This window comes from Vipera berus, assembly GCF_964194415.1.
Source record: "Vipera berus genome assembly, chromosome: 3".
NCBI lineage: Eukaryota > Metazoa > Chordata > Lepidosauria > Squamata > Viperidae > Vipera > Vipera berus.
Window position 1 is genome coordinate 65,881,001 of NC_138204.1, and position 119,605 is coordinate 66,000,605.

General features: G+C 38.2%; 1 protein-coding gene across 1 annotated transcript; it reads right to left on the reverse strand.

The window, feature by feature from the left end:
* Positions 1-12,820: 12,820 nt before the first annotated feature.
* Positions 12,821-94,175, reverse strand: PLPP3 (phospholipid phosphatase 3). Its single transcript, XM_081324631.1, has 6 exons — positions 93,783-94,175; positions 55,555-55,712; positions 38,667-38,950; positions 37,433-37,490; positions 24,806-24,982; positions 12,821-14,713 (listed from the first exon to the last, which is right to left on the reverse strand). Exons 1-6 carry the CDS (start codon positions 93,919-93,921, stop codon positions 14,591-14,593), a joined length of 939 nt encoding a protein of 312 aa, XP_081180757.1. The 5' UTR covers positions 93,922-94,175; the 3' UTR covers positions 12,821-14,590.
* Between the last annotated feature and the right edge of the window lie 25,430 nt (positions 94,176-119,605).

The following is a 119,605-nucleotide window of genomic DNA, read 5'->3' on the forward strand; positions in this document are numbered from 1 at the left end:
CAAAACATGTTGACCAATATTAAGCTCCCTTTGTAGAAAAAGATAGAAGGGAAAAGTGGTGGGAAAAAGGATATAAGTGTTGCCCGGATTATCTGGATCCATCCTAAGGGAAATGGAAGAGTGATCTCACAATAAACAACTTGTTTGAAAGCATTTTATTTTATTGAGAAACTAGTTATTAAAATGGAGATTAAAGCAGAAGTGTACACTCTGCACCCTAAGGACTACAAGCAGATCTCAAATCCTTATTCATACCTCCCAACCCTACTTCAAATGTCTTGTTAAATGTAAGTAGTGTGATTGTTGAGAATTGGCAAGCAGATGAGAAAAATTGTAGTGTAATCCATAAATTATAGGGCTTTATGAACCAGTAAGTAGTTTGCTTAGGAATATGACTGAGTCCCTTGCTTGAAGATCTGAGATGGTGTATCATCTTGAGATCTTCTGCAGCCATTTCAATGGCCTTCTTGCATTGTCTAATCTAAACCATGTATAGTCCACTCATAGAAGATACTTCTTCTGGAATGGTCACTGATGTACTGTTCCTTGAGATTTTGACCAGCTTTGTCAAGCATCTTTCAAATGATTCCTTCACCCAAAGAAAATTCATTTCAATGTTTAAAAGTCCCATCTATTTTACCCTATATGGCATAGCCCACCCTGCTTTCCGTTCCTGTCCTCCGTATTTTGTGCTCCTTACAAAATACCAAGCACTGTCCCTAGGTCCAGCAAAGTTGCCAATCTTTAGGCTACAATTAGTACATGTTTATAGATATGAAAGGATGAAAGAAATCCAAAAGAGTGGCTCTGTTCATGTAGACACTTTATAAATAACAGATTGGGATTTACATTTCGGAGTAGTTCTAACTTCTTTAGTCCTGGAATCAAAATGCCAATATGTGAACAAACTGACTAAAGATATTCTTAAGGCAATAAAAATTCTTAGAAATATTCCTCTCTTACATTTACCTGTGCTGTAATTTATTGCAGTCAAGGGTCTCTGCATACAGAAACATAGCAACTAATGTGACTTCTCTGGAATCTCTAGACAAATTTCAAACTTCCTGGAGTGCCCTGTATTTTACGAGGCATGCACAATTCTTCAAGGAACTAGGTAACAGTGCATTTTGTAAAGCTAAATTTTATAGAGATAGGAGGCCAGAACAGGACAGTATCTGCCTAGTCCTGTTAATAATGCAAGAGAGATAGAAAGAAATGCCATCAGGAGTTATTGGAAATTTTGTCTTAACTAGTGAAGAACCTGGGCCTGACAAATGTTTCCAGAATAAATATTGAATCTTGGTCTTTAATCTAAAATGATTTATCTTCTAAACATACTTTTAGGCCAGTATGTTTAGAAGGTAAATACAAAATGCAATGCTCGGAGCATAATCAAAATTTAAGTATCCCTTACATCATTTTAGATTGCTCCAAGAAAAATCTATCCCTGCTACATTGCAAATATTGCTGGATTTCTGAACTGCTGTTTCTTTGGGATATTTGTAGGTGGGTTGGTGGTTTTGAGTTTGTTTGTTTTTTTGCATTTTATTATATGTACAGCTGTGCTTATACTGAATCACTCTTACTTATCCTTTTCTCTTTTTTCCACTGCTGAATTTCCGTACAGCAAAAATCTCAAAGTACATTAATAATAAATCTAATATATTATACTATGCTAAGTATCTTAAAGGTCTACTCATTACCAGTGAATATTTCCCACAGCAGAGCACAAATGTCTTCAATGTTTGTTAATGGAAATTGGATTTGGATATAATTTTATTGCTCTAATTAATCTGCTATATTCTTTGGCACAATGAGGAATTAGAATCACTCTGTCCTTGCAGGCATTAGATAGCAGCATTAGATAGGGATCAGTGGAAAAAATATTATGGGTGCAAGGCAGATACGGTAACATTTGTAAGCGCAGAGGGCCTGACAGGATCAGTTTTGGTGTTGACTCCATGTCCCATGCCTTCCCCAAGTCTGATTGCATGGAGCAGTTGGCAGCCAATAGTTAGAGTTTTCACCATCAAAGCTGACACCAGCCAGACAATAGAACGACGCAAAAAAGTAGTGCAAGATTGGAAGACATGGAGAGACCTGGCCCATAGAATCACAAAGAGTCGCACATGAGTGAATGGATAACATCATCATCATCAGTTAGAGTTTTATGTAATAATAATAATAATAATAATAATAATAATAATAATAATAATAATAATAATAATAATAATAATAATAATAATAATAATTCTGGAGGCAGGTTGTTCCACTGGTTAATTGTTCTAACTGTCAGGAAGTTTCTCCTTAGTTCTAGGTTGCTTCTCTCTCTGATTAGTTTCCATCCGTTGCTTCTTGTCCTGCTTTCAGGTGCTTTGGAGAATAGCTTGACTCCCTCTTCTTTGTGGCAGCCCCTGAGATATTGGAACACTGCTATCATGTCACCCCTCGCCCTTCTCTTCATTAAACTACACATACCCAATTCCAGCAACCGTTTCTTATATGTTTTAGCCTCCAGTCTCCTAATCATCTTTGTTGCTCTTCTCTGTACTTTTCCCAGAGTCTCAACATCTTTTTTACATCGTGGTGACCAAAACTGGATGCAATATTCCAAGTGTGGCCATTGTAAAGTGGTATTAATACTTCATGTGATCTTGATTCTATCCCTCTGTTAATGCAGCCTAGCACTGTGTTGGCTTTTTTGGCAGCTGCAGCACACTGCTGGCTCATATTTAAGTGTTTGTCCACTAGGACTCCGAGATCCCTCTCACAGTTACTACTATTGAGCAAGGTACCACCTATACTACACCTGTGCATTTGGTTTTTACTGTACTGTATCTCTTTATTGCCATATCTACCAGTGGTCTGAATTTTTGTAGTTCAGACATATTCACCCCTTTGGAGGAAGATAGTAAGCAGAAGAGCTGCCACTCCTACTCCTGCTGATGCACCTCACTTCAGGGGCATAGAACTGAAGCCCATGAAGGTTTTCTTTCAGTGTATCTGTGGCATTTACATGGTAAGGAAGTGCTACATCTTGGAGCAGGCATGAGTGTCCTGGCGTCAACACTTCCTTAACTCATGCATACTTTTTCTCCTGGTTTGCACATTGTTGAGTGAGTCCAAGAAAAGATCTAGCTTTTTAAACAAGGTGATGATAGGTACAGTTTGCCCACATCTCTGCTCCTAAAGATCTTCTTGGCTTTGGAACTGAAGTGCTGCACATCCATATTAGAAACAACATAGTTTTTTTAAAAGATGAACATAGCATTAAAGATAATTCTGCTCATCTTTGGGCTCTACCTTTTTAATTGCCCCACGGAAATAATTCCTAAAATAATTTTAGATGATATAGATAGGACCCAGATTGTAGGGGGCAATTAAGCTGACTTTGTAATAATGCCGCTTGGGTGTGTGTGTGTGTGTGAAAGCCCTAATAAGCAGGCATATACATAGAATGAAGGCTACTGCTAAGCTTGTAAGCCGCCCTGAGTCTTCGGAGAAGGGCGGGATATAAATGGAATTAAAATAAAAAATAAATAAATAAAATATGGATATGGATATAGATATAGATATAGATAGATAGATAGATAGATAGATAGATAGATAGATAGATAGATAGATAGATAGATAGATAGATAGATAGATAGATAGATAGATAGATATTTGTTTGGATTGAAATATTAAACTATAAATATGAAATTAAAAACAATGTTATAAGAACAAACTTTTTAAAAGGTAGAAACTGTAGAAAAATACTTGACAAATAACTTGGAAGTTTGTATAAATGCAGAAGTGAAATATTTAAAACATTTAGCTAACATTTAATTTTTTTAAATATTTATTCAACAATATTGAATAGGAATATTTAAACATTAAACATATTCCTCTTCTGTATTTATACAAACTTCCAAATTATATGTCAAATATTTTCCTACAGTTTTTAGCTACTTTAAAAGTTTGTTCTTATGGTATTTTTCTCTAAATATTGTATTTAAATGAAATACAATACAGGGAACAGAAAGCCAATTTCCTTAATTTCTAATATAGCTGTGGCAATATTTTAGCCAATTTACAAAGTCGAAAGCACTTTCTCAATAAAATACATATAGCTGATATTATTTTAAAGATAATGAATACATTTTATTATTTTGTAGTATGATCAGTTGGAGTCTTGGAACAATACAAATTGATGAAAAAGAAATGCCTCAAAACACAACATTCAGTTTCATAGACTTCATTAACATTATTTTTGTTTCTCCTTTGTTCACATATGTTTTTGCTTAAGTAATTAAAATGATACACTGTGAATAATAACACAAATATTTATACAGCCCCTTGTGCTACTGACGGTTCTGTGCCGTTTCATAGTAATATGAGCCCAAACATACTGACATTTTCTGCTTTATTCTTTAAATCAAAGTAATGGTTTCTAATTTTTTCTATTGAATGAAGCAGAAAGAGCTTGCTGTTGAAAATAATTCAAAATGAGGCAAATGAGGATTTGGCCATAAAATCAGCCAAACAGCAGTTGAGGTGGGGGTTAAAAGAAATTGCCTAGGGATCTTGTTGCAACTTTTTTTTGAATAGCATCTTGATAAAGATGCTTTTTCAGATTCAGGCAGTTTTCAGCTTAAGACCACAACTGAGCCCAAAATTTCTGTTGCTAAGTGAGACAGTTATTAAGTGAATAATATGACCTTTACGACCTTTCTTGCCACAGTTGTTAAGTGAATCTTGTTAAATCTTGTTGTTAAGTGAAGTTGTTAAATTAGTAACGTGGTTGTTAAATGAGTCTGCCTTCCCCATTGACTTTGCTTGCCAGAAGGTCACAAAAGGTTACCACATGACCTCAGGACATGGCAACCGTCATAAATATGAGTCAGTTGCCAAGTGTCTGAATTTTGATCATGTGACCCTGGGGATGCTGCAATGGCTTTAAGAGTGAAAAACAGTAATAAGTCATTTTTTCAGTGCCATTGTAACTTTGAACAGTTACTAAATGAACGGTTGTAATTCAAGGACTACATGTAACATCAAGAACCACTTTACTGGGTTGCAATACAGTTAACAACGTGGTACAATTTACAGTGTGACCTTACACAGGACTACTTTTCTTGTGTTGGTCTGTTGCTGGGTTATTCTCAACTGGGCAGCACATGGGGTCCTGGTTCTGAGTGCTGGGAGTTGTAGTCCAACTTATCTGTAGGGTGCCAGACTGAAGGTCTTGAACTATCACTGGGAATTGTTCTGCAATTTGCAACTATCAAAACTATATCGCTGCATAATTTCAATAAGTAAATGATTTGTTCAATAATTTGTAAGCTGCCCAGAGTCACCTTGTAGGGGAGATGGCAGCATAGAAATTTAATAAATAAATAAAGTCAGTCACCCTATGGACATTTCCCTCTTCCCCCCCCCCCCGCCTCTTTTTGTGGGTGGTGGTGAGGTTTCATTGCACTGATCCTTCCCAGAAATGTCTATCTATCCACCCACCCATCCATTGCACATCCAGACCACTTGCGTGGAAAACAGGCTGTTGACAACATATGGTTAATGGCCATCCATATGTATTCTATGCAAGATAGCCAGTTCAGTCTGCATCTCTTAAGTATGTCTGGGAAAGTTAACAGTCTGAGAGTTTAGAAAGCTGCTGCCAATTAAGGTAGACAGTTCAAAATTAGATGAAGCAATGATATGTCTGCATAAGATTGCTAAATTCCCTGTGATCTGGGAAGGAACAGAGCCCGCTTATATTGTTATTTGCACAACAATAATTTTCAGTGAAAGCCACTTGAAGACAGCTGTGTCATTTGCTATTTAGGCCCAAACAACAGCATCAAGAGGCAAGATGCTCACTGGGTTAATATTGCACATAGTAATATGTTATCCTAAGTTTGCAGTGACAGGAGAATCTTCTTTTGCATTTGTAGATTCCTTGGTGAAAGTGCAGTTCAAACTTTGCTAGTGGTATAATTTTAGACAAGGGAGACTTTGTAGCCTAAGTATAATTGTACAATAGAGGAAATCTACAACCTTCCCATAGGCATCTGCAGGGTAGCAAGACACAGAAAACAACAAGATATACATGTGACTTCCTTATACAAATGCTGTAACTTAAGAACTTCCACCAGGTGATGGGACACAAATTCATAATGCATGATTTTCATGATAGCAATAGCACTTTGATTTATGTATCACTTTGTAATGCTTTACAGCCCCCTCTAAGTGGTTTACAGAGTCAGCCTATTACCCTCAACAATCTGGGTCCTCATTTTACCAACCTCGGAAGAATGGAAGGCTAAGTCTACCTTGAGCCGGTCAGGATCGAACTGCTGGCAGTCGGCAGAGTTAACCTGCAATATGGCATTCTAACCACTGCGCCACCACAGATGCTATAACTGCCCAGGTGTTATTTTTGGCATCATTAGGATTTGATGCAAATAGAGTTATTCCTTCCTAGTATCAGACTTCACTGTTGATCGGGAATTACAATCAAAACCACTGAAGAGCTCCAGATTGCTTATCACTATGTTATATTAGTTCCATTCTTCATAATCATGTGCCTGCATGGCATGCATATTTATTTATTTATTTATTTATTTATTTATTTATTTATTTATTTATTTATTTATTTATGGGACTTATATCCTGCCCTATCACCCGAAGGACTCAGGGCGGCTAACAACAACAAAATTAAAGGTCTCTGTACAATAAATTAAAATTAAAAATTAAAATAAATTAAAGATTAGAGATAAAATTGTAAACATAATTAAAATCCCTGTCAGTCCAGGTCAGCCAGGTGGAAAAGGAGTGTTTTGAGGCCGCGGCGAAAGGACTGGAGATCTTGGGCCATCCGAAGCTCAGGGGGGAGCTGGTTCCACAGGGCTGGCGCTTCCACAGAGAAGGCTCTTCCCCTGGGGGTCGCAAGCCGACATTGTCTAGCCGACGGTACCCTGAGGAGGCCTTCTCTGTGTGAGCGTACTGGGCAATGGGAATTCGTTCCTGGCAGCAGATGGTCCTGCAAGTATCCCGGGCCTAAGCCATGTAGGGCTTTAAAGGTAAGTACCAGCACCTTAAATCTCACCCGGAGGGCAACCGGTAACCAATGCAGCTCACGCAGGAGGGGTGTAATATGGGAGTATCGGGGTGCTCCCATCACTACCTGTGCAGCTGCACTCTGCACCAGCTGAAGCTGGGTCTTCAAGGGCAGCCCCATGTAGAGAGCATTGCACTAGTCTATACGGGAGGTAACAAGTGCGTGGGTGACTGTACGTATGGCCTGGTTACTTGAGGGGTCACCTGCCTCCCTTAGTATCTACCCAGTTGGTTCAATCTGGCAGGGGTAGCATGCTCTGCATTCCATAAATTAAACAGTGCCCTCTGTCTGGATCTCAGAAGCACATCTTTTCTGGAGGGGTGCCTGCCCTTTGGAATGAGGGTCCCCCCCAAGATTCACATGGCTCCTCACCTATTGTATTTTAAAACAAGGATCCCCAACCCACAGGCCATGGCCCATTTGGAACTGGGCTGTGCAAGCAGCTGTCGAACCCGTCCGTGCACGCAGCTTTCTTGTGCTAGCGGTGGGCATGCACTCTTGCGCACTCACCCGAGGCTCACAGAACCACAGAACCTCCCCTGCCTACCACTGCCACAGGTCTGCAACGCTGAAAAGGTTGGAGATCCTGCTGTTTTAAAAGGCCTTATCTTAAAATCCTGTCTCTTTACCTACAGTAGGTCTTCGGGAAGATGACTGTTGCCTTTTTCCTTATTCTCCTCTAGTTGGCTTTTTTTCTTCCATTGTTCGTTTTGTTCTCTGTTTTTACACGCTTACATACATGATCATAAATTGCCCAGAGTCATTGGGAGTTGAGCAGCATGTAAGTTTAATAAATTGCTATTATTGTTATTTGGGGGGGGGGCTGTCATTTTTCCTCTTCTATTTTTTTAATATTACAACTAACTCGCCTTTTGAATTACTTACAACTAATCTTTTGTGCTTTTATTATTATTATTATTTTTAAACTATCTTAAAATATTTTTTCTCTTCTTAGACGTGTGCCAGATGTTAGCCTTTGCTCTGCTAAACAGGGCCAAAAGGGCATTAAAAGTCTTTAGCTTTTTTTTTAACTCTTAAGCAACTGCAACTGATGTATAGGATGTGACAATCCTGTTTGCAAAAGTAAACAATTGATGAAACTCTTTAGTGATAATGGCATAATCTATCACTAGCCAGCAGCTCTGTCTCCAAATGGATCTGCTGATTCTTGGGGAGCTTCCTGGAGAGGTATTTACAGAGTGCTTTAAAGTTCCTTTTAATTTCCACCAGCTTTGGTCATCATGCTTACTTTTATTTAAGAACATGGCACATTTTCAAGGTTATTGATAGAAAAGGAAATCAACAAGGAATCATGTGATGGGAAAAGTAGGTGTAGTCATTTCACAAATAGCTAAGTAAAAAAAATACCAGTTCAATAAAAAGATCAGCTCCATGTGTGCAACTGAATTCCATGTTGGGGTCATTTAAAAAAAAAGAAAAGAAAGGATAAAACTACAGCCAAGTCAATATTGCAATTCTTTCCAGACAACTATTTCGTGGGTCACACTAAAATAAGGTGCATGGTTTTTAGACAGCAGGAAGAAAATTAGAATAAGTACAGAAAAGGGCCATCAAAATGATCAACGAAATGAAAGAACACCTCTTCAAGGTTCAGCTACAATGTTTAGAGCACAGGTGTCAAACTTGCCGTGTCACATGATATGTCCTGACGTATCGTGACTTTTTTTTTGCATTGCCAGAGCTGGGCTGGGCGTGGCCTCTGTATGATGCAACTGGTCCGCAGGCTGGCAGTTTGATATCCCAGGTTTAGAGCATTTTAACTTTGGGCATATAAATGGGAACATATAAATGTTTCCACATAAGGAAACTGAGTAAATGCTTTGATTGTGAAAATCTGGAAGTCCATTGTAAGCAGTGGAGAAATGATGAACAATGCATGTCTATGGAGATTCTCAGTCATCCAGGTCATCCAAAGGTGCTTTTTCATGAGAAAAAAGAAAGTCCAGTTGCCTCGTCAAAAAGCACCTTTGGGATGAGCAATGCATGTATTAAAAGCCAGGAGGAGGGTAATTTGGCACAAGTAGATAAATTTTCTGTGTACCCATTGGGGAATATTCAGATAGGAAACATTTTCTCCACTATAAAGAACATGGCTGTTCTCTAATGTTACTAACAATGCTGTCATTATTACTATTAGTACTACTACTAGTAGTATTAGTTTCTCCCAAAACACCTTGTTTTACTAGCAATAATGCAATATAAAATTCAAGTACTGTAATGCAAAAGGTTGCACTACCGTGTTTTCCTGAACATAAGACCCAACTGGAAAATAAGTCCCAGCATGATTTTTCAGGATGCTCGTAATATAAGCCTTACCCCCAAAATAAGCCCCAGTTAAAATCGTCAGCCAGACAAATGCATTTAGTACCGTATTTCCCCCAGAATAAGTCCTAACCGGAAAATAAGCCCTAATGCATTCTTACGAGCAAAAATTAATGTAAGACTCAGTGTTGGGGAAACACGGTATATGTCCCTGATGAAAGAAATGGAAGGACAACAGTGGAAAAATCAAATCCACTCCTAATTTGATGGTGCTTGGTGCTCTCTGAGCCTGTTGTTTTCTTGCAGACATTTCATTACCTAAACTATGTAACATCCGCAGTGCTAATTTGAGTAATGAAATGTCTGCAAGAAAACAACCAATCTGGGAGAGCACCAAGGACCTCTCATTTCAAGCTACAAATATTCTCCTTTATTGGCACTCCAAATTCTGCCGAATTATATCAATTTCTACCCATTCCCACAGCAAGCACAGTCCTTCCCCATAAACCCAGCTGCCATTCTGTAAAGCCCTAGCCCAGGCCCCTGATATTTCCACATAGCTCAGTATGAAAGACTCTGCTTTTTATTTCATTCCATAAGTGTAACTCCATTGCGGTGATAGAGGTTGTAAGGCTGAAAATTTATATAGAAGTTAGCATCCATGGGATTATTCAACCCTCTAAATCCATTGGCAGATCATACTTCATAACTTGTGTTTCAGCTTTTTCTCAGTTTACTGTTTTTATTAAGAGAATGTAATGGATGAATGGCAATAAAGGCACCTAAGAATTTAAAAAGAGTCCCGCTGTGTCAGGTTTCAGATAGGTGACCACCGAGAAGCTTTTAGGAAGCTGAGCATCAGAGCATGAAGCCAACTGCATCTGGTATTCTCAAACTGTGGATCAGGGTTATGGACAATTGAGAGGGAATTCATACTTTTTAAAAACTGATCCCACGGGGGTACTGTCAAAACATGCTCTGAGTTTTGCTCCCCTTTTTTGGCTGTGGAAACAAGTCCTGACAAAAGTGGGGTGATTTTAGCCAGCTCTTCTCCTTTGCTTGCATAGTTAAAATGTGCATATTGACAAAACTCCCTCCAGGATTTGCTCCTCACGTTATGTAAAACAAATGGCTGTGATTCTGTGAAATATGGGAACCCCTGAGATATACAGGTGGTCTTGACTTACAACCATTTGTTTAGCAACCATTCAATGTTACAACACCAATGACAAAAAAAATGACTTCCGATCATTTTTCACATGTATGACTGTTGCAGCCTCTCCATGGTCACATGATTAAAATTCAGACACTTGGCAACTGGCATGTATTTATGTCAGTTGCAGTGTCCCAGGGTCATATGATCACCTTTTGCTACTTTCTGACAAGCAAAGCCAATGGGGATGCCATATTCACCTAACAACCATGTTACTAATTTAACAACTGCAATGATTCACTTAACAACTATGGCAAGAAAGGTCATAGAATGGGACAACACTCATAATACCTAAATGAAATTCACTTTGATTTGCTTTCAGCTTAGACAGAGTACACTGTACTGTTTCTGCCCAATGATTGTATAGTTTCTACTTCAAATGTAATACAGGCAGTCCTTGATTTACCACCACGCTGTTGGGGTTGAAAATCAAGCTGGGCCTGATTTTACAACAATTTTTTTAGTGGTTGTTAAGGACTCTTAAGCAAATCATGTTTGTTAAGTGAATCATGTAGTCATTAAGTGAATCCAGTTTCCCCAATGGGTGTTTTCTGCAGGAAGTCAACAAAAAGGATTGAAAATCGTGACCACATGACCGCAGGATACTTCAACTAGTCATAAATGTGAGTTGTTAGCAAATGTCCAAATATTGTGATCACACTGTAAGCCACTATTTCTAAGGCCATTGCAACTTTGAATTGAGTACCTGTCATACAGAACACCATTGATTTCATTTGTTAATTCAAAATTGTATTGTCACAGATTGGAGCCAAACAGTATAGACCTGCAGCCAATTTAATGTTTGGTTAGCACATATATGTGATCTTAGGATTTCATTTATTTCATGAATTTATTTATTTAATTTATTCATTGCCCCTCTTGCTGTCATGAGACTTTAGGATGGAAATTACTGGAGTTGACTTAATTTAATCCTCAGGCAACATTTGAGCCACTCTGCTTCCTGAACTACGTTTAAAAATAATAACATAATCCTGCAGTTCAGAAATTTTAGTCATACTATTCTATTCCCATCAATTTACTTAGTTTGTCCTTGGCTTAGTTTTCATTTTTCTCTAACAGGCACCCCATCTATCTCTCTTTCAAATACACCCATGCCTCTGTTTTTCTAATTTTTGTTCAGTGCTTTCCCTAAGGCTACTTATAACTCTTGTTTATGATGCCACTTTTGCTACATAAATGTTGTTACTCAAGCAAGAACACTAAAAATGCAGAGAAAGAGGATGGGCAAAGTGGTGTCTGTACATAAGAACAACTGGATTTGGGTGGTTTGTCCATGAAGTAAAAAAAAAACATGCAAGTTTGATTTGGACACAGAGTAATCTGAAGCTTTTGTCTTCCAAAAAATGGACTGGTATGCAGGTATTCCAGGAAGAAGTAAGTTGAAAGCTAAGGGTGTTTCCTTGATAATACCAGGAATAACATGTTAATAGTTTTAGAAAAGGCAATAATTACATTACACCTTTTCATTAGCATTGAGACATAGGTATCTTGATTTAAACAAACAAGCAAAAAATCTTTTAACCAGAAATTGTATTTTTCTGATCCACGATTAATGTGAAGCAAGGGTGGAGAATCTGCAGCCCTAAGGCTTTAAGGGACCCTCAGAATGATTTCCCAGCTGCTCAGTTCAAATCTCAGTAAGAATGAATGATCCCATCCCTATTCCTTTTCTGTCTTGGTTGCAGAATTGGGAGGAAGGAAGAGATAAAGGGATGGATTACAGTAACTGAGAAAGAAAAGCAGATTTTTTTCTGCCAGAAGGAGACAGAATAGATCCTGCCCCATTGGACCTAATATGTCCCACTGCTCTAATCCTGTAGATGACCAGGCTGAGCCTGGAGGGGTCATAAGTCATGAGTCCGTGTGCGCCCACAAGAAAACTAAGTCCAGCCCACCTTGAACGCCTCTCTTTTCTCTTGCTCATTTCTCTTGCCCGCCAATTGATCAGATTATTGCAGAGCTTAAGCTTGCAATAAATCTTTATACTCATCTGAACTGCCAATTTCCCAATTTTCCCAGCTCTTGACAATTCCACCATCAACATCTGTCTCCTGTGCAAGGCAAGCAGGTAAGAATGTAGCCCTTGATAGGAGGGGGAAAAGTTATTTTCCCAAGAAATTGTTATTCGTTCTATAAAGCACATTTACACAGCAATATTTTTGCAAATACAAACTTTAATTCTGTACTCTACAAAAAGTCTTGCATATTCTTTTTACAAAAAAGGAGAAACATTACAAAAATACAGACAATTTAATACAATTTTATATAATTGTCTTTAGTTGTTATTTTCATTAAAATATTGCTACCAAAGAACTACAATATTTTAATCGACTATATAAAAAAATCAAAACCAATGCTTTCCTTTTAAGCAGCAACATGTAAATAAACACAGGTCAAAACACAGTTATGATCATAGTGGATATATCTAACATTGTTTGGAAATAATATTTTACATAGTTAATTTGTAATGTTTTATACATTATTTATATAATATTTATATATTTATATATATTTATATGTATAAAAAAACATAGCTTGCTAGAATTGAAATGATAGGACGGATTTTGCATGGCAAAGATGTGCAAAGGCCAGTCTGCTTAGTTAGCCTGCTCAGTCTATTTCTTAAAACAAATTTTAAACACCTGTCTTTCAGAATTTCCTCCCAAAGGCTAGAAATTAGTCCTGCTCTCTCTCATTGCCTGCCCTTGATTTTCTTGAGAGCTTCACCCCAACCTGGTGCCCTCAATGCATATCTTACAACTCCCTCCATTTCATCCAGCTCTGCCAATCATAATGGGAATTGCGATCCAGCTCACCCTAAGAGCAATACAATGGAGGAAATGCATATAATGAATAGCTACAAATCTCCAGTATTCTTCAGGGCATGGGAAATTCAAGAAGAGCTTTAACTGAATATCAGGATAAGACGGTTCTGCCCAGCAGTCCGTCACCCGCTTGGAGTATTAGTGTTCTGAGTGTCAACCCCAGACCTCATAGTGCTAGTGTACATCAACAAGACTGTCCACACAAAGTAATTTTTTGTGAGCAGGGACCGTTCAAAGTACAGTTCCACCATTAGTGGTAGTGGATGGAAGATTTATTGGGCCACTGGGTAAATGCGGGCCAGAGATACTAAACAGGATTATGGAAAATACCTATTAAAAATTTCAGAATTCTGGATATCTTAAATGTCCTGTGGTTTAATTAATCCTATCTATTGTCCAATATTTAGAGATGTTATCACTTGCAAGAGCAAATACTGAATGAATCTTACAGTCAGGGGAATCAGCTGAGTTCTGTTTACCAAGTCAATTTGTTTTATGTCTTAGCAGATAGAAAGTGGTACTATTGTTCAGGGGAATGTACAATAGGAAAAAAAATTTCTAATATTTTACAGGGCATGCTTCATCTAAACCAAAGTAAGTCACAGTATGGAATGGAAAGAACCCAAAATATATAGATATATATAAGAGATTATCCTTAAAAAGTGACCACAATCGATGTCAGTGCTTATTTCTTCTACATAGTGCTATAATTTAGTTAATGAGGGTTTGTCTCTCTACATCCCTGTCCCATTTTCCTAACAGAAAATTACAAATCTTCATAGGAAGGAAGGATGGATGGAAAAGCAAAGAAAACAGAGATGGCCAGTTTCCTAACAATTATTTAGCGTTCATTACAGTATGAACAATTTAGCATTCACTACAACATGAACACTCAGCCAATTGCACATTTAGAAATTCCTGCATGGGTTGACTTGTTTTGTGATTGTTGCCTCTGACTTGGCTGAACAACATCCATTTTATGCAAATGTTGTAAAGAGTAAAAAGGCCACAGAGTAAGACCTTGCGGTCAGGCAAAAGTCTCTCCCTACATTCTACTGTCAGATGAGATTGAGAGCAGCAGGTAGTTGCTGTCAGCAGTCATTTTGCAAAAAACAAAATAAAAAATAACAATTAAAAGACATCAAATGTCTACACCATGTTGTGATGGTTGTTCCTGTCAATGATGTCCACAGGTGATAATATCTCCCTCCGGATGGGAGGAGGCTGCAACACCTTGGCTTTCTGCTTGAAGAGATCTGAGACATAAAATACCTGTCAATAAAAATAAATATATTTTAAATGAGGTTTTACAAGTTTTACTCCTACTGCATTTGGCTTTAGTCAAATCTCATATTCCTAAAGTGATGATACTACAAAAAATAAAATAAAATAAAATTCCACAGCCTGGTACATTTCAGTTGTGCGAAGTGAACCTTGTTAGAAGAGGTTAAAATAGCTGTTCAGAAGATACAGACCCGTTATGTTGGAGAACTGAGTTAGTGTAACAGAGAACAAGCAAGATACGTACACGCAAACACACAGAAAATACATTTTGGCAACTAAATTCAACACTGCTCCCTTATTTACGAGAATAACCTTTTTCATTCTTGATTATTTTTATTTTATTGGATTAGCCTTTTTTCACACTATAATTTTCTATTCTACTTTGCTGCATGGAAATACTTAGGCAGAGACTGTACTAAAGTAAGGAATTTGGGGGGGGGAGGGGTTTGGTAATGTCAAAGTAGTCCAATTTCAGCTTTATTTTTCTAAATCATCACACAAAATCACACCGTCGCACTCCTGGTAATCCAAACTGCTATTAATAAATTTTCCTTAAGAGTCAGTTCTCTGCAATTATTAGTCAGGGACTAGTCTGATGTTTCACCACTTTCCTCTCCCCTCTCCTTCCTCTTCTTCATCGTCTTTTCCTCTCCATTAATATATTAACACTTACTCAGGATGACTGTTCAGTATTTATGGGACAGCATTAAGAGAGATTCCCAGCTACTTTTCCCTGAAATAGCCAATGAGGTAAGCACTGTTACGGATGTGAAAAAGTCTTCGTTTAGCTATTCACAGAGGCAGCCATACAATGAAAAATCCCTGAGAGGAAACTTTAACATCCTCCTCAAATATAGCAGTTGAACATCTTATCAGGCGAACATAATGGGCGTGCTTTTTCTCTTGCAAAATATTATTCTGAGGCCAGAAAGGAAGAGATCCAGACAGCGCCTGGTTCTGCGAATGGCAGAATAAAGTTAATCTCTCTCTTATAAAGTAATATTCCAGTTATCAAAATCTTCGTCATATGGATGCACGTATGCACTTATTTATAACTTCTGCTGAAAGTAAACGTTTTTCTACTTTCTAAATTGTGGGAGAATTAGACTGATACTGCTCATCAAATCCTATGAGGTTAATGAAGGATCAGAAGCTACAATCAGAGAAATGACGATGACTTATACGATACATATTAAAAAATAGCATACAAGATTGACTGAAGTTTAATAAGACAGGAAGAGTCAGTTTTGTTCAGATTATGTAACTTCTTTCAGGGCTAGGTCCAAGCTCTGCCATCCTCAGTATGCCAGCAAAATATCATTTAATGCCTTCCCAGAGTGGGAAGTCACCAAGCACATTACAGATTTAAGAAATGATTCATTTTATGGGATACAAATGTTAAATTGAGACTTCTAGTGGTCTTATAATATTTCTGCAACTAAACATTGCACTGAAGCACAGTTATTTCACTGAGCAATTAAACTTTGTTGTGAAAAAGAGGTAATACAAGCAAAGATCATAGTTAGATTGTAAGATCTTTTGGGGTTCTTTCTTCCTCATTGTCACCCTAAAACTCATTAGTTTGAAATTAAGTTAAATTGTTTGAAATTAGGCCAAATTGGCCTTCCAGAACTTTTTCCCTTTTGCTTTTAAGAAATACATTTTTTCACAATATCCTAAATGCATAGGAGTTTGCTCACTGGCAGAGAAACCCTGTAAGAAAAAGGTCTGTGAACAACTCATAGTTACTCACAAAAGTTAGCTCTGACTAAATTCTATTGAAATCAAAGCACTTACATAATCATGACCACACCTGCCTACTTACTTTCATTAGCCTGTATGCTGTATGTATACAGTGTATATATAACATATCCTGCCATTCATTCACATTGCTTGTGCTAGAGAAATCTGCTAGATCTGCATTCTGTTTCTTCCTAAAGCGGTTAGAGCAGGGGTGTCAAGCTGCCGGCCCACAGGCTGGATGCATCATGGCGAAACCGCGCCCACCCCATTGCCGGCAATGGGGAAAAATCACGATATGTCGGAACACATCACGTGACATAGTGAGTTTGACACCACTGGGTTAGAGCATGAATTGAAGTTGGTGTAGGCAAATATTCAAAGAGTAAGCAACTCTCACTTATTGGTAACTTCTAAAGAGAACCTTGGTACTAGGTAATAATGAGGCCAAATGCTCTTTATTTTCCTATTTATTTCTTTGTGCTGTTGGCATATTTTATTTTCTCTAGATTTTTAATTGGAAAGGGTAAATTTCATTCAAATTATAACACAACTGTACTGAAAAAGCCTTGGTGGGGCAGTGGTTAGAATGCAGTATTGCAGGCAAACTTTGCCCACATCCTGACAGGGCTCAAGGTTGATTCAATCTTCCATCTTTCCAAAGTCAGTAAAATGAAAACTCAGGTTGTTGGGGGCAATATACTAACATTGTAAACTGCCCAGAGAGTCTGTAAGGCAATATGGAGTAGCATATAAGTCTAAGTACTATTTATTTATTTATTTATTTTTATTTATTTAATCCCATTTATATCCCGCCCTTCTCCGAAGACTCAGGGCGGCTTACAATCTAAGCACAAATCAATGTGCTTAGCAATAGCCTTCATTCTATGTATATGCCTGCTTATTAGGGCTTTCGCCCCCCCCCAAGCAGCATTTTTACAAAGTCAGCTTAATTGCCCCCAACAATCTGGGTCCTCATTTTACCTACCTCGGAAGGATGGAAGGCTGAGTCAACCTTGAGCCTGGTGGGATGCGAACCTGCACTAGTTGCAGGCAGCTGGTGTTACTTAAGGAGGCATTAGCCCACTGCTCCACCAAGGCTCTTGCTATTGTTATTTATATTCCAGATCAAATGTTCTTTTAGCTTTTTTGCAGTAAACTGCTGAAGGCCTGCCAGAACTTCATTCTATCTCAGGTATATCCACATTATATATTGAAAACTCCATGACAGATCAATCTGTGCCAGGAGGAATGGTGATCATGCAGTGTAAATGACCAAAGGAGATATCAGATTCTATTTGTTCCAAATTTTATAAATAAGTAAATGATGGATGGGGTATCATCTTGGCTTCCATAGCCTTTGTTCTGCAGTTCATGGTTTGTGTGGCTTTATATAAGATTCTGGGTAGCAATAGCATTAATTCTCTTTTAAACTGCATCTTGCGCTTTAGTGAAGACTTGAGGTTATACAGACCCATACAGAAAGCATAAAACATGACCTTCCAAGGTTGGAAAAGTTCATGCTTTGTATGTGGAATGCAAAAAACGTAAGATAAATCCACAAGGTACTTTCGATTGGACTTTCATTTCTTATGGAAGGTGCTCTTCACCATAAATATTTGCTGTACAAAGTCATTTGAAATAAATAGATATTTGAAAAACTTTTATTGGGTCAGGAATACTTAAGGCAATACCTGAAAATAGTCTAAGATGGTCAGATTCCTGACCTCCCTCATTTTGTAACTACATAAGTAATACCGTCTGCTAAAACTGAATGTAAAATGTATTTTGATTTTAGCAATTCTCAGTATATTTATGTTACAGAGAATTCAAGTAAGTTTCAGCTGCTGAAATACAAATATAATATTGTTTTTGTTTTTCAGTTGGGGAAATTAATCAATCAATTCCACCCAATACTAGAGCGTTTGAATACCAATGAGAAAAAAAATCAAATGCTAGGACATCACAACTTTCTTGTGGAAAAACATTATACAACAAATAATAAATCACTAGACCCATATCCTATTTATTGGCTTAGCAATAGGTGGATAGAGACTGATTTGCATGTGATTGACTGATGGATGGATGGATGAACTGATTACATGCCATCATTGTTTTTAATTCTTACCTACCACATAGATAGATTTTCTCCATAACGGTCTGTCCCTAACCTGTTCTTTCAGGTTTCCCAACAGTGTACTCATTGATACTGTAATTGTATCTATCCTCCTTGCTGCTGGCTATCATTTTATTTTTCCTTTCATTTTTCCTACTATTAAAGCCTTATAAATGATCAAATCAGTTCTTTGACTTTTCAGAGAAAAGAGACTGCAGTGCATATTGTCTCATAGCTCCTGCTGTTAAAATGGCTTCACAAGCCAAGACTTTACCACCAAGCTGTTTATATCAGGATTCTTGACTTGTTCCTCCAAAACATGCCAGAAATCCAAAGTGGAAAGAATCTGTTTATTTTTTACTTTAGAAGATAACTCAAATAATTCAGTCTGGATGTAAATTTAGTTTTTGCTGTTTGGGGAGGGGGTTAGTTTAGCAAAAGCAGCTAAATAAAAGTCAGTTGGATGGGCACAGTGCAGCAGGGCACTGTAACATAAAAAACAAAATTCTTAAGGTGACGGATCATCAATGAAAAATCCAGTTCAAGGCATGGGTCTGATTCCCTATGTAGCTGAACAACAACAACCAGAACAAATCTATTATAAACAACACAAAAGCTCTTTTCCATCAAACCCACCCTACCCTATCACAAAAGGTTATGGAACAATAACCCCATATTGACACCAGACTGCCAATGTCCAACATTGGCAACGAGACAATTAAGAGTGTCAGATTTTACTTTACTGACTTAGGAAAACAGAAAGTTCTTGAGTTCATAAATCTTCTTCTGTGAAACATTTTATGTATCAGTTTCAGACTGGGAATGGGGAGAGAGAAAGAGAATAAAAACAGGACAAGCAAGAAGTAGTTTGGCTGTACAGACTTTTAGCAATAGGAGGGGGGAAAACACGATAGCCAGTTCTGTACGTGGGTCTCACTCTCCAGTTAGAATTAAAAAGATGGTAATTGTAATTCTGTATAATTCTATTATATAGAAGATAAAGCAGACCAAGGGCAGAGATACAATCTGAAACCGGAGAAATCCATTTAAGGCATGAAGAAATAAACATAAACACTGATGAGATAGGTGGCACCATAAATCAAATAAATACATGAATAAAATATTATTCCTGCAACAACTGAATGACTGGCATATTCTGTAGCCATGAAATCATGGGAGGCCCTAGAAAATTGCTGACCATCCCACTTCTAAGTTTCCTTTCCTTTGGTCATCCCTGTCGTTGCAAGGCTGGGCAAATAGTGACAAATGCTTTCTCCGTATCCTGGCTCAGGCCTTATGCATATAGAAGAGGATCTGGGCAGGGTAAAAATGATTGGGGTGAAAAAGGAAAGAGCCATCCATGTGCTTGATATTTGAGCAGACAGCTGTTTCCTCTGGCCTCTACCTCGTCACAGGAAAGTCAAGGCAAAGTAGCCAAACCCTCTTCTGCCTCAGTAAACTAGGCCATCTGTTAACTGCTCAGGAAAAGTATGTTGGATTTGTAACTTGTCACTGCACAGGAAACAGTGAAACTGTCCATCTCTTCTATTGTCTGCCTAAAGTTGTTCACTCTGTGCCATGAGATCATCAATAATTCGATATACCTTTAATTCTATGCTTCATCTAGGGCAGAGAACAAAACTATGAGAAAATTTTAAAAATTTGATACTCCAAATTTGATACTCCAAATTTGCTGTCTACAGTGATACTGATAAGGATCCTAAGCCTCTGTTCCCCATCTATAAGACAATTGGGTGTTTATTAAGTATAGGATTATAACAACCCCTAGTTACAAATTCCAGGTTCGTAAAGGCAAAATGGTGGTTCCTCAGCTCTTAGTTAACACAATAAACCCCAGAGGTGAAAGAATTAACACAGAGAGAGGATGATGATGCACACACTTGTTAATCGGAGTTCTTGATTAAGTCTCTTCTCATATGAACACATCCTGGTTCACTCTTTTAAAAAAAAACCAATGAAAAAGCCTGAAATTACTTCAATGACATATACAATGCTATCAAATATAAACATGATGTGAATGCTTACACAGCTGCATTCCCTCATAAATAGCTATGGAAAATGGGAATCAAATCATTTCTGGATTGTTGTGTCTGGGAAGAAATTGAATATTTAAAGAGATAATTTCAGGGAACTAGAAGCTGAGTTAATGGAAGAATGTTTGGAAAAGCAAGACATATTAGTTTGATAAGAAAAAAACCTGAGAGATATAATGTATTTTTCAAATATTTGAAAGGATACTTCATGAAACGCAATCTCTCTCTTTCCTCAATTCTTAGGACAAAGGTGAGGAACTGTGGCCCCTTTATGACTTGGGGACTTCAACTCCCAGAATTGAGAAGAATCCCCACTCCTGCCTTAGGATATAGAACAGTGCAGGTGAACCGGTCCTGCCTGGCCCCCACTCCAGCCCCATCACCCCCTCCCTGTCCTCCCTGCCCCGCCCCATCCCACCCCCACTCCGCCCATATGCAGGGCTACCCACCACCTCCATGACCTGCCACAGATTGCCCAGGCGTCCCAGCAGTGCCATGGGGGCCATGCCCTCTGCCCGCACCCCATAGCATCAACTGTGCGTGATGGCAGAGTCCTGTCCCCACTGCCATGTCCTTGGCTGCGCTGATTCGCGCAGGCCGTGCTCGGGGGTGACTCTCCTCCGGGTGGGGCTGCTGGTGAGGAGGGGGCTGTGGGGGGAGGTGAGGCTGGGGCAATGGCGCGTGTGCCCACACAGAGGGCTCTGAGTGCCACCTCTGGCACGCGTGCCATAGGTTCACCACCACTGATATAGAATAATTGATTTTGTAACAGGAAGTTAAATTTCAATTGTTGGGGGGAAGCTTTTTTTAACAATAAATGCAGTTCAACAGTGAAACTAATTAATCAAGTAAGTGGTAAACTCCTATCAAGCAGACCTAGGAAACATCATGGCATAAAATGCTACTTCATTAGCCCCCTTATTTCCTGCTCAAAGCAGCTACGGGGAAAAAAACCCAAACAAGTTGCATTCAGCAAAGTTGCTCTATATGGCACATGAGAAGGGTGAAGGAAAGAGAGAAAATATTCAGTAGCTTTCGAAAGTGTTTAATCTTTTAGGAAAGAAGAAAAAAAAGCCATTGTAATCATTTATGGATTCACCTATGTGAATTATGCATGGGGCCAGGTTGTTTGCAGGACCCCTTTCCCCAATTACATCTGCCTGCCTGTCCCATCAGATTCAGCAGAAGAGGTATGCTATGGGTCCCCTCTGATGGGAGCTACAGAGTGGGAACCAGGATACGGGCCTTTTATGAAACATCCTGCTCCCAAAATGAGGCTGGCTCCCTGTTGATTTTCCGAAAGGAAGGCCCTCAAAATCTGGTTATGCCAGCAGGCCTGGGGCCCCAGCTACATATTGAGCGGCTCCATTGTTGTTGACATCTGCTGTCCTTAGTGTATAATCACATTTTTTTTGATAATAATTGTTTGTTATATAATACTGTTTTATGGCTTTTATTCAACTCTGCTCAGAGTCACCCTCTTCACGAGATATTAATTTGACGAATGAATGAATAAATAAATAAAATAAACTATGCTGGTAATATGCCCAGTTTGGCCCAAATTCAAAGAAAGCTTTTTCCCCCTTTTTTTCAAACACTAAACATGCCTTTGGAGGGAAATGCAGAAAACAGCTGTTTCACATGAGTTTCAGCATTGTACATTACACCTGAAAGGCTAGAGGTCACTTGGCATTTATATATTTTCATTTCCCCAGCATTATATACAGAAATCCCACATTTGTTTTCTTGGTTTAAGAGTGCCCTTCCCTTTCTTGCTTGGCTTTACCAAGGCCAACGTAATCCAATCTACTGACAAGTAAACCTCCTCCCTTTTTCCTTTTTCCCTTTTCCCAAGGCCCATTCTTGGCTGCTAATGTGTTCAGCTAATATAATGGCTCAACAGTAAGCAGTAAGTGCAAGAGAGATCTTGGAGTCTTAGTGGACAATCACTTAAATATGAGCCAGCAGTGTGCAGCAACTGCCCAAAAAAGCCAATGCAGTCCTAGGCTGCATCAACAAAGGGATAATATCAATGTGAAGTGCTAATATTACTTTATAATACTCGGTCAGACCACACTTGGAGAATTGCATCCAGTTTTGGTCACAATGACATAAACAAGATATTGAGACTCTGGAAAAGGTGCAGAGAAAAGCAACAAAGATGATTAAGGGACTAGAGACTAAAACATACGAAGAATGGTTACAGGAACTAGGTATGTCTAGTCTAATGAAAAGGACCGGGGGATATGATAGCACTGCTCCAATATTTGAAGGGCTTCTATAAAGACAAAGGGGGTCAAACTATTTTACAAGGCACCAAAATGTAAGACAAGAAACAACGGTTGGAAACTAACCAAGGAGAGAAGCAACCTAGTGGTGAGAGCCACTAACCAATGCTTGCCTTCAGACGTTGTGGGTTCTCCATCACTGAAGACTTTGAAAAAAAGACTGGACATTTGTCTGAAATGATATAGGGCCTCCTGCTTGAGCAGGGTTTGGACTAGTAGACCTCCAAGGTCTCTTCCAACTCTTGTTATTCTGTTATATTGTTATAATGATATTTATACCAATCTTCAAAAAACAGTATATTGTTTTTCATTCTCTGCTAAACTTCTGAGTCTCTTCCACCTCCACGTACATAACTGCTGCTTGATAGTATTCAGATGTCTCTCCCCATGCAATCCATCATGAGCTTCTAAGACTGGGATGCTGTCTATTATTCCCAATTTAGTTGGCAGAAGTATTAATCAGGGTATCTAGTATGAAACCTGCCTGTGGGCCACAACAATTTCTTAGCATATTGATTGCAGTGGCAGTGTCCCAGATATCAATGCCCTGTAACCACAGATGTCTGGTAGAAGCGATAACAACAAACTGACATTGGATGTGTCATGATATACAGTAAGTACATAATCTGCATCATGTCATCCTGATGCACACAATATCACCTTTGCTTTTCGGCTGACACTCAAGACTATAACCAGTGTATTAAAATCTATAGCTCTTTTTCTCATCTTACAGTAACAAGTCCTATAGTTTTTGATGACTGATTTCATAACACAAGTAGGCTTATCCCACATTAACATTTAGACTGGACAAAACAAAAATCCAATTTCAATATTTCATCACTTTAAATGATGCACTCTGCTATAAGTTTAGCATTTCAACAAATTTGGGTAAACCAACTGCCAAAAACTAATCAACACTTTGCGAGAATGTGAACCTAAGGCTTTCAAGTTTCTTTATAGAAGGGCTGTAGTACCTGGAATTCATGTCAAGCTCCCAAAAGCCACAAGAGTGGCTCTGAGCCCTTCCAACAGTTGCAACTGAATTACAATTTTAATTCAATGTCAAATTCATAGGAAGTAATTATGTTAATTGTATTTAATTAATGAAGTTAAATTTAATTTAAATTAAATAGATTTCATGTTTAAAAAATGCATCCTTGATTTACACAGAGGAAAGCAGTATTACAAAAGCCAATTTTGAAAGGTCTCTTCAAGTATATGGTGGCAGATACTTTTAAAAACGTAAAACAACTTGCAATGTAGGTGTCATAGGGAACACTTTTCCTTACACAAGCATGCTCAAATGATAAGCTCATATGCTGTAGCTTGCTTCCAGGTCCCATCATGATCAGGGATAAGAAAGACAATATCTAGCAGACGGAAAAATCCTGTCTAGGAACATTTGCCAAGAGCTAACTTTATTATTATGTAAAACCTGTTATAATGTCCCGGTTCTTCCAGCTTTGTGTATTTATCTTAGAAATATTTTAAGAAATCTTGTCGGTCACTTCCTTGCTTGCAGATTTTAATCAATTCCGTTTCTAAGTGTTATTACTGTTTAGTTTATTTTACTGCTTAGATTGTTAGTGTTTTACTAGATTCTCAGATGTAGTGTAGTATAAAAATCTTCTACATACACAAACAAACCAAGTGTCTCGCTAGCAGTGTCTCCCTGTTGGATATATATTCCACACACTGCGATGGAGATAAAATCCTTATATATGGTGCTTAAATAGTAATGTTTGTTTTATGTGCCATATTACAATTCCTGGTTAAATGGAGTCCTGTTGCAGTCTCTACTATGGAACAGAGTACAGTTTTGTTACAAGTAACATTTACAGATATTTATTGAAATAATAATCTGGCAATATAGAAGACTTACTATACAATATGCCACCAGGGCTCCTTGTGTAAAGCCTGCCAGTACATCTGTGGGGTGATGTTTGTGGTCCGACACACGAGAAAGTCCTGTGTAAAATGCCATCATGATCAGCGTGAACTGCAGCAAGGGGCGAAGCAGGCGGGCTCCTTTCCAAGTAAATCTGGCTTGTAGGTACAACTGTAATAACAAAGAAAGCAGCAGAAAGTACAATGATACTGTCCTGAAAACAAATGACACTGTCACAGCCTTCCCCAGTATGAAGCTACCAAAAGCCAGTGCTCTCTGTACAGAAGCTAATACTAAATACTGGGGCACTGATTTCATCTTGCTACTGATTTCATTTACCCGACCTGCAGTATTGCATTTTGGGCATACTAGGCTACAACTCCCATTGAACCTAGCAAGTGTGTCATTGGAGAAAGCTGATACAGACAAACAAAAATACAAGACTGATAGTATTTTTTTTCTGTGTGAGAGTATCTATGCCAGTAAGCATCACATCACCTGGCAGACAACTCTTTAACTCATGGCTGCTGGGAACTGTAGTCAGCAATATCTGGAAGATGACAGGCTCGCCCAATCTTTATGCAAGTTAATTTCTCTTTAGGGGGAAATTGCTTTACAGAGCCACATTTCATCTGGTTCTAATTTAGATTAAAAATCTGAAAGTTCAAACTGTGCATAGCAAATTACATTGTCTTCCCTGGAACGATTCTAATAAACTTTACTGGGTAACCCTGAGTCTCATTCTACTAATTACAAGGATACTATTTCACTTTTTCCAGATTATAATATTTCCTTTTTGTCATTTTTCCTCTTGGATTAAATATCCCACACTTAAGAACTTCTTCATAAGAAAGGTGCCCTAATCCTTTTGCCTTCCCTTTTTCTGTGCTCTGTAAAAATCAACAAAGCTCTTTCAAAACTGGCTGCTGGGTATCTTAAAAATACTTCCACTGTGTAGTTTCTAACATTGTGAAGTCATATGTTTGATTTTCACCCCTTTTCTAGTTTTGCCTGAAATTCAAGTTCGATAAGAGTTGCTTTGTGAATTCGACTTTAAGGCTTCTTAAACATAAAATTTAGAGTGAAAAATGACATCTTTGCTGCCGAGGTGGAGCAGAAACTTATAAATATGCACAGACATATACTCAGATGAAAACTGAGGGTGTGACCCGAGATGAAGTAGCTGAATGAGGTCAAATGGGCACTTGTCCCCTGCCTCGCCCCTCCCCACTTATCCTGATCCAGTTTCCTCTCAAAAGCTGAGGGCACAGCCTATTTCTCAGGTTCCTGTGGGAACCAGGGAGGCAAAAAAAGGAAAGAGGCTGCAGGAAACACATAGACGTCTACTCACAAATCAAAGAAGCTGGTAGCTGACCCAACCCAAAAGCCAGGGTGTGGAGAATGTAGGCCTGACTGAATACCCCATCAGCTACTGCCTTCCTGTGCATAGGAAGCAAGGAATGGGATGTGACAAGGTCACAGAAATGTCCTGTGTAGGATCTGAGCTGTAATATTGATTGAAGGAATTGAACTGTTACGTTAACACCTACAAGAGTGCATAAAAAATCCTGCATATTTGCTGAAGCTTAAGATTAATAAGAAAATATCCAACAAGAGTTTCTGATTCCCTAAACATGACATGGAATCAGATTCTTTGCCAGGACATAATTACTGAACGGCATTGGTTAAATTTTGAGGTTGCACTTGCTTTTTGTGACTAGGGAACCCTTGCCTGAATCCTAAGCACACATGTTGAAACCCCAGCCTCTCAAACCTTCCTTAGAAGAATGCTCATTTGATACAATTTTCTGTATTCTGTGGGTAAAATCTAGCTCACATCCAGTCCTGACCAAAGAATCTATGGTTGAGTACAGTGGGTATAATTCTCGGGTGTGTGTGTGGAATTTAAAGCCTTCCCATCTAAGTTTATCTCCTAGATCAGAGGTCCCCAACCTTTTGAGCACCAGGGACTGGTTCCGTAGAGAGAAGTTTTTCTGTGGACCGGAGGAGGCGTGGTTTTGTGTGCTGCCTGCATCCCATGGATGAGGCTTCACTTATTTGTGTGGACCAGTTGTTGGTATGCCGCGGCCCGATACTGGTCCACAGACCGGGGATTGGGGACCCCTGTCCTAGATTAATGGAAGTGCTCCCATATCTCTAGAGCGGAGTTGCCCACAATTGCCCCCAAATACCCTCCCCCTGAATTACTTCTATTAACACAATGGGTCCAATTGTGTGGCATCCTACGAGTAACATGCATTCTCACAATGAAATGTTATTTAAGGTAAGCCCGGCCCTACATTAGATCTTGTTCTTCTTTGATAATGTTAGTATGATTATGAGTGCATTACCACGGTAAGAAAGTGGGTATGAAGAAAATGCTTAAAACTTTTTCTAGCAATAACCCAGATCAGATGTACATGTCTGACTGATAAAAGTCAGACAGGTTGACCAGGTTGAGAAGAAGCCCAGTGTCTGAAGCCCATTTTTACCCATTCTTACCTGGTATATTACAACTGTTTTGGGGGCTTTGGAACAGAGAAGAGCAACCTACTGTTGCTAGAAAATGGGAATAGTTCATTAAAAGCCCTTCCCTGAAACGTTACATCTAGTGGGACCTAGGAAGCGTGATTTTTTTTGTAGCAGCTATACCCTTGGAAACTCCTTTCCTTGTGGACCCCTCAGATGTTCACCCTTTTCTCCTTTGAGAAGGCTGTAAAAAGCTGGATATGCCCCCTGGCACTAGGATAGGGTAAGATAGAAAACTGAAGGTGGAGGCATCAGAGAATGGCCGAAATGAGTTTTTTTAATGGTTTTTACTCATTCTTGGTTTTACTGTTATTTGAGCCACCCAGAATTGTGTTCTAAGGTACCTTTTAGATTAATAGAACAACAGTATTCCACCAATAAGGGCAATTTTGCTACTGAAGTGCTCTGAAATAGAAAACTAAAGCCAGTGAAATTTTACCCTCAACATGTCTTTTAAAATTAAGCTTTAAGATGAATGTTAACATTTTAATATGTATATGCATACCCTTTTCTGATGAAAATATAATGTCTGGCTTGTAACCAGTATTTTTGTTATATTATATAGGAGTGGTTACCCATAGAATCAAATTCCCAACAATTTTTCAGATATGTCTCAAAATATGACATGGTAACAAATTTGCAAAAAGCCCTCCTAGGAAAACAGAAACAGAAGCTGGCTTTATCACAGATGAACTCAGGCAAAAATCTGTATCTAATTTTCTTATGATCAAATGCTGTAAAAACAGCAGGTTTCTCCAAGACGTTTACTAAACATGAAGGGTTAATTAATTGGGTTCTTGCTAACCAAATCTTCCCCCATCTCATTCATGATCCATTTTGACATTGCCATCCTATCCTTACTTCTTAAAAGCTTTCATTATAAAGTGAAACCAAGCTAAAGAAAACAAATCTTTGTTTTTTTAAAAAAATACTAAAGTTGTTTTTATAGAGAATTATATATATGGTTTTTTTTTAGTAAAGTCTCCAACTCAGTCAGAGGAGGTTTATAGAGGCGCCAAGGTGGTGTTTGGATAGTAACAAAACATTGAACAACTACAGCGACAGACCAATGGACAGCCATGGGAAAAACAGCCTCCAATAGCGTGGACTAGAAAAGTGTGACAAAACCAAGAGGGAGGGAAGAAAGCATTGACCCGGTGACCATCGGGTGCAAGAGCTGCTGAAAAACCATACAAGTATTAAATTCTGGCAACAGCGGCAACACCACATAACCAACAGCTCTGGGGGAATATGCAGTACCGCCATTGCCAGGGGACTTCCAGTGATGTCAGAGGGAATAGACTGTGGTCAGCCAAAGATCCTAAGCAAATAAAAATGAGGTATCCGTGTTTCTTCAGCAAGTTACAGAACAGCAGGAGAAAACTATTAATAGTTTATTATATTTGTACTTTTCGGAATATAATTGTATAAAAAAATGCTGCTCATTCCAGGCTGTAACCCAAACTCTGTTTCTAAATTCACTACCTAAATGTCATTTTTTTTGCTATTTACGGTAGTATTAGTGAAGACATATGTTCTGAAGCTTGTGCACATCAGATTAACTTTTTGCTTATTTGTCTTGGCTGAGCAAAAGCATTTTTAGATACTCCATATCACTAAACGGAGATGACTTTGTGCTATTGGAATCGCTAAGAAGGATGGAGGAATGGAGGGACTCAACCCAAACTGCACATCCTCCTCTGATTTGATAACTGGAGATATATCTTATAACAACATTTCAATTAGTCAAACAGTACTTTATATGTCTTCTTATTTATCTCCAAAAACAACATTACCTTGTATTCTAAACCATCCCATCATACACACACAAACACACACAAAATGAGTGATGAGGCTGATGGGGTGGCTTAGCATACAATGTTGTTTCTGTAAATGAATAAGAAGACATATCAAGTACTACTTGATTAATTGGAATGTGGTTATAAAATTGATTCATAGTTTTTTATGAATCATAGCAAAGATTAACATCTTACAAATGAGTATCAGAATTTGGCCATGCTCAGATCGGTTAGAAAAATGCAAGAGGGGAAGACTAAAAAGTTTCCTTTTTTGAACTTGTGCTTTGAAATCAGTCACCAATGTTTATCTAATTAATAATACATTGGCCATCATCCTACTGAAATATAGTTTTAGGTCTGCTCTGGTAGCTAAAAATAAATATCAAACAATCCTAGAAATTCAACTATTAAATATTAAAGGTATATGAGAGTTGATTTTCTAATTCATCATGCACAATTAAATATATGTCAGCAGTGCTACATAAGAAAGCAATCCAATGACTATTTTCAAACTGTTGGAGCATACATGGTCTCTGTGGGTAACATTATATACTTGATTTATAATAAATAGCAAAAGTCTGGCAAACATTAAGGCAATAATTGATGTTAAGGAAGACAAAGGGAATATGTAGCGTTTGAAGACTGGCATAGTTGTATCAGAACAAGCTGGACATTAAGGCTAAAATAAACTTTGGTCCAACAAATTCTAACACAGGGGTAGGCAACCTATTGATATTTTGTCACATTTCTAATTGTTGTGCATGCTAAATACCACAATGATAGGATCTCATTATATCTATGGACATAACTGGAAGTATTTTCCTAAAATGTTGAGGGGATTTTCTTTTTTTCTTTATTTTATCAACTATGCTATATACAACTGGGGATTGTATTAATTTCTTCTTTTTGCTCCACTAAAAAGGGACATTTAACGGTGGGGCAATTTATCAGCAAGGGGGACCTTGGTGCTGAAAAAGAGGAGAGGGGATCAAGGGTTATGCGGTCCTGGGACTTCTGGTTATCCAACCCCATTCTAACTTTTTTCCTCCTTTCTGAGGTAAATCTACAGAAGTTGAGATTTTGAACTCGCTTTCAGAACTACTGATTTATATAAAGGCACAATGTAACATTCTTTCATGTGTATAAACAATGGTCACATAATAAAGTTATCATATTTATTCAATGATACATCTGGAAATGAAATTTAGATATTATTCTCTGTAAGAAAAGTATAAGGCTTACAACTTGGAGCTAATTCCCAACAGAGTTAACGGGCATCAGGTTAGCAAAGTTGGCCTATATTGAACCCATCATAGGGAACCACTACACCTGATTCTTCAATCATTGTGCTGTTCTTGAGTTTAGAAATATAGTTTCAATTTCAAAGCACCAGACATAGAAGTCTATTAGCCAAATATTTCTGGTGCACCTATTTACAAGTTTAATATAGACATTCTGGCATGAAATTTCTGCAAAAATAGCTAACTTTATCAGATAAGGTCTTCTTTTAGTTTTGGACTACTGTTTTATTACCATGAGATGATAATACAAAATCCATGCACCCAACTAAAATGAATTTTAAAGGTCCAAGTGCAAAAAGTACCTGATGCCAGTGTCTCCTTAGCAACAACACTGTATCTTAAAAAAAATCTCCGCAGATCAAAGAAAGGAATGAATTATCTGCTAGTCTGCATTATTTCTCAACTCTTTTTATATGGATGTTATGAGATGTGCAGCCCAAAGGAGAACAAATTAATCAGGGCTTGGTTTTATATTCACAGATAATAAAGGCTAATTTATTTCCACATAACAATAGACCAACATGTTAAAAATATGTGCCTGAGATAGTGTCTTATAGCAACAAACCGTATTCAGATATACAAGCATTTGCTTATATCTATTTAAAAAACAGCATCACTATTTGGAAAATCTTTTTAAAAATCAGTGTTTTTGAGACCACTTCATATATTCTATATTATTAAGTATGGATTAGAGACCACTGTCATATATATATATATATATATATATATATATATATATATATATATATATATATATATATATATATATATATATATATATATATATATATATATATATATATATATATATATATATATATATATATATATATATATGTGTGTGTGTGTGTGTGTGTGTGTGTGTGTGTGTGTGTGTTAAATGCTTGTAAACTATTTAGATTACCTTGGTAGGCCCCAAACATGGGACAAATCTTTATTTCCTGTTTTGGCCTAACCGAAGGCCATAGACAGGCAGTAGTCACAACAGTGACAGCTCATATTTGTGTAAATTTTTAGATTGCTAACAAAGAATTAAATAAAGGGAGACTGATATGCATTTCAAACTTTTTTTTCATCAGTCAGCCATACCCTTCTGAGATTCGAACCTGGGCTGATTGCACATTAGGTTAAAACAACTGCCTAATGTGCAATCAGCCCAGGTTTGAATCTCAGAAGGGTATGGCTGACTGATGAAAACAAATAAGTTTGAAATGCATATCAGTCTCCCTTTATTTAATTGTTAGCAATCTAAAAAATTTACACACACACACACACATATGTAATATGCCAGCTGTTATACAAACTCTTGTATATTACATGTATGACATAACATGTCATCTGCTCTAAACAAGGATTGAATAGCAGAGGCAAAATCTGAATCCTCAAACTATATGCAAACATTTCTTTGAATTTTAAAAATTCAACAGGAACCAAATTTGAGTTTATAAATGTAGAAGCTTTAAAAACTTGGAAGACTCATTCCCTGGAGGTCTAGAAGGTAGACAAAACAATTATTTAAAGAAAATGCCCTCAATAGTGGCTCACTTTGAGAATGAAGGGAAATTAGCACCTTTTGGGAAAGTTTGCCTTTAGTCAGCACTTGCAAGTTTTATTTTTTTCAAAATTCTAACAAATGAAAGTAGCAGAACAGGTTGCATTTAATTATACAGTATGATCAGCTGGGCCAGAAAGTTCTCAGCAGATTCAAAGCCAGCAAGGGCCTTGATTATATGTACTATAATAGGGAGGAGGGAAGAAAGCGTTTAGCAACACTTTTATATGAGACAAAACATGCAAAGACAGACCCCAGTACAGCAGCAATAGAATACTTGTTTGAGCACGCCAATATTTTTTTTAAAAAAAATCCAAACCGAGAGCAACCAATTTAAACCAAAGGTGAATCTTAAAACGTCCTTGCATCTATTTTCTTACCGACCTATTTCCACTGGCAGCAATGCCAGGATTTGCTCTGGAGATTTCCAGTGCTGAATTAAATTAAGGGGGTACATTTCACAAACAGCTACGCTTCCATGAAATGTGCTTCTGTCCTGGCTGATCAGTACAGTGTGAAAGAATTTATAGATCTTCAACCTTGTCAGGTACACTCAGCCTGATACCAGTTCAAATCAAAGCTTCAATCTCCTAGGACCCTTTAGACAATAGGCAAGGGCAATCCCATGTTCATAAATCCAATGCGATTCTTCAAATAGCTATTTGCTCTTATTAAACTTTTATCAGAAATTCCCCCCAGTGAGATTGTCACATAGCCACTGTACAGTCACTTGGTTCCTACAATGTGTTAATCCATAGTATAGATCAGGCCTCACAACATGTGGCTTCTAGGATGCGCACAGGTTGCCAAGCAGCCTTGTGAGACCCACCAATTTTTTTTAAAGTAATAAATTTAGAGCCACCACTGCTAGCTTCAATGTTCCTGCTCCTCCATTAGCCACAGAACAGCTGATTGACATTTCCAGTATTTCTTTCTGCCTCTTGAGGGTTTTTAGTTTATCAATGTGGCTCTTTCATCTTAATGAGTTGTGCAGACCAGGTATAAACCTATTTTCACTTTGTACAGTGTCTAGACCACAGGTCTGCAACCCGTGGCTCTGGAGCCGCATGCGGCTCTTTCAGCCGGCTCCTGCGGCTCCCGGTCCTCTGCCATGTGCAGTCCCCCCCCCAAAAAAAAGTGGGACTAAAAAAAGTTCAACCAATCAATTCAAATATGCAGGGTAGGTGCATATCTCACCTTGGCTCCACTCTTCAAACCCTGTTCTGTGCATGTGCGCATGTACGTGCATGTGCACATATTTTTTGCGGCTCCCAGTTTTTCCTTTTGTGAGGGAACCGGTTCCGAGTGGCTCTTTCACTGTTTCAGGTTGCTGACCCCTGGTCTAGACCTAGGGAATGTGACTTGCAAACATGGTTTATGACTTAGCGTTGTGTTTGCACCCAGATATTTTTGATTTTTTTTAAAAAAGCAAAGCATTGTTTTAAAAATCGTAATTTAATTTCATGTGCAAAGCCAAGTTTTAAGAACTCTTCTCCAAACTCCAGTACTAGGAAGGACCATTAGATTCTTCTGATTAAACAAGTGAAAAAAAATGAACAAACAGAACAATTCTGAGTATATTCTAAGGATAAGATAGAGCGTTGCACTAAAAAGGGACTGAAGACTGCAAACAATCAATTTTATATTTTCATAAAATCTGCGTCTAGCACATCTATATCTAGAGATGACTATTATGATTTGAGTAGAAAAACACCATGCCCTCCTGACTAGAGGATTGTGACCTGTGTGCCTCTGCTATGTCACACTAAGGTGGCCTTTTATACATACCACATTGTTGGACTGTCTAACCCTTTAAACAAAAAGTATTCAATACAATGTGGCTTTCCAGAAGCTGCTGGGACTCTTCTCCATTGCTCTAGTTAAGGAAGTTAGAAATAAGGGCCAGTATACTCCTCACTTCTCGTAGAAATAATGTCTTTAAATAAAGTTTTGTCTTCCGACCATTCTTTACATGCAAGGCTGCCTTGTAAAATCTTAAGTTTTTTTAAAAAAAAACAATGTGCCACCTTGTCCCAGCAATGGTAGTGGTGATGAGTTACATAAATCATTTATCCAAACGTCCAAGAGATCAGCCTCATTGCTAGTAACTAAAAGCCAAACACAAACACTCCATCTATGCATTGCTGGCAACAAAATCAACTTTGAACTGCTTTGGCGGTGCATGCACGTCCCTTCAATTCACTGGCCATGTTATTTTAACATTGCCGAGAGGAAATGGGATAAATGTTTAGGGAGTAACTTTGAAATCCTTACAAGGGGGGAAAAAAGTGAGAGGAAAATGTGAGCAAATAAATTCACACAGACTATCAAACAGCCTAGATGTATGGAAATTAAATTTCAAAGATTACTACCAACTTAAAGAGGAAACGCGAAAGGAGGAGGAAGAACAGCAGGCAGTTGTCTTAATTTATCTTTTCAGGCAGCAACAAGAAGGAAATGTAATAAGAAAGGCCTATAGGTAGAAATATTTAATGTTTTTATATGTTCAAGTCTGCATCTCTCCTTGGTACCCCCATTCCTATTTCATATCTAAGAATATGACAGATATGGAGCCTACAGATCTTTGGAAAGTCTCAAAAGGGGGAAAAAAGGGGCCTTTCCCATGTTATATTTTAATCACAAATCATTCATTAACTCTCTCCCTCTTCCTTCCCAAGAGCTTAGGGCTGCTCCACCCATAATTGACCTATGCAAGGTTTCTTTCAGGAGATTTACCCAGCTAACTTCCAGCCAGGAAGCACTTTCGCATAACAAGCAGAGGGAAGGAAGGGCAGAGCCATTTTTCACTGACAAAGAAAAACAAGGCCAGACCCAGAAATTTTGAGTGAAACTATGTGGGCAAGTCAATCCACCTGCCCTGCTTCCTGGAGTGCTTCTGAGTAAAGGAAGTCCCCCCCCCCTTTTTGCCTAATGAACGAGATAATTATAATTTTCACCCCATGTATGCAAATGCCAGATAAGCAGCCTAACATTATCTCAATGTGTTTTTTGATGAAGTGAAGTATGTGTAAGGGTGTACATTTTGCGCCCTTGCTGTGTCCTGTGCTCTTGATGCTGTTGTAACCATAGCCAGGCACAGATAAGGATTTCCAAGCATTCCAAGTCTTCTTTAAATCTGAGGAATGCATGACATTCAAACCAATGGACCCATTTCAAGGATTGCATTTCTATACCCATTTCACACTCTGGCCCATGTTGGACACAAAATGTGGGTGCAGCCACTCTTGGAAGCAAAGGATTTTCAGTGATCTGTCAGAGGATTCAAGTTTTGTCTGATACAGACAAGAGGCTGAATTGCTCCTCTAGACTACAACTATATTTTTAAAGTTAAAATAAATAGCTGTTATTTTTATTCCCCAAAATGTCCCTACTTTTCCTGTAAGCTTGAAATCATCCCTTCTTCTTTAACAATTGTTAAATAAATGCTAATAAATGACAGTTGATAATCAAGATTGACCAACCACAGTTCATGGGTAGTATTAATTAACCTGAATTTGTTTTAATGCTGGCTAGATAGTCAACTAGGCTGTTTAACTAGGAGCAGAATCTAGTTAATGTATTACAATCTTGCATCCAGTTAATATATTAAAATTATTAAAAAGTAGAGTCTCTCTTCTAGAATTGAAAGAGAACGCTAATTGAAAATGAATTCATTCATTTATTTTATCCAAATATTCTCTACAGTGTAGAAAAAAACATACAGCCTTTCTTGTGTTCCTAACATTACTAAGCAATTGTTTATAATTAAGGCAAGTTTTTATAGTGTTCCACTGTGAAATTTTGGGTGTGCATGAGACTTAACCAAGTTCTAGATCTCAAAGTAGAACATGACAATTTTGAGTGGATTTTTATTTAATTTCCTCATGGGAAGTAGATTCTGGGCCTAACTACAGTTCTAATGCCAATCTGTTTCTTTGTGGTTAGTGGTCCTGCAGCAGCTATAGGGAAGGAGAACATGTTATTATTATATAGAACACCATGGTGGGAGAAAGAGGGGGTAAAGTTTTAATAATATATTTACCATTAATCAGAGTTATTGTTTTAATCGGGTCACCACTGATCATTTAATCAAGGTGTTATGGTATAGAGTAGAGGTGTCCAGCCCTGACAACTTTAAGACTTCTGGATTTCAAGTCCCAGAATTCCCCAGACAACCAAGACTTGAAATCCATAAAACTTAAAAGTTTGTCAAGGTTGGACACCCTGCTGTAGAGACTAAGGAAGATGGCCACTGCTAAAGCAACAAAGGGTAAAACATTTTTAAGTCCAGAATGAGATAACATTCAAAAGTATCTCAGGCAGATGCCTTCCGAATTCACTGGACTATAAGGAAGAGGAGGTGTAGCACAATCTCACAAGATCCTGTTACTATAGCTAATCTCAATCTCTGCCATCTTTCCAGTGGAGTTGATTTTCTGGTCTGATCTACCTAGTGAGGCTGACACACAGGGGAGGGAGTACACACCTTTGCCACATGGCTTTGTTTTATTATTCATCCTAAACAGAGATGTGGTGTTCTTTTTTAAGTGCATCAACCAGCTAATCTGGACTATCAATTGATATATTCTATGTAGGGTTATTGAATTCTTCTTTGGTAACTCTTGTTCCATTCTGTCCAATACATTCTTAACATAGCTTTTGCTATTCTTTAATTTCAAAACATAGTGATTTATCTACTTCACTTCTACCCCCTTTGATAGCAAGCACCTGTACTACATTCATGAATAAACATTATTTTTGGACCATTAAACTAGAGGTAGTCTACCACTGAAATTCAGAGATCTTCCAGTATTTCAGTCCTTCCTAACACTATCCTAAAACTTGAATTTTGGATCTTCTAGATAAATACCTCTATGGCCCTTATTTGAATCTAAGATCAGCTGGATGCAAAACAACTATCAGAAACTCTTAAATGTAAAAAGAAAAACCAGTATTTCAGGATCCGTGCCACATTGTTTTACATGGAAATGATGGCTGGAAGCCAAAATAACATTGTTCACATGACTGCATTTTTTCATGTTTACACTGCTGTATTTTCAAAGCAATTTTGTATGCAAATGCATGAACTTGTAAAACTCAAGTAAGTTTCAACCATATATTCTATGAACTAGTAGAATCTGAAATATTGTGGCTATGTTTCTTCATAAATAACAGGGTTTTTTAAAAACATGGATTTATTCTTGAATAAACAACCCCATGTAGGAATTTGACTGTGTAAACTAGGATTAAGAGACAAGCCCTTGAAGTTATATTCTAGGTTGTAATAAATAAAGCTTTAATCTATGATTCTACTACATGAAATATATATACTAGTGATTTTTTTAAACTTTTTCTGGTTCATAACATTCATTCATTTCCCATTATAAACCTGAGAGAGAGATTACACATGATTTGCTAGGTAAAATAACTTTAGACTTACCACCAAATAAAGCATGGTATAGAGTGAGAAGGAAGCATGTCCAGAGAAAAATGATTTCCTGAAAAGGAAAAGAGAGGAAGCATTACATTCACTCTGTTATTTGAATAAACCGTCGGTTACTCTGCTTTATCATCTCTTAGGGTAAAAAATCCACAGAACTAAAACTTTCCTTTATTCTGTCCAAATTCATTTGTAACTATTAATTCAAGACTGAATAATTGTTACAGAGACAGCAGAAATATTTTGTTAACTGATTTATGTGTAGTATAAAACAAATGGATAACTAGTCATCAAATACTTGTCATTGCAACTATTTATACACCCACACACACAAACAAGGTGACTCTGGGTAATGTTTAATAATTGATTGAATATTCCTATTTGGTTTTACTAAAGAACTATTGTGAGCTGTGGTGGCGCAGTGATTAGAATTCAATATTGCAGGCTAACTGCCCACTGCCAGGAGTTCGATCCTGACAGAGCAAAAGATTGCCTCAGACTTTCATCCTTCCAAGGTCAGTAAAATGAGGACCCAGATTGTTGGGGGAAATACGCTGGCTCTGTGAACCACCCAGAATGTGCAGCAAAACACAATGGGACAGCATATAAGTCTAAGTGCAATGGCTATCCAATCCTCCTATGAAGTCCATTCATGTACTCTTGAGAAGTAGAAAATGGAAACAATGCAATCATTGCTGTACCCAATGCGAGGAAGCACACTTCCTCTTATAGAGAGTATAATATGTATTTAGTATGCTGTGTAGATTCACAGATGGTGACTTCTTGAGAGAGTCTGTCCAATTCATTTTTACAACTGAATTAAACTGGTATCTGTAATCCTATCTAATGATAAAAAAAATCCTGATTATGCATGGTATGACTACTCCCTTTCTCCAGTTTCCAGTACAGCATTAATAGAGATAAACCAACCCCCCCCCAAAAAAAACCCCAAAACGATAGTCATGTGTTCTCATAGTGGGCAGATGATCTTTAAGCTCACCTTTGACAATTATATTCTATGCTTTTATGAAAATAACTTCTTTCGATACATCAGTCACACCTCTTCTTAATTGCTTTTTTTTTACTTTTACTTTGATTTCCTAACAATGTTAATATTCTTTTGCATTCTTCTTCCATATATTATTTTTTAGCAAGATTTATGAAATCTACATAGACCAAAGGACATCATTTTCGTTGAGTTACAGATGTCTGTTGGGAAAAAAAAGACTCTTACCTTGCTTCCTGGATTTTGCTTTCATCAGGATTAAGGCACTGATATTCTTGTATATAACCCTGGGAGCAGTTGACTTTTGTAAAGTCTGGCATACACACTGCAATGAAATTAGGTCTCAGGCGTCCCACTGACACTTTGGCAATATCAGTAAAGGACTGACTGATAGCACAGCCAAATGCAAAGCAGCCCACTTGCTTGTATAATGCTGCAATGTATGGGTTCTGGATAAAAGACCGAGATTTCTCCTTCAGGCAGTGGATCCGATAGAACTCTCCTATAATAATCTGCAAAAAAGAAAGGTGTATCTTTTTAAAAAAATGCTATCATTTGAAAAGGATATTCAGTCTTATAGCTTTAACACAATAGCTGATTACTGCTGAAATCTGTTCACCAAATGATTTATTAGTAACAAATTATTGGCAGCAACTAGTTGAACTTGGCTGACAGCAAAAAGGTAATCTGGACTGGATCCAATATATTTTTGGGGAGGTCACATGGAAATAGCAGGCTGTGGAGTTGAGAAAGCATCCAGAAAAAGGAAATGGCATATTGTTGCCAAGAAAACTACAGACTGTCTTTCCTCACTGGTACTGAAGTTGACTTGAAGGAAATTTTAACTTCATTTTAAAAAAGGTGATTTCCCTCTTCTATTAAGTCACAATTTTCCATTTTACAGTGGAAAAATATAGCTAATAAAGTCAGGATCATCACAGGCAGGAAAATAGATTGTAAAAGTAGATTAGCTCAAATTAAGGGTATTGAACTGTTCATCTAGCAACTAGTAGTATATTTCAGAATGCTAAATGTGCTCATGCACTCTTTTCCATATACGTTTGCTTTTGAAATATACCATCAAAGCCATGTAGAATTCAATCAAGCCAGCCAGTGTGGTTTTGAGTCCTTATTCTTGCAGATTTTGAAATCACACGCTCACACTCGTTGCCCATAAATCTACTTGTGTACCAAACAATTTCATTATTTTTGCCAGTGTCTGGGACAGTGATCTCTTTGCCTGAACATCTGATGGTTTTTCTAATATGGTCTTTTTTATTTTTCGAAATGATTTGCAAATCTTCATTTACGTACCAAATACTCAAATCTAACCCAAGAGTACTCAATGCCTCAGGCATGACGAGCACTTACTACTTACTAATTTTCCAGTTGGCCTACCAGCCAACATAAGAGGGTGTTCAGAGCAACAAATTAACCACAGTATTTTACAACTTCATAAAGAAGCAGCTGTTTTCAGCAATAGTTTGGAACAGCAGCAGATATAAGACCATCATCTATCCTGATCCACCTACCAACCAACTCAATTGCAACTAATAGTAGCACCAGTCCATCTGAAATTAAATCCAGACCTTCACCCTGCGTATTATAGATAAGTGTTTTCTACCAATATTGAGGGAAAGATGATGTGAAGTGAAGTAACACTTATGGATGTATTGACCTAGAAGAAGATGAAGGCTAAGAGATACTTATGTTTACTTCTCAGATATTAATTTGTAGATGGGAGTGTCTACTGGCACATGGGTTTGCTCCTCTGATTTTGTGGGTTAACTTTGACTATATCAGTTCCTCTTAAATGCCCTGAGTATCTAACTAGTTGCAGTAGGTAACTTATGTTTATTAACGTACTGCCAAGCTATCATGTCATCCTTTCTATTAATAAACACAGTGTTTTGTTTTTCTCTTCTATGAATCAGATTTTCTCTCAGCTCCTCCCACTAAGAACTTTTATATGGCTGTTTAGTGTATTGACAAACAGATGTGATTTATTAAAAAACTGTTTCTAATTCCATTACAGTAAATACTGCTCATATATAGACAATGCTATTTATCAGAAAAAGAGCTACTCATTCAGTGGAACTTTGGGCTGCCTGTTTCAGCTTCAATATATCTGAACAAATTAACAGGGGGCTACTGTTAAACAGAAGGTCGGCAGTTTGGGGGGGGTCGAATCCCGACTGCCGCATCCCAGCTTCTGCCAACCTAGCAGTTTGAAAGCACGTAAAAATGGAAGTAGAAAAATAGGGACCACTACGGTGGGAAGGTAACAGCGTTCCGTGCGCCTTTGGCGTCTAGTCATGCCGGCCACATGACCATGGAGATGTCCTCCGACAAGCGCTGGCTCTTCGGCTTTGAAACGGAGATGAGCACCGGCCCCTAGAGTCGGAAACGACTAGCACGCATGTGCGGGGGAACCTTTACCTTTACCTTACTGTAGCTCACAAAACATATTTATTTTATTGCTTTCCAGAGGAATCTGTATGGCACAAGCAATAAAGATCTGCTTAAGTGAGTCACTGTCATGCTAGTTTTAGATCATCTTGAAGAACAAATCTATGCTCTATTGACCAGTGAAATGACAGATCTCCATATTCTTCATGTTCGTACTTACTAAACCCATTTTTCTGTATGACAATGTGATTATTCTGAAGAATAAAATGGAATCCTCCACTCTACTTTTGTAACTCTACTCTGCTCAGTGTGGTTAAAGATGCTACAGGTGTGGTTTCTGGTCCACAACACCCAATAGCTGGAATTCTTACATCTACTTCATTTTGCTGAACCAGACATTTCTGTGCAACCTACAAATGTGTGTTGGGGGAGAGTTGTTTTGTTTTTATACACATATTTCAGGTGTTTATACATTTGAATTAAAGAGTTCACATGACACAAATGTGGCTGGGTTATTTCCCAATCACTGAATCTGATCTTGAAAAGAAAACATATATATCAGGATAGAAACAGACAATACTTCAGAGCAATTTAATGATTCCCAAACTATAAGTATCATGTGGGTTTGATATTAAATCAGAAGGTTCTGTAAGACCTTGTTACTGTTTTAAGAGTTGCAAACTTTAGGATTATCCTGATATCTTTGTTCCAGGTTAACCTACAGGCAATGACAACCCTGGAGAGACATAATTAGAAAAACTAGTCCATCTGGTTTCATTTGAACATGCCATGTACTGCCTATTACCCGAAAGCAACCAAATAACATAAAATCAAAAAGGTATGGGCGTTTCTGGCATCATTACACCACTTATTGGACAGTTGCTTTTCAGAAATTGCAAAATATAAGCTTCAGTTGTAGTCAAGAATTGCAAGTAATTCCACAGGCACAACAGTTCCTAAACTAATCCTCTGAGTTCAATCTTGCCTTCTGGATTGAGAGCTTTTAAAATGCTACTATTATAACTGCACCCAAATGTCTAAGCCAGTGTTTCTCAACTTTGACAGTTTGAAGATGTCAACTCCCAGAATTCCTCAACAATGCCAAGGTTGAAAAACAACAGTCTAAGTCAGAGGTGGGCAACTATGGCAATTTTATGACCTGTGGACTTCCCAGAATTCTTGAGCCAGCCATGGTGACACAGGAATTTTGGGAATTGAAGTCCACAGATCATAAAGTTGCTCCAGTTACCCAACCTGGTCTAAGCCACAGGGAGATTTATCTTCCATGTATGCCCACAAATCTTAATTATCTTATCCTCTTGTTTAAGAATGTTACAAGTGGTGGTTGTCCCTCTCTCCAGTTTTATTTTACACTGTTTAAAGAAGCACTTTCTTTATAGCTCCTAAATATATTTAGGTTTAGTTTTAATTGATTATTTTAACATATAACTTATTCTAAGGCAAAATCGCAAACTATCCTGAAAAAGACGTCATGGTTGAGTCTCATTTCTATTATATCACGGGCCACGTAGTAATAGGGAAAAATAATAATCCTGAATCGTTAAAAACGTTCTTAACTAATAGTGTGGTTTATACTGATTCTGATTATAATCCTAATGTATTGTACTAAACTTCCATCATTTTCTGCCAGCTGAGATAATGGGATTATAATAATTTAATAATAAACACTAACTTGAATGCATTCAAGCCTGAATGAACATAGGGCGATCCCACCAATCAAAGACATTACAACAAAGCATAAAAATACAGAAAAACATGGAAAGTATGATAAAACGAAGGATCTCACTGTCCCTTGTCGAAGGGCTGGGTGGAGAACTAGGTAGCCACAGCTTATCTAAACAACAGCAGAGTGAAGGCCATCTGCATCTGGGAGAGAACCTTGTTCCAGAGGATAGGCACCAAACTGTCTTGGGAGTACCAGGTTAAGGACATTTAAAACAAGATATAGTCACACCCAATATCTGTGATCTTTTGCTTACACTGTAATGTACAAGGCTATATGAGTATTTACTCAAACTATAAACAATGATTTTCTACTAAAAGCATCATTATATGGAGCCATGACATTTAGAAAGGCCATTTCGAAAAGAAATTTGTTTCATGGCATTATTTAGAAAGCTCAGTGAAATTAATCAGGCAAGGGCTTCATTTTTTTGGAGCGCTATAAACCAGCATTTATAGCTTGTGTCCAAATTATATGCTTATGTCATCCAATTGCTATATGGTTCTGGATAGAGCAGGGCTTTTCAACCAGTGGTACAGGTACCACCTGTGGTACATTGGCACCTGGCAGGTGGTACGCGACCAGCCTAGAAAAGTGGTAGCGGGGGAGGGGAATGAGCTGAACCGGTGGCAGCACCGCACAAGCCTGAGCGAGAGATGGCTGGAGCTGCAGGGCTGTCAGGGCTCAGCGGAAGCACCAGGATCAGCGCCAGGCTCCAGCTGGAGCTCGGTGCTGATCCTGGTGCTTCTGCTGAGCCCAGAAGAAGCATCAATCAGCTGGAATGTTGCAGCATCTCCAGGGTCTTGTGATTTGCATTCAGATGCTTGGCAACTGATTCATATTTATGATGGTCACAGTGTCCCAGGATCATGTGAAGTGACCAAAACCTGCTGCAAACCACCCAGCAGATGGGGGGAATAAAAACCAAGCCCCCCCAACCCCACCCCCGCTGCCAATCCTCAACTGAAATGCTCACAACAATGAAAACCTCGGACAGGAGGAAGAGCGCCCCCGGGCGGGCAGGCAGGTGTCTTGCTCGGCTGTGGCTTGGGGGGCACTTTTTTCAGTGCCATTGTAATTTTGAACAGTCACTAAGTGAACTGTTGTAAGTCGAGGACTACCTGTACTTCATCACTTTTCTTCTTCTTTTTTTTTTGGTCATCAAGTTTTTGACACCTTGCTAGGTGACTGGTGGTACTCTGATGTTGCCATATCCTAAAATTGGTACAATGGGTGAAAAGGTTGAAAAGCCCTGGGATAGAGGACTGGAAATGAAAAGAGGGTCACAAATCTGCAATTTCCTGGAAGTATATGAGACAGAAAAGGGAATATTTAAGTCAGGGTACGTGCTTCAAGATAGATGACATGATCAATGCAAATGATTGTGCATAAGGATCAAGCAAGCACAGAAGCAATGCTAAAATATCTTATTTTATAATACAATAAACTTGCATTATAACTTGAAATGCAATCAGCCTAGGCATATGTGAATAAGAGTTTTCACCTCTTGATGATGTTTACATTCAATTATTAGTACAGTGGTCCTTATGATCATGGATGAGTTCATACTTGCTCATATTTTTCTGTTGCTTCCGATAGGTAGCATGCTTTTACTAGCACAATTCACAAGCTTGAACTAGGTTATTTCTACATCTACAGGAAGTGCCTTGGACTTAATAGTAATACTGTACATTGCCTATATAAACCTGCTTGCCTAGCATCTTTTAATTTCAAAAACTGAAGAGAATTTAATAAAAATACATAATTTAATCAAGTCCAAATGTTTATTCTCAATGAAAGGGAAGCATAAGTTTAATTACTTTTTGCCATATTTTCAAAATAGGTGAACTGAACTCCAATTTTACTTATTACTTCTAGTGAAACTAAAACATGGAACTAAAAAAACCTAAAACTTTTAAAATGTCTCAAGTGAAAGAGAAAGATATTTTTCAAGAATTAAGTCTACTTTATAGATACAAAGTGAGAATCAATGGATTACACTACTTCTGGGAAACTGTATTTATGTTTAAATAACCCAGGTGGCCAGAAAGGTCCAACAGAGACTCCACATCCTCAGGGTCTTGTGGAAGAACAGGGCAGAACAACGGCTAATGACCTTCTTTAACCGGGCTACTATAGAGAGCGTCCTCTTGCATGGTATTGTGGTTTGGTATGGTGGCCTGACAGTCGCGGATAGGAAAGTATTACAGAGGGTGGTGAGCACAGCACAAAATACCGTGGGCTGTCCCCTGACACCACTGGATGACATCGCCAGGGCTTGCTGCCTTGGAAGAGTGAGGAAAATTCTCAGGGACGACTCACACCCTGGTCGGTACCTCTTTACTCTCCTACCATCTGGTAGGAGATACAGGAGTATAGCCAGCCGTACCAAAAGGCTGAAGAACAGCTTCTATCCATGGGCTGTCAGGCTCTTGAACGGGACTTGCGACACCGGTGCGCTGTGTGCAATTAGCTCACATGGTGTAACAAGATGGTGGATTTGTTGCCACTGTGAGTTGTGGGGGGGGCACGAAGGGAGGCTCAGCCAATCTCAATGTATACATGGTTATACTTTGCCAATAAAAGGTTCAATTCAATTCAATTCAATTCAATCCAATTCTGAAGGAAACCTATGATTTGGTCTTCAATGTCTTAATTTCTAAAGTTGTCTTTAATCCTAGCAGAATTTCAAACATTCCATTATAAAAGAAGAATCTGAAAAAACAATGTAGCAATGAATGATAAAATGCAAAGTCAATGGGTCAAAGCCATAAAACAACTAAAAGAAACAAGAGGAAATAAACCAAATGTAAAATGTTAGGCAAATGGAAACAACTTGATTGGAGACTTAGTCCAGAGCTGAAGAGTCAACACAATAAAGGCCTTTTTTTAAAAAACATACAAAACACACATCACTGCAGGTGGGGACATCAGATTGCTCAATAGAATCTCCAAATTTTCTTTTTAATGCTTAGCACATTTCATCTGCATTCACATAAGAAAGAAAAAAAATGTAAAATGTGAATATGGTTTACAGATGCTTCAAAAATTCATTTCTGGTTTTCAGCAGGCACTAAGCTTACTGATTGTTGGTTAAGAGTGTCTAATAAGAAACAATCATGGGTCAAAGCCCATGAAGATTCTCTCTAAGATAGCAGTTAGTATACACAGATATAATTCATAGAAGATTATTCTAGCCTGCAAGCCCAGTTCGCAGGGGAGAAGATGAAAATATATATAAAAAATGCAAGTAAGATCTAGATTTCTTGGTTTGAGAAACTGGATTGTAGAAAACAGAGGCTGAATGAAGAGATGGATTATGTAAACTACAGAATAAGGATGTGAAAGAGAAGACAGGTAAATGAATTAATTTAAAAATGGAGCATTTGTGGTTAAAGGTAAAGGTAAAGGTTCCCCCGCACATGCATGCTAGTCGTTTCCGACTCTAGGGGGCGGTGCTCATCTCCGTTTCAAAGCCGAAGAGCCAGCGCTTGTCCGAGGACGTCTCCGTGGTCATGTGGCCGGCATGACTAGACGCCAAAGGCGCACGGAACGCTGTTACCTTCCCACCGGAGTGGTCCCTATTTTTCTACTTGCATTTTTACGTGCTTTCGAACTGCTAGGTTGGCAGAAGCTGGGACGAGTAACAGGCGCTCACTCTGCTACACGGCACTCGGGATTTGACCCGCCAAACTGCCGACCTTCTGATCGACAAGCTCAGCGTCCTAACCCACTGAGCCACCGCGTCCCTCTTGTGGTTACTTCATGGTATAAAATTTAAGAAAAACATAAAGGTATTTTTAGTTTATAAATAAAGCTCCATGCATTATTTGGATTGCAAAATTGCAATACTTTGATATGAAAGTTCTGGAGCTTCACTAAAGCTACCTAGGCTTAAGACCTGGCCTGTTCCAAAATTTGCTGGAAATCCTTCAGACAAGTACTGCCCAGCTGATGGCTTGTCTATTTGTTGGATTACCTTCAAATGCAGGCAGAAAGCCAAGAACTAGATTTGCATAACAGCATGAATAAAAGCATCTCTGTCTCAATCTCTTTTTCTTTGGAAGAATGCAATTAATTGCCAGATGGTCTATTGGAGTTATTTACAGGCAACTGAAACATTGTTCATTTACTGGAACAAATCCTCCATGGTTTCTGTGGATACTTTGGAATGTATTTCCAACAGATATGCATATGGCCTGTAGTAAGCCTACATTCAATATATTTGATTAAATACAAGGAAAATATACAAATCCAAGTTGATCCATATGACTGTTTCAAATCCTTTCCTGGGGTATGGATGAATGGTTAGTGCATAAAAACATGATAGAGCAAAACGGGAAGGAAAAAACAACACCCTTTGGATTTTACAGAGATTGATACTTCCATTCCAATACATTTTACACAGGTCCACTTGTCCTATGCAGAACTTTGAAGGGGTTAGCTGCTTTGAAGAAACTCTGACCGAATCAAGCCCACTAGTCAAATAATCAAATCAATTCAGGACATCGGATCAAATCAGGACCTTTCAAATAGCTTCAGAGAGATTTGAAGATAATTTTGAGATTCAATTGGTTTTCTGGTTGGCAAGATCCAAAGCATTATTGCTGGTTTCTACCCAGGTATGAGGAGGAGGAGGAGGAGGAGGAGGAGGAGGAAGAAGAAGAAGAAGAAGAAGAAGAAGAAGAAGAAGAAGAAGAAGAAGAAGAAGAAGAAGAAGAAGAAGAAGAAGAAGAAGAAGAAGAAGAAGAAGAAGAAGAAGAAGAAGAGGAGGAGGAGGAGGAGGAGGAGGAGGAGGAGGAGGAGGAGGAGGACGAGGACGAGGACGAGGAGGAGGACGAGGACGAGAAATGGTTGAGTTCACAACCAATGAATTTAGTCATCTTTGCAGATTTTTCACAGTGCTCATGGAAGCATTCTGCTGCTGTCACACTCACTATTCTGATATATGATGGTGAGGGAAGAGGAGAGAAACAGGGACTCAGATTTTTATTTTATTTTTTTAACTTCTCTTTCTTTTGTGATACTTTACCTTTCCCTACATCTATTCTGTGATCTTCCATTTTTCTCCAATAAAATCCTTTCATGCTTATTTGTCCTTAATTCTTAAATTATATCAAGGTCTCTTTGCCCAAACTGTTTGCAGTTCCTTAAGTCCCCATTCTATTCTACCCCTCTCTCTTCCAAAAATAAACAAAAGTAATTTCTGTTTCCATTCTGCAACTTTTTCCCCCTCTTGGATTATATTAAATAAATTCATCTTTTTGTCTGCATGAGTGAGTTGAGATTGGTTGGCTGCTGTTTCACCTACAATGTATGAACTGTACTATTTTTATATTATAGATTTCATAATAATAGAGAGTACTGATATTAACACTTATCTGCCATTTTCAAGGTTTGCACAAAGTATATGTAATATATTGTTCCACCCAAAAGTTAACCTTGTCAATTAATCATGCCAGAAGTAAACATTTAGAAGGTAGAAGAGTTTTTTTAGGAAAAGTTTTAATTTTGAAAATTTTTATTGTAAAGGAGGATACTTGCTATATTGGTAAGAAAGCTGTCTAATATGCCCTTTGCCACACAAAGCTATCAGTTCTTCATATGTACCTTCTTTACCTTAAAAGAGGTTCAGAAAGAATGTTCAAATATTATTTCAACAAATCCTTGAAAGTATAGACTAGAAGAGTGATGGTGAACCTTTTAGAGAGTGCCAAAACCGCAACCCAAAACCCACTTATTTATCGCAAAGTGCAGAACTGCATCAGCATTGTGGTGTCCTCGGGGGGGCAGGGAAGTGTCTTTGAGTGCCGCTTTGGCACGCAAAAACCAAGGGTGCAAATATGGGCCACCGTGCTGCAAGGCATAAAAATGGCCGATGCCATACCACGGGGTGCAGATACAAGGGGCTGCAACACGCAAGAACAGGGCAGGGCTAATTAGTATCACACAGGCACTGTTGTTGTTAGCTGCAAAGTTGTGTCCGACCCATCGCGACCCTATGGAAAACGTTCCTCCAGGCCTTCCTGTCCTCTACCATCTGCTGGAGTCCATTTAAGCTCACGCCTACTGCTTCAGTGACTCCATCCAGCCACCTCATTCTCTGTCGTCCCCTTCTTCTCTCGCCCTCAATCTTTCCCAGCATTAGGCTCTTCTCCAGTGAGTCCTTCCTTGTCATTAGGTGGCCAAAGTATTTGAGTTTTAGCTTCAGGATCTGGCCTTCTAAAACTCCTCTAGGACTGACTGGTTTGATCGTCTTGCAGTCCAAGGGACTCACAGGAGTCTTCTCCAGCACCATAGTTCAAAGGCTTCAATTCTTTGGTGCTCAGCCTTTCTTATGGTCCAGCTTTCACTGCCATACACTGCAACTGGTAAGACCATAGCCTTGACTATACACACTTTTGTTGACAGGGTAATGTCTCTGCTTTTTAGTGTGCTGTCTAGATTTACCATGGCTTTCCTCCCGAGGAGCAAGCGTCTTTTAATTTCTTGGCTACAGTCCCCATCTGCAGTGATCTTGGAACCCAGGAAAATAAAATCTGTCACTACCTCCATTTCTTCCCCATCTATTTGCAGCCCGTCCCTTTTCTTCCAGTCCACCAATCGACAATAGTTGGTGACCTCTGCTCTACCACGTCTACTTGAGCTTGCTAGTTTGCCGCTTCGCCTCCTTTGTGCTGGATGGGGCTCCTGCTCCAGGCAGTGGTGGCAGCCTGATGGACTTGCTCCTATGGCAGTGGCACGCATGCCAACAGAGAGGGCTCTGAGTGCTGCCTCTGGCACACGTGCCATAGGTTCGCCACCACTGGACTAGAGCTTAAATTTCTAAAATTAAAAAGCTCTTGTATGTTTTCTGTTTTCAACTCACTCTGCCAAAAAAATTTAAAGATGCTTCAGAAATTTTGATGCCTCCATTGTAGCCAACGGTCTATTTTTTTTTTTTTAGCAAACTGACTCTTGAGATCAGTTGAAATCAAATATTGATGCCTTCAAATTTCTAATCACAAACTGTAACTGAATCTTTCTACCTTCATTTCTCATTATTTTGCATACACCATCAAAGATACAGAAATAAATTCTGCCTGATCTAGCGAAACATTGTAAGATTTAAATTTACAACACAGATTGGGCACAATCAAACTTAATCTTATGTAACCAGGAATATGATTTTAACTAAATTAGGGGGGAAAAGCAACAAAAACTGCAGAGTGGTTTTATCTTTGGAATATACAAAAATATGCTCCATTTAAAAAACTACTAATAACTTGCCTAAGGGACATGTGTGAGTATTTGACGAGATTAATATTTTCTTTTACTGCTGGTGGTCTTGATAATTGCACAAATATAGAAGTTTGAAAATTGGAGAGTTTGCCTTCCCGCCAGCATGCCATTACACAGTCATGACCCATCCTCCTATAGCCAAAATTGTGGCAAAACCCTTAATAAGTTGAAGTAGGAGAATCTTGTTCTTTTGGCAAATGCTGAACCCCAGGGTTTTTTTTAGTAAGAAGAAAAAGAAAGAATGCTCCGGGCAACTAATTCAGTACAGATGTGCAAAAGCTGAAACTTCATCCTGAATAAACAAGTTTTAAAGATATTAAGCTCTTCTTCTGACTTGTGTGTCCAGCAAAGAGGATCCATGTGGTGTGAACTGCTGGAAATGTTTAAAGGGGAATAGTAATGTTAAGAACAAAGTGCACACTATTTTACTATGCTGAAACAGGGCTGAAAACGGTTTTTAGCAAATACTTGAAAAGCCTCTAACAGAACTTGCCTCTCTGAATCTGACAGGTCATCCTTGCAATTGCCCCTTCCCAAGCAGGAATTCTTTAATTTTCAAGTTACTGCACAGGTAGTCCTCAACTTACAACGTACATTCAGTGACCAGTCAAAGTTACAACAACAACAAAAAAGACTTATACATGATCGTCGCACATATGACCATCGCAGCAACCACAGGATCGTGAGTTCAAAATGCAGCTGTTTGGCAACCGGCACGTGTTTATGACGACTGCAGCATCGTGAGGCCCTGAAGCCTTCCCAGTCACTTTCCAATGAGCAAAATCAATGGAGGAGACTGGATTCGCTTAGCAGCTGCAGGGATTTGGCTTAACAACCATAGCAAAAAAAAAAAAAAAGAGGCCACGACTCACTGAACAGCCTCCTTGCTTAGCAACAGAAATTCTGATCCCAATTGTGGTTGTAAGTTGAGGACTACCTGTATTTTTAAGGATCCAATCGGGTGGGAAATGGTTAAGATTTCAATTGAATATAGCAGTCCTCAGTTAACAATGATAATTGGGACCAGAATCTCTGTTGCTAAGTGATGAAGCCCCGACTGCCATCAAGTATCGTGGGTCACTAAGCACATTCTTGGCAGTTCAGGGAGGCTGGCCAATAGGTAAGTGAGAAGCATAGTAAGAACATGGCAGGGTCAGGATTGGCTACTACTGGGAAGGGGAGGGTGCAAACGATTTATACTTTGTCATTTACTTTTTTTGTGGGAAGCCATTGGGGAAGGTCACAAGTAGCAATCACGTGACTGTGGAATACTGCAAGCATCGTAAGTGTGAACCAGGGGCCAAGTGCTGGGACTGCTGAAATGTTGGGGGAATCAAGCTTAAATCTGTTTCTTCAGTACTGTCGTTAACTCTGAGCAATCACTGACTGAACGGCTGGTAAGCAAGGACTATCAGCAAACATATTTATCTTATTTTTTAGTGGTGTCTTTTTGTAAGCATAACTGTTTCTCTCACCCCACTCCCAAAAATATACTATATTCTGTCAGACTTTGTAGCTCAATGTGAGTATATCTAAATGACTGACATAAGGTAGCATATGAATTATTGGAGGAGCTACTTTCCTATCCTCTAAGAACTTCAGTGTAATCTACCATATAAAAACACAAATTAAATCCTGTTCAAGAATGTGCAATACAATTAAGTCTGTGTATGTTTATTTAGAAACAAAGGCGAGAGTGTCCAATTAAATTTATTCCCATATAAGTATGCATGTGATCTTTACTTCACCTATGTACATCAATAGGGACGCGGTGGCTCAGTGGGTTAGGACACTGAGCTTGTCGATCAGAAGGTCGGCAGTTTGGCGGGTCGAATCCCGAGTGCCGCGTAACAGAGTGAGCGCCTGTTACTCGTCCCAGCTTCTGCCAACCTAGCAGTTCGAAAGCATGTAAAAATGCAAGTAGAAAAATAGGGACCACTACGGTGGGAAGGTAACAGCGTTCCGTGCGCCTTTGGCGTCTAGTCATGCTGGCCACATGACCACGGAGACGTCCTTGGACAAGCGCTGGCTCTTCGGCTTTGAAACGGAGATGAGCACCGGCCCCTAGAGTCGGAAACGACTAGCACGCATGTGCGGGGGAACCTTTACCTTACCTATGTACATCAAGTGTCTCTTCTAAACTGGTAAAACACAGGTGTCAAAAGATCAATAAGATCTAGTTACTCAACTATGGAAAGAGAAAGCCTTTTATTACAACTGAGACAATTACTAGATAAATCATGACCAGGACTAGTGCATAATACGAGATCCTCAAAAAATAAGCTGCATCTTCTAAGGTGAAAGAAATACACACCGTGATAATCTCTGGGATTATTTAGGGGAGGTCTGGAAACATGGTCCCTAAGGCAATTAGTATCTGAAGTGCCTTGTGTATTCATATCCTGTCATGCACCATAGGAGACAAAGGTCATAACCTCCAAAGTTTATTTAACAAGAACTTCGTGAATCCTGGAAGTTTCATAAAACATGACCTAGACCTCTCACAGATATTCTTTTGATAACAAACAAAAAAAAATCCCGCACCCTTAAAAAGCTCTAGCAATAAAAATGAATGCTTAATCTTCCTCAATGTTTCTATGCTGTTTGAAAACAGTCAAAAAGAATAAGAGAAGAATAGGAATGCTGTATATTTCTGAAGATTTCATATTCTACTCAAATAATCCTGGATCATAAATTATACCTTTCAAAGAAAACATGTATTTGTTTTTTGGATAGCTGTCTGCAAGTCTAAAAGATTTTGAAAACAATGAAATATAATTTTTCAACCTGTAGGGATTACAGCTGCTATGGCTCTTTCAGCTATGTAGATCACGATTACACAAATAAAATTAGTACAGAATAGAAATGGTAATCTAAACAATTATCTTCTTTTTGTCACTGGGTTAATCATCAATCATTGCCTTTCTAAATGAGCAGGTTATGTACACAATAGCAATGTTGCAATGCTTTATTTAGCTGAAGTGGTTACAAGTCTAGTACAAGGAGCATTACGCTGTAGACATAGTTGTATCAACTAGAATGTACCGAATAACAAATGCTGTTTTTAAATTTTGCAATAATTATTTTATTTGTATCTTCTCTGCCTCTATCATCTCTTAATTTTTTAAAGTCAAAATTGTATCTCTCTATTTCACTGTAACTAATAAAGCTTTCTTCACTTTTTAAAAATGTTAATAGTATCAATTCATTTATATTTCCCACTACTAGTTACTGTAATTTAATTTTTTAAAAATCTGCAAACCTAACCCAGAAGCATTTTTTTAAATAGTTTGGTTGTGTCTTCCTTTTTAGTTTGTAATTAATCTGCCATTTTTGTTGTAAGAAAGCTGATTAATAGTTGCTTGACTATTAATACTTTATCACTTTATCATATTTATTTCTGTCACTGACCAATACATCACAGGTGGTCCTTGCTTAATGAGCATTTGTTCAGCAATTGTTCGAACTTGCAATATGAATCAAACAGAACTTATGTCCAGTCCCAAAATCCCACGATCATATGATTATGATTGGCAACCTTCCCTGTTGGTTTCCTACAAGTAAAGTAAATCAGGAAGCTAGCAGGAAGTCAGAAGTCATAGATACGCGAGGTCCTTGTTTAATAACTCCTGCATTCCTTACTTAATGACAGCAACCAGAACTGCTGTCACTAAGTCATGCAATTTTTCAACTTAGCACCATGTCACTTGATGGGGTTTCCAATCCCAATTAGTGTTGCTAAGCCAGTACTATCTGTAAAGCATACTAGAAATCAGAAGCAGTCCTTATTTAGTTTATTAAACTAAGTTCTCATAAAATAATTTCCACTCCCAAACTTTCTACCTGAGAATCAGCTTGTGATTCTTATGATTGAGCTGCTTTAGGCACTGCTTCTCAGTGGCCATTTTGATTTTCAACCCTATCCCACTGCTGAAACTGCTGAAGCAAGTCGGGTAGTAAGGTATCCAAATCTGTTAAAACTTGGGCCTGAAGACAATTAGATCATATTTTTTTAAAAAAAACATATTTAAAAAAAACACGTCTGAAGGGGAAAAAATAAAAATAAAAAGGAAGAGGGGAAAGGACAGCCTCTCAGCTGAGAAGACTAAAAAATTGGCATCTGACTGAACAGTCCAGTCATCATGCTGGCATTCAAAATGAATGAATTGCCTGGGAGAGGAAATAATGAAGTTGGCCATTCATGTGAACAAAAAATTCCTCTCATAAGATTATTTATGTAGTTTCTGAAATTGTTCTGAAATATGGACATTACATTTGTCTACAAATCAGTGGTTTTGTGTAGCTGATCATGTGCAGCCCTGCACTTGAATCTCCTAGTTTAATCAGAAACATAACCCAACTTTCCAGCATTTATCAGAATAACTTACTTCATAAGCATACCAAACCATTATTTGTTACTGTAAAAATTACCCTTGACTTCATGGACTGTCTCCTTCTTCTTCCTTTATGCATTCAAGGAATTAATTCCTACTTATTTTAAGAAACCAAAGTTTCATCTACTTTGCAGAGCAAATGTAAATCATAGCTTATGGGATCACATGTAATAAACTATGGTTTAAAAACATAGCCAAAGATTTATTCTTGTTGCACATTGTAATTACTTTGGCATCCCATCTGGGTTGAGGCTCTAGGTGGTTAGGAAAATTCAATTATAAAACCATTTCCATTTATGTGTCTGTGCATAAAAATAGTATCCCTTTACTGCCTATGATATACAGAGTTCACTCCATCCAAAAATCTTACTTGATAATGAGAAAATATTTGCAGAAATGTCTCCAAGCAAGAGTATCGAGCAAAATATTATTTCAGTGCAAAGAACTGTGGTAATATAGACCCATGGCTGGCTGAGGAATTCTGGGAGTTGAAGTCCACAAGTCATAAAAGGGCCAAGTTTGAAGACCCCTGCTATTTACTATAGACCCTACTTCTCTTCATTTTTCCAATTTCACATTTCATTTCAAATTATACTTCCTTATTTTTTATCTTTGAACCCAATACCATGTGAGAAATATTTACAGATAACGGCCAATTCCAAGAAAGAATATACTTCATGATTCATCATGAAATATAAATACAAAAAAAAACCCTATCAATCTAGGGATACTCGGACCATTAACTTCGAAACTCCTAGCTGCGCATTACTTGAAAATGGTATGAACTAAATTTTGTGGGATTTATCTTGTTTGCATGGTTCTGAAAGGCCATCATGTCCTTACTTTGAGATTATTTGTATATGTTTTGATTCATAAAGTTTTCCAAGTCCTACATTCTTAATCGCCTAATAATACCATCCTCAGAGATAGGATACCCTAACTTCATTTACATTATTTTGATCTGTACAGTGGCCAGATATATTTTGCAGTTGAAACTGTAATATGAAAGCCAGCTATTCCACATCCTTCCCCCCCCCAAAAAAAGATAGTTTAATGACTAGATTTATGAATAGTACCAAAAGACAGGTACATGTATTTTGTTTACGATCCAGTGGCTGAGTTTAATTTAAGCCCTGGTGTTTAAAAAACCAACCATGGCTGACGTCATGAAGCATGTCAAACCAAAAACCCAACATGATGGCTTTGCCAATTATTCTGCTTAAAGACAGAAAACATTTTGTTGCAAATTTGGTTACCCGAGGCAAATTTCTGTATTTGTCTTACTCACAGCAAGTATGGCAATAAGAATGCCTGCAGCACACAGGACAGCATCATTGATGGTCTCTCCACTTTTCACAGGATAACGGATGCTTTCATCATTACAGTAAAATCCCCGTGGATAGGGTGCGATTGTGCTTGTTTCAATGATCAAAAATGGCAATCCAGCTAATAGGAGAAAAGCAAGAGAAGAAAAAGTTGTTAAGAAACATAGAACACTCAGCCAAATAACCAAGAAATCTTCATTATTAAGAATTCAGTGAAGACTTGCAACTTCATCTTAAGCCAGGTCCATAAGAGCACAGTCATCCAGCCCAACAGAACTGTCATATAATAATATAATAATAAGTTGGAAGGGACCTTGGAGGTCATCTAGTCCAACCCCCTGCTCAGGCAGGAAACCCTATACCATTTCAGGCAAATGGCTCTCCGTCTCTTCTTAAAAACTTCCAGTGTTGGAGCATTCACCCCTTCTGGAGGCAGGTTGTTCCACTGGTTACTTGTTCTAACTGTCAGGAAGTTTCTCCTTAGTTCTAAGTTGCTTCTCTCCTTGACTAGTTTCCATCTGTTGCTTCTTGTCCTGCCTTCAGGCTCTCTGGAGAATAGCTTGAGTCCCTCCTCTCTTTGTGGCAGCACCTGAGATATTGGAACGCTGCTATCATGTCCCCCCTCGTCCTTCTCTTCGTTAAATTACACATACCCAATTCCAGCAACCGTTCCCTATATGTTTTAGCCTCCAGTCCCCCAATCATCTTTGTTGCTCTTCTCGGTACCCTTTCTAGAGTCTCAACATCTTTTTTACATCGTGGTGACTAAAACTGGATGCAGTATTCACCTTTAAAACATTTCAGGCCTCATCTATCTTGTAGCAATAGAATAAAACAAAGGTGGGATGGACATAGATAGTTCATTTTTTTTCTGCTCAGCAAAAGCTACAGAAATTATGTGCTGCCCAACCACAAATAAACAAAAAGAACTTTTTGTTGAGATCACAAGGCTAAAATGAAGATCTTGAATAATGTTTACATTACCAATAACAAATGTAATCATCTCTAAAACATACATGGAAAGTTGCCAAAGAGAAATATGATTTCTATCATTCCATCTACATGGATTACTATGAAATAAGCAACAGATTGCTTGATGAAAGAAACCATTGTGCTTATGAAATGCTCCTTTAACAAAACATAGGGGCCCAGAAGTCTTCAGCTTACTTGATAGCCAACCAATATACAAAGTGCCCCAACATTAACTTTTTCTAACTCATGGGAAAGGGTAGAGTTTTGTCTCTTTTGCTTCAAAAACACGAAACCTCAATTGCAGGGGTGGGCAACTATGGCCCCTTTATGACCTGTAGACGTGAATTCCCAGAATTCCATGCTGGCTCAGGAATTTTGGGAGTTGGAGTCCACAGATGTAAAAAGGCCGTAGTTGCTCATCCTTGTTGAAAGGGATAGTTCCAGAATTACAGGATAAGTAACATTTTTTTCTCTCTGAAGTCTCATTCAAATAATTTCCCTATTCTTAGAATTAGTTTTATGAACAGGAACAGTATGCAGATAGAGTGCCAATGCGTGAAAAATACAACGCCCTCCATAAATAAAAATATACAAAAAGCATTTAGGCTTTTATATATTCATGTATGACACTGTCATTTTTCCTACCAACTCTTCCTACCAGCAAGCTCTCTTCCATTAGTAAGTACTGATACAATGAGCAAGCATTTACATCCAGGTTTCCTGATTCTAATCTCATGTTGCCTATTATATCACGATAGTCTGCTTGTGACACAAATGAATTTTCTCTGGATTTCAATGATTTGTCTAAGCATACTACACACACACACACACACGGACACACACACACACAAACACCTCAAGGAAAAGATTGTCTAGGTATAATACTAAAGCACTGTGTCTTAAATGTTGTCTTTTAAAAGTAACATTAACTGAGTTCTGGTTTTTTAGACTATGTCTATTGGATGAAAAGTGGGAACGGACAGCGTGTTCAGTTGTCCACAATTGTGAAACTATAGTAGTTGCTGAAAGACAGCTCCAATTTGGATATAAATCCTATTTATACATATGCAAGCGTGTATGCATCTTCTTGAACGCCCTTGCCAATTTGTTGTCTCAATTCTCCTCTCCCTTAGAATTGGCAAATTAAAAATCTTCCCATGATCCTGGAACTTGCTAATGGTAAGCCTTAATGGCTGCAGCTGGTGCTATTACCATGCCAGGCCAGGGCCAACATTAGGCAGTGATACAAAAGGAGAGATCTGCCACTAACATAACTGGCATTAAGCAAGGTGCCGCTTCTCAGTAGATCTAGCAATTGCCAAGTTCAGCATTTTACCAGCTTATTTACTTCACCTACATTATGGAATATGACTGGGACATATTCTGACATCAACTGAACCTTGCAGAGTGAGTCAGACTGACACTGACAGAATTAAAAAGGGTCAGAGGTAGAATACTGCCATCGTGGCTAGTTGGGAATCAAACATTCATAAGGCCTTTTATTTACCAAGATCTCACTTAAGTCACCTTCGTTGTGTGTATGTGGATTTCTCAGGACAACTGGACTTTTTTAAAGCCACACTTTTGAGACAGCTTGCTCACATTACATAGTTTACTATCAGCTTCATGTAGCTCTTTCATGAACTTGGTGGAAGAGTCTCTCAACTGTGCTTCTAAAGGACAACACTGTCCATGGACCTTTCCTGATTTGCTCTAATGGCTGCACACTGCTTGTGTTACCCTTAACGTTTCTGAGCCCTCCGACTACAGAGATGGTGATCTCATTCATACAAGCAGGAAGAAGGTACCCATGTCTGGAAGAAAGCACTTCTGAGATTAAAAGAACTGCAGAATCTAAATCCCCAATTCCCACAGAATTAGGGTTTTAGTGTGTTACCCATCATTTATTGGGACACAAAGATGACCATATCCCTGTATTTTATTGGTAATTTTAATATGACAATTTCACTATTTTATAAATTGTTTTTCTTCTACATTTAGTTAACTGCCCCAAGGGCTAACAAAAGCAAAGAATATAAATCAAATAGCTTAAAGGAAGAATTATCTTTCTGAAACTGGGTTAAATTTGGGGATAGGAGAAACCACTGCTTTATGAAAATAGAAAGAATATGTACTTGCTCTTTAATTGTGATTTGTTACCAGGAGGATTTACTGTATTTTAATGAACATATGTTAAAAACAATTGTGGAAATTACAATCAGGAAAGTAATTTTTGACCTGGAATTAAATCAAGCAGCTGTTTATGGAGCTATCTATTTTACAACACATTCATAATCACTGAGTAGCAATATTCTTGTCAATTGATCCTTCATTTTGCAACCCAAAACTTAGTGTATGCAGACATCCCCTTTCCACAACCTAAATTATGTTGAGAGACAGCCAATGTGGAGACAGAGTTGGGCTCCTGAGCCAAAAGTATGTGATACTAATAATCTTTTTTAAAAAAGAAAGAAAAACCCTTTGCATCCCAATGAAAATGTACTGCTGAAAAGCTAACACAGCATGATGTGATCTGGCTTCATATGCACAAGCAATAGTTTAATAGTCAAACTTCAGGGATTAAATGCACCATGGTTACATGGCTTATTGTTATTGCTCTAGTTCCTCTTTTTAATAGTTTTCACAGGACAGATCTGTAAAACATATGTTCCATCAAACAATACACCTATCTGAGAGCTAAACCAGGCTTTAAGAAAAGGGCAAAAGGCTTTTCAAGGATATTAGACACTATATTATGTATTCTCTTCATTCAGGGAACAATTTTTTTGGGGGGTTGTTCTTTATCAATCAATCAATCAATCAATCAATCAATCAATCAATCAATCAGAATAGAGTTGGAAGGGACCTTGGAGGTCTTCTAGTCCAGTCCCCTGCTCAAGCAGGAGACCCTACATCATTTCAGGCAAGTGATTGTCCAGTCTCTTCTTACAAAGCTCCAGTGATGAAGCACCCACAACTTCTGAGGGCAAGCTGTTCCACTGGTTAATTGTCCTCACTGTTAGGAAGTTTCTCCTTCATTCCAAGTTGCTTCTCTCCTTGATTGGTTTCCATCCATTCTTTCTTATCCTGCCTTTTGGTGCTTTGGAAAATAAGCTTTGACACCCACCCCACTCTTCTTTGTAGCAGCTCCTCAAATACTGGAATACTGCTATCATGTCACCCCTAGTCCTTCTTTTCTCTAGACTGGCCAAACCCAAATCCTGTAACCGTTCTTCATATGATTTATTCCCTTCATATGTTTTAGTCTTTTCAATCAGATACATACACATACTGTATATAGAAAAACACACACAGAGAGAAAGAGAGATACATACAAGTATGCAGGCATGGTTTTTTGAAATTCAAGGGTTTTGTTTTTTGTCTCCTGCAAACTTGTGGTTTGGTGGGATATTGCCAATTGAGTCTTGACATTTTTCCAGCACAACAGTAACCTCAGATTCCCTATTTTCATATGAGAAACATAAACACACACACAGAAGCTGAACGGATATTGCTCACAGAACCCATGACATGCCCAGACTCTGAGGCCTGGGCAGAAGCCATGTTTAGAAAGGTTACTTCTAGGCCTAGCCACACATTGCCCTCTGAAAGAACACAGTGGTGCCAATATGCTAGGAAAGGTAATCTTGCTTCTAAAGATTATCTTTTGGAGCCCAGATTGTTTGAAGAGTTGGGTGTCAGTCGCCACCCACAATGTCTGGCATCTACCCCATCTTATGGGAATAGTTAACACTGAGGTTCCAGCACGGATTTAGGCCACCCTGAAAATAAATGTACAGATGAAACTCTTTTTGGGCCCTAGGGAGAGGCAATTGTGGGGTCGCCGCAGATGAAAATCGCAGAGAAAAAAGAACACAAAGACATTGGAGTGTGAATGTTTACAGGAAAGGCTCCCAATCTCTGCTTTCAGTTAAACCAGGAGTATTAACAGCTTTGCTACTTCTATATTCCACTCTGTTCTAAATAAGACTCCATTCATGGGACTTTCAGCTGGACTTTAAAGGTTTCCTGCACTGCAGTTTTGATTGTCTTCTGGGTGTGAACTAGCTAAAGTGAAGCCAGCTTCAGAAATCCTACCCACAGTAATGGCTAAGTATTTTCTCTGGACCATGGTTTATTTATTTATTTTTATTTTTATTTTAATTCCATTTATATCCCGCCCTTCTCCGAAGACTCAGGGCGGCTTACAAGCTTAGCAGTAGCCTTCATTCTATGTATATGCCTGCTTATTAGGGCTTTCACACACACCCCAAGCAGCATTATTACAATAATATGGCTCCCAACTGGTAGGCTCCCCTGCTTCTTTCCCCTTCTTGCTTATTCCAGGCTATCAATCACCAATTGCTTTCTAACTTGCAGAACACAGCTGTTGTAGAGTTCATCCTGACACTTAGGCTAGAAGGAGAAATAGAACTCTTGAATTGACTGAACTCTTGTTAATTCACCAAGTCAAAACAAAATACAACAAAATAATGAAAAGTCCGTCACTTCCCTTTCCACAAACAAACAAACACAAACTAAATAACCACAACAACTAATTTCAGAATGGGAGACAAGGGAGGCACCAGGTAAAGTACACCCTAACCAACAGGAATGGAGGCATTCATGTAGAATGGAATGAAGTATGGCAGGTCAACTTGTGCTAGCAGATGAAAAAAAAATACTACTCTGGGTATGGAACAAAGTACCTGAGGTGGGGGTCATTTTCCAGCAGGCTAGGGGGAAGTGCTGAACATGACATCACCAGTTCCTCTGCTCCCTAAAATGGTAGGTAGCCCCATCCACATGCCGGGGCAATGCAGAGATGGGCTTGTTAAACCTCCATAATGCTAAAGAAATCCAATAACAAGAGCTGAATTACTGAGTTACGATGTTAATTTTGATTTATGCTGTTGTTGTTGTTAGTTGTGAAGTCATGTCTGACCCATAGCCACCCCATGGACAACGTTCCTCCAGGCCTTCCTGTCCTCTACCATCTTCTGGAGTCCATTTAAGCTCACGCCTACTGCTTCAGTGACTCCATCCAGCCACCTCATTCTCTGTCAAATTTTGATTTATAGAAAAAGCCAAACTGGAGAAGATCCAACGCCTTGATGAACTGTTTGTGAAAGAGAAAGAGCAAAAAAGTGCAGGAAACATAACTTGGCATCAACATCTGAGTCAGCCACTAATGTTAATGCTAGTCACTGCCTAGATCACTTCCTTGTTCTTCCCCTTCATCTTCACATTGTGAGGTGTTGGACTCTGAGTAGAGAGACTGAGCTTCTATTTCATCCTCTGCCATGAAAGCTCATTGGGAGACTCTTGAATTCATGACAATATATTGGCTTAAGAAATCTATTTTTCATTCTTCCAATGGAGATTTGGACCTAAAATATTAAATAACGTGATTAAATAACAAATCGCTAAAACCTATTTTTCTTTCCATCATACAATGGAACCTTCTCTGCTTGCAGTGCTGGTTGAAACAAGTGTGAATATTCATGGGTCTAGTTAAGACCTGGAAGAGGTTTTCCAATGGTTAAGGATGAAACACAAAGAAAATCAATGTCCCTTTTGCATGGAGGGAAGTCACAGTGACTTTTTGACTTCTCTCTGCTGGTGCTATTTGTAAAGGGACTTTAATAATAATAATAATAATAATAATAATAATAATAATAATAATAATAATAATAATAATAATAATAATAATAATAATAATAATAATAATAATAATAATAATAATAATAATAATAATAAAAAGTTGAAGCTGCTTTCTATATTACATTTTAATACCAAGTACGAGAGTTTGAGTGAACCCTGGTGGGCTTGAGGCATCAAATGGATCATTTTATCAACATTTTGCTCCACAACCAATTAATTTTTTACTCTACCTCGGAAAATGCTAACAACCTCAGAGCTACAGGAGGTGATTTCTTTTTTAAAAAGCATGACATTTTAGGACAGCACGCACTGGGGAGGAAAATCAAAGGACTCATCTGTTGGATTCAGTGCTTTGAAAACTGAACACTTGGGCAGGTTGGGAGGGGATGGGGGCCATGAGAGGATAAACTTTCACTGGCTCCCCATCGATGGGCTCTCTGTGGTGACCCAGCCAAGCAGCTCTGATCTTCCCAGCTGAAATTTCACCTTTGCACTAAATTAAACACAGTTGCTTTCCCCACCTTTCAAATTCTTCCCTTTGCTTTGTTTTTATACCATCCTCGTCCGTTCCCTGTTGATGTTACAGCAAAGAAAGAAAGCCCAGTTTGGTAAAGCACCTGAGTTGATTTCCAATAACTATTACAGAAGTTTATTGTCCAGTACATTTCTTTTTTATTCATGCAACTTAGCAACCTATCTCAATCATCGTGGAATCTTTAGGCAGTTTACAGGTATTAAAAGAATAAAAGGGATAAAATTACATCTTAAGACCTTCAACAACAATATCAAATAGAAAGAAAAGTACACACAGACATGGTATGTGAATATCTTATACATTTACACACACACACTCACACACACACACACTCAAATTCCTACTATCTTCTAGTAGGCCAAGAATATGCTTCTAAAAACTCTTGGTTTACTCAAGCATTTCATTCATGGGTAAGAGAACCTTGTGCCCTCCAGACTTTGAGACTAGAATTCTTAATGGATCTAAGCCATATGGCCAATATTAAGAAAATATGATAAAAAGATGGAATTGTTTTCTTTTTTTGTTTTTGTGTAGCCAACAGAGCCACAATCAAACAGTTGGGGAAATCCAAAATCAAAACAAAGCCTAATAAATTTGATACAAATATGCACTCAGATTTAACAGCATTAATGAAATACAATTACCGGTAGTACGATTATTCCTCATGTGTTTAAATTCTGTTTCCTTAAAAATTTAGTTTGATGGCAACGTTTGGAAGGCTAAGCTACACCCGCAGCTTTAAGAGATTACATACCAAGTTATACAATAAATTCGAGTACTGTGCAAAATATCTGGAGATCATTGGGTAACCTATTCATGATTAAATCTACAATAGTGATGCCTTACTTTGTCTAATGTTTAGAATAGAATAGAATAGAATAGAATAGAATAGAATAGAATAGAATAGAATAGAATAGAATAGAATAGAATAGAATAGAATAGAATAGAATAGAATAGAATAGAATAGAATAGAATAGAATAGAATAGAATCTGGAAGGGACCTTGGAGGTGTTCTAATCCAGCAGCCTCCTGCTCAAGCAGGAGAACCTACACCATTTCAAACAAGTGATTGTCCAGTCTCTTCTTAAAAACCTCCAGTGATGGAGCGCCCACAATTTCCACTGGTTAATTGTCCTCACTATTAGGAAGTTTTCTCCTTAATTCCAGGTTGCTTCTCAGTTTCCAACCATTGTTTCTTGTCCTGCCCTCTGGTGCTTTGAAGAATAGTTTAATGCCCTCTTCTCTGTAAAGGTAAAGGTAAAGCTTCCCCCGCACATGCGTGCTAGTCGTTTCCGACTCTAGGGGCCGGTGCTCATCTCCGTTTCAAAGCCGAAGAGCCAGCGCTTGTCCGAGGACGTCTCCGTGGTCATGTGGCCGGCATGACTAGACGCCAAAGGCGCACGGAACGCTGTTACCTTCCCACCGGAGTGGTCCCTATTTTTCTACTTGCATTTTTACGTGCTTTCGAACTGCTAGGTTGGCAGAAGCTGGGACGAGTAACAGGCGCTCACTCTGCTACGCGGCACTCGGGATTCGACCCGCCAAACTGCCGACCTTCTGATCGACAAGCTCAGCGTCCTGAACCACTGAGCCACCGCGTCCCACTCTTCTCTGTAGCAGCCCCTCAAATACTGGACTATTGCTATCATGTTTCTTCTTTTCTTTAGACTAGCTGCCAAACCCAAGTCCTGCAGCCATTCTTCATATGTTTTAGTCTCCAGGCCTTTGATCATTTTAGTTGCTCTTCTCTGAACTTTTTCCAAAGTCTCAACATCTTTACTGTAGTATGGTGACCAAAATTGGTTGCAGTATTCCAGGTGTGGTCTTACTAGGGTTTTATGTTTGGTTTGCAAATTAATAGATTAGGAGTTCTACAAAAAATAAAAAACTATTTTCCCCTTCTGTTTTTAGCTTACAGTGACTAGAGAGCCAATAGAGTGATAGACCCCGAAACAGCTGAAATTGCACAAATCCTCTTATTTGCACTATCAAATCTCTCAGGTTGGGAATAGAAGCCAAAATTCCTATTCTTCCTATGTTTGACTCAAGATAAATATAAAAGTCAAAAACAACATCTTTTGGAGTGTTTTGTACACCTGTGTATGTGGGGTCAATGAAGTTTGATTTTCAAGTCTTAACATCTAGATTCACACGTCATACTAGGTCAAAACCAAGCTACCAATCTGTGAATCCAGTCATTGTAAAATGCTATTGGATAAGAACCATACTATACAGGTAGTCCTTGACTTACAACCACAATTGAGCCCAAAATTTCTATTACTAAGCAACTGTTAAATGAATTTTGCCCCATTTTATGATCTTTACGTCAAAAGGCGAAACAGGATCACAGCAAAAAAGTTGCAGTGCAGTGCAGTAAGAGCTATTCAAAACTACACTGGCCTTCTAACAGTCCTCATTAACATGGACTATTGTATCAAAGCTTGCTCTAGCTACCAAACACAAAAGTTTATATGATGCTTCAGCAGAAATATTGAACAGGTCCTCGATTTACAACCATAATCCAACCTGGAATTATAGTAATAAATCATGCCGGTCGTTAAGTGGGTCACCATGTAATCATACCCGATTTTTTTTTTACCTTTTTTGTGGTGGTTGTTAAGGAAGCATGGAGGTCATAGAGAATGCCACAGTAGTTAAGTGAATCTATTGTCCACAATGGGCGTTTTGAGCTGGAAATGGGAAGGAAAAACCAATTTCTAGCAAAAAAAATTGTCAGAAATTGAAATTACACGATTGTGGGATGCTGCAAATGCAGGCTAGTTACCAAGCACCCAAAATTTAATCATGTGATCGTGGAGGCAGAGTCATCAATACTTCAAATCTGGATCACAAGTAGCCTTCAGGAAGTCCATCATAACTTCAAATAGTCCCTAAATGACCAGTTTGTAAATTGAGAACTATCCATAAACTGGTTCAATAATCTAATCTGATTCTTTACCATCCTCCTGAGACATTGTTACTTTTGAATATTTATAAATAATAAATCTCACCTTATAGAATATTCTCATTTTAATGAGAGAAGTCTAAAAAAACCCACAACCTCTTTTGGAAGAGCCAGTTTGGAACTCCTCTTCTTCCTGATAGCACACAACTCCGTATCTCTCCGTATCTCTCACACCGATGAGGTTTGTCATCCACTCAACATTAAGGCGTAATATAAGAAATGATATAGTTGGTGAAATCATTAAGTATGTTAAAGGGAATCAATCCAGAAGAAGCCGAAGAGAAAAAAAGAAATGGGATCAAAATACAGTATTTTAGAAAACAGGGCTATTCCATCAAATTCCAAAAAAGGACATACCATAGCAAGCTGTAGTATTTCAAACTGCTAAAGCTCCAGAAGCAAATTATATGCGGCTGACCTCGACTGACCTGGCTGAGATGAGAAAGTTGTAATTCTGAAATTCTAACTGATTGAAGCTTACATAATAATCACATAAGAATTACTGTCTACAGATTTATATGCAGTGGTTTGTGAAGCTGTGGAAAAGTGCACTTGGCACACACTCTTCCTTGTGTTGTTTTGTCTTACTCCTTCCCTCCCCTCCACCGCCAAACACACACACACAATCTAAGGGAGGAACCAGGCTGCCTATTACAACCAAACTGTGAAATTCTGGTTTAGTGTTGATTCAAAACAAGGAAAATATATCTAATTCTAAACATCAGGACTAATGAATAGAAGGATTTTTCCCCCTCATTCACAATGGCATTTTTAAAAAACGTTGGCAGTAATGTAGGTTGTGAACTGCTTGAATCTTGTATCTGACATATCTCCATAAATCTTAAAACAGGTAGTCCTCGATGTATGAGCAAAATTGAGCCCAACATTTCTGTTGCTAAGCAAGAGAGTTATTAAGTGAGTGATGCCCAATTTTACGATCTTTTTTTTTTTTGCTACACTTCTTAAGTGAACCTGGCTTGCCCCACTGTGTTTGCTATTTGGAAGCTGTCTGGGATCACATGACCCCAGGATGTAGCAACCGTCATAAATACATGCCAGTTGCCAAGTGCCTGAATTCTGATCACATGAGCACGGGGAAGCTACAACGGTCATGTAAAAACAAATCATACATCACTTTTTTCAGTGCCGCTATAATCTTGAATAGTTACTAAACGAATGTTTGTAAGTTGAGGACTACCTATATAAATCTATATGAGCCTTTTGGGGGTGGGGTGGGGGTTACATGAGCCACACTGTCCACAGTATTGTACAGTCCCAATAACTTCATATGTTGGTCCTTCATCTGCCTTTTATAACTACACTTTTGGGGGGTGTTAGTCAGCTATAATTATTCCACAATTAATTATGAAAACTTGTGAGTCTGAAAAAGTCACATACCAGGCCTTTGTGTGCTTTTGCTTTCTGTTCATAAAACATGAGGACCCAGATTGTTGGGGGCAATAAGCTGACTTTGTAATAATGCCGCTTGGGGTGTGTGTGAAAGCCCTAATAAGCAGGCATATACATAGAATGAAGGCTACTGCTAAGCTTGTAAGCCGCCCTGAGTGTTTGGAGAAGGGCAGGATATAAATGGAATTAAAATAAAAATAAAAAAAATAATGCCCTCTAAGTCCCAGAATACTTTTTTTTGCTCTTGGTTCACTTCCCCTTCTAGCAGATTAACATTTTTATTAAAAGTTTTCTGCATATGTTGCTCATTTAGATTAGGAATGTACCCTAATCTCTCTGCTGCCAATTACAATTTTCTTGCTTTCGCTAGCTTTTGTTGTAGGAAGCTCTTACCCTGAAAGTATAGAAAGCTGTCCAAGGGGCTTTCATTAAGGCCAACCCTTCATTAGGCAAAAGAAAGCAATCACCCCAAGTGACAAGAGGCGGGATCCTCTGATCACTGTGAAACCTACTGTCATTCCTTCTGGTGGAAACATTGCTTGTTCTACTGCTGTAAACCATCTACTGCCATGGATTCAGCGATGAATGTTAACCCACTGCCAAGAGTTTAAAAATAAGATTCAACTGCCAAACCAGTCAGTTTCTGTATAGGAAATGAAGCACACATCCTTTTGCAAAATTTGGCTTTAGTTTTGGTAGCACAATGTCTTAGTAAGTCTTGACTGTCCTACAAAGCAGCTAGCAACTGAGATTAAATCCAGATATACCGGTACCTCTGACATTAAAATTCTTCCAATTAAACAGAATCAGATCCACAGACACACAATAGCAGTCAGCGTATAAGGCCCAGATTTTCTTACTACGTATGCATCCCTTTTGCTGCATTTGAACAAAGATGATTAAAGGCCATACCCCCTTGGTGGATTTCTTTCATTCTGGAATGATGGAACCGAGATTGGAACAATTCAAAACCTCCAACTCTCACCTCTACATTCAGGTTTGACTTTCGGCCACTAAGTTTTATCCTGTACAATTTATCGATCAAGAACTTTGTCTAAATGGAATTTCCCCAATGATTCCAGCATAATGACATTTTTTTTAGTTGATTCAGATTTTTAGAACCAATGTAATTAATATGAGATTGGAAAATACTGCTACTTGTATTTCCAGGGTAGGGTTTTTATAGAATCACTATAGAATCTGATTTCACATAGAATCATGATTTAATGGTTTAATGGAGTTCTCACTCCGCTGAACATCTTGCATTCAGAAGACGGGAAAGACTGATAGCTCTGAATCTTCAAAACAGGCTGAGCAGCCTCACAGATAACAAATTACTCTGTACATGTGCATCTCATATATTGCAGTCGAAATCTGGAGCTTGTTCCTAAAGCCCATATGTGTGTGTGTGTGTGTGTGTGTGTGTGTGTGTGTTTTCTACAAATTTAAACAAAAGGTAATGTCCAACTTTCCTGTTCAGACCTCTTGTAACAATGCGGTGCCCTGCAGTCAGGCAATGTGTGAATACATTGGAGGAGAAAAATCTTAGGGAACAGCAACCTCTTTTTCTCACTTTTTTTGCATCTTATTGCGGTACATGTTAGATAAAGGCCTCTCTGTTCTCAGCACTTTCTCCTCCCCTTAAGACCTCCGTGCCAAATAATGTTATTCCCTTTCACCATGGCACTGCCATGAGAGCAGGCTGGTATGATTGCCTGAAAACCCGTAGGCTTTTCATGGAAAATCCTTTTGCTCAACAACCCCCTTTGTCAAATCAGACATGAAAAGGGAAAAGCAGAAAAGGAGAAGCACCCAGATGAAATTTAATCATTGGGATTGGGAACAAAGCTATGAGAAAATGCCACAATCACAAAGGAATGGAGGAGGGAAAGCCACACACACACACACACACACACACACACACACAAACGTACACACACAGCCCCCAAACAGCAACTAAATTTGGTCGTACTCTATTTATTTATTTATTTATTTTATTACATTTATATACCGCCCTTTCCCGAAGGACTCAGGGCGGTTTACAGGGTGATTAAAAAACAAAGATACAAAAGTTAAAAACAGATTAAAAAAATTATATTTGTCCCTGCATAAGTAAAACCCCAGTTAAAATTAAGATTAAAGCTAAAATTAGAATTCTCAGCCTGGGCCAGAGAGCTCGAAGAGCCAGGTCTTCAGGTCCCGGCAGAATGAACGGAGGTCGGGGGCAGTCCTCAGCTCCACTGGCAGCTGGTTCCAAAGGGCAGGTGCACCCACTGAGAAGGCCCTATCCCTGGGTGTCGTCCGCCGGCAATCTCTTACCGGTGGCACCCTGAGAAGACCCTCCCTGTGGGAGCGCACTGGACGAAGGGAGCTTGATGCCGGCAGCAGGTGTTCCCTCAGATATCCCGGACCCAAGCCATTTAGGGCTTTATAGGTCATCACCAGCACCTTGAATCTCACCCGGAGGGCAACCGGGAGCCAATGCAGCTCGCGGAGTAGAGGTGTTACATGGGAGTATCGGGAAACCCCCATCACAACTCGCGCGGCCGCATTCTGCACCAGCTGAAGCCTCCGAGTGGTCCTCAAGGGCAGCCCCATGTAGAGCGCGTTGCAGTAGTCTAAACGGGATGTCACGAGCGCATGAGTGACTGTGCGTAGGGCATCTCGGTCCAGGTAGGGTTGCAACTGGCGCACCAGGCGAACCTGGGCAAAAGTATAGTCTAATAAAGTAAGACCACTCCTGCTGCCTATAGAGGAGACCTCTCTATAGACAGCAGCATTACCAAACAGTTTTTGTAATGTTGTTGTAGCTTGCACAATAATAAAATATATCAAAGACAAATGTAACCTATACAATAGATATAATACAACAGTGGAGTGTTTCTTAACCTTAGAAACTTTTAAGATGTATATCCTTCAACCCCCAGAATTTCATTCTGGAAAATTCAGTTCCTTTCTGTCCCTCATTAAAAGACACAGGTTCTTTGAAAGTTTGGTTTTAAAAATTAAAACCTTATTCCCAATCATTCTTAGAAACAGCATGCTTAAAGGCTGCAAAGAAATGGTTCTGATGGTTTAAGTGTTGAGAAAATTGAAGATTTTTTTTTAAAAAAAATCTCCAAACTCTCCTCCTCCCTCCTCCTACTTTTCTTATACAGGCCTTTGAAAAGGGTTGTCAAACTACACCAATCAAAAATTTATTTCTCTACACAGGAATGTATAAACAGACTGCATTTTTGCTGTTGCTAAATTAAAATCTACAAAAGGGTGCCAAGTCTGCTCATTCAGAGATTCATGTATGTAAAAACGTATGAAGTAGCCTGCAGAACAAACACATAATATAAAACTTTCAGGAACAAATTGGTAATGTTCCAAAGGAATGTGTGGATATGTGTGCATCTACACAAGTACAGTAGGTAGCACATGTATCAGTAATATATTGCAAGACAATGGATTTCACTATCTTGGATGTGGTCCTGTTTCAGGCCCACCAGAGCCAAGCTATTCTCAAAATCTGTACTGTAGTCCTCGACTTACCAGAACGGAGTCCAAAATTTCTGTTGCTAAGCAAAACAGTTGCTAAGTGAGTTTTACCCCATTTTGCGACCTTTCTTGCCACGGTTGTCAAGCAAATCACTGCAATTGTTAAGTTAGTTGTTAAGTTTCCTCATTGTCTTTGCTTGTCAGAAGTTCGCAAAAGGTGATCACATGTGATTGATATATGCCAGTTGCCAAGTGTCTGAATTTTGATCATGTGACCATGGGAATGCAGCAACTGTTGTGTGAAAAACGGTCATAAGTCACTTTTTCAGTGCCACTGTATCTTTGAACAGTCACTAAACGAATTGTGCTAAGTCGAGGACTACCTGTAAATGAAACGTACGTTTGAAGATTAAGAAATCAGAAAATGAAGGCATGATCAATTATATCTGACTGCTCTTGTTATAGATATGAGCTTGGATGGGCTGAGGGCTTAATGGTCTTGGGATGTCTATCTAGCAGGCAACATAAGATTATATTGTTTGCTAACTTTAATCTCAAGCAAATAGTTCAAACAATAGGCCATATGGTTCAGAATAAGGAGATTGTGCAGGCAGGTAATTAAATGACTTTAATTTTAAAGGAATGACAAATATTAAATAGTCAGGAAACATGTTTATTTTTTTTCAGAAGAAAAATTCAATTATATTTTTTATTTGACCAAAAGGTAACATTGTAATACTTACAGAGCTGGGTAAATAGCAATTATTATTATTTTCTTCAAACGTGCCTTAAGTCCACTGGCTTGTACTAGACACGTACAACCATTAAACTACAGGTAAAATATATAAAGTCCTACAGCACTGCTATTGTGTCTTTGATCCAGGTCAAACCCTGGATTCCTTTATTCTACAGTATATTCTACAAGCAACAGAAGCCAGATGATTATACCATAGTAAAGACTGCATCTCTATCACTCTCTCTTCTGAAAGAAGTCGATGAAGATCCTAAATAAGAGTTGGCCTCCCCAAATTTACTTATAAAGTTAAAAGAGTACAGTACACTGCTTGTAATTAACCCTATTTAAAATAGCCTGTAGCTGATGCTAACCTAGGTTGATTGATGTCTGACAGCATTTTAAGGCATAATACAAATGGTTTAACATTGGTTCAACATGCTATGCAAACACCCAGGTAATTTGGGCATTTTAAACAATTCCTATATTAGGTTTTAGTGTGCTGAGTGAAGCCAGACTGTGAATCTCTATGAAATGGTGAGGATTCTTGGTAATTGGAGATGCTCTTCATATTTAGTGTCCCACAAAAAAATTAAAAGACAAAAAAATCCTCAGATTAATATTGTAGACTAGCAGAGCACAATCTGCAACACCACACCCAGACCTCAAAAACCTTGAGTGTATCTCCCCCATGGATTTCTTCATATCTGGTCTAAAGCAGTTACTGTCTTTCTGCAGTGACTCAGGCAATCAAAATATATTAATTAATTAATTAAATATATAATATGGAACTGTGGAGATGTTTTGAGTTATACATTCTACATAATCCTTCAAGACTACCTACCCATGAGAGTTATTGGCGATGCTAACAGTGTATTTGTTGAAAGGCATCAAGTATCTGGGCAGCACTGGGAATTACACATAGTTCAAAACTGACAACCATTTGTTTAGTGACCGTTTGAAGTTATAATGGCCCTGAAAAAGTGACTTATAACCATTTTTCACACTTACGACCGTTGCAACCTCCCCATGATCAGGTGATCAAACTCTGGATGCTTGGCAACTGGTTCCTATTTATGATGGTCCCAGGGTCATGTCAATCAGAGGTCCCCAACCTTTTGGACACCAGGGATCGGTTCCATGGAGAAAAGTTTTTCCGTGGACCGAGAAGTGCGTGGGTTTGTGTGCTGCCTGCATCCCACGGATGGGGCTTTTCTTGTTTGTGCAGACCAGCTGTTGGCATGCTGTGGCCCGGTAGTGATCCACGGATCGGGGGTTGGGGACCCCTGATGTAAATCACCCTTTGCGACCTTCTGACAAACAACTGTCTTGCTGAACAACAGAGGTTTTACACTGAGTTTTGGTCACAAGTCAAGCACTACCTGTACTTTGACTGCTACAGTGTTGGTTTGCTGTCAGGTTCACAAACCACTGGAAACATGCTTGCCCGTTGTTCTAGGTTTTATGTTTTACTTACTAGGAAATCCTAATTCTCTTTCTGGAATTCATTAGAAGTAGTCCCTTACATTCATAATAGTGAGATAGAAACTAGATACAAAATTGGAATGCTCTTCAATGATTTAAGGACCTCACTAAGCTTAAATCCACATGTGTTCTTAATGTTACCAAACAGATTAGAAAAAGTAGTGTGTGGTTTGCTGAAATCATAATGTGTTTAGTGTAACCAAACCTTCCTTCCCCCACCCTTGTGTTTTAAACACCTCAGCATGCATCGAAGGTGGCAAGTCTTAGCCATTCATAAAAGTTTTTTTTTTCATTAGAAATTGTTCAAATAAATTAGGAAAACAATAGGGAAATATGAATTTGGCACTTCACAGCTGAGCTTTGGACATGGTTGGTTTCTCCCTATCCCTCCAATTTATATTACGGTATTATTAATTTCTTTAAACAGAATGATTACAGTCATTTAATAGCACATGTCTCTTAGTGGAAAAATTAATGGAGAACCCAAGCATAATGGGAAAGAGAACAGCTATATCACTGGAATAGAGAGACGGAATGATTCTGCCTCAAATTAAAAACAAAACACTGTAAAATAGCATCTATAAATAAAAATAAATATGTAATTGGGTTTATTCGTATAACAGAAGAATTTAGTTACTCCCTGCTTCCAAACATAACTCATCTTCCTCCAATTACTTTCTATAATATGAGTTCAAGTCAACAAAATAAGAACAAATGTGGTACACATAGCAGTAATTAGTGTATTATGTCTCACTGAACAAAAAACAAAAAAAAACAAAACCAGAATGGAATTTACACTGTAAAACTAAGCAAGCTCCCTCCATAGGAGGAAAAAAAATCCTCATGTTCGTGGGTGAATAGTCTATGTTTAATGGAAGATTTCAGTAGAAATTCCTGATTTTTATTAGGCTGTATTCAGACATCCTCTGCATCAATAATGTTCTAGGTAGCTAACTCAAGAACGGTTGGAATAAGGGAAGAGCTGTCCGTGGAGGGTGAAGAGAAGCTGAGAAACAAAGTAGAGAAATGAGATTATCAGCTTATAGAAAAAGCCCGTGCTCTGCTGAGGGTTTTTCTACTTCACTGCATATATCCAATATATTTTGTTCCTCACCAAGAGCTCTGGGTGCTTCACCAACCCTGAACAATTTTCAGCAAAGCCAAATCTCAACTTGGCCACTGAAAAGCTTCTTTGTTGGCTGCTGCCTCCCAACTCAGCAGACCCTGCAAGTGAACCCCTTAATCCTGTAGTATGGTTGGTGGGCCTTAGCTATTGGAAGGATCTGCTAGCAGGTCTATGGTTCCCCTTGATAGATTTTCAAGCATCAGTGCTAAGGCATATTTATTATCAAGAAGCTCTTTCTAGTGCCAATAATAAAAAAAAACTTGGGGGAATCAACCGAGCAAAGGAAAGAATAGCATAGAATTATTTTAAGTGAAAGTTTTATCCTTAATTATTGCCAGAGATCTAGAATTATCCCACTCCAGGTTAAATCAGAAAAGGCACCATTTTCCAGCAAAGTCTAGGTAAGTAACACCATAAAGTTTGAAATGGGTTGTTTTCATTCTGTAGTAGTTTAATGTTGTGTTATAAAGTGAATCTAAAGGATGCTATTTTTTCCTGCCTTCCCTTTTTTTGATTGTCATTTTTAAAATAAAGCAGTAGATAAGGTCACGGTGTAAATGTTCCCACTATTAAAAAAGGTAAAGGTTCCCCCGCACATGCGTGCTAGTCGTTTCCGACTCTAGGGGCCGGTGCTCATCTCCGTTTCAAAGCCGAAGAGCCAGCGTCTGTCCGAGGACGTCTCCGTGGTCATGTGGCTGGCATGACTAGGTGCCAAAGGCGCACGGAACGCTGTTACCTTCCCACCGTAGTGGTCCCTATTTTTCTACTTGCATTTTTACGTGCTTTCAAACTGCTAGGTTGGCAGAAGCTGGGACGAGTAACAGGCGCTCACTGTTATGCGGCACTCAGGATTCGACCCGCCAAACTGCCGACCTTCTGATCGACAAGCTCAGCGTCCTAACCCACTGAGCCACTGCATCCCTTTTGTTCCCACTATTAGCTTATTCTAAAAAAGGTCACATGTATGAAATTTATTTTTAATATTAAAGCTTGATCTCAACATACATTTCCATCTTGTGTCTTTCCGAAGTTAAATTTATGAATCTGCTTCTTTCCATAATAGTCTGCTGAACCAATACTATCTGGCAACACACAGAAAGGCAACTGCCAGTTCTTTGCTTATGAAAAATCCAAACATTTATTTTCCTAAATAAATACCAATGATTAGACTTGAAAGCTCAATGCTGGCATCACTGAGAGCCAATACATGCCACTGTGCTCCAGCCTGTAGTGTCGATCTTCCTCCACATCCACACACATATTGCCAGCGTGGAATTGCTGATTCAGGTCAGGGCTTCTAACCTTTTGCCCCCTCCTTTCAAAAATGAGATCAAGAATCTCCTTGCTGTACCTGCAATTTACATTTTCTGTGAATGTGGGGGAAAAAATAACTCTTGTGTAACTTCTGGGGAAAGCACCAGTTTGGTGCATCAGGCTAGGAGCTGGGAGATTGTGAGTTCTAGCTCCACATCAAGCATAAAGCCAGTTGTGTGTTCTTGGGCTCATCACTCTTTCTCAGCCTTGGAAAGCAGGCAATGGCAAACCACTTCTGAAAAATCTTCCCAAGAAAACTGCAGGCACCCTAGTCCAGGCAGTTGCCAGGAGTCAACACTGACTTGAAGGCATAACAACATATAATTTGTGGGGAAGGTTAACTGAATCAAGATTTCAATGTAAAGTAACAGGTAAAAGGCCCTCCTTCGTACCCACCTGAATCGGGATCAGAAATCACGCGTCCCAAACGAAAGCCATTAAGTTAAGGTGACATACAGCTTGGTCCTGAAAATGGCAGTCTCAGTTCAGATTCCAGAGAGACGCACTGAAGACTCAGGAATATTTATAGCAGGACAGCTGGGTTTGGCAATATGATTTTACAGCAGGTAAAGTGCATCATTTTCACTGACTGCCAACAACGATACTAAGATACTCTGGTGTTACCTTATGAAAGATCAATCAAAGATGTAAGGATAAGCATTCATAAAATTCCCGTTCCGTCACTCAAACCAGTATTTAAGGGTCAGTATGCGCTTTACATTAATACCAAATGGCAACCTGAATAAATTTATATAGTCTCTTCCCTCCCCCCCCCCGCGACCTAAACTAATCTTGCTGCACTAAAACTGCAGGTGGCAGAGCCATTATTTTCCATGCTATGAATGATTCTCTGCTTGAAACACAAAGTTGTAACATTACCATTCAGTGTGGAAACGCATCTGAAATCCAAATCAGTGGTATGAAATAATTTGATTCTCACACAGCGCTTTTAGTTCTATTTCTGTTTAAGACAACTTTGGAAGCGGATGGCAAAGCTCTTCTAACACTCTGATATCCAAATCAGCAAAAAGGTTTTGCCTCAAGGACAAAGCAGAGTCAAAGTGGAAAGCCAGTTTGGTCTAGTGGTTAAGGCACCAGGCTAGAAAGCAGGAGACTGTGAGTTCAAGTCCCACCTTAGCCATGAAAGCTGGCTTGGGTGACTTTGAGCCAGTCACTCCTCTTTAATCCAATCCACATCACAGGGATGTTGTTGTGGGGAAAATAGGAGGAAAGTGTGTTGAATATATTTGTTGCCTTGAATTACTTATAAAAATAATAAAGGGTGAATATAAATAAATGCAGGGACGCGGTGGCTCGGTGGGCTAGGACGCTAAGCTTGTCGATCAGAAGGTCAGCAGTTTGATGGGTCGAATCCCGAGTGCTGCGTAACAGAGTGAGCGCACCTGTTACTCGTCCCAGCTTCTGCCAACCTAGCAGTTTGAAAGCATGTAAAAATGCAAGTAGAAAAATAGGGACCACTACGGTGGGAAGGTAACAGCCTTCTGTGTGCCTTTGGCATCTAGTCATGCCGGCCACATGACCACGGAGACGTCCTCGGACAAGCGCTGGCTCTTTGGCTTTGAAACGGAGATGAGCACCAGCCCCTAGAGTCAGAAACGACTAGCACGCATGTGCAGGGGAACCTTTACCTTTACAAATAAATATTAATAATGTAGAGCAGGCATGGCAAACTTGCGACGTCGCACGATGTATTGCAACCTTTCCCCCATTGTCGGCAATGGGGTGGGTGTGGTTCAGCATGATGCATCTGGCCCACGGGCCGGGAGTTTTACATGCCTGATGTAGAGTACCTATCTGATGGGGGTCAAGTTTATAATTATTTGGATCACTATTGCTCTGTTTTAAGGAAATATCTCTTCCAATGCTGGCATTTATTTCATGGGAGAACAAACAAATGATTTTCCAATTAGATTGCTGCTAAATTGTCTTCTATGGAATGTAAGCCAGACACTTTTGTTTCACATTACTGAGAGACAATGGATGGCATGGAGACAGCTTCCTAATCAAGAAGCAAAGATTGGGAGACATGCTCTTTAATATACATTTTCTCCAGGGGAAAAAAAGTAATAATTTGAAGATGTTCTGGGCAACCAGGCTTTTTTGGCTGCTTCCAATGCTCTGCCACAGCTAGCATTGTAGGAGTATCAGAGGCATATCTTGCACTAGATGAAGTTTTGTATGTCTGTTATGATTCACTCATTGGCACTGGGGGAATTTGACAAAGCCAAATAGCACGGATGAAAATTGGAGTTTCAGAGAAAAAGACTTGATTACACACCGATTGGCAAGAAGTCATTTAACACCATCCCAAACATACCCATAGTTTGTTCACTTTTTAAATTCCAAGCAAAGTCCACTCCAGAGAATTGGCTAAAGCCTATGGTTGCTGGTATACAGTATGCTATGCAAAATAGAAAAAGAAAGGTGTGGGAAATGTTTTTCCAAGGAAGGACAGAGCCAAGCCTTCAGGAAACTTCTTTGTAACTTTAAGCATGTGAGGATGTTTCTTTCTCTTCCCTTAAATGGGCTGTTTCCATCTGACTTTGCCATGGATTTGTGTTTGTGAATAATTCATGCCAAGTTAAAAAAAAAGAGAAAAGATTGACAGTGTTGCAAACCTATTGGAAAGTATTATTTTCTAAAAGCTCACTCACAAACTAATGCAACCTTGAATGACATTACCACAAAGACACAGGCCAAGAAAGGCTCAGCATGAAATAGAAGCAAAATAGAGTTGGAGAGATACAGGCATGCACAAAAGCTTCAATTTCAAGTAATTGCATTTACCCAGCTGTTCATAGATACTCCTACAAAAGGAGGATATACAATAGATAAGACTTAACCCATTTGCAGTCCTAAATGTGACCAGGAACACTGATATGAAAGAGTTCCTTATCATGGACGGGGGTCCAAATCCCTTTTAGACAGATGTGCACAGACATTGGAACAGAATTTGTGTTGAGCAATGCCTTCTTTTAGCCCCACATGTGTGCAAATATCAGGATAAGCCTTTAGAGGATTTAAGAAAAACTGCAGAATGGATGTACAGAATAGATGTACAATATACAGAATGTTTCCTAGCAGATAGTTGCTTAACGATAATAGATGAGAAAAAAAGTGTAGTTATTCCATCATTTTCTTCCTTAACAAATCTATTGGGGGGGAAAATGGACCTTTGGTCATGAATGAGGTTATATGATTTTATTTATATGTGGGTTGTCCTTGCCTTACTAACACAATCAACCCTAAAATTTATGTTGCTAAGTGAAACATTTGTTAAGTGAGTTATGCCCCATTTTATGATCTTTCTTGCCACAGTTGTTAAGTGAATCATTGCAGCTGTTAAGTTAGTAACATTGTTATTAAGTGAATCTGGCTTCCCCGTTGACTTTGCTTGTCAGAAGATCAACAAAACTGATCACATAACCCTGGGACACTGCAATTGTCATAAATACTATCCAGTTGCCAAGCATCTGAATTTCGATCACCTGACCAAAGGGATGTGGCAAATGTCATAAGTGTGAAAAATGGCCATAAGTCACTTTTTTCAGTGCCGTTGTAACTAAGTGAACGGTGTAAGTTGAGGACTACCTGTAAGCCTTACTGCAAAAGTGAAAGTCTATAAAAGTATGTCTAAACTAGAACAGGTACTGCTATCCTGCACAACTGTAAAAATTCCTTATTATTGCTTTCCTTTTACAGTGATTGTAGCATAGGATAAAGAGAGGTTCAATAGCATCCTTTTTACCTGCTGGTCAGATATGTACAATAATGACAATTCCTATCACTCCTGGCTATTAGAGATATATTGTTGGGATAACAGGATTTATAATACAACAGATCTGGAAAGTTGGGTCTAAAAAAGAAAGGGACAAGGAATTGTTCTCCATTCTTCATCCAGCAGCCCCTCCTGCTCTCAAAATCAGCCTCAGCTCCACTCTACGCAGATGAAGAGATGTCATGTTTAGTCATGTCTAACTTGGCCCTTGCTCTCTGGTTTTGGATTTCACAACCCAGCCATTTAATGAGAACATTAGCCTGATGTCTTAGGGGCCTTTCTCCACCTGCTTGAAGGAAACCCAAGTACCAGAAACAAACCAGAACTTGTAAACTTCACAAGATTTCTATAATTAGGCATCAGTTTTCCAGCATCTGAAAAGTGCTGCCACTTTGACAGCACCGTAAAGACCTCAATAAAATAAATGCAAGGAATACGCCCATTCGGTAAAAGCCTTAGGGATCCTAGTATGAAACTCGGCTTCCCACCTGCTTCTGATTCGGTTTTGCCCCAAACTATAAATAGGTTATTTGTATAAATATGCCACTGGCAATACAATCTAAGCCTTTAAAAATGCAAGCAAAGCACCAGGCAGACTACTTATATAATCAAACAGAGAGAGACACAATGGAATTCCAGGAGCAGACAATTACTGCTGATAAATGAGCTACAGTCAAATAATTACATCAAAATGGGAGACAGGCTTGTTGATATCAACTAACCTTGACTAAAAGTGCTGTCATGTGTTCCTTTTCTGAGCAACTGGTGACATCTGAAAAAGGCAATTTTAGAACCCCAGAAAACCTCAGTTTCTTTATTCCTCTGATGAAAATAGAATTCAAGACCCATCTCCCTCTGAAGATAAAGTTTGATAACATTGGTTTATTTCTTTGCCTTATCTGAATAAACAATTCTAGGAGAAGGCTGTGTGTTTGTGATTCATCATTCTCCTTCTGTCTTTAATAACCAACCGACTTAATCTTTGAATGAGATAGTTTTCTTTACCCTAACCAGGGCACAAACATAGTTTAGCAATCAATTTTCCTGTCATGACCTCATGATCTTGCCCCTGTTTCATCCCCCACCACTTGTGGGGCAGCTTAAAGTCATCTTTAACTGTCCCAGCTTTAAAGTAGCCTTCTTCTTCTTCACCTGGCAAATTTTCACTGTGGATTTGATCAATGGTCACCTGCTGGCTGATTCACCATGGCCATCAGCCCAGCTCTTACTGGCCATGTTGAATTGCTGCCGCAACATCTTTTCCATCTGATCACTGGGAATTGCCTTCTGTGGCCACTTTAAACTAGGTCACAGGGGTAGGCAACCTTGGCTCTTTTATGACTCGTGGACTTCAACTCCCAGAATTCCTGAGCCAGCCATGCCTATCCATGAGTCATAAAAGAGCCAAGGTTCCTACCCTGTGACCTAGGCTGCAGGAAACACCAAATCTGATTTTTGTTGCAGCATCCGCCCATATAGATTGTAACTAGTGTTTTCTGTAATGCTTATCAGGTCCTATATGTGTAATTTTTTCAGCAGATTCAACACTGCATAGAAAGCTGATTCAAACCAGCAAAGAAAACGGAGTTCTTCCAGTTGCATATTATCATGTCATTTCTGGGCGCATTATGAGTTTTCTGCTCCTACTATGGACCAGAGACTTCATGTGATTACGTATATTTTTTACTATACTTGTTATATTTTATTATTGCTGACGATTGCAACTATGCCCTGACTTCAATATGCCTGGGACAAGCCCCAGGCAACTGCACGGCTTGTACAATACATCACAGTCACTTTTACTTTCCTTGGTGAGGAGAAGGACTCGATTTTGCTTTGGCAGTAACAATTCTAGATGTCTATTCTGTGCGTCTGTTATTCATGGATGCTCCTAGGTTACTACTTCTGGCTCTTGCTAGCTACAAAATTACCTTGGGTCTTAGTGCCAGGCTCTACTGATCACTGATCCTACCGACCAGTCAACTCCAAGCCCTCTCTGTTACCTGCCAGCTGGGCTAATTCTGAAAAGCAGTTTTTTGTTCTTTAGGAAGCACTTCATTCCTGTTCAAAAATCACTCAAACGACAAACCTGAACTGAGCAGCCATATTGGAAGCACTAACTCCATCAGACAGCAGAACTGACCATCCCTCTTAATGCATGCTACTTCATAGCTGAATGACCCACCATTCTCAGCATCTGAGTAAACCTGGCCTATGCCACCCATCCTTTGTTAAGGAGAAAGACTGGTGGTGATTGTCCTGACGGGAAATAAAACCGGGATTTTTTTTCCTGTTTGTCAACATGGCAAAATAGAAATCAGAAGTAGGGAGGAGGGGTTAAACACAATTTAGGCCTTCCTACTTTTTTGCCACTTAAGGAGTAGTCTAGTATCCTCAGATGAAAGCAGGGTTGTTGCTTAAAATAGTAAACACATATGCATTCTCACTTAGTATCATGATATGGGTTAAGTTATGGTATATATAAGGTATAAGATATAAGGAGAGACAATTCAGCCTTTCTAGTAATGAATAGAGAAGATGAAGAAAGATGAAGGGTCCATGGTGGGCTACAAAGTCAAATGCTTGGTTCAAAGCAGTCTTCCTCTAGACATGTAGAGACTTCACCTTTCAAAATACTTAGAAATGTTGCCGAAAATTCCCAGAAAACAAGGCCAAGAAAGTCCCAGGAAACAGAAAAGGCTACTTCAACTCTGAACAAGGTCATATTTAACAGCTAAGTATTGACTCTGAACAATTTTAGTAAGATGTCTTAGTGGTCTCTAATTAAGATCCTGGGCAATGGGAGGAGATGACTTGCAAGGAAGAAAGAATTTTTCACTGGGAGTCTGTTTGAGGTTGCTTGGGTGAGAAATACAATTAACTGCATTAAAATTACCAGTTTACTTCAAAAGGCTTCTGGGATGGTGTTATTCTTGCCTCAAAACCATGGCAACGGGCCTCTTTTGCTAAGAAGACCTTAGCTTGGTGTTCTTGGCCAGTTGCCATGGAGACAAGGCTTGTACAATGCCTACACTGAGCCTAAGAGTGGGAAAGACAGCTCAGTCAGGTTTCTGTGCAAATTATGTGCCACAGGAACTAACCTCTGCTAACAGCTTTAGCACTGAAAAAGAAAAAAAGAAAAAAAAACTAGCAGGAAAATGCCTCCCCACCTCCCTTGTTCTTTTCCCCACACAGAAGAATTGAAACAGCTGACAAAGATTTCAAAGAGCTGGGACACACATACTTCACGTTCTCTTCGTTTTCTCCCCTTTTTTGAATGTAATGCTTCAGCAAACCCATGAAAAGAAAGGGTGGGCCTGCCTCTATTGCAGAATGGCTACACTCTGAGGAAGCCTACAATGGGAGGGGGGGAAAAAAAGAATTCTTGGAAGGGAATTAATACCCATTTTGAAGATGTTATTTTGTTCCCAATCAAACCTGTGCAGAGTCTAACTTCTTTTTTAAAGAAAAGTTTACTTAAAACAATTGCACTTGAGACCATTTTAAAATAAAAGACACTGGATTTGTGGCTGGATGCAATGCTGCCACCATTTTTCATGAAAAGCAATTGATGGAAGCTGCAGTAGCCTGTTTAGAAGTCAATGCATTAAAAAGTAAAAAGTTATTCAAAGTAGCATTCATAGAATCTTAGCTCTGTGATTAATGAATTAGTACCTGAAGCTGTTACTTCTAACAAAATACTAAAACTACTCAGAGCATTCTCTGAATTCTAGGATTGGGGAAAAGGAGCCACAAATAATCTGGATTGAACAGGGGATCCACCATTACTAGTTTTTCTCCATCTTTTTCTGAAGTTTTTCTTTCCAACTACAGATTCTACTTTCAGACATAACCTTATCACCAACCTGTTACAAACAAGTGCAGAGACAAACAATTTACTGATTTCTAAACGGCAGTAAATGCCACAACACTGTAAGAATACACAAGGCAGCAGGTTTTCTTTAGCAGGTTGGGTCAATGGGGCAAATACAACACATATCATCAGTACAATATAATACTCAGTAAGGAATTATCTGCCTTTCTTAAGGTTTGATTGATAAAGAGAAGACTGGGTTATCTGCCTTAATTTCTTGATCCCATTTTCCCCCAGAGTATAACAGCCACTAATCTAAATCTGGAATAAAAGCTATGTAATACTGTACTTATCAATATGGTTGTGGATCACAGGGAGGATCAAAATGTTTTAAACGGGAAAAACCTGAACTTTCTCTATACTGGATAGGAATCTAAAAGAAGCACCTATTGGCACACTACATGGAAGAAGATCTTCAGAGCTTGAAAAGACCTGTTTCCTTCTCTAGAGGAAGCCCCTATAGTAGATCACTTGGTAATGAATTAATTCCTTGCTTGGCATATCTAAGCAGAATGTCTGATGGCACTTAAATGCAGCTTTCCCCAAAGTGCTATCTTCATTTGTGTATAGCTGCAAGTGTCATCCAACAGGAATTTAGACCCTAATAATTGACATCCTAATCCTAGGGGGAAAAAAAAGTAAATCTAGATTTGGGATGCTGAAACCATCATCTAAAAAAATCCAAAAAATAGTCCTTGGTGTATTGGAACTTCTAATGTCATGACACTTATGATCGATTTTGCAGATGTTACATTTTAACAGCTTGATGCCTATGGGTACTGATTATAGGAAGGGCAAAATAGGACCTGACCTAGTCCACTGGTCACCGAGTAAGCCCTCTTACTAAGCAAATTGAGTTGGAAACAGCAAAATCAAGGAAAAGGCTAGAAAGAATAGAGCCTTAAGTGAAGGCTGATATAGTTATTTTGTCCTGTTTTCACATTTAAATTTAATAGTCAACAAATACTGCGCTTTTTAAGAACATACTAGACATTTGATGAGGCTTGATGGTGTTCAGCTAAATCTGCCTTGAATTGGTGATGTTGACTTGACCACAGGTGTGCAAACTGCCACCCCAAACCATACAAACTTGGCTGAACACTCCATTTGTCCTCTGCCTGCCTTTCTCAAAGTGATGACAACCCCTAATAATTTCACAAGCTACTTTTATTGATTAGAGACATTACACTTGTAGCTAGCTATACCAACCACCAATCCAGCAAAACCTCTACTTTCCCAATATTTTATGGCAGCTGTCAAAACATAAGCTGCACATACAGAAGTCTTATTCACGGACTTCTGATCTCTCCTGTTATGTACTGCCTTTGATATGTGTAGGATCCACTTATAATAATTCTGATGGATAATACCTGGGAAGAGAGGGTCATATTCTCCTGAGTAAATTACTTTATAACCTTCCTTTTATATTTCTATTTTGGTGGGAGAGCATTTTGTATCTTTAACATTTCACTTTTACCAACTGCTACCACCTTAAGTCTACAAAGTAGATATTTTATAGATGTATATAATAAACAAACGGATAATAACTATTTTATCCTGGCCTTGGATTCCCATTGTTTTTCACTGATTATTCTTTCAATTTTTTTTATGGAAAGCAGAAAACAACAACAAAATTGGCCAATCCCCACAAAGTAGATTAGTTTAATTAATATCTGAGATTAGCTTCAAACCCAGACATTTCTACAAATAGGAAGTAGGCTCCAAACCTATAGATAATAACGTTCTTCTGGATAAGGAGGTAGAACCTATCAACTTTTAGTATTTGTCTAGTACTAGAATAGTATTAAGCATTAGAGCAATTGATTCTCTTTCCATGAAATATATTCTGTATGTATGAGTGTTATTGTACACCACGAGATAAGCAGCATATAAATTTCAAAGAAATAAATATATTTAATAAATTTTCCTGGATGCTCATTACATATACATGACTCTGGAAAACTGATAATGAAAAACAAAAACAGGATAAATTTGCTTATATTTTTTTAAAAAATCAAAAGAATAAAAAAGTTGCCAAGAACTTTAATAACATCCATGAAATGGGCTCACTCCTACTGCTAGGGCCTCATGCTAGATAGCAAACCCAAGTATTTAATACCATTCCTGCATGGTGGGAAATACTTTCTGGCAAATTATTTTCGTATGTTGACAATCGTGTTGACTTGGTAAATGGCTCAAGATTGAAAACTAGTAATTTTATAGACTGTTTAGTCAGATCGACCAGGTTTAAACCTTGCTATATTGTATATTTATATACAATGGTATCAGCTGTCTCTTTAGTTCTGCTTCTAGTCTTTAGAAGAGAAACTTCAATAATACCTAGCCTGCAGAAATTCTATCAGAGCTAGTTATGGAATTAGTATTTCAAATCAGGCATTTACATACCATATATTATGATTTTGTATCTTAGATGGAACTTGGAAAATTGGACCACATGCATTTGGGACTAGCTACAGATTTTACCCGCAATGCATTATTCGGTGAAAACTTGTGTAGAAGGAGCAGGAAAAAAATGATGAACAACTTTAGGCAATACTAGTTGGGAATTATGTAATCTGCAATCTTAACAAATCTGAGTAGCATTTCAAACCTAATGGATTAGGAATAAAGCATGCTGTTGATTTCCCAACAGCTTTGATCATATGTAATACAAAATAATCTCTTATTGAAAATGTGTTTAATAATAGAGATAGAAGTGATCCTTTGCTCCTGGATTGAAAAAAAATCATTTGTTTCCCATTAACTGAGCTTTATAGTAGTGAATAAGCTAGACAACCTTTCTCTCAATTGAATGAAACTCAATTCCAGAATAAAATTCTTAAAACTGCAACCTTCATTGTTTTGGGTACTGCAAAGTAATACTTCTAGACTTTGCTTATCTTTTTAAAATATCCTTTACCCTGGAAAAATCTCTCAGATAGAATAAGTGTCTTTTTTATTTTTAGCACTATTGTGCTTGAATTCCACTTCAAAAACGGTTCACAGGATCCACCTACTTGGATCAACTTTACAGAGTATAAGGAGGTAACAAAGGCATTATCAGCTCATCAGCTCCTGCTTGGTCTTAAGTAACTGATTAATGCAATAGAAAGATCCTCAGTAGCTGAATATAGGCATCAGTTGCAACATAAACATAAAAACTTGTTCTGATCTGCCAATCCATAGTATCCTCCAGAGAGAAACAAGTTTTAATGCTTTTTTGCCAGCAGATGCAGAACATTTTTAAACACTTCATGGATCAGAGTTATAAAAGGCACAAAGGAGATCTTCAACTGATACTGATTGGACCTAAGATCATCTCTTTCCATTTGTCCTGCAAATTAGAGTTGGTAGAAGCTGAAACTGAGCAATTGCAAGATAATGTTGTTGCTGATTGCCTGGAGGTACAGAGCATGGCAACTGGGGAGACTAGAAGTTATTCATTCCTGCTCCAGGGCCATTTTTCATATCTACGGTAATTTAATACAGGTACAGGATTTTAAGAAGGATACTGTACTGAAACTACAAACGTCAACCATTAGCTGGATCACACTTCCTAAATAACTTCTAAATAGGATCTAAATATGATGAATGTACATTCTCACAAAAATGCTAAGTAAACAGATAAAATGCACAGTCTTTTTAATGGTTAATCCTGGCAGGAAACACAGCATTCAGAAATAAAGGCTGCATACTTTGTAGGCAACAAAAATGAGATAAATATCCTTGCCTGACAGTTTATTGATATCTTTGATCCCAATTACTTTTGTTTTGCTTCAATTCATCTTTATTGATTAAATATGCAATCTCCTCCCCCCCCCTTTTAGGAGTAAGTCCCACTGAATTCAGTGCCAATTGCTCCAATGTAGAAGATATTTAACTCTAGTGTTAATTACTATTCTTCCACCTGTATGCTAAGCAGTGAGAATATGAAAAAAATCATAATGATTTACACTGAGTGAAGGGAGAATTGATACATACTAATTAAATATATTTCTTTTTGGCATCCAATTAAGACAATTATTTACCATTTTTCCTCCTGTTACTTGGTACACTAGGCAAACTACTATTCCAATACAGGATGTGTTTTTATGTACAGATTTGTTTCATATTTTTAAAGAACAAAAAATGGAGTATTCAGGTGGTTTCCTAATGCCCAGAAACCTACTGCTGTACAGTAAAAATAAAATAAACCAGTTTCCATTTCCAGTGTGTTGGCATGACAATGACAGGTACTTCACTAGAAGCTACATAAGTCCAGGGATTTATATAAGAAGGGATTTCAAAAATGCATTTTAGTATCTTGATACTACAACATCTATTATCATAAAACTAGAATGTGTTCTAGAGAAAGGAATAAAAAGCATCATAACACTGTTCAAAGTATTTTATGATTCCTACCTCATTTCCCTTCACATTATTATTCTATCTGGAGACTGGAGAAATCAGGCTGAGAAATAACAATTTGTCCAAGACCACTCCATCTGTAACTCAGTTGTAATGTCAATAAACCTCTTCACTGTCCACAGAATCTAAGCTAATATATGTGTTCTCTTTATGAATGTTTTTGAGACCCAGTTTGGTCTAGTCCAGGGGGTAGGCAACCTCGGGTCTTTTATGACTCATGGACTTCAACTCCTAGAATTCCTGAGAGCCAACTCAGGAATTCTGGGAGTTGAAGTCCATGAGTCATAAAAGAGCCGAGGTTGTCTACCCCTGGTCTAGTCTAATGATAAGGCACCAGGCTAGAAAGCATGGATGACTTCAAGTTCTGCCTTAGCTATGAAACCAGCTGGGCAAGTATGAGTCAGTCATTGGCTGGTAGCCCAACCCAGTTCACAGGGTTGTTGTTGTTGTGGGGAAAACAGGTAGAGGAAGGGGTGTTGGATATGTTCACTGCCTTGAATTACTTGTAATAATAATAAAAGCAGAATAGAAATAAAATGAAACAAATAAACAGAACTCTTTTAAAGTAAGCTTTCTTCTCCAACAAGCTACAGTTTCCTCGTTTTGAAAACGATGTTAAACTATCATTGGATTAAAATCCCACAGGAATATGGTTGAAGGTTCATCTAAGATATACCCAACAGAGGAAAGAAAAAAACTTTGGCCAATATCTCAGCAAAACACTAATTTGTACTTAACCTGTTGGTAAATTTGTACACCCTTAGCACAATAAGTTCTACTGAAATCCTAATGAGTATAATTGCATTGTTAATTACAGAAACATTTTTTGGGCATAGAATAGATATCTGAAATGAATTTTAAATTAGACAATTATTAACTTTCATTCGAACATTTACACTTACATCCTTACAAAAAGTGATTTGAAAATCAGCAACTGGCAGTAATTGGACTGACAATCTGAATCTACATATTCTGTACAAGAAAAGGAAAGTCAATAACAATAAAACCACCTGTTTCCTTGTCATCATGGAATGAAAATGTTGGCCCATAGCCAAGCAAAGGACAGCCCGTGGATATGTGGGAAGATACACAGAAGCCCACTTTTAAGTGTCCTTAATTGAATGTGCACAGGAAAAGGTCATTCACTTGCTCTTCCTACATTTACAGAGATCATAGATGATGTAAATTCAACTGATCCTTAATAATTCAATAATCATATCGTCCCTTTATCAAGAAGCTAGTTCATGCTCAGGTCAGCTCACAAATCTTAAGATCATTCATATTTACCTTGAAAGAAGCCTTACTGCTTCCAAGGGTACATGAATAGCACTGTGTCATAATACTCTGAAGTGGTTATTTAATGGAATTAAGTAGGTCCCGCTAAAATCAATGGGATTTATTTCTTACAGTAGTAGACATGGCTAACATTGAGCTGTGGCTTTTCATTCCAAGTTTCAACATGCTAAATGACACTAAATAGAAAGGCCTTCTGGAACACAAAGGCTTTTTGTTAATTATGTTATGTCACTGATCCTATGATCATGTATTTAGCCAGTCATTACCAGAATCACCAAACAGTATGGTCTAGTGATTGAGGCACCAGGTTAGTAACCAGGAGACTTTGTGTTCTAGTCCCATATTAAGCACGAAAGCTGGCTAGGTGGCTTTGGGCTAGTCACTCACACTTAGTCCATCTTATCTCACAGGGTTGCTGTAATGGGGAAATTAGCTGGAGGAAGCAGCATTAGATATGTTTGCTATCTTGTGTTACTTATAAAACTTAAAAAAAAACCAGAATAATCTTATCCATGTCTATTTACAAGCCCCAATATATTTAATGGAGCATCTAAGTGTTTGATGGCTGGTAATCATAAGGATCTTCAAGAATTAAAATGGACTTTTTACTACATTTATAAACCAACCTCATGAATATTTATGCAGAAGTAAAATAATAATTTGTTCAATGAGAACTACTCCCCTTAAGTGAATTTAGGATCACATTTTCTACAATATAAATGTTCTAAATGCTGATAAAAGCAAAACACCTATCAGGGAATTTATTTTTCAGTTTAGAAAAGCTGATTAATGTATAGTATTTGTATGTTTCTACTTTAAAAAAATATTATTTGTGCATTCCTATGAGTTTATTTCTTCCTTGAGGTCCATATTTGCAGGGGATAACAAAAAAAGGAGGAGGTGGAATCTATTATCTTTGCCTAATATATTAGTGCCTAGTAATAGGAACCAGATGAACAGAAGTCTTCAGAAATTAGACCAAACTGTCAGAGTGAAGAAAAATATGCTCAAAGCAGAAACCATTTGTGTTATGAATTTGGTTATTAAGGTGACATGCTATTGTACTGTATTTTTATGTGACAGCTGATAGTTGCAATATGGAGGAATAAGTAAAGCATTTTTAATGTTACCATAACATCACAATAAAAATTGTAATTGCTACACTTTTCAATAGCTAAGCCATTTTTTAAAGAAGTACCTTAGGGAATATGCAAATGTTACTAGAGTATCTAGCTGGAGGCTTCATTAGAGAACACAGTGGCAGATAATTACTGCTCTTAAACAAGTGTTGATTTATTGGCCAAAGAGCTCCCACTACAAGTGCCTTTTCTAAAGCAGAGAAGCTGTACTGTACTCTGTGCTTAAAATGACAGCGTAACTTCATTCATAAGGAAACTATCAGGAATTCAATGGGAATTACTCCTAGGAAGGACTGAAATAAATCACAAGTGGCTGGGTCCATATATGTTAATTAGACTACAGTTTACAATCCATAACAGCTGGGTTCCTAGAACATGCCAAGGAAAAGTTAAATAAACCACATTATGGCTTAGTTTGATGTATGAACCATGTCAGTGTGATGAAGGAAGTATGAGGGGAGAAAACTATGATTAAATGGCTAGAGTGAAAGCTCAGTTTCACAGACCCACATGTAATGGCTCCAATGAACCAAAATGTGTGTCCAGACATCCTAGTAAAATAACAGAGAAATCCACTGGATCCAAAGAACAGGGCAGCTACATCTAGCTTAATTTTATGACAAATCTGTATAATGACTTAACTGCTCAAATGACATAAATCACCCTGACGACATATTTTTCTATTTAACATACTTCCAGGAGTACGTTAAAAGTAAGGGTTTTCAGAAATATAAGTGCATGTTTACCTGCTTAGCAATCTAATAGTGTGCAAAACATTAAAGGATTGCATCTAATGCTAACTTGGTGAAAAGTGTACAGAATAGTGAGTTGAGCAATCATTTGTAGAAGGATTTCTCCATATCACATTACTGAATAATAATAGGGTGCCCAAACCCAATTTATCTGGAGAGAATCAGCCTCTAATCTCCCTGGGTTGGAAGAATGAAATAGCAGAATGACATAAGAAAACACTGCCCATAAAGCATCTGTGCCATATTAAATGCTACTCTAGATTTGTTTCATTATAAAACATTTTATAAAATTATAAAGTTACATAAAGTGCCTTTCATGAAATATAAAGGGTAGCATCATGAATCTGTGACTTTTTCCAGGAATGTAACCCACTGACAGGAAATTTTGTAATCCAGTAGCCAAAATCAATTTGCTTCCTCTGTATCAATAGCGGAGTACTGTGGAAGTTGTAATCCCAAAATATATGCCTATTTTAGGTTTAAAAAACAGGATGAGACCTTTAACAGCACCTTATTCAACAGGCCACAACAGTGCCCTTAGTCTTCATTTACATATATGTTCTTTTTCTTGTTTGCATTAGCCTTCATAGATTATTATGCATAAGGCAGATGAGGGGAAAACAATGATTTGTTTAACTTTAAAGAGACTAAGGAATTCACATGTATAAACATACTATTAAGTAAACTTTTGCTTCAAAATGTCATCATTTTTGTATGTCAGAAGTCTAAGGGTATCTGTATTTTTTGAAGTTAATGAGAAAATAATATATAATCATTTGCATATAAAAATCATTTGAATAAAAAAGGCATTTATGTTCAGAATCCCTTATAATTACTTGAGTGATGCAGGAGCAGATGGCCACTGATTTGCTGACCACAGAATTAACTTTGCATTTAAGAATATAAACACCAATCATGAAGACTGTTAGAGACATTAATTCTTGCTTAATGTGGATTGTAATATACTTAACAATATGATATATTATCCTATTTGCACAGAATAAGGCCACATTCGTGCCAGTTTTATTTAATTGCAATACTTTGAGTGATATCATATCAATGTTACATTTCCAATGGATCATTTTCATTTGTTCCCCAAAAGTTTGGTGGGCTGGCCTTTCAAATCCCAGAACTTCCAATCACAATGACTAGGAATTTTAGAATCATAAGTCTTATCCCTTTTAAAAGTGTCAAGTCATAGGATACCAAAGTATTCTCCAATTAAAATTTAATTGTTCAAACCAACCATCTGATATGTATACATTATTATAAATCCATCAGACTGTGTAAGCTGGACAGCTGCAACTACAGAGGGCAACAAAGCCAGATTCTTACTTAGAATAAATGACTAAATTTCCTGTGGCTAATACACTTATATGATCTTTTCAACAAAAAAGTATAAGCAAATCATATAATTGATCATAGCATACATTTCCTTTTTTCCTATCCCTTTCCCTTTTTAACTTTTTTCTTTGTTTTGTATTTTATATCTTTTTGAAATTTAATAAAGTTTTTGGGAAAAGAGGCAAGATTAGTTGCTGCTCCTTGGTAAGTGGATAAATTTAGAAATGACCTTAATATAATCCCATTTCAGTACAGATTTATTTTACTAGCTGTAAAATCCCTTCCACCCGCGCACCCCAAAATGAAGAAGAAATCACCCATACATCTTATATATTGGAAATGGAGAAGATGGAGGAGTTTGAAAGGAACAACCTTTTACATCGTTATCATAAAAATTTGGACAGCATTCTTGCTCTTTTCCCCACTGGGTTATTTGAACAAATGCCTTGGTACTACTGTCATACAGCATTCATGATGATATGTTCAATTTCTTTGCAGCATCAGCAGGATATCCTATCTTTTTAGTAAAGAAGTTAGATGCACCTTTCAATAGTGTGCAGTGTTAATGATGAGGATCAATGTTTACCAGGGACAGACAGAACTTCTAAACATCCCTTAATATCTGCTTATGTACTGAGCAAGTCTCATCCTCTCCCTTACATTTATGTGCATTTACCACTTTGCCTGTCATTCATGAAAACTGAAGCTACCACATATAAAGCATAATGAGTCCTACTATGATTATCCAATATGTTGTATGGGAGGGTCCCTGTGTCCTGTTAAAAGCTACTGAGTAGTATGAAGTTCTAAAGGTGTAACTCTTAGGTGCACAAAGGCAGGCTTTCTATCAGATTATGGCATGACACACAGTTGCTTAAAGCAGTGGAGCTTTGCAGGGGGGAGGGGATTATTTACTGTTAGCCCCTTCCCACATGTTGCAGAAGACAACACTTATTTAAAAGGAATGCTGCTGACTTCAAAGTTCTCAATTCCCTCAGAAGTCCACAAAACAAACTTTCAAGCTCACCAATTACTATGGCTTTGTTGCATCGCCATTCGGTGTGGACTTATAATGGTGTGTGTATATATACCCCCCCCAACCCCTTTAACAACTTTTTCCGAGTTTGTTCCAGCGGCTGCAAATAGGATCCTTCCTTGAGATTAAAACAAACACACACACACACTTCAGACCTGGAACACACGAAAAGCAGCCCCTCTCGCCCCAGAAAACTTCAGAAACTCAAATCAAGAGCAACCAAATGAATTTAGCCCACAGAAACGGCGCCTCATTTGCTTGGTTGCCTTTAAGGTTGCGAGTCGGGAAGTGATGCTTTGTTTACACGAGGCTCAGCTCAATGGCAGGACATCCATTTTTATTTCGAGTCGATCTCGAAGCTAGGTGCTTTCCTACGTTAAAATCAAGCCCATTAAGGGGGAGGGGCAAAGAGGGGACTTGTGCCTCAAATCGAAGAAGGGCTTTTGCCAATAATTTACACAGTCACCTAAGGCAAGACAATGGAGAGTTTGAGATTTCTCCCCCCCCCCCGCGGAGCCGCTCCTAGGGTCAACGAGAACAGGGTGCAAACAAGCCTCAAACAACGATATTCTTGCAGAAAATCAGCGCGAGAAAGTTCAGCCATCAAGTCTGCAGAAAAAAGGGGTGGGGGAAAAGTTTGCAAAAAAAAAAAAGGCAGGACGACTGAAGAGTGAGAACAGGAGAAATGGTTAGTATTCACAAGGAGGTTGTGGAAGGAGGAGAAAAGTTTGTGGAAAAGAACCGACGTTGTAAGTTTGGGATTGGTGTTTTTTTTTTCCTTTTCTTTGAAAGATATCCGGGGGAAAACAAAAGAGAATTAAATCAGAAGAAAGGATCTGCTCGGTTTCAAATCTCACCCATGAAGAGGCAGAAGAGGTCGAGGCAAACCAACAAAGCTTTCTTGCTGGAGCTTTTGGTCGGATTGTTATTCAAGGCAGTGCTGCCCCCGTTCTTGCTTTCCGGAACGATCGCCTTGTCGTACTTGTAATTCTGCATGTTTTGGTGGGCGGGGGGGGGGGGGAGACCGAAATCACCTTTCCAAGCAACGACGTCTTCGGGCGAGCTGATGGAGACGGGAGGCAAGAGGGCAAAAGCAAAAAAAGAAAATAGCAGAAAAATCCAGGCGTTAGAAACGATGCTGCTGGCTGGCTGGTTTTTTTTGCGTCCGGATCTTCGGGTGCTGGAGGTGGAAGAGGAAGAGGCGAGAGGGTCGCAAGCTTTGTTTGGGTCGACTTGCCGCTTAGAATTAAGTTTCCAGACCGCAGGAAGTCGATCTTTATGAAGTCCTGATGAGGACTAATGAAAACTCCTTGGAAAGGATGAGTCTCCAAAAGTTGGGAAGGGAAAAAAAAAAGTTTTGCACACACAGCCTGTTCCGTGATCCGGCTATTCCCGACCGGAGGCGACCAGGGCTCGGTTTACTACCTCAGCCCTTCTCAGCCAGGAGGCTGGTTTGCTACTGAATGGAGCTGGGGGGCCGGGCAGAGAGAGAGAAGGGCGAGCGTCCAGGAGGACCTCGCCCGCAAGCCGAGCTCAACCTCCCCAAAATATGCCGAAGCTGCGCTTGCCGCTGCTAGCGCCGCCACCGGTACTGTGGGATCGAGCTGGTTGTATCGCTACTTTTATTCCGTCAGGTCCTTTTCCACTGTGCGCTCTCCAAGTACAACCCCCTTCCTTAAACGGGCAGATATGATAATTAACTACTACGCGGTCGTTTCCCCCCCCTCCTCCCCTCCCCGTCCCGTCCCGTCCCCACCCGAAGCGGGGCGAAGAGGCGAAAACGACCCAGAAAACCGGCGTGCGAGTGCCCCCAGCGGCGAGTCGGAAAGTAACCAGGCCGGTTTAAGGCGGACTGTTTACCCGCAACCCGCCTGTGGCAAAAATGGCTCTTAAGTTCTCGCAGTTTGATGGATGTCCCGCCGCTCGGGAAAAGTCTCAGCGGCAAAAAACGATGGGGGAGATCTCGCACATTTATTAAAGTAGACTTTCCCAGCCTGAGAGGATAGATAATGGACTTCATATCCCATTATCCACAGCCAGAGGGAGACGGAGATCGCTTTACAGCAGGGAACACGTGGGCTGGGTTCGTAAGGGGCTCCTATACATTCCATCATATTTGGTGGATACTGGGTTCAGAATCACTGTTTCATAAAGAGCTGAAGAAACTGGGGTCAAATCTTCAGAAACACCTCTTTGCTTGATTTTAAATGTTCTTCCCAAGTTGTTCCCATCCCCCCCAAATTATATGGAAATTTAATAGAATCAAAAGTGATCTTAAGAACAGGGCCAAGCAAGGCCTTTGGGGCAGAAGGCTGAAAACTATCGATAACTTTAAAAATGGATTATAACATTTTTCTTCTGATTAAAATGCAATTCAGGGACAAAGGTTTTTGGGGACCCTCACACAGACTGATTAATGAAGAAACTGTTTAATGAAGAATTCTGGGAGTTGAAGTCCACACATCTTAAAAGTTGCTGAGGTTGAGAAACCTGGTTTAGCAGGTGGCTTAAAATGTTGACAGGATAGAATTTGGAATCATCCCAGGATACTAAAACTACATCATTCCCCTCTTTAAAAAGAGAAGGAATCCTCAGACAACAATACTTTTAAATATGTGCAGAATGCCTTCCTTAGAGTATTGTTGCCATACTTATATTATGCAGCCTCTACTACACAATTGGATTTCCGTATGCATCAGAGAGTAGCATGCACATGGAGGTTTTATTTAATTGATGATCCACGTCACAAATATTCATCTTTTTCACCCATGATTAGTGTTGCATTTCTTTCAAAATAGCCTTCCAAGGATTAGAGAGAACATAGTGGTTATAATGGAGAACAATATTTGCTTCCAGAGAGTCATGTTGCTTCCTATTGCTTCCTTTTTTTCCCTACAGCGCATGTACAGACAGTGTGCATGGAATAATAACTAGATGGGTTTCTTCCCCCAAACAGGTACCTTGCAATGCAGCCCTGAGCTACCGCCATTCCTATCATTTGGCATTGCCGCAAGTCATGGTGCCTTTGTGCAGTGTACAACTTGCACACCTGGTTTTGGATGTTAACCGCCTTTTGTTTTTTGGAGTTAATGAAATAGAGAATATTAAACCTAGTGGAGATATAATTGCCTTATTTTGCATCTTATTTTTTAACAAAACTATTTTTGCTGTTGACAATCAATGCTGCATTGTGGTAGGTAGATCAGAAAACCAATTTACATTTGTTACAAATATGTGAATCCAGTCATACGTAAATAAGGCTGGATTAACATATATTTTACTAATATTAGTAAAAAAAGAATCCAGGATGGGATTGAATTTGACATATTGATTTCAGTTAGCCACCTTAAAAAGATTTTTAAATAGATGCTCAATTGCCTTTCTAAATGAGTAATAGCTACTGTCAAATTAGACTGCCTGTCAAATTAGACTACTGTCAAATATATTGGGATAGAAAATGAGATGAAAACTTTAGTTAGGATGATAATAATGTTATTTTTAAAAAAAAGTTTCCAAATTTTACCATAGAATTAGAATGTTAATATAACACTTTTCCAAAAATCCATTTGTCTTCCTTTTGGAGAGTCGGCATCCTGGAACAGGGCTGGTTAGCCTAAATAAGGATTATTTGGATTATCCAGATCAACATGAATCTGTAGTTATGTTTCTTTAAAGAGAAGGAGACATAGAGACAATCGCAACACAGCAGTGTTTTGTCTCCTGTGGCGACAGCCTGTATGTGGCAGGACCTTTGTATGCATCTTTCATATTCAAAATATTCATCTCTGCACATTATATATCTCAAATAACCCGATAACCTACAAGATATTTGTGTGCAGGAACTGTCTATGTTACATAAGAGATTTTCCCCACCATAAATCTACCTGCTGATTTTATTTGATTTGATTTTAACCCAAACATAGTGCTTCTGGGGATTAAATTATCCATAAACAATTCTTGGTGTCATATTCTACTTTTTTTTAAAAAAAGGTTTTACTTAAATGGTATTTAAACATAACAATAGAAAGTTGGTATTCTAGAAAGCAAACCACCTTTGACATCCTCTGAATTTTGAAAAATGGCCTTGATAGCCAGATAGACTGAAAATGTGTATTGGAAAATAAAACAATGAATAGCCCTGCTCAGAACAAAAGAAAGAGACTAAACTTAAGGTGAAATATTTTAGAAAGCCCAGAAGTTTAAAATCTTGCTCATAAATTAATTGCAGTTCCAAGAAAACCAAAAGTTTCATTTATATGGGCTTTGTTGCATAAGATATGCAAAGCAGACAGAAACAGCCCAGATACTGTTATCCATTGCATAAATATAATTGCCACCATCATTATGCACTGTATGCACTCATTCAGGCAAAAATATACATTATTTTGACTTAGTCCAAATACAGACCGTAGTCACCTCTACTTTGTGGAAGAGAACCAACATAGTCTATACTGGCAAAAATCAGAAGGAATCTAGCATCACCTTTGCTGGTTAATCTATTTTAGTATATAATTGCACAAAAAAATTAAATCAATTTCTTTCACTGAAATGGATGCAGAAAGCTTTTCAGTGCAAAGCACAAACACCCAAATAGAACAATAATTGAATCAGGGTACTCCTTTGAGGATAGGCTGGGTGGGTATGGAACCAAGTTTTAAGTTTAGACATAATTAAGCCCAATATTTTTGTTTTCAACTGAGACATTTGTTAAGTGAGTTTTGCCCAGTTTTACATTTTTTGCCACACTTACCAAGTGAATCACTGCAGTTGATAAGTTAGTAACATGGTTGTTAAATGAATCTGGCTTCCCCGTTGATTTTGCTTGTCAAAAGGTTGCAAAAGGGGATCACATGACCCTAGGACACAGCAACGGTCATAAGTATGAACCAGCTGCCAAGTATCTGAATTTTGATGACATGATCATGGGGATGCTGCAAAGGTCATAAGTGGGGGAAATGGTCATAAATCACTTTTTTCAGTGTCGCTATAACTTTGGTCACTAAATGAATTTGTTGTAAGTCAACTACCTGTATATAGGGGAAAGGATAATGCATTATTCTTGACTGGATTATTCATCTAGCATGTTCCTTAAGCAAAACGAGACTGGTTTGTTTACATGGTTACACAATGATTGACATATTGGGATTTGGGTAAGAGCAATTCGCAGATTGTGAGATCACGGTTATATTATTCATTTAGGATTATTCTTCTTACGTTTTCTTACCTGATCGTTAGAAGCTACTTGGGAAACATATAGCTTTTTATACAAAATACCTGGCATGAGAATAATTCTGTATCTCCAAAGGCAGGACACAGAACTCTTAAATTATTAAGATGGATTTGACTTGTACAATGTAATGGCATAATGCACACATTGCCTAATGCTTTTAACATACCTGTTCCTTTTTCTTTTTTTTTTTTTGCCTTAACGGGGGGGGGGGGATTTGAAAGTGACTAGCAAAAATATTCACATGATTCTTATGCAGTGTTGACTTACTAACATCTGACATTTAATCAGAACCAAAACAACTGATTATATTGGTTGTTGTTTCTAGCGGTTCCAACTTGTGGAGTTGAAAATCAAAATCTTCAACAGATTTAGGGAGGAACCTCAGCGTTTTCATTCTGAATTAGGGACCTGCAGAAAAATTACTTCGCATTTTTTCATACCAATGTCCAGTTAGTTCGACGAGAGAAAATTTGATTTATGACAGTTGTAGTGTCCCGGGATCATGATCATTTTGTGAACTTCTGATAAGCAAAGTCAATGGGGAAGCCAGATTCACTTAACAACCATGTTACTAACTTAACAACTGCAGTGATTCACTTAAAAACTGTGGCAAGAAAGGTCCTAAAATGGAGCACAGCTCACTTAATGACTGACATTTTTAGCTCAGTTGTGATCATAAGTTGAGAACTAGCTGAGTTTAATGAGATTCTCATGGGTGGTATATAAATTATTTGCCCATTTGCCCTTATTTAACTATAACACAAACAAGTGGGATGTTTGTGAATGTTCTCTCCTTTACCCTACAATCATCTCCCCAACTGTCCCCAGCCATTTTGGTTTCCCATATTTCAATTGAAAGCCAACATAAGATATATTTGGGAACTGTCATCACAAGATTTGTCAATAGAGCTGCTACTGTCACTTTTAAGGGTCATGCTTTTCCTTCAACAACCATTTTCCTTCCAGCCATTTACTGTCTTTTCCTTCACTTCCCACACTTCAGTTAAATACAAACAGAAAGCATCATCAGGAAGCTCCTTCTAAGATTTTTTTTTCAGATTGGCAATTAAGGTTGTTTGAGAGAGATGAAAACTGTTTGATAAAAACAGTACCAGCTGCAGCACTCTCCACCAGATTTTGGCTCAGTATTGGATTACATCTGACATAAAAATCTAACCTTCATCAGCCTGGACTTGATTGATCTGTTTTCTGCTTGATTGTGCTAAATGCTATTAAATATTGGAAAGACCCAATTTCTAATCCACCTTTGGCCTTCACTAGGTGATCACCCTCTCTCTCAGGCTAACTTATCTCACAGGATTGTTGTCAGGAAAAAGGGGAAGGAGAACAGTGTATGCCAGGGGCAGCCAACCATAGCAATTTTAAGACTTGTGTACTTCAACTCCTAGAATTCCCATGCTGGCTGGAGAATTCTGGGAGTTGAAATTCACAGGTCTTAAATTTGCTAGGGTTGCATACTCCTGATGTACACCATTGTAAGCTCCTAAATAAATAGAATGGTGTCCAGCCAACAAATAAGGTTGAAAACCTTTTAATTTTGCATTTGGAAAAGCCATCTAAGAATGGAATATTTGTATAGCCAAGGAATTAGAAAATGCTGTTGGATCCCCAAATGTGTTTCCCAAAATTCAGACAGAAGGTTTTTCTTAGCTTGTCTAGATTGGCCTTGGACCAATAGCCTTTTGCATGCAAAATCTCCAGACTGTCAGTGAGCTTCAGCCCAGCACTCCCAATTCAGCAAGATAAGTATAATTCTGACATTAAAGAACAGATTCTTGCATCCGTGTGTAGACGCACAAAAGACAATCTGTTTGGGTAAACTGACGTGTACTAAGACAGGACATTGCACAAGGAAGGAGACAAACCTATTTGCTACATCCCTCTTATCTAGCATTATCTATTCTACAATGAGGTCCCGCAAAACATTAATCAGTTTCAACCCAGTTCATTTGAAAAATCAATCAGTCAATAAAATAATGCTATCTAAAGAGAGGCTCAGTAAGACTATACTTAGAGCTATATTACTACCAGTATACAGGGTGGAGTGGCGGGTGGAATTGGGGGTAGGATCCTTTGACAAAGCAATCCCACGTAAAGCTCTTAAATCTTTTGTATTCAAGGAAGCTTACTTCTAGCTTAATACACACACGATTGTAGGCTGAAGAATTGGCCTTCTTTACTAAGGCTAGCTTCTCTGTCATAGATGTGGACAAGTATTTGTTTACTTGCTAGGTTTATTCCCTACCTTTTGTTCAGGAGCTCAAGGCAGCGTAGTTAGCATTCTTTCCTCCACTTTCCCCTAAAAAATAACCCCGGGAAGGCTTTAGCTGAGAAAAAGTGACTGACCCAAAGTTATCCAGTGACCTTTCGTGAATGAGAATGGATTTGAACCTAGGTTCCCTCAACATCATTCCTACACCTTGACTACTACACCATACTGGGTCTATTTCTGACGTAAAGCGGTAGAGAACATGCTCTGAATAAAGTTTATTTATTGAATTAGCAATAATGAAAGAAAATACTACTGAGAACATACCGACATCCATTTTATTAAAATGGAAAAAAACCTCTCAGTTGGCAGTGGACATATTTTAGAAAAGATTTCCGTCATGATGACTTTCTTCAGTGGCCGACATGACATTGGTGAAAATGAAACGAAATGAAACTTGGTACAAAACAGCACAACTGTTATATCAGCCTTTGCCAACACGGTACCCTCCGTACCCTCTGTGTTGGACAACAGACGCCTGGAAGGCAAGAGTTGCATCTTTGTGCTCAAAAGTGAAGCCCCCCCGATACTAAATGGGGCTCACTTTTGAATAAATATATGTAAACCTGCTGCATTACAAGTAATTCTCAACTTGCGATGGGCTGCTTAATGACCTTTGGAGATCTGGGGACACCCCCCCCAAAAGGTACTTATGACCTACTTTTGAAGTTACAAGGACGTGGTCATGTCACTGCATTTAGGGTGCTTGGCAGCCAGTTCAACTTTACAGCTGTTTGCAGTGTCCTACAGACAGAAGACCAAGATTTGTGACCTTTTTTGCTGATTTCAGGTGTTGACTTCCAGTTTCTGGCAAAAAAAAGGCCATTGCAGAAAATTGATTCACTTAATGACCTCTGCATTTGCTTAACAAGTTCTGCAAAAAGGTAAAAAAAAATGGGTTCGGTTATGTGATGCCTCGACTTACAACTGCAACAACCTACAACTGTAAATCCAGATTCAGTTATGGTTGTAATTCGAGGGCTGCCTGTAATTCTATATTTTTTAGACTGAATAAGAGTTCTATTTTTTTTAATCATTAGGAATAAAAGAAAAATAGTGTGGGGGGAAAATTCTTACCCATATGAGATAAACTGTTGCCCCACAAACCAGCAAGATATTTATACACCATAAAGCAAACTTTAATGCTTTCCACATAGCAGTTTTGGAAGACTGATACAAAAAAGTCCACTATGACAGGGGTCCCCAGCCCCAGGTCTGCAGACCAATACCAATCCATGGTCCACTGGGAACTGGGCTGTACAAGTGGCAGGCAAGTGTGCAAAGATTTATTTGCACATGCGCGGCATTATGTTGCGCACACAAAACCATCCCCCATTAGAAAGCAAGTGCATAATATCATAAAATGCATCGATGGTTCATAAAAATCCTTTGCCAAATTTGGTGGCTTGGCAACTGGCTAGCATCTACGATGATGCAGTGTCTTGTAGTTACGTGATTGTGATTTGTGAATTTCCCAGCTGCCTCCCAAAAAGCAGTCAATTAGGGAAGCTGGATTTGCTTCACAACCACAGCAAAAAATAGTTGTGAAATTGGAACTGGTCACAAGATGACTTACTTAGTGACTGCATTGCTTAGTGGGTGAAATTCTGCTCCCAACTGTTATAAATCGAGGATTACATGTATAAAGTACAATTATTCATTAAAACTACTCATAGGTTCAAATATGCCTCCAATTAATTGAGAATCAAATTTAGATGAAATTATTGACACAAATGCACATTCAGGATAGAAGTGGCAAGATTTGTCATATTTTGTTTGTTTGTTTGTTTATTTCCAGTCTTTATTATTTTTAGAAATAACTCAAGGCAGCAAAACATATTCACCACAGTTTCCTCCTCCCGTTTTCCCCACAACCCCAACAGCAACCTTGTGAGGTGAGTTGGACTGAGAAAGAGTGACTGGCCCAAGGTCACCTATCTGGGCTTTCATGGCCATGTCAGGACTTGTACTCATGGTCTCTTGCTTTCTTTAACCACTAGACCAAACTGGCTTTATTTATCTTATGGAATAATATATTATCATGTCTCTCACATGTGGAGCAGCACCTCCTCTGAATTCCATAAAAATGTGCCTCCCATCTAAAAATAAATGTGCTTTTAGATTCAGAAATGTTTCACATATGCAAGGGCTGTGCAAAAGTGATTGATTAAAATTGTGATCAGTCAGTAAAATAGTCTTTAATCAAGATACAGTATACTCTTTTCAGCAGTAACTAGTGTTCCAAATGAAAAACAGACTTGGTTAGTAGTCAATGGGCTGAGTGCAGTTTTTGTCATACTTAGAATTAGCTTATTCTAATTTTAAAGGAACCCATCAGCTCTAGCTAAATGCCCAATAATTTCAATCAATATCTAAATATAACTAAACATGAATTTAGTACATTGATCTAATATTTTGGAATCCTTCTGCAAAAGATTTCCATGACATTTGAAGGGAATTTCTTCCAAGTAAACAATGGAAACAAGATCATACTTCATAGCTGTGATTCCTAAGAACCCTAAACATTTGGCACAAAGTGAGACAATATCTGTAATATGGTTTAGTCTCATTATCTGAACTTAGATATGCATTCTGAGTGGAACATGGTTAAATGATGTGCTATATGAAATAAAATACATAATCCTGTGTGGCCTAATCAAATAGTCAAAACTTTAATTCATAGTTGAAATTTTTTAATTCAAATCATTATTGTGTACAGATAATCCTTGACTTACAACAGTTCATTTAGTGGCCATTCAAAATTACAACAGCACTGAAAAAAGAGACTTATGACCATTTTTCACACTTACGTCCATTGCAGCATCCTCCTGGTTATGTGATCAAAATTCAGAAGCTTGGCAATTGGCATGCATTTATTACGGTTGCAGTGTCCTGGACAATAAGTCACAAGTCGAGGAAAACCTACAGTATATGTTCAGAAAAGATATACAAGTATGGGACCTGAAGAATGTCTTATTAAACTCAGCTAATTTCACATAATTATATAATTAATATCTTCCAGAGAGGGTCAGTTTTATATGAAACAACTTTAAGAGGGTTAATTTTATCGGAGGTCCTCATTCTTCCCCATTTCATCTTCAGAAAAAGTCCCAACCTCCAAACATGAGCTGTTACCAAACCGAATATAGGGCAATTTGGCAAAGGAATTCATATACACAACAATTTGAATAAAGTTTCTTTCTATTTTATGGCTTGAATCAGATTTTTCTACCCCCCCCCCTTCATAGAAGCAGTTGAAATTGGGCAAGGCTTTTTATCAACTCAAACAGAAGGAAATGCTACCATCTAGTGCTTCCACATATTAATGCAATCAAGGTAAATGTCTTGATTGAATCTTGAATACATAATTAGTCAGGTTTTAAACTTAAGCCTCCATAAAAACATACGCTCTAAAACAAAGCTGAGAAACTTACAGCTTGCTTCAGACTTCGAAAGACCTTGGAGCAGAATATTGATTTTGGCCTCTCATTTCCTCATACGTTCTTTATGCTCACTGGCAGAGATTCCACTCAAAACTGGGGTTTTTTTGGTCTATTAAAACCAGTAACAAGTAAAATAATTTTACATATTTTAATAGTTATATTGCCTTGCATTGATATATTCATTACAAATAGACAGTACTGAGATCCTCCAGCGATCATGAGCTTTCAGGTTATTAATTGTGATCTAATTATTTGATATTCTGATGTTGCACTGGGAATTGTGTCTGACATCTCCAGAGCTTCAAAATATCCACAATTACCAGCCAGAAGGAAGGAGAATGGAGGAGAGAAATAGACTAGGTTAAAGGTAGAAAAAGAAACTGTACAGAGAAGTTGAATAGATTAAAAAAATTCCCTTTGTCTAAGCATGAAATAACATTACAAAAAACTAAGGGTCTTTATTTGCCTGTTCAAAAAGAAGGGTTGCCAAATTCTGATTTTGATAACTAACTTGAATCATGCAAGTAAATTCTGCTACTCTTCTGCTTCTCATGATGTATCATCCCAGGCTACTGAAGTCCAACAAAGGATCCTTGTAGATTCATCAGTTGGCAACAACATGGATTGAATGGAATATAGAAGTACTGAAGAAGAACATCTCCATCTTTTGCGTGTTTAGCTCCAAGGATCTGAAAAAGATGGAACAGATATCAGGCTGATAAAATTAGGAAAAAAATGAGTCTATACTCAACCACTCAAACAACCTTTATTTTGTTCCATGCAGTATTAACCTTGTGAACTCTAAAGCTTCCTCTTTCTGCTATGCATTCAAGATGGACAGTGATTAATATTTATATGTTATTTATATGTAAGGGTGTAGGTTCAATACATTTATTGTATATAGCATGTTTAAATGTGTGTTATGTATGTGTACACTTTTGAGAGCAAGCAACAAAATTTCATTTTTAATATGTGCCAGTTTGCCCACAGTAAAAAATGACAATAAAGGTTATTATCTATCTATCATCTATCTATCTATCTATCTATCTATCTATCTATCTATCTATCTATCTATCTATCTATCTATCTATCTAGATCTTTCTTTCTAACTCAGTGTCTATGAAAACTCAGTAGGATAAACAATTTAAACTATCAACCAAATGTATATTTTTTTTTCAAGACTATTACTTTTGAATATATATATTTTTAGTTGCTAACAATACTAATTGTCTATGAATGATAACTTAGTTACAGGGATCCTACCAACACTTTTAATTGGGTGGTTCCTAAGTCAGATCTCTTCAATTTTAATTCCCAATGTGCAACAGATCCATGGACATCCAAAATAATTGCAGCTAAATGTGTATTATATGTACTAGTGTTGTCTATACAACTAAAACACCCCATCCGTATAATTTTTCACATGCTCTGTTGTGGTTGTTGGAACTCTTTAATTTGCAACATAGATTATATGTTCAAAGAAAAATTTGATTTCAGTTTAAACCAAACACTTTTAGAGTTTGAATCTGAAATAATCTTGTTAATAAAATAATTATATTGGTTAGGATCGGTAAGTGCTAGACATATTTGTGTGATGTGACTTTGTTCCATTCTACAGCCACTATCTCTGATGACACACTACTACTATGGTAAGCAAATACACAACTCAGCATATTATAAAACATACTAACCAGGGTTTGTTTAACCATGGTTTTTGAACAAGCATTACTTCACCTGGTTAATTCATAATATTCAACTTTAAATTATGATTTAACAACAATTACATATTGCTGAAAGCGAAAATCTGGCAATACTTACTAGGGCCAAAAGTTAAATTTTCATCATAAAAAAGAAAGAATAAAGATACATAACGACATGATGAATGAATTTTAAAAATGGTATTATCAAACATTTCCAAGCTACAAAAGAATTCAGAATTTTACCAAAATCATTTGTGAAAGAAGACTTCCATTGTTACACTGCATTTAAAACAATTACTATTCTGCCAGAATAACTCAATACACCTATCACTATTTAAAATCATCCATTTTTTTACTCCCTCAGTTTCTATTTCAATAAGTATATTTTGAAATTAATCTCTTGTGGCATCCAAGATAGTTCAGCTGTCAAATTTAAGTGTCTAGAACCAAATTAGACTAAATATGGCAGGCTATTAAGGCAGAAAGAAGAACAAATTGTTAGACATTTTAGCAGAAATAAACATTGGTAGGTCAAAAGTGTGTGCGTGTGTATCTTTTTCATGTTGTTGCAACTACTGTACATATAGAACTATATACGTTCTCTGCAGTACATTTTAAAATCAGAAAAATAAGACTATAATAAAGAGAAATATATAAGGAAGTGACTTCCAACCTTCATCACAAGTATGGAGAAATTTAGTTATTTTTCATCCCCTGTAAGGTAAACAATTATCTCTTCATCCCATACCCCATTTCTTATCTATAAACCCATCAAATGTCTTTTCAGTCATCTGCTGGTGTCAGCTGAAAGTCCATAAAGGGTTGCCAGAAGGAAAACATATCTTGTTTTACCTTGATCAAATAAACGAATTTCATATCCTTTACTTTTATTTCTAATGTTCTTAATCTTTAGTTCATTCAAAAGTTACTATAGGATTTGGTTTCTCTTCATTTTTCCTTTATCCTGTTGCACAGAGTTTTTCCAAGGCTTTAACAAGCCTCTTTTGTAAATTTAATAGGAAAAAAATATCCACAACTCTTGATTTGTCATTTTATTTCCCATTTAAATTTCAAAACCTCCACCAGTTTTTTGTGTGGACCTTCCTTAAATAATTCCCCTGCCCTGCCAGATGTAAATCCACTTTAAAAATCATCTCTATTTTTCAAATTTATTCTACATCTGCCACTTCTTCAATAACATATTTTGGATCAGAGTTTATTGATTGTGAGATGGACTGCATATAGATTTAATAAATAAATAATCTACCCTAGAAGCAGACATAATTACTGACATTGTTGATATCGTGGCTACTATTTTATAATTCCATTTTTCAAAAGTCTCCTTCAATATTTTTATTGTTATAACATTCTGCAATATTTTATATGTTTATAAATCTTTCCTCTACCTAAAACTTCCCCTCTAGCATTCAGCATCTATGTCCAAAGACAATAGATTATTTTTATTATGTGTTGTAAAAATAACAGCATCCATTTCATACAAGAAGTTGTTCTTTATAATTAATTTCAAAATCTTACTGTATAAGTTTCAATATCCCAATTTTATCAGGACCCTTAGTTCATCTATAACTTTCTAGGATCAATTCTATTTAGCTTTTCATTGTTTATTTCAGATTCTTTAAATTTTTACACTTACGATTAAAATTTTATTTCACTCTGGATTGAAGATAGACTTACCCAGCATTTCCAAACTTATTATTTTGGAATCTTTAATAGCTTGAAATAGTTAATAAGCAAGTTCCAAAAGTGATTAGAAAGTGAGATTTGCTAATTTGGTGTCCTTTAAAAGTTTCTATTATGGTTGCAAGATGACACCTCCCTGTGCTCAGAAAATTGCTGTCCTGCAGTCTTCCCGTAAGAAGCTGCTGTTTGGAGCACTTGTGAGTGATCTCTCATTCTCTCCTTATCTGGAAAAGCTCCAAGGAACCAAAACCAATCTACTCACTGGTTCCTTGATCTTCGCCAGTTATTGGCATTTGACATTACATAGTTTACTTTGTACTATGTGTTGACCAGCATCTAAAACTCAGCAGTTCAGAAGGTAAGGAATCAGAAGGTAATCCTGTATTTTTGAGTCACGAAAATAATTGCCATTATATATCAGAACTTTACAAAAAAAAGGCAGAACACCTACTTTCAGCTTATGTTCAAATAGCCTATTCTATCATTTAGGCTGAAGACAAATACTCTCATCCAGAGTACACAGTATACTTTTGCAAATAGTGCAGAAAGTACCATTCATTTCTTGACTGCTGTTCTTCATATTAAATGGAAATATTCTTTCGCTAGAACAAATCAGAAAAGGTCTGCTTTATTTTTTTTGTAGCGGCTTGTATAATTCCACAAATAACAAAAAATCCTAATTGTTTTATTTAACTAGATCAAAACCCAGAAAAGACCATCATAGGATGCCAATTGCTCCTGCAGTGCTTTGGAGGCCAAACTTGTCCTTGATTCTGGGAGGAATTCCAGGTAATAAAGCAGGTCAAGAGATGCTCATCATGTGATGTGCAACTAATCTAAAGGGCAACTAGAATTAGGCAGATAAACCTTAGTTATGCATACTATGTGGCAATAAAATCTCCAAAGAATTATCTATCTTGTACTTTCCATTACATCCTCAAATCACTGACTAGCAGAGCTCTTTATTGAGATCCAGGACTTTTTTGTGATCTGCTTTAAAAAATCCAATTTACCTCACACTCCTGCAGTGACAAAGTTATGAAGTATTTGAAGAGGGGGAAAAATCACTCATCTTTGTACTGGTTTGATACTGGTTTCAAAATAGATCATCCTGAGCTTTCCAGGGCACTATGTCACTTAATTGAATGGAATTTATGTTAGTTTTATGTTATGTTAGTTTTATGTTAGTTTTGTGAGGTAATCCTTCATGTCAGGGTTTGGGGATTGGGTACTTCAATATGATACAATAGTTTTACTTTTCTATAATTTATGAATTAGGAGATTGTATATGCTCAAAATTAGTGAATTAAATGTTGGACTGGGACACCAGACACTTAATGAATTGAAAAAGGGAGAGATCACATCGAACAACTGTTGTACAAGTATCTGGGAACCTATAACAATTGATCCTTGGCTTCCAAATCTCCACCTTCATGGTTATACATAGTTCTGAATATTGCTACAAGTTAATGTCATTTAAAAGACACACCTTCTTCATGATGATAATGAAGATGATCTGAGGTTTAAAAATTATTTTCTGCAGTTTGAACTAGTTATCCATGGAAAAGATACAGTAGAACCAGAATAGACTAATTGCTATGGCTTTGGTGCAAATTGCTGCCAAATAACAGAATGGCTAAAAACATTAGAGAAGAACTTCTTGGATCAGCATCATTTGATATAGTGATATTCATAATTTTAGACCAGTTATGCTTTTGACAAAGGATCTAGAAAATAAATACCTTCAAAATGGATTTTCTAGTATTCATGGTGCTATACTGGGAAACTTAAGGATCAGCTATGAGTTATTACAGTATATCATAGAATGTAGCCCTATACTCAATGAATGCAATTAGAGTTATCTCTGAATAATTATGCATAAAATTGCCAAATGAGTGCTAGTTGCATAGAACAGAACACTAAAATAATTGTATTTTTTCACATTTCTTCTTTGCTCTAATGCTGCAGCTTTAAACCATTCTTTTTCAGTTTGATGTCCTCTAGATGTACTAAGCTTCAACTTTCCACGATAACTGGGATTTTAGCAGCTGAAATCCAAAATCTTGAGAGGCATCAGGTTGGGAAAGGCTGGTTTAAATGCACAGGCATAATAATGTAGGCTAATTTGTTTCTGGCATGTCAAAATGCATCTATCTTTTTACAGCATCAAGTTTGTGTATCTAAAATGACACCACTGTCCTTGAAATTTCTCTAAGACAGCTTATATCTTTGATTCCTCTCCTTTGTTCACAAAAAAATAAAAAACCCCAACAACCCATTCTCTTTTTCCATTCATGTCAGTGAACATGAAGTGTCACAGATAATAAGCTCTCCCTTTTCCTATTAGGAACAATAACTACACTGTCCAAATATGCTCTACTATGATTTACGAGCTGCATGGAGATACAGCCTGGTTGTAAAAATCAATACAGTAGATTCAACATATTTTTTTCTTTTTTTAAAAAAAATATTGAAGCAAAATACTTTAGGTGTTTTTTAAGACCACATATTTTGACAAAGTAACTCCACAATGCAGCCTTATGGGTGCCTTTACTTATATGCAAGTCCTCTGAGTTCAATGACGCTTACAACAGACAAGCTACAGCAACACACTTGCAAGTAGCAGCTCTCGTAAACTGCATGCTTGTGATCACCCTGTACAGCTTGATAATTAGGAAATGTGGAATGGAGACTTATTCCCATATACATGGTTACAGAATGTCAGCCTAACTATGGCAATGTAATAAATAAGCATATATAACACTGTAGAATTCTAAATTTAGTGAACTCCTCCATTTCATTTAATTAGAGCTGACAGGAAACAAGAAGTGCTGGAACAAGTTATACAGATAAAATATATATTTTTTTAATAAATCATTCTTCTGATAACAACTCCTCTCCTCCCCATAGTTGCCTTTGTGCAGACTGAACTTCAAAATCCAATTCTATCTTGCACTGTATTCATCTACCTGAACATTACGTTGCCCCAATTCACCGAGACCTATGGAACAATCACCCACATTTATATTTGTAAGCAAATAAATAAATGCAGGTAGTTCTCAACTTACGACCACAACTGAGCCCAAAATTTCTGTTATTGACACATTTGTTCACTGAGTTTTGCCCCATTTTATGACCTTTCTTGCCACAGCTGTTAGGTGAATCACTGCAGTTGCTAAGATAGAAACATGGCTGTTCAAGTGAATCTGGCTTCCCCATTGACTTTGCTTGTCAGAAGGTTGCAAAAGGGGATCACATAACTTTCGGACACAGCAACCTTCATAAATGTGAACCAGTTGCCAAGCATCTGACCATGACCATGGGGATGCTGCAAAGGTCATTAACTGTGAAAAATGGTCATAAGTCACATTTTTATGTGCCCTTGTGATTTTGAATGGTCACTAAACAAACTGTTGCAAGTCGAGGACTACGTGTAATTTACTTGAAATAAGCACCCAGTTAGTTCCTTGAGATTTTTTTCCATAAATAGATTTTCAGACTCATTCTTCTTTTACTTATCTTGGGAAGAAAGAAAATAGCTTGTGTTTATTATTATTATTATTTCTCCCTTCACTCATGGCTGCGTCCTCTTACAGCTTAGTTCTGTAATTTTCCATGGACAAAACTTTTCCATCTCTTGGCCACACAAGCAGTTTCAGGATAAAGACCTTGCTGTTTTCTGGATATGAAAATCCTTGTAGCTATGAGATAGGGAGGCAAAGCAAGGCAGTATTTATTTGTTCTTTGAACAAGGCTATGGCTGTGCTAGTGGTGCAGACGAGCATTGATACAAACTTGCGCGCAGTAGAAATGTGCATGACAACATACGCTGGTTGCATTCAGTAAGTGAAGTGCGATCAAGTCATGTTCTTTTTGAAAGACTTTCGGAGGCTCACAATCGATAGACGCAGATGCTAAAGCAGTATCAGACATTAGTAGGCGAGATTCATAAATTCAGATGGAAATGTATAGGGAACCAGTATGAGTTCAAATGCACCAATTGAGGGATATTATTTTAGAAACCCCTTTGGGAGTAGGCACAGAGAACAGTAGTCTTGCATCAGCGACTACAGTTCAAATTCAGACAAGCTTGAATGACCTTAAACCTCTTTCAATAAGTTATTTTATAGAGCAGTTGCAGAGGTAACATGTCACCTAGAGTTCCTTCAATGAAAGGCTAGGAATCCAAGTATAAATTAGTGCCACATACCAACTGGGAAGCAAGCTGGGCAAAGAATCATGCTTGTAGGTGAGCTATATTCTTTATGTTCTAGGACAAGGCATACATTGTATTATAGGATCATACAACCATAGGGCTGGAAGGGACCAACTTCTTCTAGCCCAACTCCCTGCCCAAGGCTAGAGTCATTATACCATCCCAGACAAATGGTGGTCCAATTGTTTCTTGAAAACCCCCAGCAATGCAACACTCAAACTCTGGGAGGCAAGCTGTTCCATTGATTAATTGTTCTGAACGTCAGGCAATTCCTCCCTAGTTTCAGGCTGAATCTCCTTCTGATAAGCTTCTTGTCCTGCCCTCAGATGCTAGGGAGAATACACTGACCAATTTTCCCCTTAATTATGTGACAACGCATTAGCGGGAGGAAGGTGTATTGGATTCTGCCTCCCTGAGTTATTTGCAAAAATCATAAAGGCAGGAAACAAACAAACAAATAACAAGCAAGCAAGCAAGCTGGTTGCATTCAGTAGCAATGGGATCTGAAGTGCAAATAAGTCGTGTTATTTTTGAAAGATTTGGGGTGGCCCATAATTGATATGCAGAAGAGGCGTGCAAAACAGTAGCAGACAGTAGCTGATCCAATTCATAAATTCACAGGAATATCCGTATGGAACCAGCATGAGCATTCTTCTAATTAAATTAGCATGGGTGGGAAAAGTGCTCCAAATCTAGTTTTTTCCTCTAGTTGTCTGAATATCAAATTAAATTAGGAGTTGCTATTGTCATTTGGTATTCACACAACTAGAGAAAAAACTAGATTTGGAGCACTTTTCCCACCCATGCTGATTTTTTTAAAAACAAGTGATTATCTGGTTTGGGTTATACTATGTGTGAATATCAAATTAAATTAGGAGTTGCTATTGTCATTTGGTATTCACACAACTAGAGAAAAAACTAGATTTGGAGCACTTTTCCCACCCATGCTGATTTTTTTTTAAACAAGTGATTATCTGGTTTGGGTTATACTATGTACATATAGCTTTAATGTCTATAGATTTTTATAGTTGGATTAAGAAACAGAATACATTACAATAGCCTTGGAAGGGACCTTAGAGGTCTTCTAGTCCAATTCTTTGATCAAGCAGGAGACCCTATACCATTTCGGACAATAGCTGTCCACCCTCTTCTTAAAAAGCTTCTGTGATGGCGCACCCACAACTTCCGCAGGTAAGCCATTCCATTGGTTAATTATTCTCCTTGTCAGGAGATTTCTCCATAGTTCTAGGTTGGATCGCTCTTTGATAAATTTCTATTCATTACTTCCTGTCCTGCCCTTAGGTGCTTTGGACAATTTAAGAATTTTAGACATAACAATAAAGGCAATAAACTGGATGAGTGTAAAATCTGATCCAGTGATTACTGAGCAGCACCAATCATTAATACAGCATCTGTACAATACTAAATATAAAAAAATTATCGGCCTCCCATTATTGGATAGACTTCTGCATTAATGCTTCAGGTTCTTTTTCTTTCATAAACACTTATCCTATAATTGTGTGGCTTCCTGATCTGGCATGCCTCTTATATGTTTGGACTGCAATTATGATTCTAAATTTCAGTCCCTATTCATTGGGAACGTGCCACTTGGAAAGGCTTCCACTAACCTCAAAGATATATTGCTTCCTACTCCCCTCCTGAGGGTATCCTCAGTACCCTTTGAAACCTCGGACTTCTTGAGTGGATCTTGGAATTGTTACTGCTGCCTATCGTCTCAAAGTTCCAGTTTTCAAAGCTACTTTTGAAATGCTTACAAGGACAATAAACGCGAGTCAGGGTGAAATGAAACACAAAGCTTTAAAAATATTATGGTAAGGAGTCATCTGAAAGGTTTTAAAGAGAGGTTTTGTGCTTTGCCAAGGAAACATATCTGGTGCCACCCTTGAAATATTTTGTCTATGCCCAGAACAAGGTGACATGATCTGATAATGGAAAAGTTACACTAACAAAGAGATCACATTACTAAGTGTGCATATCCAGGACCAAACATGTTCTGCATTAACTCCATGTGTCGTGAATGAAATTGGCAATGAGATGGGGACCAAGGAGGTAAGAAAGTATGCATATCATCTTACATCTTGAGAAGCTTGACTTCAACATACATGTTTACCATGGTTGCTGACAAAAGGTAAGCGATCGTATGTTTTTAAGTTTGGTCTCCCTGCACTCACATTGGGAATTAAATTCTGTCCTTCTCCTTTGTAGGATAGATAAAGTGATCACTCAGAAGACCAGGGGTAGGCAACCTCGGCTCTTTTATGACTCATGGACTTCAACTCCCAGGACTCAGGAATTCTGGGAGTTGAAGTCCATGAGTCATAAAAGAGCCGAGGTTGCCTACCCCTGCACTAGACCAAACTGGCTATCTGCATTCTCCTGTATCTTTTTACATCTCCTGCAGCATGCCACATGCTACACATTTAAAGCAGGTAAACAGATAAAACAAACCAAGAAAACCAGAATGAATAATTTCTATAACACTATATTACACTTGCTTGCCTACGTTACTACGTACACTTATATTACCATATACACTTGTACACAAATACATGGTGATTATTGCTGATAAGAAGCCACTTTTTCTAAAATTACCTGGAAGCCTGCTTCTATTTTAATACCCGTGTTGTATACGGTAATCATGCGCCCATGATTAAGGTCCTTTCACTAAATTCTTTTTTGATCAGCATACCAATTTGTCATTTTTTATAAATTGTCCCTTTTATCCTACAGGTATTTGAAGTGAAGTACACAAGTCAGAAAGAAGTGGCATTAAGAAACAACCTGACCAATCCTGGCAACACTTTGGGTTTGTGACGAAGGAATCTTGGTTCTGAGCAGAGTCCTGGGTTATAAGCAAAACTAGGGCTTTCCAAACTTTAAGACGCATAGACTTCAACTCCCAGAATTCCTCAGCCAGCTAGGCTGGCTGGGAAATTCTGAAAGTTGAATTCCATACATATTAAAGTTGCCAAGGCAGAAGCCGTTCTTTGGACTGTCATTTTAACCAAAACCTTTGCATTGTAGGCTGCCATGCCAGAGAACAAAGGTTATTTGAATCTGGGTTTGGCAGGAGAGAGGGGGACAAGAAGCCCAGTAAAGGTAAAGGTAAAGGTTCCCCCGCACATGTGTGCTAGTCGTTTCCGACTCTAGGGGCCGGTGCTCATCTCCGTTTCAAAGTCGAAGAGCCAGCGTTTGTCCGAGGACATCTCCGTGGTCATGTGGCCGGCATGACTGGACGCCAAAGGCGCACAGAACGCTGTTACCTTCCCACCGTAGTGGTCCCTATTTTTCTACTTGCATTTTTACATGCTTTCAAACTGCTAGGTTGGCAGAAGCTGGGACAAGTAACAGGCGCTCACTCTGTTACGCAGCACTCGGGATTCGACCTGCCAAACTGCCAACCATCTGATCGACAAGCTCAGTGTCCTAACCCACTGAGCCACTGCGTCCCTGAGATAGAAGCCCAGTTAGGACCCTCAAATAAGTCACCCATCTGCAAAATATTTTGTGACTCCACCATTCTTTTTACTCCAATTAACAGCTGTGAAAGATGCTACTTACACATTCATTACAGTTATATTTTCAGCCTTAATTGGTATACAAATCTGATTACACAGAAGCCAGTGGGATTTTGGTTTTGATTTTGTTGAAATCAGGCAGTGATCCTGATGAAGCTTTAGGCAGACATTAGCATGTTGGATTTCAAAAGAACATGCTTTGAAGAGGAAAAGGCTAGAAACTGCAGCTAATTTGAATTTTGTTTGGTTGCCTAAAAGCAAGGAGTATAAGATATGCTGCAGATCAACCTAAAATATATTTTAATGGTGGCCTCTAGAACAGGAAATGTTCTTTCATGAGGATTTACCAAACCTAAGTCCTGTTGCCACTATGTGAGTTACACCTGATAACTATTCTAGCCAGCATTTAATTTTTAAACAACAAAAAAGATCACTGACTTTGTATTTGTTTTTAGAAGATGGATATTTTAGTACATTTATTTAAGTTTCTGTTAAACAAATAATAATAGAAACAGAAAAAAGTTTCTATTTCTTCACATTCCCTAGTTTTATAATGTTGTGTTTCAGTGGTCGGGGTAAAATATAAATGGGATTACAGTGGTATTCCTGTTTGCATTTATCTTTAAAGGTAAAGGTAAAGGTTCCCCTGCACATGTGTGCAGTCGTTTCCGACTCTAGGGGCCAGTGCTCATCTCCGTTTCAAAGCCGAAGAGCCAGTGCTTGTCCAAGGACGTCTCCGTGGTCATGTGGCCGGCATGACTAGACGCCAAAGGCGCACGGAATGCTGTTACCTTCCCACCGTAGTGGTCCCTGTTTTCTACTTGCATTTTTACGTGCTTTCGAACTGCTAGGTTGGCAGAAGCTGGGACAAGTAACAGGCGCTCACTCTGTTACGCGGCACTCGGGATTCGACCTGCCAAACTGCCGACCTTCTGATCAACAAGCTCAGCGTCCTAACCTACTGAGCCACCGCGTCCCTCTGCATATCTTTACTGCGACTTTAACTGATGAGCTGCTCACATTTAGCGATGAAGTTTCAAATGATTCAATGAGGTTCCATCTCTGAATTTATTTTTTAGCATTTTTTTCAATCAGTGATAGTATATAATTGTGAATTATGTAACAGTGTGAAAAGCAAAACAAACAGCATGTGTTTTTTTATTGTTTCAGAAAAAAATGTTGAGAGGGAACTTAACATAAGGATTTAGATTGCCTGTTCTAAACAAGATTGTATTTTTGCACATGGTGCGGGGTGGGGGGGGGTGGAATGAAAGTGCATCAAAAGTAGAGTTCTTATCCAAGCTTTAGGAAAAGCAGGATTTTACTAAAAATTGCCACTATATCTCCAGGGGACAAAACCAAGTATATTAGCATGCAGCAGAAATATAGCTGGGGACTGTTCAATTTTAATCATGCCTCATGAAAAAGTAATGCACACATCAGTTTCCTGTTCAGTGAATGTCACTATACGCAGTCTTTTTATTTAAAAAAATAGAGTTTCATTCTAAGACTGCTTGCTTATTAAGATCACCAATGAAATATTTACTGATTATCTAAACAGGTACCAATATATTTCCTATCACTATTTTAAGAACAGCCCATTGAGGCCCATGCTGATACTAGAATCAATTCCCCAAATAATTATATGTTCTTCTATTTAACAGTATTTCAAAAATCACCCAATCCCTAGCTACAAGCTGCTAGGCATCTGGCTAAAAATAGCATAGCCCTGAGTGTCTCAGATAAGGTTTTCACTTTAATTAATATTTCAGGCTAATTCCTAGCAGTTGAAGAAAGTAAAGCTGCCATTTATAAAAATGCTGGCATGCTTCCCCCAAAAGGTGGTTTACTAAACAGAGAAAAAAAGTAAAAATATGTTTTTTCAGAAGGAAGGTGCATTATTTTTAAATTCATAAAGCCTTTTTCATCAAGGGTGAATTTTCATACTTGGATTATTGTTACCGGTAGTAGTGATAAAGAATAAAGGCAGGGAGTGACACTTGAAAGGAATAAAAAAGAAAGTGTTTTTAAGGACTTTCCAATAAGATATGTTATAAACATGGCATGGCATGGCAATTAGTCAAATAATTTTCTCAAGAGCTACTACAAACAATATCATTTAGGTAAAAGTTTCACAGAGTGAAAAAGTACAACTAACTTGTTTATAAATATATTGAACATGAGGCCTAGAACAGAGCCTTAGGGTATATCACTTGAAATTTTCCATTAGCATAATATAAAATCACTAGCATAAACTTGCGGGATTTGGTTTTTCAACAATATCTGAATCTGCTAGCATAGCGCAGTCCACATTTTGCTTTTGTTTCTAGCAGAACTTCATGGGACATTTGTTGAATTCTTTGCTGAGGCCGTGTGTGAGTTCACCCATCCAAATGCTATTCGGGATTATGCCTACCAGTTTCAAAGCTCAGCCAGGGTTGATCAGATGTTGCTACACTCTGGGACCACCTTTGTTTAAAAATGCAATGCTACGGCCCATCATCTGAATAAAGACTTTGGAATTCTGATACTAGTACCTAGTATTGAAATCTTGGTGGAACGCTGCTGCCTTCTCTTCAATTCTTCGGCTCTAGATTCTGATCCTGATCATACATATTTCCTCGCTCGAGCCCATGAGAATACTGACCCTACTGTAGGGATCTTCAAACTTGGCCCTTTTATGACTTGTGGACTTCAACTCACAAAATTCCTCAGCCAGCGTGCCTGGCTGAGGAATTCTGGGAATTGAAGTCCACAAGTCATAAAAGGGCCAAGTTTGAAGACCCCTGCCCTACTGTGTCAAAAGCCAGAGGTAAGGAATCAAAAGCATGTTTGATTGTTTGGAAGAGTGCTTTCCACGGGAGCACTCTATTTGAAAATAAGTAGTTGCTACTGGGATTACTTGCTGACCTTGAGCTACGTCTTAATTCATGGAGCAAACCTTGACCACACTCTTGCCTATTGCCTATTGCCTATGCCAGAGTGATAGTTTTTGACTCAAGATTCTTTGCTGAATTTTGTTATTTAGAAAATAATGCACGTGGCACACACATGACTTCAGCAAAGAATTCAATGTATCTCCCTTGAGATTCTACTAAAAACAATAGCAAAATGTGAGTTGGGTTATGCTACCATTAGATCAGGGGTTGATCCCTAATCCTGTCTTTCAGGTCTTTCAATGGTGTATTCATTGCCATCATAACTGAGTCAATCTGTCCACAAGTTAATAATGCTGGCCTCAGATTGCTTTCCCAAGTATTTCTCCCCAATTCTTTTTCCCCCCGTGATATCTCTTAAATTAATTGCTTCTGAGAAAGTATTCTTCTTCTTCTGAAAAAGAAGAATACTGCTGAAAATTTGCCAGCTTCAAGCATTGTCCCAAAGGCTAAGAACTGTTCAAATACCAAGCACCGTAATGTAAGATTCCAAGCAAAATTATTTTTTATAAATGTTGTGAGGTCAAATAATTCTAATTTTGTCAGCTGTTTTGACAATTCTATTCTTACAGCTCCTAATGCTCCAAATAACTGTTGGGAAAAAGTTTGCTGCTTTATTCCATAATTTAAATTGTTAAATTTTAATGCTTTTCCAGTTCCTTTTGAATGACTCTGTGTCATTTGGTATTGTTATACTAGAAGTAACTTATTTTTCTTCAGTTATATAATGTCTTGGGTATTGTGTTCTAGATACCAATCTATTTGAATTTAACATTTTTACATGTCATTCTGAAACTTTTTTGACATCAGGATGATATAATATTTTGGGGACATCAAATCCATACCTTTTACAGGCAGCCTTGGTTAACGAACATTCATTTAGCAACTGTTCAAAATGTTAACAGTGCTGAACAAATGATATTTACAATCAAGTCTTGAAGTTATGATGGTCCCAGCAAGCCTACAGTCACGTGATGGTGATCCAGGTGCTTTGCACCCGGCTCACACTTACAATGGTTACAGCCTCCATTACATGATTTCCATTTGTGACTGCAGCTTGTCGTGAAATCATAATCATGAGTGGTCACCTGAGTGCCCACTGCCATAACTTTTAATGGTTGCTAAATGAATGAATGTAAGTTGAGAACTACCTGTATTTGATTTGCCAAATATTTGTCACTTGATTTCTAGTTGGTATGACTATGCTCAAGAAGTCATATAATTAATACAGAGTGTAAGCTATCCATCATTCCTTGCAACATGATCTTAGGACTGTCATCCGAGTGAAGAAGTGAAAATGCCTGGGCTGTATAAGAAAAACTGAAAAGCTTCAGTTTCCCACAAAGATTATAAATGTATACATTAATGCACTTCATGTTTTGTCTTCTTATAAGCAACTAGCAATTCAAGGTGCTGGTTATTACCTATAAAGCCCTACATGGCCTGGGTCCGGGCTATTTGAGGGAACACCTGCTGCCGGCATCAAACGCCCTTCGCCCAGTGCGCTCCCACAGGGAGGGTCTGCTCAGGGTGCCGCCGGTGAGAGATTGCCGGCGGGTGACACCCAGGGATAGGGCCTTCTCAGTGGGAGCGCCTGCCCTCTGGAACCAGCTGCCGGTGGAGCT

Excerpts from the sequence above, each read along its gene's own strand:
- PLPP3 (XM_081324631.1), bottom strand. The coding sequence starts at position 93,921 with ATGCAGAATTACAAGTACGACAAGGCGATCGTTCCGGAAAGCAAGAAC. Across the intron at positions 38,951-55,554 it reads TTCTTATTGCCATACTTGCT|ATTATTATAGGAGAGTTCTA; the intron begins GTGAGTAAGACA and ends TCTTTTTTGCAG. Across the intron at positions 24,983-37,432 it reads ATACCATGCTTTATTTGGTG|TTGTACCTACAAGCCAGATT; the intron begins GTAAGTCTAAAG and ends TTGTTATTACAG.